The sequence below is a fragment of the Falco biarmicus genome, chromosome 3 (genome assembly GCF_023638135.1).
Source record: "Falco biarmicus isolate bFalBia1 chromosome 3, bFalBia1.pri, whole genome shotgun sequence".
In the NCBI taxonomy this organism is placed as follows: domain Eukaryota; kingdom Metazoa; phylum Chordata; class Aves; order Falconiformes; family Falconidae; genus Falco; species Falco biarmicus.
In genome coordinates this window covers 90467275-90611453 of record NC_079290.1, presented here as the reverse complement: position 1 = coordinate 90611453, position 144179 = coordinate 90467275, and the positions used below count along the sequence as shown (strand labels likewise).

General features: G+C 43.5%; 2 protein-coding genes across 5 annotated transcripts in view; both read right to left on the bottom strand.

Moving 5' to 3' along the window:
• PHLPP1 (PH domain and leucine rich repeat protein phosphatase 1) overlaps positions 1–48248 on the bottom strand; it is a 144463-nt gene extending 96215 nt beyond the window's left edge. The window contains exon 1 of the mRNA XM_056331668.1: positions 46557–48248. Within this exon, the coding sequence (XP_056187643.1) occupies positions 46557–48192 (1636 nt within the window). The 5' untranslated portion in view covers positions 48193–48248. The remainder of the gene's footprint in view (positions 1–46556) is intronic.
• Positions 48249–87078: 38830 nt separating this feature from the next.
• On the bottom strand, positions 87079–134400 carry ZCCHC2 (zinc finger CCHC-type containing 2). 4 transcript variants are annotated; one of them, XM_056330822.1, is made up of 14 exons: positions 132599–133930; positions 115781–115892; positions 113235–113311; positions 110721–110792; positions 107534–107646; positions 105554–105648; positions 102188–102271; positions 100404–100461; positions 97680–97818; positions 96104–96165; positions 95144–95238; positions 92309–92437; positions 90110–91618; positions 87079–89090 (listed from the first exon to the last, which is right to left on the bottom strand). In XM_056330822.1, the coding sequence occupies exons 1-14, from the start codon at positions 133532–133534 to the stop codon at positions 89023–89025; spliced, it is 3549 nt and encodes a 1182-aa protein (XP_056186797.1). In that variant the 5' UTR covers positions 133535–133930; the 3' UTR covers positions 87079–89022. The 4 variants fall into 4 exon arrangements, with proteins under 4 accessions (XP_056186797.1, XP_056186798.1, XP_056186799.1 ...); XM_056330823.1 differs by having other exon boundaries at positions 97680–97815; XM_056330824.1 differs by lacking the exon at positions 102188–102271 and having other exon boundaries at positions 132599–134400.
• Positions 134401–144179: the final 9779 nt, after the last annotated feature.

Sequence of the window (144179 nt, the reverse complement as noted above, 5' to 3'; positions counted from 1 at the left end):
GGTCAGACTTGACATCCCTATATAACAATTTTAAGCATATGAGTCCAGTCTGTTTTCCCACCTGAATCAGAAAAGCTCCATGCTGCTAGGTCAAAGGGGCTGACTTTATCCTTGAGAATATAAATAGACAATAGCAAATAGGATTAAAAGTGTTGTATTACTAGCTCAACTGCTACTGAAATACTATGGACAGGTCTGAAATCCACAGCTCAAAAACTGAAAGGAAATCTGATTCAAGAAAAAAAAAAAAAAAAGAATGAAGATCCACCTTTAAGTGACACTCATGAACAGTTTGATCTATTTATCCTATTAAAAGGCAAAAAGGACAACTCAGTCTTCAGGTCTCCTCTATGCTAGATGAAAAATTCAAGAACTGTCTTTGCATCTGGAAAATATGTAACAATATATAGTGATGGAAGTTGAAATTATGCAATTTTAGACTAGAAGACAAAGCAAAATATGTGCTTTCTTGATGGTGAAATTACTTAAAATCCCCCGAAGAATCCTACAGAAGGCAGAAATATATTTTCCACACACATGCTCACACACACTGGAGTTTTGATTGGGTACTAGGAACTTTTCCAAAAGAAAGTCTTTCCAAACAAAACTTCATGTGAAGAATTAGTAGAGCTTAAACAAGAAGTTAGACTAGTTCATAGCAAGTTGCTTCTACCATGCAGTCAGTTGATCATTTGTTCTGCCAGTCTCATGGCAGAGAACCCTGCTTATTAGCAGGGAGCTGAAAATATATGATATTGCTTAAAGCAAATGCGGTGTTCAAGTCCAGTTGCTATGCAGATCTTCAAAGGCTGGGGTCTCAAAAGAACCATCTCAACCTAAAAGTCATTATCAACCAAAGCAACAGTTTGTTACAAGGATTTCCAACACAGATGCTAAAAAGATTCACTGTACAGAGAAGTGCATTTTCCCTGATGTGTAATGCCTTAACACCAAAGCATCTGATTGTTCTAACAACTTTAAAAGTACGAGAATCCAGATGTGCTTTGCTAATAAACATTTCCTTTCAGGAATCTACACCATTAGAAACTGTAATGACAACAGTAGCAAGATATCACTTCAAGCAGCTGAAAGGAACCAATCTAGGAGGTAATTCTGAAATCTGGACATAGTTTACGGTATCTGTCCTACCTACACGGTCAATTCTGATTTCGTACTTCAAAAATTTTCCCCCTACACTCAGATTTGAACTTCATACTCGACATAAATAATAAGCTGATACCAATTTTTAATGTTTCCACCTTTCAGTTAAAAAAAAAAAATATGCAGATTAAAACCTTTGTGGACAAGATAACACACAGGTATGTTGTTAGAATTTAAAAGACTTAATCTCCTTATCAACCTTCTTATCTAAGCAGCATACAGTGCCCTTTCTGTTTCTTGCTGCAGCAAGCAAAAGATAGATAGCAGTATTGCTTCTGCTTTCATACCAGACTGGACTGCTGCAGGAACAAATCCAGCCCCTTCCATGTATTACTAAAGCAGCGTTTTCTTTTATTTTTTCAAGTGAAGGACATTGCAGGGGAGCAGGATGCCACACAGATTCCTTTTTGTTTTTTGAGAATCTGAATTACAAAAGGAAAAATGACCTTAGCAAGCAGAGAAAAACAGAGCAGGAGAGCCAGGTAACCCAGACAATGTACTATTAGTGTTGAAGCTGCCATGAGCCATCACAGAACATTCCAGGTAACAATTAATTCAAAGTTAGTGTATTGCCTTCCATTACCATCACAGAACTTGCATTCAGTCTCCTCTCCTCACATGAAGTACATTGTAAGTAAAAGCATACAAGAATGTCAGGAACCTATAGGAAACCCAAAACAGCTCAAGGGAAGTCTTGCACGTTTCCACTGGTTTTCTGAAGCTAAGGAACACCGCTCTGTGCCACAGGGACTAAACTCCATTGATTTACTTTACATGGATAGGCCATTCTTGAAAACTGCTGTGATTGTGAAAGGAAGGTCAACAGGATTTAGAAGGATGTACTTTCTAACCGCAGAATCCCAGAGAATTAAGTGACTTTAAATGAATTACTGCAGACTAGCTCAGAACCCTTCTGATCTCTTTAGAGAAGCAAAAAAAGGAGAAAGCCACATGCTAGTAAGATATGATTAAAGTTATTTTACTACTCTTAGGCACTGCGCTCTCACCACATTGCTGATGCCCCCTCTGTTCTCAACAGCTCTCATCTAAGCCATCTGCTTCTACTGTTTCTACGTACTTATTTTGCTTGTAACACCTAGGAATCCTCATCATAGCCAAGGAACCCACTATGCTAGGTGACATCTAAATACAGGCAGCAAACTTCCACCCACAAAACCAAAAAAACCCAAGGCACATGTGCACACACAAAACACAAGCCTGTCCCAAACAGCTTACTTGTACCAAGGCCACCTCTTCTGCCTCCATGTTCCTGTAAAGAACATGACGAACTTGGATCCTCATGTATTACACAACTAACAAATTAATTGTCAAAGTGAATCTAGTTTGTAGTTACTGTTCTTATACCCTCTAACCTCAGTCATACTCCAAATGCACTCTAAGAAATCCAGAGGGGAAGGGAAGCACACATCCCATTTCACGCTTTCCACTATATTACATACAAGTGTCCACCTTTTAAAAGTTCGCAGAAAACAAGACTTTTCCCCAACAACTACAACTTCCTGAATTTGCTAAACAAGACATCTGGGCACAAGTAAATTGCCTTTCTTAAGATCTGGCAGTTGGATTCATATTAGGAATATACTGTGAAGCCGGCATGGACTACTGTCTGTCATCTGTTATTTGTTTCCCTGAAAATTTTTGAAAACATTCATTTTAATTTCTGGTCAGAGCAATGTAATGAAAATTGCCAAAGCAGCAGCCACTCAAAAGAAGTTCTAGATCAACTCTGTCAATACTAAGAGCAACTGAAAAGGAAAAGCTTTCTACTACCCTGATGTCAGGAGGACTCAATACACAAAGAATTAGTAAAATAGTAAAGCTTGTCTCACCATGCCTTGCATGTGGCATACGGTTCCTTCCATTCACGAGCATTCTAGCCGTCATCTCCCGTTACTCAGCCATCTGACTGTGCTGTGTGCTCAATGAGAGCTCACAAGCTGAAGCTTGTTCACAAGCTTTGCTAAGCATCAACAGAACTCACTGGACTTGCAAACATAACCATGAACTCTCAAATTTAAAAAGTCACACACTACATTGCGTAGACTTAACACGCTGAGGCTGCATTGGTCAGGACTTCAAAATTCTTGCAATTATCAGCTAAAACTTAAAGCAAGTCCAAAAGGGACAGATTAGAAAAGAAAGGCTGCACCGCAAGAGTCTTGCACTCTACAAAAGAGCATTCACACCTCTGAAAGAGACTGTTTACTTGTGTAAAGCACTAACCTCAGAAAAGGGGGATCTTGCTCCAGAAAGGAGACAATTATTTTGTCATCTTCTAGTTAGCAGCCTCTGCCTTATTTCCTCCTCAGATGCACTGAACACCTCATTTCTCCAGTATCACATTAACTGTCTCACATGCTACCAATTACCACCATGAGACAAGTATCATCATCATTCCGCAGATGGTTAAGATGAGAGACAGCCTTGCCTCAGGCCACAATGAGTCAGTGGTTAGAAGCAGGATCTCATCATCTCTCATTCCTCAGCTCCTGCCTTCAGACAGCAAAGTTTTACTACTCCCACTGTCTTAAGAATTGGTATCTTGACTTGCTAAAGTGCATCTAATTAAAAAGAAAGATCTAGAAAGCAAGAAACAAACAACTGCAAAAAACTGTGGTGTAACTCACTCCATAAGTGAATATAAAAGAATATAAAAGAATTTGTTCCTATGACGGTAACTACAAAGCCAATCTCTTGCCTGCAGTCCCAGCTCTAGTTGTCACCATAGCTATAACTTCTATCACAAACAAAGCATCAACTCAACAAACTGTCCCCTTGACATTACAAGCCTGATTTGTGCACAGAATATCTGCTATGCTGCCTGCAAAATGTGGACAATCACAATGCACATGCCCCCACAAAAAAATCAGTATTAGCTTCCCTTTCATTTTTCCAAGTGCTGACTGCAACATCATTATTTTTAGTATAACTTATGTAATAATTGGATGAAACTTGGGCTTTGAAACTGTGTCCTGAAATGGACTCAGTGGCAGCAATGGTTTCTTTCTGGTGACAGTTTCCATGCAAGTGCTTCTGCACTTTGTGCACCTCTAACTCATTTGCAGTGGAGAGACTGAAGAACAAAGCAGCAAAGTCTACCTCTAGACAACACTGCACATTTAAAATGAAGTTTCCTTTTTAAAAATGTAAAACATGCTGTTATTGAAAAAATGCTTTCAACTCCTCGAAGATGACACTCCAACACACATTGATAGCAACTGCTTTGCATATGACTGGGTTGACAAGGCTTGCAGTACTGATGTAACACTAGAGCTTTTACCAACTGATTTACAGCTTTGATGTGGCTCATCAGACTTTATAAGCTACCCTGACACAGTGCAATGTCTCTGCTGACAGAAATAGCAAGAGTCCCTTCAGCTGAAAACTTCGGCTGGTCCGCTTTAAGCTGCAATCTCCATGGTAGGATTTCCTCATCAGCATCAGACTGTTCTGCTGGCAGCAATCGAAGGAGTGCTTAAAGGGGCTATCATACACAGTATTTAAACCAGTGCACACTGGACTGCTTCCCTCTTGAAATGACAGGTTGAAAATAAGTAAAAATTGCTTTTATTGTCTCCAGAATAAGAGGAAAGGTTTTATCTATTTTCCTCATCAAGCAAAAATACTGCAACTTAGATGAGACAAATGACAAGCTAAATTAAAAGAGCATTCAATACTGCCTCCTCAAATACTTAACGGATGCTTTCATAGTCTGTGCAGCTCCTGGGCTATGGGAATTGTGTACATTTAGTGCAAGCAGAGGAAAAGAAAAAAAACCCAAACAAAACGAGAGGTGGCAACTCTCAGCAATTTGTACGCTTAGGCATATTTTTCCTTTCATCCTTCCTGTCTGTTCTCTTCCATACCCTTCACTGCACTTTGCCAGCTTTCTAGAGTCCCAGCTGCTATGAGAGAAACAGCAGAAGTTACCCTAGTCTTCCAGCTATGACTATCAACCTTTGTTTTCCCCATCTGCTAGCAGTACACCACCCTGCACACGAAAGAACGTTGATAGTCTTAGAGAACCGAGTTTGACTTGAGACTCCTGCTACTTCTCTAACATAGAAGTTTGTTATTTGCAACAACGAAGTCATGTGTCTGTAAGCAAGTAAGCTACACAAAAAGTCAGCTGCATTGCTCCAGTACTGACTGGCCTTTATATACAATCTATTAAGGTTTTCCTTCATTAAAAGCTATCCTACAAGATACAGCAGACATACCTGCCACGTTTTCCCAGAGGGCTGACGGCATTAAGGAATTTGTTTCTTCCCCTCATCTTTGCCCCTGATGATGTATCACTCACAACTTGAGACTGCAAGCACATACGTGCAGAGAAGCACATCTCCTCCTACTTGCCAAAAAGCCAACCCAGCCCTGCACAGAAAGCCAGTGGGGTAATGGTAATCAGCCCGCTCCTCACCAAGAGGGATTTCTGTAGAAGGCATTGAAGCTTTGCTACTTCAGGATTCCAGATAAAAACTACTCTAAGAGGGATGTGGGCCAATGAAGAGGAAACTCCACAGATTCACAAATACCACTCCTAGTTACCTCACACTGTCCCCTTAAAAAGGCTGGTGACCATTCCAAGTGTGCCTGCCACATGCTAGTGCCCAGTTTTATAATTACGAAAATCTATGTGCTATATTACTTTAAAAGCAAGTAGGTGATATTCAGACTGAAGCCTTTTACAGAAGGCTGAAAAAGGTTTCCTGCTAACCGATTTCATTACGGGGGGGGGGGGGGGGGGGGGTAAGATCTGTCACCCAATCAAGCAATCCAGATGGATTACCAGAGGACAGAAACCTCTATTAAAAGTTAATATTAGAAATGTCAACTAGAGACCCACTATTAAATAATTCAAAGCAAGAAAAGGTCTCTGTCACCTCATCACCTGCTTTGAGCAATCCTTTGGCAAGATGTAACAATCAGTTCCAGCAAGAGATGGCTAGGCTGAACACAGAACGAAGAGTCATATAGAAAATAAATTTTAAAAAAAAAAAAAAAAAAAAAAAGGGGGGGGGTTGGGGGTGTGGAAAAAAAGGGGAGAGAATCTTAGCTGCACAAGACCTATGAACTCTACGGCTTGATCAAGAGGAAATGATCTTTAGCTACCATATCTGAAAAACTCCATGTACAAATGGAAGAGGACTAGCAAACAGCACAATCATCTACCTTCACAGTGTTCCTCCGCCTTAGCAAAGACATTCAAAGTTTTAGAAATGATAAGTTAATGTATTTTTTTGGACAAAAGCAGAATTTGCTTAGAACAAGGAAGCAAGCTCTGGCATATCTGCACCATCCCTTCTGTCTATAAATAAAATAGACTTGATATTCCTTTCACTTTTATGATTATAAGAATCTATTTAAGTCACAACATTTTCAGGGTTATTCTTTCAACTTTTCAAGCCTGGTCAGATCATTATAATTTTTTTTTTCCTTCTGAGTATCAGCAGTCTACCCAGTATGTAACAGAAACCAAACCAAGAAACAGCTTAAGAATTTGCCCAATGTTGGCTTAGTTACATTGTCAAGTTCAGTAAAATCTGGTCTTCATATTGTGTCATAACAAAAGCTGAAGTAACTTCGATACGGAATGAAAATTCATCTTAAAACTAACAACAGGGAGCAAATGAGGAGGAATTCTCTCAGACTTTCTCTACTTCCTGCTAAAGATTTTGCTGAGACCCATCCAAGTTTCTCTCACCCTCCTCATAAAACACAATCTTGAGGATACTGCTTAACAGTCAAGACATCAATTGCTGGCAAAGCTTCATCTTGTACGAAAGAAACCACTATCCCAGCAGCTCATGGTACTAATGAGTTCTTTAAGAACATTCAGATGTGGGTTTACAATTAAATTTAAAAACCTGTCATCAGGCTTCGCAAGCCTAAATAGGAAAGGTACCAATTATTAGAATTCCCCATTATTCTGTATACTGCTAACTTAGCAAGAGCACGCAATAGTAGGAATTCCCAGGGACATCGAATACCATTCTTTTCTCACAAGAGCTGCAGAGAAGCTGAAAGGAGTGGTTTTTCCCTGCATTCCTTCTCTTTTCCATGGTGTCACGACTCAATTTCTCAAAGCAATTCTACTCCATTTTTTTAAATTATAGCAGCTACATCTGAAGCAAAACCACACAATTATTTAACCAAAACAGAGCCATATAATCTGTTCGTTTTGCGTGCCATGGAGAGTGAAATTATGTTCTGAAGTGTAATCCACTCACTCTGTGGTTAAGGCACTAGTATTTTTCCAAGTTTGTGTACAAAGAAAATTATTTCTGGAAGTTTGGCCGAGTACTACACTGTAAACAACACAGAAAAATCACACTGTACGTTCATCAGGCCCACCACTCAGAGGGCTAGAATCAGCTGCTCTGTGTCTGAGCTGTTAAATTTGTTTGAAAGATTTGAGACAGCAAGACAATTCCTTTTCTTCCCTCCAAATCTCAAGACACTTTCACAGTCTAAAAACCGCTACAGGAGATTCTTTAGATATAAATGAAGGTCTCAATTTGAAACTTCAGCAGCAATAAAAACCCAAGAATACCCTAGCTGAAACAGCCTGAATTACGAAAAAAATATTCTTAGAAGTTCATGCATCTGAAGCCTGAATCTGACTTACTTTTTATTTTTTTATGTAAAGAAAACTACACTTAAATTCCAGCCTTTAATAATAAATACCAGGGGAGCCTCTCCCACAATAAACACATCAAGCTCACTCATTCTGTAAGGCTGCATTAAGTATTTGGCCAGAAATCACGCAGCAACTCCTCCTCTTGTTTTAGGATGAAACATCCGTTACTCCACGAAGCCCAACAGCTGTGGCATGAGAAGAGTTTATCAGTGGCACACCATTTGAAGCCTGCATGAAGCATAAGTAATTTCCTAAACCTAAAATATGCATGAGAGTTAATGAGATTCCAATCTGGGCAAAACACACCACTGAAGACATTTCATTACAGGAAACTGGTTACACCTCAAAGACTTTGCTGAACACACAAGTAAAGATGAAAATAAAGGAATAGGACCATATACATTTGGGAAATTAAGATCTACAAGCTGCCAAACAGTCCAGCAATGGAACCCAGCCACAGAAATATATGTCTAAAAAGCCTCTGATTTACAGGCAACACCAAGATGGGTTTCTCATTCCCTTCTGCAAGCAAGTCAAACTTGTAACCCCCAATATTGCCTTTGAAAAGTTGACTTGGTTTGTTTTTTTTAAAGGAAGATTATATCCTTGTTTTCACTCGCATCCTATACAAAAGCAGCACTTTTCAAATCCTATACGTAGTTGGAAAAATCCTCTTAGTAATTCAGGGGGGCCAGAAGCTCAACGTTTCACACAGCTGCTATCTTCCAAGGATACAGTTTCCAAACTACATTTCCTCAAGTATGTGTACAGTAAGATTTTCATTTGCTTGAAAAGTGGTACAGGAGTTTGAAGCTTTTTTGCTGAAAGAGTAAAATACACACCATCTGGCAAATTTTTATTTCCCAAGAATACAGAAGTGCTAAAGCTGTTAACACTCCTCCCCTCACCATACACACATACAGCCCTACCTCTTCCACAGGAACAAAATTTAGTTCCCTTAATCGTTCCAAAAAGTAGTTTAAATATTTTTCTTGAGGTTTCCTAAAAATAATTCAGAATAAAGCAGACACACTGTATGGAAAACAAAAGCCCAAACAGTTTGGCTACCTTACCAGCAACTACACCATTCTCTTATAGTGGAAAGCTGTCTGACAAACAAATGCAGGATCAGCACCGGTTTTGACTGTATTGTACAAGCCATAAAATGGAAAAGTTTTAGTCTTTTAACTGCTTCAAAGATGTCCCTTTTTTTTTTCCCGCTGCCTTAGCTGTTTGCTGCAGAGTATGTAAATCCAGGCACTGTGGTCTGTGTTCTATTAAAAAAGCCTTCTCCATTTCTTTTTTTTTAATTTACAGGATGAAATCAATCAAAACAGAAAAAAGTACTTATGAATCACACACCCTAAAGAGAGGGTCAGCCTTTAATTACCTAAAATAAAAGCAGAAGCATCTTTAGAGACAGCAACTGCAGCTCATATACACCAGTACCACTATGGATATCTCAGCTGCCTCCTACAGGAGAGATCAGAACAGAAACTGCCCTAATGTGACACCCTTGGCTCCTCTTGGAAGGGACTTCAAACAACTCAACAGTGCCAGCCCATGGGAAGGGAAAAGACCTTGTCCAGCACCGTGTCCCAGTGCTCTCCATCACAGTGCTCAGTGACAAGGAGAACACTGCAGTGCCTGTTCCTGTCAGCACCCTCATATGACAACAATGATGCTTCCCTGCATTTGGATGTCCAGAGAAAGTAGGGACCCATGTATGAAAAATGAGCCACTGTCCCTGTCAATCCTTGCATTTCCCCTGTCTGAGAAGGAAGGCAGAACAAAATATTCTGACAAAGCAGAGGACTGGCTTGAGGGTCTATGATCACCCATCAAAACAGTCTGGTTTTGTAAGCTTTCAAATCCCCTACTAGTGGAGACCTTTCTTTGCTACAATTGCATCCATTCCTCAGCAAATAGTTTCCAACCCTATGGTCAATAACTTTTTCTCAGGATAACTAATCAGCACTTCAGTACTGCTGTGATTAGAGACCACAGCCAGGGACTGCACTTGCAGTGTTTTCACCCTGTCACAAAGCAGTCTGACAAGGAAGATGTTATTTACTTTCAGAAACATTTCAGGATGGAAAAAAAAACCCAAACAAACCAAGAAAACCCACCAAACCAACAACCAGCCAACCAAACTAACAACAACAACAACAAAAAAAAAAAAAAAAAAAAGAAGCCTACTCAACATCCCACCACAACAAACTGCTTTTACCTCTAAATTAGCTGCTAGATTGCCAAAGCTTGCAAACAATCAACACCAAAAACCTAAGCAGTAAGGTTAGATACTCCCAGCAACCAAGCATCATTTTAGAATTGGATCCACAGCTTAACTTGACCATCCCAGATTGGTGAGCAAGATCCAGGTTGTCAGCTGCAGAGTCTGAAGCCCAAGCCCTCTCTCCCTCAAACAGACAAACACTTGGAAGCTGTGACAGTCTCAGGAAGCTGGGCTACTTGCTGTAAAAACGTTGCTTAGTAGACTACACATAATCTTTTGGGAGGCATGATGAAATATTCATTTCTGGTCTGTGCAAGGCATCCGTCATGCCATATGGACGCTCGTTAGTTCTCACGCAGAGTAACAGCTACGGAAAAAAACAGCACTGGAATGAAGAAACCCAAATTCCCAGCTATTACATAGCTGTTGTGAATGCTATCAAGAACCACTTCTCCCCCCTGCCTCCTCCCCCCCCCATCTTTCAACTCAAAGTTCTACACAAACAAATGCCCAAGACTTAAGGTAACAAAGGCATGTATGTACTGAACACCTTGAGTGCTTCTGGGAAGACAGATCCATCATATTGTTGCACAAAATTACTGAGAAAATAGTCACTAGCAGCACTCATTGAAGATCAGGAGCCCAAAGTCTTGATGCTCAACTATCCTGATGCAGAACTCTTCCAGATGACAGCGCACATCAATAAGAAAGACACAGGAACAGAATAATAAGGAACACATAGAACAGAATCATTCAGACAGGAAAACAAAGTCAGTCCCAGGCCACTGTAGGAGTTAAAATACAGCTTTCTTACAGGCATGTTACATGCTCCTTTCATCCCCACACACCTCCTCAAAACCAACAACAAAACACACACTTGCATGAGGTCCAATTACATGAAGGTCTCTGCTAGACAAGTTGAGAAGAGTAGACTGGAATAAACATGTATGACACTATTCTGCATGAAATGACAACACAAGCTCTCTCTACAGCCTGGATGACTGTTGTCCCTGAAAGCAGCAGAAAATGGCTTACTTTAAGAACTCAAGTGTCCTCTTTCACCCCAGATAATTACAGAACACAGCAGACATTCATTGGGGAGAGCACAGTACAATAGCTGTTTGTTACTATCAGTGTTACAATCTAGCATTTATCTAAGCCTATCACACACAGAAGACACAGCACAAAAATGCTCAAGACAGAACTCAAAGTACTACCCATAAAAAATTACAGGCAAAAACCCCCCAAGCATCAGGACTGAGGCTCTGCCCACAACTTCACACAATTTAACCACCCAGGAATCTATCTATTGAGCACATATTTAGCCGAGCTTCATCTAAGAAGCGTTAGGTCAGAGAATAAGCAGCATGAAAATATTTAAATCATTGTAATCTACTGCTAGTAACAAAAGTTGCATCTTACACAGCAGAGCCACAGGCTTGGTAGAGAGTACCCATACATGTTTATTGTTAGAAACAAGGTTTTGTTATGAACTTGGAAAATCTGTATTTACACAAGAATCTTTTTTTCTGCTCAGGTACCTCACAAATTCCTCCACATTGAAGCCTAATCTCAAATTTAAAAGACCATTAAGTGTTACCTTCCCACATCCTTCCTAGGTGAGAAGTTCAGATTCCTTTACTCCCTATGCATCCTCCAGCAGTGCCAATTCAGACTTTCCTAAATCAGACTTCATGCGCTCACACAAATCTTGTTCCAACATCCACTTTATTCTAAAAACACCACCAGATTCACTCACACTGGAGTTCAAATTGAGAAAACTTATCTGACGCTAGCAGACAGGATTTTAGAAAGCATCAGACTCAATGTTCTAATACAGCATGTAGCCTTTTAAAAGCTACCTTGTTTTCATGAAGAACAAGATTAAAAAGTGCTTGTTACACCTGGTATGAGCTGCCAGTGCCCTCATTACTTGCATGCCTAGGCTTCTGTCTAACAGCAGTCTAACAGCACTGAGATACTGCATGGGAAATATGAAAAAGTGGCATCTATCCCATGCTACAGAGATTCCTGTCCCATCTTCAGAGGACAACAGAAGCAACAGGATTTCAGAACTATCTACTCTATACATTCCTGGGTAACCTCCCACCCAGAGACAGTAAGAAACATAAATAACATCAACAAATACTTCACCCTTTCCTCTGTTACAGAAACATGTATAACATTCATAAGCATTTTTTCTAAACATATTCTGTTCCAGATGAGGAGACTAACTGTTCTACTTAATTTACCATGGTAAGTATATATAAAGTCTCTAATTTTTATTTTTAAAAGACTGCACATTGGCTGAAGGAATGCAATCAGCTGAATACAAATACTTGTTTAGACTCTTGCAGAACAGCAACACATACTTTTCCAGAAGAGCACACTGGATTGAACATGTAATTACAGCTCAACCATAACAGCACAAATAGACTAAACAAGCACTGTTCAAGTTACTCATGCTCAGCTTCTAAAGTTTGACCCCTGAAGCCAGAATTACATTCACAAAGGAGAACCAATTTTTCCAAACACAAATACAAACACAAGTTTAAGCAAGCTTGCAAATCCTGAATAATCAGAGTACCCTCAATCAAGGCTAGTTACTCCATCTCAAAAGTCTCAGCTCAGGCACTGAAAAAAAAAAGTTGTATTTCCCTTTCCAGCTCTTATACTTCTCAACAGATTACTGTAACAACTGCACCACTAACAGACAATTATCCAATCTTATCTGCATCAATAAAAATATATTTTATTTTTAAATAGAAGTCAGACATCCCCAGTGAGTTCTCTTCCTCCAGAAATCCCTCTCTTCTCTCAGCTTTCTGCCAGGAACACTCATAGCTTCAGGAGACAACTGTCTGTATTTTGGTTCTTCCTATAAAGAAATACACTTAGAGCCAAAGCACCTGCAGCTAGAGCTCTTACTAAGACCTTCTGCAAAACAGCTACAACTTCTATACTGTACTTTTATCTAGGACAAGCTAGCATTTGCAGCGGTATATAAACATAAAAGATTTTTAATCAAGTCCACTGTCTAAATGGGTTTTTTTGTAGGTTCAAAACAAACTACTTCTGTTCTTAGCAATAATTCTGCTCCAGAAGTTTTATGGGAAAACTATGGCTCTGTACTAAATCTGTGCAAGGTTTATTCCCACAGCGAACCGAAATGCCGTTAAAATTAGATGCCCAAGACAAGACTTCTGCTACTCTGGAGTCAGTTCTCAGAGAAAAAACTAAGCCTAAAAAGTGTCCGAGTAAGGCACCACACACGTGAAACAATGCTCAGATCTAGAGGCTAGAAAGGTCAGTTGAAAGGCCACTTCTTCAGAAGTTCTACGTGCCAGTGGCACAAACTGCAACAGGCAACCCCGCTGGTGTGAGATCACAGATGTGTTGACTGGAGCAGAGGTCTGGAGGTCACAAGCCCCACCATCTTCCTTGCACAGCAAGTATCATGCCCATCTGCAAGAAGCAAGATCCGGGGTCAGTCAGCACAACCCAAATCACTACAGAGCCAATCCTCCTAGAAGCCATTTCTGGGTACCTGAAGGACAAGGACGTGACTGGGAACCGCCAGCATGAGGTTAGACTGCACCCAACCAATCTGACCATACTCTGGGGCACGAGGAGGGTCTGTACAGGCCAAGGGAGAGCAGTGGATGATGTTTATTGCTGTACTAGCAAAGCCTTTCACCTGGTCTCCCGTGGCATCCTCAGTTTGTTGAGATATGGATTGAATAAACAGAAAATACCACCAGGGTCAAGGCTTGTGATCAGTGGTACAATGTTCAACTGCAAGTTGCCCCATTTCCATAGAAATAATTCCAAATTTCACTAGGCAAAATCTTGAACAACCTGATCTAATCAGATCCAACATGCTCTGAGTGGGAAGAGGGACCAGCTGAGGCCCAGAGGTCCCTTCTGACCTAAGTTACTCCATGATTCCATATCTTCTTTTGTTTTTTTAATAAATAAAAACAAAAGAAAAGGTCTATTGCAGTCTGGGTTTGCTTTAGGTCATGCTTCTGCCACCCTTCCGGTTTTAGCAGATAAAAAATGGACTAAGAACCACTACAGAAGTAGTAATACTGTGGAAAAGGACAGTAATTGCCCTGCTTAAAGTATTCACAAATCATTCTGAAAAAAGCCTCAGTACTGTATTCTCAAATCAAGAATCTCTCAACTTGGTTCTTAGTAGGGATTAACAACAAAACAACCCCAAACATCTCATCCCCATATCTGCAGATGAAGTGCTGAGAGATAACACTGAGTTCATTACTGGACTCTTGCAACAAACCCATTCTGTTAAATAATTTAGACTATGAAGAATAAAATAAAAAATAAAAATAAAAAAGAAAGTGTCTGGTTTGCAGCAAGATCCTAGAGCAGAAAGGTCCCAAAACAGAGCTCATGCATAAAAACCAACACCAAAACCAAACACAAAAAAAGCCACCACAAAAACCCCCACGCTTGACTGTCTGCATACCCAACAGAGATAAGTAAGCATCCTAAAAGGGCACAGATAAAAACAAGTTTCCATGTTACATTTTAAACTGACAGCAATGCCTTATCAGGGCAGCTAAAACTGAACAGATACCCCTTCAGTTCCCCCTCCCCTCTGTTTGCATTAATTCCCACAGAAGGAGTCTAGTGTAAGATTTTAAGCACCAGAAGTAAGAGAAGTCATGGCATCATTTGCTGGATGGAGGCCAAGATCTCATATATCCACTCAAGCTTGTATCTCTGGAGACACTGTTCCTACCATAATTGAGTTATGTTCTGCGCAATGAGAAGGTGAATCAATTATGTTCACCACTAAACAGACAAGCTTAAGTATTCTCTCAAGAGCTTAAAATTTGTTCAATGACACCTTCAAAATACTGTTTGCTCTTCTTTTTTTTAAAGAACAACATTTTGATTCAATCTCTTCTCTTCGTGGAAATTCCCCAGTTCACAAACTAGTGAAGTGCATTCAAGTTTTAACCCATTAGGGCACACAGCTGAGACTCCCTGTTTTAATTTTACACTAAGTTTCTGGTGGAGGAACTTAGGTTAAAGGCAGTATCACATAAAACTGACATCTAAGCCTTTGCTAAGACAGTAAGGAAATTGAAGCAGCAAACAATCATCTCTGACATCAGAGTTCCATTTAAGAGGAAGATTTTAATCACAAAGTATTAATACTGTACACTCAATGGATTTATAGTATTTTAGAGGTCAATCCACCATGTTTGTTGTAGCATTGTTTCATTACTTCGGACTATAGCTACAAATTTAACCAAACCACTGCAGCAGGACTTTAGATGGCTTTCATTAGGTACTACTCTTCTGTACTTCTTCAAATGGGATACACAGGTTGCCTTACTCAGAAAACAAATAAAATGATAGACTTCTGTACTTAGTCATACTTCACACTTACAATAAATTTTTGTTTAGCCACAGAAGTCAGTGAGCACCAGTCTTGGAGTGCTTCCTGACACAGCCCCAGATGTGAAGTCAGTCATGTGCACTGCAAGACAACAGATACAGATAGGCGTATTTTTGGGCCAGCTCTTTAGCTAGAGAAAGCAGGCACGTAAGCCCTTAGAGTTACGCATTTTCAGGTGCTGAGTTCTAGGGTTTTGTTGTAAATAAAGACTGAATTCACCTGTAATTAGAATAAACATCATCACTACCAAAACTATCAAAGTAAAGCCAGTACCATTTCTACTGTAGTTAATACCCAATTTTGTAAACTGATGAAAACGCAACTGGTTTATCTAAAATGTTATTACCACAGCTCACTGAGGACAGTCTGCTTACTCATGCTATCCAAGGTAACATAAATCCTGGACAGGTCCTTATAAAGATTAAATAAACCTTTAAAGAGTTGCGTAAGCTGTTTTAAAGAATATACAAAACATTTTAAGTGAAAAAAAAAGGGTAACAACTTAGAGGCAGATAGATACTATAATCTCAGTCCATACTGATTTAACCTCCGTATATCTGACAAGGATACTATTCACAGAATTGAAAGTCACCAGAATCAATGGCAATTCCCTACTAATCTTATGTGTTAAGAAGTACCTGAACAGGGTCACCTAGACCAGTCATGTCAGATGTAGTGCTTTCTGTAAGAATGCAGTTACTTGTCCAGATTCTCCAGCTGAAGCTTCTGCTATTAAAACTCATCTCATGTCTACATTTTTGAGTAGTAAAAATGGAGAACAAGAGCTCTACAGGAGATGCTGCTATGGATAAAGCCATGGTGAACTTCAATAATACAAATGACTCACCACATACCTCTCAACTCCCTTACTTCAATAAAACAGCTGCAGAATAAGAAGAGCTACAACAGTTGTATGCTGGAGAATGAGCCCTGCAGTTCAAGTTATTGCTGCAAAAGCAGCAGAATGCTTTTGAAAGGTTTGCCAATGTTCCACAAAGTTATTTCAAATCTCTTTGGGATACTTGTTCTTCAACTCTGAAATAGTTAATTTCTTTTAAAGGCAGAACACCATTTTCTAAAAATATCAAGAAACGAATCCAGTAACATAGAAAGTCTTGCTTAAAACAGCTTGAAAGAAATTTTGCACAAACACATATGTACTAACTTGGACGAAAAAATATATTTCTCTGCAGAAATGCTAATGAATCTTAACTTTTAAATCACAAGAGACTTCATTTCCAATTCAGCAATACAAACATCAGTAACATGGAAAGAGATCTTTCTCTCTAAAATGCAGCTTTCATAATCTAAGTTAACTGTTTTCATTATTAGATAGCACTTACATTTATAAACCAGGGTAGAAGACCCACCACCAGCTATTACTTTCTTAGAACTCCTAAGGACACCTCATAGCCAGATCTGTTTAATCCAGCATCCTATTTTCCCTCAGCTCCACAGATACAAATGGTATTCCTCTTGCTTTCTATTCCTGGAAGAGCCTCAAAACAGTCTGTCCAATTCTGTCTCCAATTCTTTCTGCACTATATTCAGCCAACATCCATACACTCATAGAGCTCATTTGTGAGGAGTCCATTGAGAAGTACTTTCAAGAACCCAAGTATAATACCCATTTGCTTTTGCTATGCAATACCCCTTCCATATAACCTTTGATTACAATAATTTACTTCCTTTCAACTTCTGAGCCTGAGCTTTCCATGCAGCCTCCACACAGTAAACTCATACCTTCAGCTGGCCAAAATCATCACTCATCCACCAATTAGTTTCCTCCCTCTTAAAATAATATTTTTATAAAAGTAACAGAAATTTAGAATCCAGTTAGAAACATTTTAGAGTCCATGCCTGAACTGACAGCCTCAAGGATGCATATGCTGTGCCACACTGATTACAAAGGATAACATTTTAAGCACCAAATGAATCCAGAAGAAACAAGAGTAAAATATATTTCATTTTATTCCATCTTTAACAAAAATTCAAAAGCCTCATTAGAGAGAGGTTTACTGCAAGACACCTGCTATCTGCAACATGCCCATAACTATCCAGAGACCCTTAGAAGCCCTTTAGATTATTTTATATTTCTAGAAGAATATCCAGGCACCACCCCCATCCCCATATCTGAGGACAAACAAGAGGATTGAAACAGCCCTAGACATCTTTCCTGCAATCACGTTTTTAAGGCAAGAGATGACCCTTACTCGGAAGTTCCCAAATCTCAAAGCCTGTCCAGCTTCCCCAGCTAAGCTACAAACAGTTCAGGCACTATGTTTACAGCACTACAGAGGTATAGAGTCATACTGCATGAAGCCTTTAAGATCAGGAGAAAGAGAAAAAAAAAGAAAAGAAAAGAAAAAGAGCAGAAGGAGAAGAAACACACAGGTTTAATGCTAACAGTGATAAAGCACCTATGTAACCTCTGTTCAGAAACAACGAGGAAGACACAGTTAGCCCAAGAAACAAAGCAGACCTGTCTCACCAGAACAAGGACAACCCACTGCTATGTCAAGACTTCTTTCGGGTTTCCACAGTCTCACCTTCTTGCAGCACATCATTTTCTATATTTACCAACAGCCTTTGCAAGGGTATATTTCTCCATCAAGTATCTGGAACATCCAGGTTAAAAAGAAACAAGCTTCCAGAAGAAGGAAGCACTTGGTCCTTGACTGGCATGAAAGGAAAAAGGTAGAGAACATTCTGCATGATGACACATAAATCTTGATGCTGTTAAGTGCTTGACTCACCAGAAAACACAGGACAGAAAAAGGAGAGAAGGGAAAGTGAAACTGAATGTAGAAAGCACTTTCAGCTTTGCCAGCCCAGTTTGATGCCACACATCACCAGAAGACTCTGGCCTGGCATTGCTTTATTCCCCAAGTTAAGCCCATTCTCTTCTGCATTGGCCTCAGACAGCTGAACCTTCAGCTTCGTTCATAAGGGAAATAACACTCTGTATCTGTAGACAACATATTCATCTATGTCACCAAACCTATTACCCTCTTCAGATAGCAGACACCTAGATTAAAAAAGTAAAAAACTAGACAATCATGGTATAAAAGCCAGAAACCACGTAAAGCATTAACACCTACAGAAGTATTTATGAAAATGAACCCTTCCCCCCTTTTTCTAAAGAAGAAGGCTTTAGGGACCCTCCCTGTAAGTCTAGTGTCCAAGGTATCCCAAGTTCCTCTTTATCTGTATAAAGTACTCCTCACAAAAGGCCATTCTTACAGCAACAAAAGAATCATGTGTTCCTGGGTACCTCAAAAAGGTCAGAGACCTAAGCATTAGTAAGGCAACCAAACTTACAGATTTTAACACCATGGTTTCATACCTGTATTTTTGCTCCTCCATAAACATATACATACACAAATAATTTTCATTTATCTATTTTTAAATACAGTGGCAGGGTGCTACACATTCCCTCCCTATATTACTAAATTTCAGGAAGTCACCCAAGTCTCCCTCCCAGCACAGTTCTGGTATATTTGAATGACCTTCGACATTGTACAAGAAACCAAAACCCTGCTACCGATACCAATGCAGCAGACAGCCCTGAGTTTTTTGCCTCCACAACACTCACCTGTTAAGACATTTTGTACCCTGCCTTCCTCCTCCCCTAAGCACTGAAAATGAAAAAGCTGAACCAAGGCTGCAAGCTAATCAAGACCAATGTTAAAAATAAAAAAAAAAGTAAAAAATACACACACACACACACACACAAAAAAAGCATACCACACAAAAAGACCAAACTAAACCATAACCAACCAAGACACCAAAACCCCAACCCTCAAACCCCAAAAAACACTATTATGCAAGAAGCACACTATACTGGGGGATAGAGGAGAGTAGAGTAAGCAAAACATGAAATTAGTCACCAATTACTCCCTGTAGATAATGGCAAAAAGAAGCACAGCAGAAGTGAACTACTAAGTGCATGTAGTAAATTATGACTGTAGCTACAAGTTAAAGAGAAATGCTCTACAAACAAAACATATTGAAACAATTTCAGTGCTGTTTCTTCAAAAGAGACATTGGAAACATCCATAAAAGAACTGAGATATAGAACCTGACTTCCCAGGTCCAGTCACTTCAGGGAAGTTTCGATACACACATTTTTATTTACCGGCTTGACCATCTGGGCTTACAAGCTGGCTGGGCTTACAGCAATCAACAGCAACTGCAGTTGTGGTGACCATGAAACACTGGCGTTCAAGACCCTGAAAAGAGTGAAGAAGGAAAGCAGCAGGGCACAGTCCCTAGACTTCACAAAATCAGGCTCAGGCTTATGCAAGAAGCTGGTAGGTAGAATCCCCTGGCAGACACCTCTGAAGGGCAGAGCTCAGGACAGTTGGCAGGGCCTTAACAGCAGCACCCTCCAAGCACAAGCACAGTCCACCCCCATGCTCAGGAAAACAAGCAGATGTACCAAAAAGACCCCCAAAACCAAAAACCAACACAAGAACAAAAGGTGTGGGGGGAGAGTTGCTTAAGCAAGGAAGTCCTGAAGAATGTTCCAAAGGAGGAATCGAGAAACACTTCCCAGGCTTGTAGGGATAGTGCTAGGGAAGCCAAAGCTCCGCTGGAATTGCAGTTGCAAAGGACATCAAGGGTAAATAATAATGCAGTTCTAGTGCTATGTAACTCACAAAAGAATGACCAAAGAAAACGTGGGACTGTGGCTGAACAGAGCAGGTGATTCAGTGTGATTACAAACATCAGGCTGAGGTAGCCTATGCCCCAATGCCTTTGCTTCAGTCTTCAGTGTGGAGATATTTGACTCCTGTGCTTGGCAAAGAACGTATGTTCTCCTCTAAAGAAAGTCTTTTCTTCAAGAAAGAATTTGCTAATCTCTACCTGATAATCAAGCAACATTTAATGGGGTAAAACTCATCCCACTGACAGCAGAATAATATCGGATTCACTTCTCTAGCAGAAAAAAACTTGAAACCCATGTTTTTAAATGGGAAAGATCTTAAAAGGCGATAGCTGTATTTTACCCTATAAAGCTTTCTGTCATACTACGCTTCTATTAGGACCCAATTTTTCTCTAATTCCCCCCCAAAGGTGATTTTCCTACGTAAGTAGTAGTGCAGCACAGCGAGGACATTGGCATCTATGAGAGGGTATAACATGTTCAAACTAATGTCTATTTAGCTCCTGCACAGCTCATTTGTCTCTAAGGCAGGCTAATTCTGAAAATCTCATTACAAGAGGTAGCTCAGAAACTTTGAGACAGACATACTCCTAACAAATGTTTGCTTACATCAGAGACAAATCACATTTATTTTTGCTTACATTTCAATTCAGTTCACAGTTCAGAGATGGCTGAAACAACATTGTGTGAGATGAGATGAAAGCACTTTGAGTTTTGGATTTTATTCAATCCCAAGCATTTAGGTTTAGATCAAATCCTTTCCAGCTTCCATTTTGAGAGCATCTAAAGTAATTCCCCACCAACTTTGTAAATTCCTTTCTCAATTACCTGAAGTGTTCCTTTTCTGTCATAGTCACCCACATTCTAGGAGAAGGACCTGGAACTAGCATTATATGCAGTACTTCTGAGGCGATCAGTGCAACATGTTTCTTTTCCCCCTGTTACACATGAACACCTCAACCAATACCATCTTAAGAGACAGTTTCCTTCCAGTCTTTGCAATGGAGCTCATCATGGAGATGACTGAGGATAAAAAGACAATGTAACACACATCCCTTTTTCTTTTCTCCCTTTCCCCCCCGCCCCCCAAATGAGTTTTTATGCTTAAACATTTTTCCTTCTTAGCATAAGAACAAACAGGCAACAGCCACCAATTCATTTTGGCTATAGTCTGAAGGTGAGTTTCCAGGGAAGGCAATGAAGTTCTGGAGCAATGCTTTAAACAAACCAACCCTTTCAAAACAGTGTCTAAATACATACAATCCTCCTGTTAGAACAGCTGCCCAAGCTACTCTGTGGCCCTGTTAGCCAAGTAGGCTGTTCTCTATCTAACCATGCTTCTGGGAGAACACACAGCACAGAATATATACAACAGTGCAGACAGAGAAAGAAACCTTTAAATCTCTCCGATACACCTGCTTTAAATTTAAGCAAGCACATCTGATAAGTATAACAACCACCCATTTTTAATTTGTGTTTTAAAATCTGCGTTTGACAGCCAACACTTTCTATTCTGGAAATCAACTCCCTGTGTCAACAAAACTGCTACAAAAGGGGTTACACAGTTATTTTATACAGCAACACTACTTGGTAACCAGTCAGCTTACACAAGCTGGTGAATTTTAGATAAACCTCAGCAAGGTAATACTGACAAAACTAAGGCCCTTTTAATCCCTCCCCAAAAAATACCCATGCCATGAATACCACCCAGATACCTAGCTGAAATATGAAACTCCAGAAGATTTAACAGAGATGACTTCTTCCTGCAGAACAATTTTCTATCTAGTGCTCTGCTTTCTTTTTCGGCATGGCAGGCCAGAAGAACCTTTTTCTCAAATGGCCTCCTGGGAAAAACAAACACACATCACAAAGCAAAAGGACTTCCTCCAAACATTTTGGCCATCTGCACAACTGGAAAAACCCCCAAGTACCAGTAGCAGTGCAAAACGCTTAGTTTTAACCAACCTCCTAATACCATACCAATCTCTCCTTTGAGTCTTTTCTACTAACCCCTGGATCCAGAGGATGCCAGTAGATATGTCAACATGATACTCCACTACTGTGCAAGTTACCCTAAAGCAATTCTCTAATCTGCACCAAGTGCTACTTTGGAGAAGAGCAGGATGGGTTATTTTGTTTATGCCTGGAGCTTCAGTCTTTAAAAGTTATGCAAGTTAGGGCATCCAAGCTTAACCTTCAATTTTTGTGTTTAGAAGTGCAGTCTTCTTTATTTCAAATTCCTCCATGTCACTAGTTCATTTTTAATTGTCATTTAAAAATTTTGAAAATGTTTCCTTTAGCTGTAACACTTCATGCAATACTCTATAGTAAGAAAGCCTTCTGCAGAGTTAAACATATTTGAAAACACTACACAACTAACAAACCTTCTCTGCAAGGTGACTACCCAGCACCTGGAAAGAGAAGAAAAGAGCAGCTCAACTTTCCCCTTGATGAGTTTCTTAAAAATAGGAAGACAAGTTCCTTTTGCCCATTACACTGATGCAGTTCACTCTGTTTCAGAAAGGAAGTGTTGAATGTGCAGCCTTAATAAGCAATTTATAATTCCTGTTTAAAAAAAATGCCTAGCTGACAGAAGGGTCTCAAGCCATCAAGAAGCAAAGACACTATGAATTTTGTGTTGTAGCTTTGTCCCTTCACATCCCTACAAAAGCTAGTCACTGAACTGTATGCAACTCAGTTTTCAGCACCCAGACATTAAAATTAACAAAGGTGAAAGAGCCTGAAGTTTAAAGTTTTTGATTTATTAGTGTTAAAATCACATTATTATCACACTTAATATAGAATAACTGCACCAGTTCAATATATTACTAACTATAGTCTGTAATATGTGGATTGGATGGTATGTAGCAGGAGACGTGGGAAGACACTCACTGAGAAAAGGTATCATGTAAATATTTACACATTTATTTTTAAGAAGGCTTAAGTTAGAAGCCTGTGAGAATTCAACAACTGCTAGAGATAGAGGGCAAACTCCTCACTTAAAATACTTGAAAAATAAGATTGTTAAGATGTTTTAAAAAAAAGTCATATCAGTATCATATGATTTTGCAGTTCCCATTATACAAAACTTTTTTAATAACAAAATGTACATGCACAAGAGGGCACAGTTAGACACCACTACTCCTTGTTCACCTACACGGAAGATGTCCATAGGCATAGGTAATGGTACCAAAACTTACTTCTATTTCAAGACTTCTCTGTAGCCCACAGGTACCAATACTGCAAAAAGGAGATGATGAGAAGCACTCGTTGCTGAATGGTATTTATCTGACCCTCCAAAACATGCTTTTCAGACTCTGTGTCTCACAGACATTATGATGGAAGAACTTGCCTATGAAGGCAACCCTACAAGTGGCATGCCCTAGTGAGCAGCAGCAGTCCCATGCAAACATGTTAAGATCAACTGCATCGAGCTCAACAACAGGCATCACTTCTAGGTGATTCTGAAAAAAAAAGTCTTGTTATTCCTTATCTTCAGTTGCAGTAAAGAGAGAAAAAGAAAAAAAGAAAAAAAAAAAAGGGGGGTGGGGTGGGAGAAAAGATTCCTTGATACAAAATTCTGCTATCATCCATTAAAAAGATGGTCAACCTCAGAAAAAAATACTGCATATTAGTGCACAGCAGTGAGGGCAAAAAAGACTATGCTAACAAAGCACAGAATTGTACATACACCACCACCGTAAAAGCCAAGCCAGCATTGCCCCATACATCCACTCAAAGCAAGATTCCTCTTGCAGAAGGCTTATCCCATTCCCATGCATTTCTGTGGGCTGAAAGAAATAAACAATAACAAGGTTCTTCAAGTCACAGATCACATACATTTTACTTAACCATGACTAGCAGCCTAGCAAGCACACACCAGCACCTTCTTGTTTTAATGGATATCCAGAAGAGTTGCGCAAAAAGCCCCACCTAAACCCATGCCTCAGGAAAGCAGCTGCTTCAAAAAGTTTTCTAGATGAAATGTAACAGAGCACTATCTTCGGTACAGCAATCCCTTGAAAGGAAACAGATTTCATTCTCATTTCAGCCCAGCCCAGCCCTTTGGCACTGAAGGATCAGATCTCCCCCAAGCTGTGCAAACAGAGACAAGACTCCCCAGAATCTCCAAGAGCAGTGGTTCGGGGCAGCACGCGAGATTTCTTCAGAAACCTGGGGGTAGGGGGGATCAAGAACCCTTTCCTTGCTGTAAACACCAAGCAACATCACTAAAAAAAAAAAGGATGATCTGTTCTCTTATTTAATTAAAGACAAGTAATCTTTAACAGGCAATAGGGCAACGGAGATGGCAGGGCAGCCCTCAGCATCTCCCCACCCAGGTAAACTGTATTTGCTCCCTGCATTCCCCCTTGTTTGCCCCTGAAACTACAACAGCAATGCCCTTGCATATGACTGCATTTTTCTTCCTCTGCAGTGGAATACACATGCATTCAAAAAAGCTGCAGTAAAAGTCCAACAATCACAAATATTTAATCTCAGTAATCTGGATAATTGCCTCTGAGCTTGAAAGCAACGCTCTGAAGTCTGATTAAGGTTTAAAGTGCACAAAAATTAGAGCAACACACTTAATCAGTAGTGTTTACCTAGCCTGTTATGAAGCTAGGCAGAAATAAAGCTTAAAAGCTGTTAAAAAGACTACTTGCTTGCTTTCTGGTTTATTACAGACCTGATGCAATTTCTGCCTTTCAAACCCCTCTCAGCTCCTCTGTTTTGGGGGGTTTTTTTCCCTAAATTTTACATTTAGAATTTTTAAGTCCACAAATCTGATTTTTTTTTTTTTTTCAGGCAGAAGTGAAGGGAAAGGGAAAGCCGAGTCCTTCAAGCAACAACTTGATTCCTCAGCAAATTAAGACTCTGGAAAAGCACTCCAATGATTTCTTTCAACTAATTGCACACTGGATTAGAAACTAACAGGAGGTTTTATTAAAACAAGAGATTTGAGGCCACTGAAGTTTTAGATGATTTAGCCCAGCAACTTGCTAATGCAAATTATTACAAAATCCAACATCAGAGCCACATCAAACATCTGTGTTAATACTCACAACCCAAATGCAGCTCTGGACAGACGTCAGTTAAAACAGAAGAATGCCTGACTGCTTTAGACATCCATGCAGCAGCACAGCATAGTGCCCAGCCAATTTGTTGGAAGGTTTGCTTGCAAGATAGGTGAATGCTGTTGCTTGCAGCACTGTCCACTTGTACACTGCAGAAACAAAGGCTGTGGCTCTTGTGACTTTCCATCATGTCAATCATATGCAGCAGGGGGAGATAAAAATCTCCCCCTCACAAGCATTTGCTCTACCAACTTTAAAGACAGAACTCCCAACAGAAGAACACAAGCATAACTGTTTCTGAATGTGCTACAGAAATCCCCAGCCAGGAGAAGCCTGGAGGCAGCAGGAGTAGTGATGCAACATGCATCTACACTGAGTGACGCAAGGACCCCCTGGTGCAAATACTGCTTGCGAAGGACAAGTCAGGTGAGGACTAACATGCTTCTACTATATGTCTTCCTTCTTCTTATGTGCAGCAATGAAGTTAGCTTTCCGTTAGTGTTCCCATGACTTGCAGGAATCCTTGTACTAGATGCAGAAAGACAGACCACAGATCCACTGGGTGAAAAGCTTCAGTACAGAATGAACTCTGCACTTGACCACTCTTGGGATAAAGGATTTCAGTGCTTTGTATTGCAGCAAAGTTGAACAGCGTTTATAGCCTAGACAGACTATTCTCTCACCGCACTCACTTTACCAATGCCATTTGGAATCTACCTTGCTTGTAGCTGCCACTGCTCTGTCAAACCATCATGTTTTCTTTTTTGTAGGCAGCCATCAAAAAACACTACCTTGTCACCTCATTTTTTCTACTATTCGATTGCTCAAGAAGACAGCATTACCTCTTTTTTTTTTTATTTTAAGGAATGCTCACTGCTAGAGATGAAATAACAACACTAAAGGGAAGAGGAAAAAAAGCAATTCACCATTTTCCCCCCATAGTTTTAAAATCAAAACTATGAAATGAATGGATGTGCTAAAACAATCACAGAATGGTTTGGGTTGGAAGGGACCTTAAAAATCATCTAGTTTCAACCCCCCTGCCATGGGCAGGGCCACCTTGCACTAAATCAGGTTGCTCAAAGCTCCATCCAACCTGGCCTTGAAAAAAATACCAAAAAACAACAAATAACCCACAACTCAACATTGCTCACAATTTTCAGCAATATGAAAAGGAACAGGCACCACAAATTTTTCCATCTAGCCGAAAGCTTTCCTAAATAACTTCTCATCTCAAAATAGTTCAGCAAGTTAAACATCACTTAAAAAAAAAACAAAAACAAAAACAAAAAACCACCAAACCACGACAACACTGTGCATCTACTACAGTTGCTTACACAGTTGGGGTTTTTTCCCGCCACAAAAATATGCAGACCAAAAGAAGAAGACAGCACTATTGTATCAGTAACATTATACAGTCAAGTTTTATCCTGTATGGATGCAAGAATCCTAGAAATTACAGTCCCAGTGTCTTTTATACTCATTATAAAATGCAAACACTGAAGACCAGTGAACTAATATATGCCTGTAATAATGTACTTTCCAACTTTCAAAGTCTGAAGTAGAAAAATTAAAACATTTTCAAGAAAGGTGCTATACAACGACCACAACAGCCTTGAAACTCAGAAGGAAACTGAAGAAATGATAGAAATGTGCCAGATGACAGAACATAATAACATGACCTCCATCTGACTGTCCTGATTTGCACCAAATGCTACTGGTTTGCACATTACACTCTTGTGAAGGACAGTGCAACGCTGACATTGCAAGTAAGAGTGGCAGATAACCACCTATCACCCTAATAAAAGTATGTCTAAGAGCTGATTAAGTTAAATGGGACCAAAGGGAAATTCCAAAGTCTAATTTTATCCTCTTTAGTATCTAGATATATAGACATGTTTAGTGAAATATTTTCCATTCACATGATGGCTACAGCATTAATTACTCTTTCTGCTAAACACGCACTCTGAGAAGTTCCATCTTAAAGGCTTATGTTTCAACAGGACAAATCCTATGCCCCTGATGGTGGGGAAAGGAGACATGTAAGTGGCTTTCATCGAAAAACACGTTTTTATGTATAAACCTCATCCACACAGTAAGTCTTTGACTGCTAGTTTACCTGTGCAGTGGGTCCCTAATACCATATTAGAAAGGCAGAGGGAACTACACAATCCTATAGAGACTGGTACATAGAGGTGGTATTATCTTGCATGAAGCATTTTGTGGCAAATGCTCGACTTGCTTACATAATCCAGAAACTATAAAAAAAGACTTGGCATTACAGGAGAAAGGGTGACTCTTGAGCATTTGTCTACTCACAACTCTTACAGCTAGGAGGAGAAATAGTATAATTACACATGTTCAAACACCCCATTTTGTATCAGCAGTCATTAACTCACCATAACATGCTATAGTAACAAAAAAGGGCAGGGAATTACACCTTGAGTGTGGCCCAGCTCTCTTCTTACTCACAAGAGAGTTAAGACTTTTGAAGATAGTTACCTTCTCTTTCATATTTTGTAGTCTGGAGGCAGAAACAAGCTAATTTTAAACAGTCAAGTTTATCTTCATTTTCTCTATTTTTCCATTGTCCACTCTGCTCCAACATCAACCTATAATTTGCTCTCATTTCCAAGTGATGCAAACTCACTTCTTGGGCTGCCTGGCAACAGGCGTTTTAACTTGTAAACCTTCTCTCAACTGACATACTCCCCTTCCTCCACTACTCAAGAACGTGTGGAATAGTTGATGCTATTTATCATCATTTTGCTAAAGACTTTCACAAGCTGTTAAAAAAAATACCAGAAAACCAACCATGAAGCAAATGTGTGCTTCCATACACTTTTTTTAGTCTTGTTATAAAATTGGGTCCACAAAGTAAGTTTAAGTAATGACCTTCCAAATGCTGAAGAGATTAAAAACCTTTATATTATATATATTTTTATACATGTAGGCAAGCAGAAGGTTTTTAATATAAATCTGTAAAAAGCAAAGCTGTCACAGTACTTTCATAACTTAAAATGGTAAGCTGTTTTAAAAGGAAAAAGCTGCCATAGATATTCAGCACCATTACTTGTAATACAAAACAGAAATCAAAACTCACAGTTCTAAAGTAAAGAAAAAAATGAGCAATATGAAGAGGCCATCCAACGGCAGTAATTTTACACTCCTTGTTTTTGCTAGAACAATCCAGACATTTGGCATTACTTTCACACAGTTGCACTTGTGGTAACACGTGCCATAATCCATACATAAATGTTCTTAACAGACTGTGATTCCAGAAACTACAGCACCTTAAGAAAATTATTTCATTCACAACACTTCAAATCTCATGAAGAGAAATTCAGACTGATCTCTAAAACTGGCAAGCTAGAGGATGGAAAGAAAAAAGGGCAAAAGGAGCCCAAATACTCACTATCAGAGTAGAAGAACAGTGCTTTTCCTTACAGAAATTGCAAAGGAAAGGAATGCAACTCAAAAATGCATTTTGGTTTTCAGGACACCAGGAAGTTGTAGGACAACATCACCGTAGCAAATTAAGTCTCAGAGTAGGGGAAACATTAAGTCCTGTGCACGCCACGATCCCAATAAAGGTGGAGGCTTATAAAGATGATTACTTAGACTTAAGGTAATCTAAGTTTAAAACATTATTTGAAAGGGTACATTGCCTTGCAAGTTTTATACCCCAGCATAAAAACGCTTCTGTACATCCTATGTAGTATAGGATGTAAAGTACATCCTATGAGCCAGAGCGACAAACTTTGGATTCCTCACCTCCAATTCAGTTTCCAGATGGAACACGTTAGATATAGCTCACCCTGTCTACATTAAAAGGTTTTCAGCTATGGACTTTACTGCTCATTCACAGTTACCAAATGGTGTATATCCACTGCTCTGTCAAGCACTTCTCTTTCCATTCTGCAACAGAGGATCCAGACACAGAAGTTTACAAGTGAACATCAACCCTGCATGAGAGTGTGTACTACCTCAATTCTGTTTGTTTTGGTGAAAATGCAACCTGTTGAATACCTGCTATGCTCACCCTAGATAGCTGCACACTTCCCACAACGCATCAGTTGCACCAGCAGGAAACCCACACTGAGAAGTCACTTTCCTTTTGCCTATGCACTTCACACATGTCAATTACGTCTGTCACTGTGGTATCTAGTTATAAAGATTAGATACCACAGCTTAGAGATGTGGGACAGCTCCTGGGAAGTGAAACAAATGTTGAAGTTTGCAAAGAATTTTGTAATTCCTGTCTACTCTCTTTTAGTCATTGCTTTCTCAGTTTTGTCTCACCTTCTTGTCCTCTCAACCTCTACCCTTCTCTTGAGCCAAAGGAAAGCCACTGTCACCACCTTCCCCCTTTGCTTCACCAGGCAGCAAATACACGTCCTCAACCCCTCCTTGATAGCATTAGCAAGTCAGTCTGTAGAAGATGAACATATTGGCTAGAGCATTAGAATTCGAGTAGAGAAAGAATTATTTAACTTGAGCAAGTTAAGTATAAGCAGTCAGCTACCACATGCCAGAGTAAAGTTTTCCGCGTCAAACTTAGTACTTCAGAATATATAAGATTACATGAGCTAACAAAAAAGTGCTGGTCTATCCCTGTTCAGACAAATCCTAACATACCAAAGTATTCAGCTATCTTGGGGCTGTGGACTGTGAACTTCTCATGATTCTTTGCTCTTTCTCAAGAGCTGCCAAGTGTATAAACTGTTCCCATTATTTACTCACAGATTAACAGTTGGTAAATTGGTCCCATGGAATCACTGAAGAATTTTCCTTATAACCATTTCCCTTGCTTTAAAAAAAAAAAAAAGCCAACTACACAACGCCTTCCACCCCCACCCCCCCCCCCAACCCTGAATGAATGTGAGAACTTCCTGCACTCAGAACAGCATGAATAGACCTGGCAAGTAGTCAGGGAGATAGTACAGGCCCATGAATGCTCTGAATTCAGCTTCTGTGCTGCCGCTAAATTAAAGGAATTCAGGAGCCTCACAAAGGCTTGGTTATTTAATTATATTATAAAATAAAAGGCTGAATCTATTAGACAGCATACGAAAGAAACCCCTTCCCGAGTGCCTGTGCAGAACAAGCAGCCCCAGTGACTCTGCCTAACCTTCTCCTTGGGGTGATGTCACCACCACACTTCTGCCAGCGTCCAGCAGAGCTGGCGATGGTGGCAGAGCACTGCTCTCTCTACCTGCAGGCAAGAGTCTTCACCAGCTAGAGACAAACCATGATTCTTTACCACATCCATAATTTTTTTTTTTTACCTTTGCTCTTCATTCACCTGCAAAGCACCTACTTGGAGAAATCCCATGGGTTAGGGTTCTAGATGGTAGGGGGCCAAGAGAGCTGGCTAATCGTCAAGCATCGCTTCCTCCAAGCTCAAGACAGCTGCATCCTTATAAGTAAGAAATCAAGCAAAGACAGCAGGAGACCTGCTTGGATGAACAAGGAGCTTCTGGCAAACCTCAAACAGAAGAAGGAAATTTATGGAATGTGGAAAAAGACAAGCCACTTGGGAGGAATATAGGAATGTGGTCAGCACGTGCAGGGAAGCAATGAGGAAAGCTAAGGTCTGGATGGAATTAAATCTGGTGAGGGAGGTCAAGGACAAGAAAAAGGGTTTCTTCAAGTACATCAGCAAGAAAGAATGACTAGGGAAAGCACGGGCCCACTGCTGAATGAGGTGGGCTCCCTGGTGACTAAGAATACAGAGAAGGCGGAGTTACTGAATGCCTTCTTTCCTTCAGTCTTCACTGCCAAGGCCATCAGTCCAGTTTCTCAGACCCTGGAGGCAAGAGAAGAAGTCTGGAGAAAGAAGACTTTCCCTTGGTTGAAGAGGATCACTTTAGAGACCACTTAAGCAAACCTAACACCCTGACACCCAGAGACCCATGGGCCCCTATGGGATGCACCCCCGAGTGCTGAGGGAGCTGGGATGTTAAGGCTACACACCACTCACCATCATCTTTGAAAGGTCATGGAGGACAGGAGAGGTGCCTGAGGACTGGAGGAAAGCCAGTGTCAACTTGAGCCTTCAAAAAGGGCAAGAAGGAGGACCCAGGAAACTACAGGCCAGTCAGCCTCACCTCCATCCCTGGAAAGGTGATGGCACAAGTCATCCAGGAGGTCATCTCTAGGCATGTGGAGGAAAAGAAGCTTATCAGGAGCAGTCAACATGGATTCAACAAGGGGAAATCATGCCTGACCAACCTGATAGCCTTCTATGATGGAATGAGTGGCTGGGTAGATGAGGGGGGGAACAGGGGATGTTGTCTACATTGACCTCAGCAAGACTTTTGACACTGTCTCCCATAACATCCTCGTATGTAAACTTAGGAAGCGTGGACTAGATGGGTGGACAGTGAGGCAGATTGAGAATTGGCTGAACAGCAGAGCTCACAGGGTTGTGATCAGTGGGGCAGTGGCTAACTGGAGGCCTGCAGCTTGCGGTGTTCCACAGGGGTCACTGCTGGGTCCAGTCCTGTCCAACTGACTCATCAGTGACCTGGACGAAGGGGCAGAAGCGCCCTCAGCAAGTCGCTGACGATACAGAGCTGGGAGGAGCGGCTGATCCACCCGAAGGCTGCGCTGCCATTCAGCGAGGCCTGGGCAGGCCGGAGAGCTGGCGGAGAGGGACCTCATGGGGTTCAGCAAAGGCCCGTGCAGGGTCCTGCCCTGGGGAGGGACAGCCCCGCGCACCAGCACGGGCTGGGGCTGAGGGCTGGGAGGCAGCTCTGCGGGGAAGGACCTGGCAGTGCTGGTGGGCAGCCAGTTGCCCGTGGGCCAGCAGTGTGCCCTGGTGGCCAAGAAGGCCCACGGGACCCTGGGGTGCGTGAGGAGGAGCGTGGCCAGCAGGTCGAGGGAGGTGATCCTGCCCCTCTGCTCGGCCCTGCTGAGGCCGCACCTGGAGTGCTGGGTCCAGTGCTGGGCTCCCCAGTTCAGGGGAGACTGGGAACTGCTGGGGAGGGGCCAGCGGAGGGCCATGGCAATGGTGAGGGGGCTGGAGCACCTCCCTGGTGAGGAAAGGCTGGGAGAGCTGGGCCTGTTCAGCCTGGAGAAGAGAAGCCTGAGAGGGGACCTTATCAAGGTCTGCAAATACCTCAAGGGCGAGTGCCCAGAGGCCGGGGCCAGGCTCCTTTCAGTGGTGCCCAGCGACAGGGCAAGGGGCAGTGGGCGCAAACGGAAACACAAGAAGTTCCTTCTGAATGTAAGGAAAAACTTCTGTACCTTGAGAGTGACAGCACTGGCACAGGCTGCCCAGAGAGGCTGCGGAGTCTCCTTCTCTGCAGACATTCAAAACTCACCTGGACATGACTCTGTGCAACCTGCTCTGGGTGAGCCTGCTTTAGCAGGGGGCTGGACCAGATGATCTTCACAGGTCCCTTCCAACACTGACCATTCCATGACTCTATAAAGCTCACGGCACTTTCAAGCAAGCTACAATAGTATTTACCTCTCTACCTTCAACCCCTGACCAGATGCACTCATATGTCAGCATTTAAATCCTCTTTTCACTTCAACTGCCTTCAGTAAAAACTAAAGCACACACATGAATAAGAGTAACTACAACAGCAAACAGTGAAAAGGCAAAACCTCTACATTTTTTTCCAACCATGTCCTACCTTCCCTCTCTTTACAACTAGCAAGGAATGAATGCACTCATAATGGCCTTAGAAGTCATTAGGAAACAAAATTGTGCAACTTCCTCTTACCTTCCACCAAATCTCTCAACAGTCTCACATACATGCAACAAAATGGATAGGGTGAGAACAGCACATAGCAGGAACGATTAAAGTGATGCACAAATCAGTGTACTCATCAGTTCAGCTAACCCCGATTACTATTCGGGAACTCGGCCTGTTACACGTGACACCTCTACCAATACCAGCACCTCCAGAAAGGTGACAGCCTTCCATCAATTCAAGTCACAGTGAAATGCTCAGATTAGTGGCCATGCCAACATGGCTTAATGAGACCTGCAACTAGCTACGGCCACGCTTTTCACTAACAAGAAGGGACGCAAACAAATACTCACATTCAAAGCAAAGAAGCCAGGCATGCCTGCCTGCAGACAGTCCCACGAGGGTATACTCTTCTAAGCATGAGTTGCCAAAAGAACAGCAGTAACTCCAGTGCAGAGAAGCAAATGCCCAAGAGAATCCGAAAAGACAAAACAGGATGTTTATGTATAGATGATAAGACAATGTTTGCCTAATTTTTTTGTTAGGGAAATAAGGATATTGTGCTGTTTCTCTGCTACTGTGGATGGAAACACTGCTATATTCAGACATTTCTGCTATGAAAAGGTTAGTGGGTATTAACTCTATGCCACAGCATTTGTTTTGGTATGGACAGCATCTACATGAGGTATGAAGGTCAGACATTAGTCTCCAGCTGTCTTTGAACAACTACACATTTTGCTGCAAAGCAGTATAACCATGTCTATGGAAAAAGGCTCAAAGGATTTTTAACTGAGTACATACCCTATCTGTTTAGAAAAATTAGTGGATATGAGCAATAAAGAGCTGAGCACAAGTGAAACCTGAATGCAAAAAGCCAGTGCAACCCAAAAACCCGCAGAGTGCTAAGGCGCAATGGCCAAAGGACCTATTGAAGACAGTGTCAAATAACATGTCTGACCAAGGCTTGCCAACAGGCACAGCATCTAGGCAAACTTGAAGTAACAATACCACATCCAGAAAGGCAATTCATCAATTCTTTAAGTGCGACATTGTCAAGAACCTCACAGAATGAAGACAACATATAGGTGCAAGACCAGTGCACCCCTATGAAAATTGCAGTTACTCTTGCATTTCCCCATGGCAAGTACACATGCGCAGTCCTCTCCTGGACACCGAGTCCCCACAACCTGCTTACCAGGAATCGATCCTTTTTCAGGGCTACAAGACAAGACTAGACTTGGACTACACCACATACCTTAGCAGAACCTTTGTCCACAATTCAGAAAGGACAATGATTGCTAACTGCTTATTTTTTTAACTTGACCAGTTGATCATGCCCAGCTTACCTGGTGACAGCTAGCAAGAAAGCACTGCCAAGTGCTGAATTTCCTCTACATTTGCTGCACACATTGCTGAAAAGCATAAGCTTTACAGATATTCCCCATGTAATACCACTGTTTACAAGTCAGTTTAACATTAAAGATTCAGTACATCCAATTATTACTATGCAAGATTAGCCTTGCTTTGTAGTTTCATAACTAGTTCACAAATTTTTCTTAGAGACAAGCACTTCGAGGACATTATGTAGGCCACAACCTTTGCCTCTTAAAACCCTACATTTACAAGAGATGTACTGATGGGTGAAAAACATACATGTGAAAAAGGATTTTTTTTATTTAAACAAAAAACAAACCAAATTTTTCACGTGCTCGTTTCTACAATACAAAAGTACAATATACCTTAAACCCCTTTAAGGCTGTGCTTTTTGAATCTCTTTTGACTACACTGTTGCCTGATCCTACATTGTTAACATAAACAGGCAAAGCAATTTGTTGTAGCTGTGCGCTGGGACTTTCTGGAGAGGATTTTGCTTATTTATTTTTTCAGCCCTGTGTTAACCATGCTACAATTAAAGCTCTTCTCCACAAGAAAAGGGAAAAAGGAGGGAGGGAAAAAGGAGGGAGGGAAAAAGGAGGGAGGGAAAAAGGAGGGAGGGAAAAAGGAGGGAGGGAAAAAGGAGGGAGGGAAAAAGGAGGGAGGGAAAAAGGAGGGAGGGAAAAAGGAGGGAGGGAAAAAGGAGGGAGGGAAAAAGGAGGGAGGGAAAAAGGAGGGAGGGAAAAAGGAGGGAGGGAAAAAGGAGGGAGGGAAAAAGGAGGGAGGGAAAAAGGAGGGAGGGAAAAAGGAGGGAGGGAAAAAGGAGGGAGGGAAAAAGGAGGGAGGGAAAAAGGAGGGAGGGAAAAAGGAGGGAGGGAAAAAGGAGGGAGGGAAAAAGGAGGGAGGGAAAAAGGAGGGAGGGAAAAAGGAGGGAGGGAAAAAGGAGGGAGGGAAAAAGGAGGGAGGGAAAAAGGAGGGAGGGAAAAAGGAGGGAGGGAAAAAGGAGGGAGGGAAAAAGGAGGGAGGGAAAAAGGAGGGAGGGAAAAAGGAGGGAGGGAAAAAGGAGGGAGGGAAAAAGGAGGGAGGGAAAAAGGAGGGAGGGAAAAAGGAGGGAGGGAAAAAGGAGGGAGGGAAAAAGGAGGGAGGGAAAAAGGAGGGAGGGAAAAAGGAGGGAGGGAAAAAGGAGGGAGGGAAAAAGGAGGGAGGGAAAAAGGAGGGAGGGAAAAAGGAGGGAGGGAAAAAGGAGGGAGGGAAAAAGGAGGGAGGGAAAAAGGAGGGAGGGAAAAAGGAGGGAGGGAAAAAGGAGGGAGGGAAAAAGGAGGGAGGGAAAAAGGAGGGAGGGAAAAAGGAGGGAGGGAAAAAGGAGGGAGGGAAAAAGGAGGGAGGGAAAAAGGAGGGAGGGAAAAAGGAGGGAGGGAAAAAGGAGGGAGGGAAAAAGGAGGGAGGGAAAAAGGAGGGAGGGAAAAAGGAGGGAGGGAAAAAGGAGGGAGGGAAAAAGGAGGGAGGGAAAAAGGAGGGAGGGAAAAAGGAGGGAGGGAAAAAGGAGGGAGGGAAAAAGGAGGGAGGGAAAAAGGAGGGAGGGAAAAAGGAGGGAGGGAAAAAGGAGGGAGGGAAAAAGGAGGGAGGGAAAAAGGAGGGAGGGAAAAAGGAGGGAGGGAAAAAGGAGGGAGGGAAAAAGGAGGGAGGGAAAAAGGAGGGAGGGAAAAAGGAGGGAGGGAAAAAGGAGGGAGGGAAAAAGGAGGGAGGGAAAAAGGAGGGAGGGAAAAAAAAACAAAAGGAAAAAGAAAAAAAATAGTTTAGCTGCATATTGTAGGCTAAAAGTATCTACAGCTGATCTGTGCTTTGCAATCTCCTGACAGCCTCAAGACAGCACTGTTCACAACTAAGGTGACAAATCTGCATTCCCTCATCTCCAGAGTGTAAGTAATATCAGTTATTTGCCAGGAACTCAAAATACGCTCATATTAACACAAACCGAAGCAGCGAGAGGTGCTGAATCTGCCCACACTCCAGTGGAGCACTATGTAAAGGATCACACCCCACCTGGTGTTGCAAATTAAATACATTATTGTACCCCAGGCTGTAGTAGACCATTTTCTCCAGATAAACGCTTATTCTGACACTGACAGAAGAAATATGGCTTAGTCCACTGCAGGCTATAAAGCATCTTAATCTCTGTACTATGATATCTAACGATACTGATGAAGATATTTTCATTCTAGGTTTCAATGATGAAAAAAACGGAAGTTACAAAATAAACTAGGATTTTTTTATCACATGAATTCAGAAAAGAAACATTCCAAAATTGTTTTTCTTACAAGGGACATTTCCAAGATGGAATCTGTAAAGTAGAATAAAGTAAAATAACGTAATTACTCTTCTCGTATTAGCAGGAATTAAAGTTGTCATTTCATTAAGAAGATTAAAGAGACACACTCAGTGCTATAGTCTAATCTTAAGGGGAATGAATGTACTTATACAGTTGATACCATTGTTCTGGAACTTATGAAATGGAAACACTTTCTGCATTTAATAGTCTGAAATGTATCACTAATCTTCAGTTTATTCACAGGGAATATACAGACTACAGATTCTATTTTGGTTGATACAAACAAGGGACCATAATTTTCATGCCACACAAAAAAAAAAAGAAAACAAAAAAGCCTCACATCCACAGCTACTTCAGAGAGCTTGGACACTTCAAAGAGTCCAGATTCTCATTTTCAGCCAATCCTCCCTTTTATTAGCTCGGACACCCTGGACAGAAATGTTAACTGCTTGCTCTGAAAGGATACAAACTCAGGTCTACTTCTAACCATTGAAATTTCAATCCATACAACCACACTATGAGCTCCACGCTTTTATCAAGACAGTACATTAAAAATCCTCAACTCCAGGACTGAAATGGGGGGCAGGGGGAGCCCTTTCGTATAATTACGTATTACACAGCTTTCAACAAGCTCCTGTTGGTATTTCTGAAATGTTAAATTGCATCTCCCACACATATGTGATTTAACTTCACTTTGAGAAATATTCCCATTGACAACCTGCAAACTATCTTGCCTTTGTGTTTGTAGCCATGCAATACTGGTACCAGAAACCAAAAGCTCCCAACCTGCTAACTTCAGTACATTGTACACGCTAGCCTTCTTCCACCACTTCATTCATAACAGTTTTTGTCATTAATTTTTTTATTCCAACAGGCAAGCTTCATAGCATGAAAGCAAATATACATAGATGCGAAAGCCAATTGTGACATACAATATTAGGTTGTCTCAGACGTAATTATGTTTAATAAATAAAACTACTTCTGTGTTGTCCCCCAGAGGTCCATCTGTCCCACTAAGTAACACACAGTAGAAGGAAAAATACATTCCCCCAGCACTTAGAATTTGAGTCAGCAATCATAAAATAACTGGTTATAAGTTGTCACTGGTAGATCTGACCAATCATATGAGCAAGCAGATTGCGTATCAAGTTAGCTTTGCTGCTTGCAGTGCTCTTACCACAAACTCATTGCTACTGCTTCTTATCTGCTTTAAAAAAAGGTTAAAGAGGATCAGACAGGAAGAAAAAGCAAGTGGTTGATTGAGAACAACAAAACATCATTGTATGCAGTTCTGATCGGAAAAACTCACTGTCCACTTAGAAACGTCCTACTTTCAAGGTAGCTTTAAAACTCATGAGAGCTCCTTAGACAGACCATCTATGGTGTACATAAAATCAAAAATCGTTGCTAGTAAGAACTTTAAGCTTTTCTGTACCATTTATTTTAAAGCAAATACTCGGTTGAACTAGGCACAGTTATTGTTTAAAGAGGCATGCAGCTTTTTCAAAGGGAAAGAGTTGGTATTATCCCTATCAACTGAAGGTGCCTGAATCACAGGTTTTGTTCTACCCTTAATGCTGCATCTGAAACTCTCTCCTCGCCAGAGCAGCATTCAGACAAGGAGTGGCTTGCTACTTATCTTAATTACAGGTCTTACTATCTCTTTCTCTTTGGACACAAAGCTTCATAAATCGAACAAACAGGAAAAGAAACTGCATTCAGATTACCTAACGAGGTTTATGTAAATCGCACCTACAGCCTAGGGTCCTGAACTTCAAAGGCATTCCAGCATCTCGTTACCCCTTGGAGCAAGGCCCATTTGTTTTGTCTTTATTTAAATAAGTTGGCATGGCACTTGGAGTGCTTGCAGATGAGAGGAACCGGTTCAAGTGGCTATTATGGGGTTTTGAGAATTATGAATACAATTCAGATCCTAGTGAAGTTGGTTTGAAGATTCTCGTTGCCATTGGACAAGACCAGGAACAATTAATAGCCTGTAGAGGGCCAAATTTACCTCTGACCCACAAAAAATGTTGAGTTAAACTTCAAAAATCTTCTCCACTTACAGAATTCCACTTTCCTTATACACCGAGAACTAAGCTAGATAAAACCAGAGAAAAAAATCCACTGAAACTCAGTATTTTACATCAATATGTAAATAGTTATTCTTAGCTTATTCAAATCGAGGAACACAGTTAGTTGGGCAACGAGTATTTTCAGCATCCCTCCAAATAAGTCAAAGCCAGCTGGAAGAAATTTTACTTCCCCATCGACAGAAAAAGCTTCAAAGAATAGTATGCTATGTTGTGAAATTAAATGACTCTTCACTCCAGGAGGCCTTTCTTCCCAATTTAACAGTTGTCATTTTTAAATGCAATATTCTTCAAAGAACAATTTTTGCCCCCTAAATAACTTGGGGGGGGGGGGGGGAGTGTTGGTGTGCAAAAAAACCCACGAGATTTGGCAAAATTCCCATTCTTCCTTACATTTTAACCACAACCACAGGAGCAGAAAGTCTCAGACATCAGTCCCAAAGGGCCAGGACGAGCTAGTTAGCTGAACAGGGGAGCAAAAGGAATCCTGATTGTGGCAACTGGCAAAAAGAATTTGGATTATCAACTTACATAACTAAATGATTTTATGTGACAGTGGCAGAGTGCATGGAGGGGGTGACCACAGCTGTGGTAACTTACAGACAGGAATCCAAATGGCAATTCCTGCCAGTGCTTTGGTTTTTTTTAAAAACACACACACACACCCATAAGCGGCTGTCCCAGCCCGGACACCACAAAAAACCTGGTTATACTATTAATTTTGCCTACCCGAAATCCTGAACAAAATTTCAGTGGGACACAACGGTGTTACTCAGTTACAACCCACATAGGTCCTTCCATGCTGTTACGACAGCTGCTGCATTCCAACAGGCAGGTGATGCTTATTCTTTGCATGTAACATTTTATTAGATAGCACACATATGACAAAAAGTAAATTAAAAGGCAATTAAAATATATCATAAATAAAAAGACTTAAGTTTAAAATTCTCCAATACCTAAGACTGTTTTGGTATTTAACACCAATCAGTGGGAAAACATTTAATTAGAATTTGTCACTGGTTATTTTTTGAAAATTATATTTATGTTAAGGACAGAAATTACACAAAGAATAAAATTAGGCACTTTTAAGTGAAGCATTAAGCTGAAAATCTAGAATTTTCACAGAAACTTTCCAACATAAAATCTGTAGAGCTTAACTACCTCAAATCTATACACAACTCTGTCATTAGCACACAGTTGGAATTTTAACTTAGGTTTCCAATCTGACAATTGATTACCATAATCTAGACTGTATCGACCATCTTAAAAATGAGGACATTGTCTTCCTCTGAAGTTTCTTAAATATCTTGTGAGAAGCTTAGTATTTCAGTATTCCCGTCTTAGAGCCAAATCTAGAAAAAGTTACGACACATTCATTTTTCACCAAGTTTAAAACTTTTTAGTTGTTTACAAAGGTTCATTGCATTTCTCTTAAGCAGCTTTGAGAAGGAAAAAGTAAGCTGGAATTGCATGGCCAAGATAGAAAAGCTTACAAAACAGAAGAGACATTAGTACACCCCACTCCATCCTTTTTACTTGAGTCAGTTTCCTCACACAACTGCAACTGACTCCAAGCATCAGCCTATTCCATTTGAATCCACACCAAGAGACCTTACCAAAAAAAAAACAAAAACGCTCAAAGGTAAACACAATATTCAGTTCGCTGGGTCACAGAATAAAGTTAATACAGGGCTATTTCAGACATACAGCTTCCCAGAGTGCAAATCCTCATTTGAGCAAAAGTTCTAAAATAGAGCAATAAAATTGAGTCAAGGGAAGCTGAGAACAAGTCCATGCGCAGATTTATCTGATCTAAAATGCCAGTGTGCTCCATTCCACAAGCAGTGACATCATGAAATACTGAAGACTAAGCCTTTGCTTCTACTATCCAAGGCAAACAGAAAGTCAGTCTTTGGTTTCATTTTCTTTTTTTTTTTTTTTCTTTCCCCTCCTAAATCAAGACACTAATAGCTGAAACAATTTAAAATGACCACCTCTTAAAGGTAGAGGGAAATATAGCTATAAGTGTGCAAGGTACAGGTCCCCCTCCAAACTAAAAAGCTGAGTGTAACAAGCAGCACTCTTCAGGATTTCTCTCTCAAGATTCTATTCTATGGAATTCTGTATGCATAGTTTTCGAACTGACCTTCTCAGACATGGTGCTTGATATTGCTCTTTTCTAGGGGATCATTTAGAGACCAAAGAAATTTCTCTTTATATGGTTTTATAAAACTACCAAGTAATTTTTGGTAATTAAGAAGCACCTACCAGTTGCTAACACTGTTTCAAATGAATGTTTCTTTTTTAAGTACTATTAAGTAGTATCTTCCCAAGAGCCATGTAGTGCTTTAGATGCATAGCAGTCTGTCAGTGCCCTAACAGAACAGATGGATGTTTTAATTGCACAAGGGCTTTTAGGTATACCAGCAGTTCCATCATCAAGAGGATGTTTATGCACAGTTTCAAGGAAAAAAAAAAAAAAAAAAAAAAAAGGGAAATAACTGGTGAGATCTGGGAAGAGGGGTAGGATCAAGATACATACAGAGAAAAGAAAGAGAAGAAAAAAAAAAAAAAAGAATGCTGTATTCTGTGTATTCTGCACAGCAGTGAGGAAATTCTGCTCCTGGACATATCAGTTTAGGTACTACATATTTAGTATATATAGTAACTCTTCTGTACATCACACTGAAATTTCCCGTGTTGGTACTTCACACATACTTAAATTATGGATGCTAGCCAGGAGTACAACGGAATTTTAAAGTTGCAAAAACCATTGTACTTAACAGCTGTCACATACCAAGCTCAGCTGCGGCCTCAGCAGCATTCCAGCATTATCTGCAGGGCTCCTCCTGCGCAGGAAAGGCCACTGTGCCCTCAGAGCCCCCAAAACTGCCTACCTTAGAAAGACCCCATTCCAACTGCAAGGAGATAAGCAAATGGCTATGCACATGAACAGGTGGAGCAAGCCAAAGGCACTGCAGCCATTTTAAACTTTCCTGCAGAACCAGACTAGAAATTTCACTGCTTTGGTCCCACCAAGGACAAAGCTTGGCTTTAAACACGTTATATATTTGAAATGAGGTAATTTCCCAAAGTGGCAAGTTTTAGGTATAACTTCTCTCTGCAGGAGATGCCAAAACATAAATGATTACAAGGTAAAAGAATGTACATCCAAGTCATGTTAGGAAGGAAAAAAAATAAAAATCAAAATCAAGAACATTGCAGCCCTAGGCAGAGATTTTTTTCCCTTTCAGTTTCAGACAAGTTCACAGAGACCTCTCCTATCCAATCACATCTGTAAAAAAAACATCCATTCGCACTAATGTGAATTAATTTATTTCATGTTAACTAAGATAAATGGATTTCAGAACTAAGTCAGTGCTCCAAAGGCAGCTCTTCAGGGCACAGCTGTTCTCCTACCCTCAGTGAAGAAGCAGGTCTGTCCTTGGCACGTTTCCACCCCCTCAAATGGCACTTAGTCATCTTAAATCGAGTTTACCAATGAGCTAAATAGCTGAACTGCACCAAGCAGCTATCGATTCGATACATGTCACATTCCACAACATTCAGCATTGCCAGGCCTACAGTGTTTCCATGTAAGAGTAGGCATCTAAAACCATGTTTCCATCCTTGTAGCTTCAAGTCTTAATGTGACCCCAACTACTAAGTGTACTTCTTAATTAAAAATAAATCAACCAAACAATTGCTTAGATTACTGCAACTGATCCTGAAAATATCTTCCCACCCTTATCTTCATACAAACATTCCTTGTAATGAATTTTAAGACAAAACTGGATTTGTTTCTCCTTGCAGCTTTCTAAAAGGTCACATGAGCAAAAAGCATCTCTTCACAAATAAAATGTGACAGCCAGTTGTAAAATTAACACCCCTAATTACATCTGGCATTTCTTAATATTCTGCCTATAGGCAATCATCTACTCAAAAGTGATATATTTGATGATGCCAGCAGGTGCTGAAGCCCTATGTCACATCAAAGAGCGGAGAATTTAATGATGGCCAAGTGCCAGAATCACAAACAACATCACCTTTCAGTAGTAAAACAAAAAAGCCTCAAACATCCATTGTACCGAACCAGTCTTCAAGACCAAGATCATGTTACTCATGCTCCTTGCCATGCTCCCGAACACAGCACTGCATATGATTCTACACTTACTCTTGATCTAAAGTCTCAAGACAAATAAGGGGGGTTTGCAGTTTTTAAATTATGAGATTGGTGCATTACTCTATTTTTCCTCCTACAGACAAATTACAGAGAAGTCAAGGCCACTTGGACAACTCATGTTTTAGAAAAATTATTTTTAGAGAGCAATAAGGGATACCGTAACTTGTTTGCAAGAAGCCCTCTGGATTAGAGCCTTCTTATGGTTTTAGGAACAGTTTAGTAAGTCTGATCTGATCGGTCTCCCAGTGACAATACCATGACTGTAATTGCACCACAGATTCTTACACAGTTCCATAACTGTAACGTAATATGTCAGTGAAAAGCTATTTAACCATATCCTTTTAAATAGAGATTAAGTATTTCAAACTTTGAGGACAGCATCTTTTGTTGAGATAGATTTCAACAAAGAAAAGCTGACATAGTTGACAAGTATGACCAGTCGATAACACCCAGTTCTGCTCAAATTGTTATTACAGGGAGTAGGATCAGATCCTTGAAGCTGTAGGGGATTTTGTTCTGTTTTGGCAACAGCATTATCTGTTTAATGCTCAGAGTCAAGAGACTGAAGAAATAAGCCACACTCTAAAGTAAGAAAAGAAGAGGAGATACCAAAATAAAGATGCATTAACCACATTCTGAAACAAACCAAGGCAAAGTACAGAAAGTACTTTTACCATCCCAGTATCACGTTTGGGGGCTTTTAAATTTGGAATTCTGCATTAAAAGAACAGATATTTCATTTGCAGAATGTTTGTGGACTGCTGCTTATTAAGAAAGCTGTTTTGTCAAAGTAAAAAAATGCTGATTCTCCGCAATTCTCCTTGCAATTTTTTTTTTTAAATCTGTATTTTCCAGTTTTCACAACTAGACGTATTACCAACCTACAGTAATCAGTACAACCATTGGCTGTACCATCTTATTTGGAGTCTGTTAACGTCAAGCTTCAGTATAGCAGTCTTCCAGCCTTAAAACTGTCTCTCCCCAGGAATAAAAAAAACCCGAAAGTCACCACTGTGCCCTCTTCTCTCCCAACTCCAAGGGGATTAGGTGAAAGAATTCTTTTTAGGAGCAATGCAATAAATCCAGCCTAGGTTTATGCCATTTTACATCGGTACAAGACCAGGATCCCCAAATCCTACTGAGACAGCATGCAGGAAATTACAGGGATAGAGATGCTAGTGGTTCTCTTATCTACTGGGACAAGCCAGGCTGCTTAAACCAATGAAGTCCCAGGCAAACAGGAAATCACTGTTCTAAAGCTTTCCTTAGGGTATGATCCTAGAGGATCATTTATTAAAAAAAAAAAAAAAAAAAAAAAAAAGGTACTTCTCCTAAGCAAAACACCCTAACTTCGGGGCCAAAAACCGCTCCCTTTTCCAGTTTAATTTGATGAGTATTCTTTTTAAGTGCCTCTCCTTCCCTCCCTTTCATCTTTGGGGGTGGGGTGGGGGTGGGTGTGTATAAAATAAGGAAGCAGAGACAACCTGCCAAGACAGTTACATAAAATCAGTATGATTACACGACAGTAATATTTTCTTAGCTGGTTTTGGCTGGTCTGGTATATTAGATGCTGCAACCATTCTGCTACAAGCACCTGATCACAGGTGGTTTAAATGTTAATTACAGATCCCTTCAAAGAGAGAAGGATTTCAAAAAACACTGCACTTCGGAAGTACAGAAGCATACTTCTTAGCATGTGAACTTGCGAAATAAATTTGCATTAATTTAATCCTATGTATGCATATAAAAATACATTCCTATTTAGTAGTTTTGTACAAAGTAGTCCCAAATGTACAAGTTACATTAGCAATCAAGTTGAGCCACTGAAATAAAACAGAGTTGGAACCTCCACATTTAGCATAAAGAATTATTTAATGCATAAAAGCTACATGCAAACGGTTAACTGTGTGTAAGACTCAGTTATGTTTTCTGATTGTGTTTTCTTTAGAACACATCCTGTTAGGGAAAGGATGCACACAGCTGTCCCATTTTAAAACATATCTGTGCATCCTCATTTAACACTGGGATAACTGGAAATACAGGAAGCCAACATCCCTTCCAGCATCACCTGCTGACTTCCACCCTCAAACAGCTCAGTGGAGAAACATGCAGACCACCATCATCATCTGGGGAAAAAAAAGTATTTTAGCTCCTTTCTAACCCAAGCATAATCTAACGTATTTCTGTCAACCCAACCCCTTGTACAAACACTACTTCTGCACTCATTACGCTGGGGTCATTATACAACAGACCAAGAAATCTGAAGAAAGGCTGAACTGACCACTCACCACCACTCCCACATTCTCTCCTGAATAAAGAAGGGCACTTATCTATCGTACTGCTCTCCTTCCCACCCCGCCATTACCGCCTCTATTTGACATTCAGTGGCATTCACTCGAGGGAAGAAGAATCTCGTTATTTTTCACAGTTAAAAGCACTGAATTCTCACGGTTCAGTGAAGGATCACCCCGCTCAGCCAAGCCGGCAAGGGGATGGATGGCATTTGCTACTCCACTAGCATGACCTTAGCTTTGGATACCACATTTACCCATTTCACAGGCAAACTTACCAGGTGTTGGAATGCTTACTTGGACATTAAACAATTTCTCCTTGTCGGAGAGACGGACAGGACAGTTAAAACCCAGGGAGTTCCAAGATCACAGTATTTCATACAAACCAATTCAACTGACACACAAGGTATTTTTAAACCTCTCCCAAACTGCAGAAGGTTGCATAATTACAACGTGGGAGCTAACTTTTCCACCCAATGCTCCCAAAATTCTGTACTGTAAGCCGTAACAGCAAAGCTACATTAAAAGCTTCTGCCTTTTCATTACGGAGGTTTTGACTACCCTGCTTTCAAAGAGAACGTCCTGTACTCGTGTACTTTCCTCGCCTACTGCCCCAGGCTTTCAGCGAAGTCCCGCTACGCTAATCAACGGGAAAACTGATCCCAACCGCCAACAGCACGGAAGCACAGGGTTTTGTCTGCGGGAATGCACCGTTCTCAGCTGGGCAACGTGCGCGCCCCGCACAGTTGCGACCTATTTCAGGAGCAGCCCGGCGCGCAGCTCCCCCGGCCGAGCCCGCCGCCGCGCCCCCCGCGCCGCCGCCAGGCGGTCCCGGAGCGCCCCGCAGCCGCCGCGCCGCCAGCGCCCTGCGGACACCGGGGAGCGCCCTTCGCCCTCCGGTCCCCGGCAGCGGCACCGGCGCGTTTCCCGTCGCTGGGGAAAGCGGTAGATTAAGGCCGAGTTAACCTCGAACGCCCAGCGCCGCTGCTGGAAACGGCACACAGCGGGAGAGCGACCTCCATTACCCAGGCGCCGAGGGAGGGGAGACTGCCCTGGCACAGCCTCGGGGCAGCCTGGAGCTCCGCCGGCACCCCGACTTCCCCCGGCCGCCGGCTTGGGGCAGCCCTGCCCGCCGCCGGGGACCTCCCCGCACGGCCCCTCCCCTGCGCGGCGACGCCCGCGGGCACCTTCCCCGTGAGAGGGGCAGCCCCGCGGCCGCCCCGGTGGAGGGGCAGCGCCCAGCCGCCCGCCCGCCCTCTCCTCACCCCGACCCCGCCGGCCGGGGCCGCGCCCGCCCGCCCCGAAGGTCGCCCCCTCCCAAGGGTCGCCCGCCTCCGCCCCGCTCACCGGCGTAGAAGCGGATGAGGCAGCCGGTCTCCGAGTCCATGCCCTCCTCCTGCACCCGCCACAGGTCCCGGAAGCCCAGCTGGGAGAGGTAGTCGTTCTGGATCTGCAGCGGCTTCTCGTGGGCCTCCAGCCGCCGGCTGGTCTCCCCGTGGAGCTGCACGTACAGGGCGGGCGGCCCCGGCGGCGCGGCCCCCGCCAGCAGCTCCCGCCCGCCGGCCGCGCCCGCCGGCGCCCCCCCTGCCCGCCCCGGGGGCAGCTCCCCTGGGCAGCGGGGGGCCCGGCCCGGCCCCGCACCTGCTTCCACTCCGTCGGGGGGCACCGGCTCCGCCTCCAGCTCCTCCGAGGAGGACGAACCGCCGCTGCTGTAGGGATCCAGCCGGTCGGAGACGCTCTCGGCGCTGGGGCTGAAGCTCTCTGTGTCGGAGCCGGCCGGCCCCAGCTCCCCCAGGAGGGAGGGGCAGGAGAGCGGCGGCCCCGCCAGGTACAGCTCGGCCGGCGGCGCCCCGGGGCTCAAGTCAGAGGGCGCCGGGCTCGGCCGGCCGCCGGCCGAGTCGCCCTCCTCGGCGCTGCCGCCCAGCGGCAAGCGCCCTGGCCTCGCCGCCTCCCCGCGGTCTCCTCCGGCCAGCCCGCTCCGCGTCCCTCGCCGGCTCCTCGGCCTCTCCACCGGCGGCGGCCGCTGCCCCTCCGCCGCCGGCTCGGGCGGCGCCTCGGCGGGGGCCGCCGCCGCCGCCGGCTCGGGCTCGGGCGGGGGCTGCGGCGGTGCGCCCGCTTTGCCCAGCACCCGCACCACGCTGCTGCCGCCCCGGTGGCCGAGCTGCTGCAGGCGGGCGGCCACCTCGGCCGCTGTGGTCTCCAGGGTGCAGAGCACCGGGCGCAGGTAGCAGTTCATGTGGCGCTCGTAGACGTGGACGCAGCCCCGCTGCAGGTCCCGCCGCACCCAGTCCCGCTCCGGGGGCTGCAGGGGCTGCAGCTGCCGAGGCGGCTTCAGCAGCAGCGCTTTCCTGTCCAAGCTGCGGGTGCCCAGCGCGGCGCCGGGGGCAGCGGCGGGCGAGGAGGCGGCAGCGGAGAGGTTCCTCTTCAGCCTCCCCCGCCGCAGGAGCAGGGAGTTGGCGTTGCCGGCCCCGCCGGGGGCCGCCGGGGTCCCGCTGGCCGCCAGCGCCGCGGGGGGAGCGAAGCCGCCAGCTCCCCCTCGCCTCCTCCGCGGGCCGCCGGCTCCTTTACCGTCCAGCTGCCCTCCGCCGCCGCCCGACGGCTCCACGCCGCTCTCCGCGCCGGGCGCCGCCTGACTCCTCCTGCCCGGGGAGCCGCTCTCCAGCTCCCCCCGCCCGCCGCCCGCCGCCGGGGCTTCTCTCGCTCGTTGCTGCGCGGGCTCCATCGCCCGCGGGGCCGGGGATGCCGCCGCCGCCCTGCTGGGAGCGCCGCTCGGCGGCCCGGCGCGGCGCGGGGGGGGCCGAGCGGAGCGCGGCGTCGCGTCCCGGGGGGGATTACGTAGCAGCGGGGCGCATTCCGCCGGTGCCCTCGCGCCGCGCGCCCGGCTCAGCCCCGCTCCCCAGCTGTCGCGAGCGCCATTAGGCAGGCAGAGGGCGAGTGCGCCGGCCGCCGCTCCCCGCGCTCCCGCCGGCTCCCCGCGCCTCATGAATATTAAACAGCCCCCGCCTCGCTGCTGACAAGGGCCGCCGAGCGCGGGAGGCTCGCGAGGGTGACGCCACCGCTCGCGCGGCGGGGCGGGGCCTCGCCAATAAACACAACGTGACCGCGCTGAGGAGGGGAGGGGGGGCGCGGTGCGTGGGGGCCGCTGGGATGTGCAGTTCCGCGCCGCCCGCCTGCAAGTCCCGGCAGCGCCTGCTCCCGCCGTTCGGCTTCCCGCCGCGCCGGGCGGGCGCTGCTGCCGTTGGCCGCGGGGGCGGCTGGGCTCCCTTCCCTCAGGCGGGCGCCCCCAGCGCGGCCGCCTCCCAGCCTTTTCCCCCAGCAGGCGGGCGGGGGGGTGGTCGCTCTGTGGCCCGCCCTCGCCCCTCACGGTGCGGTCCCGCCGTAGCGGCCCCCGCCCGCGCTGGTGCGGAGGCCCCGCGGGCAGCTCGGCGCGGCCTGCGCCCCGCGGTGCGTTACCGCCCTGCCCGCCATCCACCGGCCGGCTTCCCCGCCTCTCCGCGCCGCCTCCGGGGCCGGGCAGCCGCCGGCGAGAGCCTGCTTCCTGGCCAAGCGTGAGGGCAGGAGCCCAGAACGTGCTGGAAATCACTCCGCTTCCCCGCGCTGACCCCGCAGAGGCGTAACGTGCCACCGCTCCTTACGGCACGGGGCTGAGCCCGTGTTAAAATTATTCAGAGTCTTTGTCCCTATTTCGATGGCTGTCTTCCTTAAGCCTTACCAGAAGGTTTCAACAGAACTAACCTGTGAAGGGAACCTGTATGGCCTGGAGTACTGATAATAAGATCTGTGTACAGTCACCCTTGTGCTGCACCTCAATAGGAACGTCAGTGCTTAGCAGTAATTGCTGGTTAATAGCCACCTGGCAGCATATGGAAAACGATTTTACAGGTTCAGTGACCGTAACCGTTCCATTCTTTCCGATCTGACATGTTCTCCCTGTTGGCTGTCTCAGCGCAGAACCCAAGCACTGAGCCTGGCAATCATCTCATCTGAGGAGAGAGATGATCCAGATAGAAGATTGAGAGAGACATGGAAATGTAAGTGGGAAATAGACAGATATACACACAGCAAGAAAGAGCTGCTTTGTGAGTAGACTCACAGAGTTTCAGTGCTACTGGTCCATCACTGTACTTCAGGGACTAAAATTACTGAAAATACTTGCTGAAAATTGCTTGGAAGCAACCATTAAATAGCAACTTTGTCCCCAACTTCCCCCCCCCCCCCCCCCCCCCCCAGTGTGATTTTAAATGAATTATTAAAAAGGGAAATTACAATCAGATAAGTTCAATTAGCAGTGTGAAAGTGTGAGTTTTCATACTGTAAGGGTACCATACTACAGTATTTATTCAGAGAAATCTCTTACGCTCTTGGGAATGTTTTAGCTGAGTAATGCCAGTTGGATAGGGCTGTAACTGCCTGAGATCTTTCCTTCTTAATGCATTTTGTAAAATGACAGTGAAACATCTTGCCAGATATTCATCAAAAATGCTATAGACTGCAATAAAGTGGGAGTTCTGGGCAATTAACCAGTTACGTCAATGTCAGAGGAGATAAATCACCGTTGAGAACCCTAAGATAAACTCTTAGTGAAACACTATTTTTAGTTGGTGGGGGTTTTAGTGCATACATATAATATATGAACCATAAATAAACCAGAACCATAATAAAACTAAAGTTTACCTCTCCTGATAAAACTTTCCTCCACACCTTTGGGTTACTATGTTCATACCCTGTACAAGCAGGTGACAACAGAGGTATTTCCTAAGGAACTTGCAATGGAGCTATGTGACTACCTTTTAAAAGTTTTTGTAACAATGAAGCTAATGTTTTGCCTTTATATGGAAACCACCCACTTTCTGCATAGAACAATCTGTAATTACAGTCCGGCCAGCGTGCAGTGCGCTGACCTGTATCTGGAGTTGCAGTCACCAGCAAGAGCATCTTTGGAATTCCTGCGGCATGGGAGAGCCAGGACCCTGTCCAGAGCATGGACTGACAGAAGGTGACGGCAGCACTTGGCCATTAAAGGCTTAAACTGGTGGCCAAAACCTTCTCTGACAGTAGCAGCACGCAGCAGAACTGCAACACTGAGTATATTGAGCTCTGGTTCTGACTGCTTGGCATGTTCTGGTTTATTTCTACTGCTTTGCACCACCCCCATACCACCTACTTCCTGAAGGTCACTCCAGGTCTTCTGATGTAAATGTATGAGGAAAATATTCTATGTGCAAAAACACACACACAGGCACACTCAGAAGAAGGAGACAGCGAGCTCTGGGGACATTATTGTTAACAGTAGTACTTGAAATAAAAGAGTTTCTAGAAACCGATTTCCAGCCCTTCTCTCTCTTTTTTTTTTTTTTTTTTTTTTTTTTTTTGAGGGAGCAGGAAAAAAGAAGCTCTACTTTTCTCAAATTGTCCAAATACTTGAATGTTGATACATACACAGAAAAAAATCCAGAACACAGAGATTCTCCAATGTTACATAAGAACATTGGAACTGAAGAGAGGTCTCCTGGGGCACCCAGTTTTCTCCTTTATGACTAGAGGTACCACATCGTACATGTTAGTGAGGTCCCCCCAGTCGAACATCATTTTGAAATGAGCTGAGCTGATTTGTTCTCTGCTCTAACTGGAGTCCTGTCCCAGGGCCACCCTGCCCTCACTGTTGGGAACTTCCAGTTTTCAGTCTGAATTTTACACACAGGTAGTCTATACCCATTTGCTCACGTGCCAGCATGGCATTGCCCTTTGACTCAAATAGCTTTTTTATTTGTATAACTCCAGAGCGTTTCCCCCAAGGTACTTGGAGGCCACAAGAGTATCCCCTGGCTGACTTTGTGTTCTTTCTTTGACAGACTAAACACGCTTCTTTGTCTCCTCTGGTGAGATAGTCCACATAATGTAGGAACATGAAGTTAAGGTCATTTAAATAGCCTTGGGTCAGCTTCTCCATGGGGTGGACTGGTATAGCTCCAGCTCTGGATTTATGCCTCAGCTTTCTGAGTCCACACAGAGCAGCTGCCACCTGCGATACAGCTCAGAGAAGTGGCCGGGGACTGAGCTGACCTCGCTCTCCCTCTTGCCAGGGTAACTCACCAACTGCCAGCAGCCTTACTAATGAAGGGCTTTATGCAATTAAAAAACAAAGTAGCGGTACTGAAATCCTGAGGGTGGAAAAATTTGTTGGATTTATCACTGCCCTGTGTAATTTGTTCAGGAGCAGAAGGCTGCAGTGAGGCTCCCTACATGCTGTAAGCCCCAAGTTACGCCATGAGGGAAAAAGGGGCCACACTGCTGCTTTTGATAGTTTCCTGAATACAAAGGCAGTGGTTTCTGTAGTGACCCAACATCTCCAAATATTAGTGGTACCAAGCCTGGTTATTTTTGCTTCATGCAGGGAAGTGCATTTGATATCTGTAAGTATATGCATATTTAAATTGAACTCTCAGGCTTATGAGAAAACTATGCTATTCTCCGTTTCCCAGTAACTGATAGATACTCTTAAACTCTCCTGGAATTGCGCATTTTGATAGGGATGAACTGCTGTTGTAAGACATGGGAACAGAGCTTATGAAATTGATGTTTGTCAGGAGGAAGTGGAAGGGTGAAATACACATTTCCCTTTTCTGAAGTTTGATTGATGATGGCTGTTCGGAAGACAGGTAAAATGAAACAGGATGGTTTTCCATCTGCAGTTTTCCAATCAGAATCCGGCAATCTTGAAGAAGTTTCTGATTATAGAGTTGTCAACAAAACGTAAGGGAATAAAAAGTAATTTATTGCAGATTACTATAAATGACTCCATACCAAAACTCTTTATACTGAATGAACAAATTATATGCTCCCACAGTGGCAGGCAAACGCCAGAAGGTCTTGAAGCCACAAGATGACTTTTGTGGACCACATCCAGAGTTAACAGAGCCAAAGGATCCCCTGAGCAAGAGAAACAGATGAAAGCTTAGCTGAAATCCTCACAGAGGCTGGAGCTGTGGTGATCTTTACCGCCTACATCTCTGCCAGCAGCTACTACAGCTATGGCAGGAGGCATCAGGCTGCTGTACGCAACCATGGAGCTGGCGGAGTAACTGCAGTGGTGCTTGGAGTATGCTAACTCCTGTTCAGCTGCTTCTGAAATCTGCCTTCCCCAGTTCTCACAAATTCCTGTAAAGCCCTCAGGGATACACTGTGCTGTTGTTAAATGTTTCTACAAGGGAAGGGATAGATTATGGGCATCAGCTGATGTTTGTGGTTTTCCTTACTCTTTCATCGCGAATGTGGAAGGGAGTACCAGGTATGGGTCCGGCTTTGATTCATATTACTGCCAGTTCTGTTCTGTTCTTTTCTTAACATTACACCACTTCTTTTTGTGTAATCCCTTGGTTTAGCTACAATTAATATTTTGCTGGGTAATTCAATGACAGTTTATGGGTACAGAAATGGGTTTTGGGTTCTGAAATGTCTGCTGCCATGGGATATTAAAAACAGCAAATAGCCTTTGTAGACTCAGTTTTACCATGAACTATACTCAAAGTATGGTTTGGGTTTTGTTTTCAGAGATACCATTTCAGAAGAGTATGCCATCATGAGACAGGAACTGCTTAATCCCCAGTCCTTGACTACAGAAAAATTGACTGACGGGTCAGTTCTGGACCAAAAGTTGAGATGAGCGCTCGGAAATACTAGTGTGAGAAAGATTATATTTATACTTTCTCTGCTATAAGTCATCATCAATGGTGCTGCTAAATGTTCCTCTGTGCTTTAAGAAGGTATGAATCACTTCAGTGATTCCAGTTAACATATGAAGGTGGGGAGGGAGCTTAGAAAGAAGGAATTTAATGTCCTTCAACCCTGCAAATTGTTAGGGATATTACTCAGCTCTCTTCTTTAGTAGTCTGTTTTTCTAGAAAGGGAGAATTTCACTACAGATAAGGAAGCAAGAGATGTGTTTCAATGCCAAAATGCTGAAGCAAAAGACAAAACATTTGCCACTGTACAAGTAATTCAAAGACCAGGAGATGGGTGAGCAAAGGGACCATTTTGAATTGAACAATATAATATTATCCTTTTTAAGGAGAAATTGAATGTTATCATATGGAAGCTGTTCTTAAAATAATAATTTTATCAGTAGGAATTAATTTCAGTTTTTAAAATGCTAGGTATGCACCTGTATCTCTCATCCACATGCGGTTGTCACAGCTGTAGGAGCAAATTGGATATGCAGATAACAAGGAACTGATAATGTATATTGATCACTGCTCCAGCTGTGAGCTTGAGCACAAGTGTGTATATGTTCCATGCTAGTTGCGCTTATCTTGGTGTGTAAGGCCTTCAGTGTAGTAAAACATTTAAGATGGTGCTTATTCAAGGAAACTCTTAAGTTTAAATGTGTTCTTAGGTTGAGCATACAAGTAAGAACTATGCTTTAACTGGGAAGTTTCTGTTAATTGATGCCTGAAATAGAATTAGGCTGCACGTTACCTTACAGTTGCCCTTGTGTTTATGTATTCAGGAACACTGGACTTGCATTACTCAGAAGGTTATTTGTACCTACAGACTGCTAAATAATTTCCAGCAAGGGTTGGTCCATATTTCTGATTCCAAAACCACGCCCATACAAGTAATAATGACACTAATATGTGTTCTTCATCAATGCACCTCAAAGCACTTTACAAATGTAATTGTTGCCATAACACAGAGAAAGGAGAAAAGAGGCAAGTACCTTCCTGGTTGCACATTAATCCCCTCTCAAGGCGATGGGCAGAAGTCAGGCCCCTGTGTCTTGACAGCGGAGCACCAGGCTGTGAAGCTCCTTCTTGCTGAACGAAAGCCCTGTCCCGGCTTCTCGTGGGCAAAGGGGCTGGAGCCGAGCACAGAATCCTGCTGTTAGGTTCTTTGACTGACATGCAGTGTTATTCACTAGCAGTATGTGGCCGCTTGGGTTTCAATTTCTTGAAGAGCTAACCTGTATTATTTTCAGTGAGGTAAGGTTTTCCTAAGCCATCGTCAGCAGCGTGATGTGGAGCTCCTTCAATTACACAAGTGTTTCCCATTGTGACATGCACATGTGTTGCAGTTGAACAGCTGGAAGGTGCAGCTTCCTTAGAAAATTTGGGAGTTTCTTCTCCCACACAAACTTCTTGTTCCCATCACATATGAAGAAGGCAATTTATAGAAGCAAATAGCAGCATCTCCATTGATGTTCAAGGTAATGAGCAGCTGACACTGAATTAACTGTACAGCTGAAAGCTGCGTGCAGAGGAAACAAATCTGAGAAAAAGAAACACCAGCTTTGTGACCCAGATTGATTACAGTTCTATGTTATATATTCTAGCGTTATATTAATACTGTATTAAAATCAAAGCCGTATTTTACAGACTTTGTTTTTAATTTGTGTTGATACTAATTGCAAAGCCAGACCTTATAATTGCCAGTAGACTCAGTAACCCCTCTACACTAATCCTCTTACTGTGTCTTCAGCTCTTCCATTTTAAGCTACGTGCTTTGTTTGTCGGTTGTTTTTTTTAAGGAAAAGTTTCATTGCCTGTTAGATATCAATGCACTAAAAGATTGTCTTCCAGAACTTTATAAATCCTTCCTTGTAATTATTTCTTTTTATCTTTTATACTCATATGGCGTCTTAAGCCTTTTTTGTTTTAGAGCCCTACAACTCCTCAAGGTACAGTATTCATCACTACTGATAGGGATGGATTAATGTGGATTCATTAAGCTGCAGCCAACACAGTGACTTACATGCAATGGTTTTACATAATATATAGCCCGAAGTAGCATGACTGGTGTATTTGAAGTGACCCAAGAGATGCAGACATTTTTGGTATCAGCTTTTCATGAGGTTAGTCATCTCCCATTAATTCCCTCATAAATATCTCAGAGGGTAGTGTCTGTTGTTAAAAGGCTGTACATAAAAGCCTTTCATGCAAGACTGAAGATATGTTTTTGCCATACAGCAGGTTTGGCAACAAAGTTGGCTTAGAAAGTTCATGTCCCTACTCACCTGTATTTGCCGCTTCAGCGCAGTGTGTTGGCCACTCCAGCGTGCCAGTATGACTGGAGCTGCACTGTCAGCTGGGTAATGGAAATACTTTGGATTAAAATGAATCATGACTTAAGAATCTCAGGTATTTCTTTAATACTGTAAGAATCTATCACATAAATACATGTTATTTATTTGTGAATGGTGTAAGCACTGAAGTAAGAATAGCACAGTGGAAGCTAAACTCTCAAAATGTGTGTTAGTGATGATTTATCCTAGTACAGAGTGCTATCAACAGCTGCATCTGCAGTCATTTACTGGAAGTATAAACAAAGATGCACATTATGCCCTTTGAAGGAGCCTTTTTAACTTTATTACTTCAACACCAAAGGTGTATCTTGTTAAGGGTAAACATAGAAATCCTCCAAGGAGATTAATAAAATAAAGCCTCATACAATTAAAATATTGGCAGGATCAACCAAGAAGTTAATACTAAAACAGCTCAGTCACATCTGCAGCTCCCCAAGCAGCCTGCTCAGAAGGGCTTTCAGGAAATCAGTAGGGAACTTATCTGAGCTGTCTTTGATGAAAAGGACCAGAAGGAGTTAAATCTAGGAGAGCAGGGATTTTTTTTTTCATCAGCTACTACAGTGACAAAATGCCCATTGACTTCTAGGCAGGCAGCCTGCACGCGTGTGCAGAATCGCCCTCCTCTGCCATGTCTGCGGCACGTGAGTGTGCCTACCAAAGAGATGCCTCGGCATAAAATCTCCACCCCTCCCTTGCTTACTCACTCAGCCATTTCAGCTATGACTGCAGAGTCATAGGGCTGTGCCATGCTGTTACATGAGATTAAAAGAGCTCTTAGTAATAAGCTAGAATGATGGGAATGAGCCCAGTATTCATGAGTGAGGTTAAACAAAACTTGAGGAAAATGAGTCCACCATGTCACCGCTAGATCGTATGGCTCCTCAGGCAGTAACCCAGGTCACTGTAAGGCCCTGCTCCGTTCTCTTGGGCAGTCTGTGCAGGATCTGGCCTGGGACTAGGGGGAAGGGTAGTCATAGGGAAAGGGGAACAGTTAATATTTTAACATCCAGATCTCGCCGAGGTGAAAGCCTGCATCTTTAGTTTGGCAGGTGTTGGCCAGGGCACAGCAAACTACAGTCGCGTGTATTTATTTGGCATCCAAACTGTTTCAGAGGCGGCATCATTCTGCTTTTGGCTTTCCAAAGGTGTCCTCTGCTGTTCTGTCAGTGCCGAGAACACAGCTGAATGCTCTGTGAGACTCCACCTACTCTGGTCAGAGCAAGGGTAAACTGGGTTCTCCAAACTGATGTGAATTCTCATTGATAGAGCAGAATAAGGTCTTAGTTTTCCCAAGCACATAAGTGCCCAGGCACTGTCACTGGCAGCACGCTCTCCAGGATATTCATTGCCTGTGACCTACCTATTCCACAGATCAGGACATGCCTTGTGGTTAAAATATTCATCAGCCTCTTGAGAAGACAGGCGATGAACATGTGAAAACCCATCGGTGGCCCCCGCGCAGTTGGGAAATGCTGTGCTTTGAAAGTCAGTTGGATTTTTAGGAACATCACTTCTGCCAACAGATACCAATAAGCTGTTTTCATAATAGTATCACAAATTTCAGCTGCCACATTTCTTTGCCACACCACACAGTTCAGTCCTGCACCGGTTGTGGGGCTGGGGTTCAACACTGCCAGGAGCCGAAGATTTCAAGCATGTGTTTTCTGACAAAGGTGTCACCTGGAGCACATGGTGAAGGTTTTCCTTGCAGAGCTGGAGAGGCAGAGGGAGGGAGCTAGCTTAGTACCTGTGACCAGGAGCAATCAGGCTTTTAAAAAGACTGCCTCAGCAGTGATGTTTTCTCCATGCGATTGGTCTATGATATAGCAAATAAGACATAGCCGTGGAGCTCTCCTCCACAGCATCTGCGGACGGGCTGCTGGCAGGGCTCACATCCCTCGTGACTTAGCACAGCGGAGCTCCACGCGTTTCTGCGTGATAGCCAAATATTTTGTGTCCTACCATTCTTGGCTGCCCTTTTATACTTTCTCCGTATCAGATGTCACAGTGTACAAGGAACCTGCAGTGGATTCTTAGGTGACTGGCGGAAAACCATTTACCACATCATTCCCCCACATGGTGGCATTGCTTGCAAAAAGTATTTGCTCATTCCCTGTGTGTGACCCTTTGTTTTCAGGTGCTTTAGACAGAGCTCTGCTACCTTGAGGGAGCATTTACCTTCAGGCATGCCTGTTCTTCATCGCTTACTCTGAGAATGAATGCTTTTCCAAATCAGACGGACCGTGTAGCTCTCCAAAACCAGCAGCCAGACCCAGGAGCTCTCAGGGGAGCTGTGCAGGAACATGCAGAATCTAGCTGCTAGAAAAGCTCTGCTGACTCCCCTCCTGTCACCGGTGTCATCAGCTGTCAGAGGAAGCAGTCATACTGCTCTGGAGTCACTGCGGAGTGATGGAGGCCAGGCAGGTACAAAGGCAGGCTGCTCCGTGACCAATATGTAGCCCTGAAGGGATGCACGGGCTGAAGGAAGCCAAGGAATTTGGAAAGCCTCTATATGAGACTCACAATGAACACATCTCATTGCAGAGATGAAGTATTGCCAAGTAAGGTGCGTTATGGTGGGTAACCTCTGGACCTCCTCGGGAGGTCATCCTTCTCGAAGCAGGGCAAATGTCATTCTGAGATCACATCGCCCAGGGCCTCATCGTGCACAAAACTTAAGTGAGGCAAGACTTGACAGGCTGCAATTAGCAGTCTGAGTCATGCAGCAAGAAATCGGTTGTCGATGTGGTCACCGTTGAACGAGTACAATGACAGACTATCAAATACCTAATCACTGGCTCTTTTTTTGCAGGAGCTGAGAGACAGAAATGATTTGTAAATAATTTGTAAGATTTCCTACCTACATTTTTTCAGGAGTGCAAGGGGATTAGACTACTGGTCCTTCTAGATAGCGTCCTGCTGCAAAGTGGTTACAACACACGTCAAGGAAAGATGCAAGGAGCGTGATGGTAGATGGTGTGGGTTTACCAGCCTCAGAAGCCTTTTCCCAAAGCTGCAGTGGCTGGATGCTGGCTTCTGTCCAGAAGCACGAGAGTGTAAATCCCTTCCAAAGCTCTTGTTTATATTTATGCATGTATTACCAGTCCTCTTTTGACTCCTGCTAAGATTTTGGTTGTGATGATACTAGGAAGGAAGGGATTCAGCTGAGTAATTGTATGTTGTGCAAAAAAATTATTTCCTTTTTATCAGTTTTAAACGTTTCCCTTTTCAACTTAATTGAATATTCCTTTGTGTTTATACTGTGGAAGGGAAACTATCAACGTGTTTATGAGAGGATTTTCTGGACAGGGACTAGGATTGGCTTCCCACTGATTCAAAGCAGGAGAAATCACAACAGAGTAGAATAAGCAAATTAAGAGTTCTGGTTAATCAAACTCATTAGTAATTTGCAACAAAAAGAGAATCTTGAATAATTTCTTAGGAAATTTAGTCTTTATAACACACCCAAGATTTTTTTTCCTACACAATCCCTCACCTTATTTTCCTTCCAGGAATGATTCAGTATGATTTCTTACTATAAGGCAAAAGTCAAGCAAACACCCTAACCCTTTGTTCCAGCTGTAAAGCAGACACAAGAATATCCCTTGTTAGAGGGACTGATTAAGTACATGGTCCCATTTTTGTTCTTGTAAAAGTTATTGGAAAGCAACCCAAACAATGTCTTTATTAAAGTTTTGCTGGGAAAGTTCCTTCTTTGGCAGGGGAAGGGTAATTGTGATAGCAAGCTGCTTTTATATTCCCAAATTCCCTGATGTGCTGGGGTCATGTCACATGTTTACACTCTGCTTTAACAAGGAATAACAACACAGACAGAAGTGCTTGGTTTTGGTGTCACTACGACTGAACAGATGTTACAGGCTCAATTATCCCAGTACTTCAGCTGTAACATTGCATTATTCTCTAAGCTCCGTTTCTTTGGCTGAAACCATTTTGTTTGAAGACACTGCCTTCTGTAAGCTGATGCTTCTGCTCCTCCTCCATGTAGTAGAGCCTGGCAGCTACCTTCAATAAGCAAATTTATCTCTTTGGATTGCTTCTGCACCGTAGCTATAAATCACATTGAACATACAGCGGAAAAAAGCCTGTTTTACAATATGGAGTATCTGCCTGTTGTAAGAGTATCCAGCATTTTAACACGGGATCATTGGTCACCAAAAGCAAAGTGATAAACTATCAAGTTCTACATATTTCAGTCAGTGTTCAAATAAACACTTCTGTAACTCAGGAATATTCTAGGTTCAGCATCCTCACAGTGTAGATGAGTATCTCCATATATAACAACATTGTGAAACAGAAAGACAAATCCCGCAGCTCCTGAATCACAGCTTTGAAATGCAGCATGACAATTATTTCATTTTGAGGCCAACGGTGATGAGCTCTGTCAGTGTGGCAAGTAATTATAAGAAATAGGGATCACTTGACTCATTTTTAATTCGTGCCTTTGCCAAGTCTTTAAACATAGTGTTTTCACCATCTAAAGCCTGCTCCATTCTTCTACTGCATCACCTTGTGCTGGAGTTATGTTTATGAAAAGGGTTTGTGCATTTTTAATTTAAAGTTGTTTTTTTCCCTTTGCAACAACATAAACATTTTAAATGCTTTCTGAAGAGGATATGTAATTTAGAATGCATAAATGAAGTTGAAAATAACTTAAAATAATGAGTCAAGCCAATAAAACTGGCAAAGGAACTGGCCAAATGGTAGCTCAAACAGCTAAATCAGATACTACAAAAAGAGCTGAATCATTTTCTTTTAAAATCCAGCTGAACATGCAAATTCTTATCTCTGTCACCTGACGTCTGCCACATCTTCTGCTTTATGAACACAAATACACTTGGCTTGGTAAAAAGGCAGAATCTTTCACTACAATATATAGTTAGAAAAGGCAGCTCTGCACTATTTTGGTAATTCAGTAGGATTATAACAAGAGGGGACTTGTTAAAATTTTATTATTTTAGTAGCAGTGTTCTCCAGAGAAAATACTAATACATTTTCTACACTGTGACTGTCTAAACAGATTATCCAAGAATTAGATATTAATTATTAATCACTCAGTGATTCAGAAGCTACCCTGTGGCTCTCTAGAGCAGGAACTCTACTGCTTTTGCAACTTAATGATGTGATTTTCCCAGTTGCGGTGTTGCAATGCTCAACCAGACAGAAGGCTAATGGCAGAGGGAGCAATAAAGTTATAGGGATGCCTAAAGGTTATATCTCACCTGGCTTGGAGAAGGTTATAAAAAAGTAACCGAAAGAAATGCAGCAGGCAAAATACAGAAAACTAGTTTGATAGATTATAAGTAGAATTGGAGTGGGGGTGTGTTTTAAATGGTCTGTGTAGGGATTAATGGCAATACCTGAAAATAAACAGGTAAGACAATCTTTTTCTCATATATTCCCCAAGAACACCTTTTCCGACTCAACGTTTAAGCGGCAAGCCCGAGAGCTGTGATTTGCATTGTCTGTGCGAGTTCTTGGCTGTACATGTTTACTGTGCAGGAAAACAAGATTGATTTCTCATTCTTAAGCACATTTATAATGTCTGTGCAAATGAATGTAGGGCATATCCCAGCTAGATCAATATTTATGCAGCCTACTTCAGAAAGAGCAAGGGAGCTGCTTCAGAGCAGCAGGGGATCTTGTCATTTCTTTTCCTATGCTTTCCTCTTTTCCTTGTTTTCAGTGAAATCTGTTTGCATAATACTCCACGCTCGCTGCCAATTAAAGGGAGTTTTAATGAAGGGAGCCCCCCTCGTCCCTCTGAAGGGGCGAGCTGCTGCCAGGACTGGCAGCTGGAGGCAGCGCCCGCAACTGGGGAGCTGCTGGGTGTCTGTGAGCCTGGGAGGCAGTGAGCTAGGCCCGGCACAGCGCGTTGGCCTGGGGACTCTGTGGTTATGGCGGGGTGGGCGAAGGCAGCCACCACTGATGCCAGCCTCTGTGGCCAGAGGAGCTCTCCATGCTGGCCTGCGGTGGGGCTGGTGGCTGCCTCCCCCCCTCCAGCCCCGGCAAGCCACTTGTCTTTGGTCTGTGGCTTTGCACACTTCATTCCGCTCGCAAAAGAGCAACAATTCATTATCCTGATTAAATCCAACTGCAGGATATTGAATACTGTGGTTTGTTCCATACTTTAAAGGTTCACCTCTTTTATGCATGCTTTCTCCATACCGCCTGTCACAGCTAATCTCTTTCATTCGTTTTGAAACAGAGCTGGGAGAGAGAATGGTACGTGTAGCAAATCAAAAGGCAGTATCGAGACGTTAAAAGGAGGCAACCTCCCAGCAGTATGCCAGCATCCATGTTTAAAGGGATCCTCCTCCTAAGTAGCTGGTTTTTCACAGCTCAGCTTTCATCTTCTCAGTGCTTAGGAGGAGGCGACTTCACCAACCCACAGACAGAATGTGGCCTCTGTGAATAACCTTTACTCTTTCTTCTGCCCTATTTACCAGAATATTTTTACCCCCCACAACTTGAATAAACCCAGGGGCCTTCAAATGCCCCTGGTGGTGTAGAATCCTGCACAGCGATGCAGGTCTTTAGAAATAAATTGGGAGGTGAAGATCAGTAACTTTACAATATCGGTGTTCTCTGATTCACTATGTCAATTTAATTCTCCATCCAATAAAACACACTTTACACATACAAAATAATCCCTGCAAGCATTATTACCTTTCTAAAGGGGCTTCACCATGATTCAAATATGACAAACTCTAGGCTATTAAGGCATCTTGATTTCCATGGCTGTAACACTGAAATGCGGCATTAGCAAATACAATATATTGAATGCCCCTGTTGTAAATAGTTCAATTTTTCTGAGTAACTAACTAGGCAATAAGAACCCTGTCACTTCTGTGTTGACAAAGTATCTTAGTTACTCAGTAACTATAGAGATGTTTCCCTTATGCTTGATGCAATTATCAAAATGCCTTTCATTTGCTGGTGAAAACGTTAAGGCTCAAAGCATAATTCCTAGAATGTAGTTCAATGTTTGTAGTGGCATGCAAATCAGAGTGGCACAGACCAGCTATGCACCCACAGCTAACAAGATTTTCGATTTATTTCTTCTTGCCAGCAGCCCCTTAGAAGCAAACTGGAGCATCTGAGGCCACCCTTGACATCAGGTTTCAAATTTGGGCTGCCCTGGGACACGAGCAGGGGAAGAGACAAGCACAGACACATCCAGCAGCCACAGCTATGGCATGAGTCACAAATTACTTTGTCTCTCTTAAAGCTCCAGCTCTTGGAGTCCTGTGATTAGGTAAGGACTTAAATTTTGTGTTTGCTTGCTCAGAAGGGGGGATGCCTTTGAAAGTGTGTGCAAGCTTGCCCTAAAAGCTCCAAACGCAAAAAGGTACCAGTTTTGCTGCCTTCCTGATCCGTAGGCAAATCTTTCTGCAGGGTCCCTGGCCTGTGCTGCTTTGGTACTTAGGGGTGGTTCAGATTTTGCCCTGCTGCAGTTCACTCTCTGCAGATCCTGATCTGCTGGCAGGTCTGATGGACACCCCGCAGATGGATGTGCCCTGTGGCCTGTAGGGCACGGGCTAGTGCACTGCAGTGGGGGATACTTCCCACTTGGCATTCATCCTGCGCTCCGTGTGGGTGATTTTTCTCCTACAAACTACATCTAACGCACAGAATTTCAGCCTGAGCTGTGCTCGGTGAAGAACGTAGACTAGAAGGAAACACATTGGGATATTTTCTGTCTCTTACTGACTTAAGGTATTATATATCATACAAAATATTGCTTAATGTAAATAACACATAGACTGCACCCACATTGTTTCAACATACTGTCTTTGAAGATATGCGGTGATGGAGGTTCCACTGCCTCCATCAGTGTCATCTGTCCTCTGCCTCGCTGCCCTTACCAGCTATAATCATTTCTTGGTGACTAACCAGAAACTTCCTTGACGCCCACAGACAGGGTAGAGTAATTCCCTTCCACTTTGCACCCCCACATGTTGGAATACTCTTTGTTTCTTCAGGCAGAACAGCTGCAGGGCATTTGGTCTTTCCTGGCAGGTGATGTTCTCCAGGCCCCCTGTCAGCCTTGTGGCTGCCCCACACAGCATGTCCAGCCAGGCTGCGCTCCTTCACAGGGTGCTGTACCCCAAAACTGCCTGACCTCCGGCTGCAGCTCTGCGCTGCCCCTGCAGTGTAGAGGAAAAGGGCTTCTGCCCGGGCCTTGCAAGCTGTATCTTTCTTCGTGCATCCATCCCAGCATGGCATTTGCCTTTGTCTCAGAAACACAGTTCTCCCAGGCTTTAGCTCCCAGGCCAGGATCCTGCCCAGCCATCCGCCATCCGGGCTACTGCCCAGCTGGATATGTCCATCATTCCTGCCTGATAGCACCATCTAGTATGAACTTGTCCCTGCCCTGAATTCCACCCTCTGTTTCTCCCCATCCCACCCCCTGGGGTGGGGATGCAGACCAGCAGGGCATTCCTGCTGCCCTCGGCAGCACCAGTGACGATGCTGAGCAGTGCCAGCCCTGGCACCAGCCTGCCCTGTTGTTCCTGGTACATCTCGCACCTGCGCCTACCGCTGCTCACCCTCTTGCTACAGTTTTCTGAGAAGCTTTGTGCCACCCCCTGGAAAATCTCTCTTTTGAGCTTATGATAAGAATGACATCAGAGACGCTGTCAAAAGTACTCTGTAGCCAAGATACATGACATGTGCTGCCTCTCTCTGCAAGACTGGTGACTGGCTGGAAAAGGAAATAAATTTGCTTTCACTCATTTAGTGCTCATTCCTTTTATCACCAAGAGTGAACTAGTCCATTTGAAATGACTTCATTGAAATGAAGTTGGCCAGTTTTCTCTTTTCCCCCCAGTTTCAAAGGCAGCCACCTTGTCTGTCCTTCTCAGCTGTCACAGTTTGACTCCTTGAAGTCTTACAGACAACTAACTATTCATGGCCCAGAGGTGTCATTAGCCAGGTCTTCAAGTATAGAATCACAGAATGGTTTGGGTTGGAAGGCGCCTTAAAGACCACCTAGTTCAACCCCCTGCCATGGGCAGGGACACCTTCCACTAGACCAGGTGGCTCCAAGCCCCATCCAGCCTGGCCTTGAGCACTTCCAGGGATGGGGCAGCCACAGCTTCTCTGGGCAGCCTGCTCCAGTGCCTCACCGCCCTCACAGTAAAGAATTTCTTCCTAATATGTAATCTAAATCTTCCTTCTTTCAGTTTAAAGCCATTCCCCTTTGTCCTATCACTACAAGCCCTCGTAGAAAGTCCCTCTCCAGCTTTCCTGTAGGCTACCCTTTAGGTACTAGAAGGCTGCTGTAAGGTCTCTGAGGTCGAAGTATAGTTGCCAATTTGCAAATAATTAACCTCAGCATGAACTCTTTCCTCTGTCCCTTCCTTAGAGGCACCCATCTTACCCTTTGGCAGTGCTGGTTTTTGCATTCTCCACCCATGTGCAACTGGTGTTTTGGGGAGGACAAGTAGAAACGAAAAGGCACTAAACGCTTCTATAGAAATGAAAGCTTTCTTATTTCAGTCAGTAGAGATCTGCACCCCCAAAAGGATACGTGGCCTTCCTGATGTCCCTTGCTAATCCCATCTCGGCTTATGCCTCATCCCTTTCTCGCCCTGGCTTTGCAGGCGCTGCCTGCCCACTCGCCCAGCCTGCTCCACTCTGACCCGGGGAGCAGGGACACCCCCGAGGCGGCGCAGGGAGGGGTGGGCAGCAGGTAACAGAAATGCCAGCGTACAGGTATTTGACATCATTTTTGGAAAAGGACAGTGGCTGCTTTTTGCTATTTACCCACCATTTCTTTCTTGTCTATGGCTGACAGGAAAACCCCAAACCACCACATTTTGTTCATAATGAAGAAAAACGGTGCTTTGCTGGTGGCACCGCTGCTACCCACCCCCAGATGTGCCGTGAGCAGCTGTGCTCTGGAGACATATGCTTGAATAAACTGAACCCTGATTTCTGAAATACTGGAGCAAGGGCTGTTGTGGGGCTTCATCCAACATAGCCATGGGTTATTTTTTAGCATTCCTCATCTGTTTTCCCTGATTTTGACAAAGCCAGAGAGCACCTCGGCTCAACAATCTCAACAAAGCAGTACAAGAAGAACCGTGTATCCACTGACCTTACTGAGGTGCCTGTCACATAAAAACCCGCCTGCCACCTCGAATCCTGCCTGCACCTCTTTTTCTCTCTCCTTCATCAATATTTATGGCAGCAAAACCAGGTATCCTCTGAATCAGTATGGAATTTAAAAATCTTGCAGTGAGCAATTTCACATAAAATGAAGTTTATTTGCAATTCCTCTGTATATTTGTATCAATAAAATTAATGCATGTGCTGTTCCCAGGGTGAAATCTGAAGATTTTTTAGGAGCGGTTAGAAAATTAATATGATTCTCCATACGCTTTCATCCCCAGACACTTCTAGTTTCCCCTCTACTGTAAACTGGTGATAGTGTTCTGCTACTCAATTGATATTTTCCTCTACCCATCTATCACTTTCCTCATCCTAGGGTGGTCTCTGTTTCATGTTCTGTTTTTGTACCTACTCTTTTTTTCATTCCTCATGTCTAAGATCATTGCTTTGTTTTTGTACAGAAATATCATCCTTCCAACTTGAAGACTTCTTGGTACGCAACAGTGAGACCATGAGGAGACGCTGTCTTCCTCAAAATGCATCAATAGTAGGGAAATACAGAGAAGCCAGTCAATACCATGGCAGGCGAGGGGCAAGTAGGTTAGGCAGTTAGCATTCATCAAATATTTAATAAGCAATACAAACAGAGGCCAGCTATAAGGGATCTTGGTATGTTTTTGCTTTGTGCAATTTGTCTAGTCCATTGTGCAAGTCCCTGCAGAGCACCCCAGGACTTACCCATGGCCCTGACCTACATTTGGCATAGCATGCGTGTCTGTCTTTCCCCAAATGGCAAAGCCAGGTTTTGAGGAGGGTTTCACTCCTGTTTCAAGGCACCCGCAGCCGTGTGCAAGCAGAAACCCAGCAGCCGGCCCCCGCTCGCCTTGGCTGCGCTGTGGGCTGGTGCATGTGCTGCTTTTGTAGGTAAACGTTCATAAGCTCTTACTGTAAAACAGTTTGTGTTTCCTCTTTTCTCATTCCACCCTTTCCTTATTCTATTTTTTCCTCTTATAGCAGACACTGCTCTGGGAGAAGCTAGTGTTTCCCAGTGGTATGATCAGCTGAGCCAGCGTGATTTTTCTAAGCTGCAGTGCTGGAGGGTTGGCTTTAGTTGGGTTTTTTGTGTTGGGGTTTTTTCCCCCCAGAGCACCAGGAAACATGCTAATGCAATATCCTATAAAGGCCAGGGAATGGGCTATCAATCCAAAAAGGCTTTAAGACTGAAGCCAGGGAGATGAAGGCAGCAAGCGCTGCATCACGCCAGGCTTTGTCATGACACCTCCGCAAGCCGCAGCGTGCTCAGGGCTTGTCATGCCTCTGCACCGGGGTCCCTGCAGTGCCCGCAACAGACGGGGCCAGGTCGCTCGCGATGCTGGGCTGTGTTATAATGCAAAGACCTGTTCTTGTCCTGAACCTGTAGATACAGGACCTGGGACAAACCAACTGCCTTGCCTCATCCCTTAAACGGCGCAACATACCCTTTCCACTGCCAGGCTGTTTTCCCCCAGCATCCTAGGTATAGGTGTGCTGCTTTACTCCATGACTGCTTGCTGGCACACGGATTCCTCTTTCTTTACAATGAGGCTGGATCTCCTGATGGCTCCCACAGTTTGTCTTTGTGCCCCTGTTCCCCCCACATCAAACTGCCTGCCAGGAGGCTGCACCCCTTTTGGTTCCCACAGCCCAAACTCGCGGGGTCTTGCACAACAGGTACCTGCTGAGTGCACCCCTTCCTTAGCCTTTATTTTTGTTCATCGGGACTCCTGTGCACTGCAGCTGGCTGCCAGGCAGTTCCCTACATGTAGGGCAGAACAGCAGAATACAAGGCAGCAGGATAAGCAGTGAGGCACAGGCTCAGAAACATGCTTCAATTTGCTAAAATTGCCTGGTGACGCTTAAAGCAATGACTTCAGGCATTTGTGGAGCACGTAACAGAAGTAGCACCTTTAGGCAAACATAACCCTAATTTCTTCAGTTAGTAATTAAAAGGGCAAATCTAGAGGAAAATATTAATCCCTGTCCATAGAAGACTCGCTTTTGTCTTTTACTCCAGGGTATAACTATCGGTGTAGTTAAACATTTATCGATGCTTGTGCAAGCACAGCCAGAGCAAGAGAGCTGAGTAAAGGCAAAGCTTTACAAAAAAAGAAGCTGGAGCGCAGTGATGCTGGCAAGACGCAGGGTTCGAAGGAAACGAAGATGAGTGAGATTGCAAAACTGGTATGCCTGTGCTTGCAAATTACTTGTAATGGGTCCAGAAATGACTTGTCTAGTGCTGTTGTTTTACCTTTTACCTACCACTAGGTATGCAGCTAAACCCATTAAAGGGCTGTATCGAGTCATATAATTTGTTTACATCTAGTTATTTTCCATTATAATAACAATAGCATGATACATGCAAAAGCATGCTGGCGTTTTGGTGGTAGTATGCAGGCACACCTTCTGACTGCAGTTTATTGCTTGCCGACAGCCCGGTTGCAAAACACTGTTTAGTCCTATTAGGAGTAATTCTGGGGGCAGACTAGGGAGCACGAGTCCTCCCTTTGCCACACACAAACACACACGGTTTAAACTTGTTTCCTTCCTAATTGCAGGTGAGCAAAGCACAAGTGCTTTTCTTTCCATCTAGGTCATTCAGAGTTTGAAAAGAAGAAAATGAGGGAGGCAAGAAATTATAATACAAGGGCTTTTACCTTCTTCCACATACACTGTACCCATGCAACAAGGACTGTCTGAAGGTGGTTTTCTAGCCTCTCTATCCCAGTTGTAACACATGCAATCATACGATTTCTTTTGTAGCAGGAGTGATGCTTCCTGCTCCCAGAACAGCCTAAGCCGTTCCTCTGGGTATCAGCTCAAGAGAGTTACTGTTTTCATTTGGCCACAATCCTTAAGCTGACCTGGTGCGCAGGGATGACAAAAGCAGTGAATCAGCTCAAAAAAGAAAAGGACAAAAAGGGAAACAAGAATCGTATCACTGGCTGAACCTCAAGTGCTAATGGGAATTTGGCCTGCCTGAGGCAGAGCGCAGATTTGGACTAGTACGTTGTAAATGCTGCTAATGTCCTCCTCTGGCATTTGGTGGTGCTTCTAAAATAAAATTCAGATCTCAGGGTTTGGAAAAGGTTTTTGCAGTTTTTTAAGAAAAATTTAAAAAAATGCAGGGAAGTAAAAATGATTTAAAGCTTTTAGAAAATATGCAGAAAACTACTTCTTTTGCCTGGCTTTAGCAAGTACAGCCGGCTTGTGACCGAGGGGCATAAAGACTGTTTTTTGGAATAGAAACATTTTTTCCGGGTAATTTATTATTCTCTGAGCTTGTCATGAAGCACAGAGCAACTGTCAGTAATATGCCCTGTGAACACAAAAATATCTCTGATAACATCTTCTATCGCAAGATTTTGCCTTTCAAATGTTCCTCATTGCAGTGAGCACTGTGTTTACCAAGAAAGAAAAGATATAAAGAGAGCAGGTCGTGTTTGGTACAGTAATATATCTAGAACGATTATTTCACAGTTATGCAAAAATCCTTGCTGTTTTCAGTGTGTATCTTGAGAAAAATTCTTTCTTGCCAAGACATTATATGAAAAGCTTAGGCTGTCCTATAAAACCATGCTGTATACTTAATTTAATTACAGAGAGCTGATACAAAATGCACAGGCTGCAAACGAGGTGAAATCTCGTGACTTCATGTGAACCCTCTCTGGTGATAGAGGACAACCCCTGACTTCAGTTTTTACTGCAGTAATGCATAAGTCCTGAAACACACTTTCAATTAATAATATCTGCTCGAGTTTCATACTCCGGGAGCAAATAAGCCTCGTATCACAACAGTGGACTTCCCCGTCTTTATGAGCCTCACCTCCTTAGGCAGGGCGTGCATCAGTTGAAGGCTTCGCTTGGGAGCATAGCCTCTTTCTTCGTCATTTTTCCCAACCGACTCTGGTGCCAAGCTCTCCCCGGCTTGCCATGTACAGCGGAAACCATTTTCTGATTTCCCCAGACCAGTAGCTTGGGTCTCTGTAGTAATGTAATGTTACCTTTGTTTTTTAGGGGTGTGGTTTTTTGCTATATTTTTGCTATATTTTGGGGTTGGGGTTTTGCTGTGTTGCTACATTTATATTTGCCACCCGTACTACCTTGCAGGGGTGTTTCTGCAGTAAGGGGAGAGGCTGCCAGCACTGACTGTGGCAGCTACGGTGCATTTGCTAAAAGCCTTGCAACATGCGTTATGAAGAGAGAAGTCTTCAGCTCTCCTTGTCTTGTGGGTCTCCCCGCTAAATCTAGGTGTCTCTGACCAGGGATGGTTGTCCCCTGGAAGAGAGTTTACTGGGGACACATCAGAAGATGGCAAATTCATCTGTCTCCCAGAAATAACAAAGATGGTATGACTGCGAGGGATTTGCAGCAGGATTTTTCTAGAGGCAATGGGAAAAGCCAAAACTCACCAGGATGCTTCTTCTAAAATATGCCTGTCTTTCTGTAATCCAGAGAAATAGGAGCAGCTAACATTTTTTAGGGTGCCCCCCCCCTTCTTTTTTTTTCCCCCTAGGATGTGCTCCTGCGGCAGCACACATGGCCCTGGATATGTCTGATATATCTTGGGGAAAAGCCAGGTTTGACAGGGATTGCTTCCCCTGGCTAGTCAAAGTAGGAAATCAAGGCTTCACTGTGACCATATGTAAAAGTGTGCTTTGTCGAGGTGTCACCATCACCTGATGCACTTGGCTGTGATTTTGCTGCTGTTTCGACATTTTTCCCCTGTTGCTCACAGATGGGGCCTCTGTGAAAGGCTGTTAGACACCTTGTGTTTTCCGCTGTAGCAGACACCACATTATTAGTTCAGAAGTGTTACCTTTGTTCCGTCAATTATTATTATGCCAAGCACATTAATCTTGATGCAAACCAAATTCAAATAGAGTCATCTCTGTGGGGACAGTTTCTGGGGGAGGGGTGTGCGTACGTAATGTGCAAAGTTTCCAGTGTCTAGGGCGTGTTTCGTTACCTGAAATCAGTTAGTCGCAGTTCCTTGATCTCCAATACAGGATCCAACCATTGTGTAACTCTGGAAAAACCTTCTGTGGTTACACAATATTATTTGGTCACCTCCATCTGGGACACAACTGTGCAATCAAAGCTGCGTTGTGAGCACAAGCGTGTTCGTACGGCACGCGCTGCCCTCCCTGCCTGGCCGTGTGCGGGTACGCACACCAAACGCTGCTTGCTTCTTTGAGCAAACAGGGAACAATCCTCTTTTTCCTACAAAGCATGAGGAAAATGAGGTCAGAAGCTGAAGCAGGTCCGTGACCACCTCGATTTTGTATTTGAACTGGATGGATGGATGCCATTTTACACACAGGAAAGATGACCAGCCCTTCCCTAAAGTACCAAAACCCCACACGTCCCGTGCCCAAAATGAATCCTGCAAAAGAAAATACAAATCACCTGTCAGGTCTGCCTCTTCTGGGCTGGCTCTGCTTTCCACTCCCAACATTTTCCACCTGGGATTGATAAACCCTGGGTCATTCTCATTTACGTCACATCAAAGAGGAAGAGAAACCCGCTCCTGCCGCCCACACACATGCACCGGCCAACCTTTGTGCCCGGGGTCAGCAGAGGTACAGCCACGCAAGACATTTTGCTCCACCTGGAAAAGTGACCTCCACGTGCTCTTGTACAGTGGTGCCCCACTGTCCCCAGCACTGCCCCAGGCTGTGGGACCGAGGGAGTGGCAGCTTTGCTGTGGCCTTCAGCAGCAGTGGGAACACACGGTCTGATATCACGGGTTGGGTTTTTCATTCTAGTCAAGCTTAGCAAAATGCTTTCTTTTTTTTTTTTTTTCCCTTTAAAAAAAAAAAAAAGGAAGACACACCTAATTTATGTACCTCCTCCCACGTGTGCTGTGGACTTGTGGACGTGCAGGTGAGGCTGTGGAGTCGCACATGGAGCAGGGCTGTGTGTGCTGGGATGGGCACTGCTGCCAGCAGCTCCCAGCAGGCTCAGGACTTGGATACTGGTCACACATCGTGACGAAGCGATTCAGCCTCACTGCAGCCCTTGGTTGCACCTCACTGTAGCCCACCCAGGGTCATTAACGCCGACATCACCCTTTACAGCCACAGATCTCAAACTGTGGTCAGTAATCCGGACACAGCCAAAGTGGGGACACCAGCACGTGGCGACTCGACTGCTTATAATGTCCCTCAGAGAAGAACCATAGAGATCAAAGCACATCATTTTACAAATGCATAGGGACCAGTCCTCATCCCAGAGCTCTTGCAACACCTCAGAGATGAACAGGCAACAATAAAAGAGAGAAAACAGAGAAAACAGATCTCCTAATGGTATTTAAGTCCTCAGCTCTGCTGAAACCAGAAGGCGGGAGTTAGCCTGGAAGGTCTGGCTTGAATGAAGCAGAAGATGGTCACACCGCAGGTTGTATGGTGGTAGAGAAGACGGTAATCCTAAAGTCTCCTGAGTCCCAGTCTTAGGCTCTTTCTTCCTAAGGTAATGCCAGCATGCTTAATCTCCGAGAAGCTTATGCTAAGATTTCCCTGTTTGTTTAAAGTTTTAAAATGAAACCTAATCCTCTACAGGGAATCCTACACTGCTATTTTTATTTATTTATTTTTTATCCCAGATGCAAAACAACCTTAAACCTGCTCTGCAGATCTGCTGACACAGAAGAGATGAAATATGATTTTGTTGGTTTTTTTAAAAAACTCCTTATTGATTTTTTTGTGGGTTCGTGAAGGGTTCACAAATGATGGTCCTTCAGGGATAGCTGTCTGTTTTAAGTGCTGCCTTCTGCATTAAAGCATTAGAGGACGGGCTGCAAAAAGAACAGTATGGACAGTTGTGCCAGAGGGCTCGCTCATGCCTTGGAGCCCCACTAGCTTCATTTGAAATACGGTTTTCACCTGATCTAGTTAAGGCAGCACGGAGAGGGCTGTGAGGAAGTCGTAGCCATTTTAACCAAGCATGGTGCAGCTGAGTTCCAAAAGCAGTGAAGTCAGAGCAACTGCCCTTCTGCAGGTGGCAGAGGGGAAGGACCTACTTCCTTTTGGACCTACTGTCCCATCTCAGTTTGTAATTGCCCAACTGATCTTGACACCAAGAGGTTGGACTCTGCCCACAGCATTGCAGGTACAGAGCCACAGTGCAAGCCACAGGCACCCTCTGGGCACCAAATCCTGGGGACCAGAACCAGATTTTGGTGGTGGTGGGGCAGGGCTCCCACCAACACCAGCTGGTACTCAGGAACATCCACACAGCTGTCGGTGCCATCCTCTGGAAAAGAGGACTGCTACAGAAAGGAAAACCAGATGAGCTCAAGCATGGACCTCGATCATCCACAGAGCTGGAGCATCAGTCTCTTGATAACCTTGTAAGACATCTGCTGGAGATGCTGTCTGGTTTTCCAGCTACCGCCTGGCTCTTGGTAGTGACTTCTTCAGAAATGTTGTTCTTTGAAATGGTTAGAGCACATAAACTGAAACAAGCAAAGGGAAAGAGATGAACATACTAAAAGAAAAATTGCTGCACGAAGAGTTTCTTTGACAATTTCAACCGAAATTAATGTCATCTGGTAACACTACAAGAAAGTGAAAATGGGGCCTTATTATGGGAGGTGATGGACAATGGTGATTACACTTGTAGTTGCCTGCACTAGAGGTATACATATAAATGAAAAAAAAATCAGGTGTACCTGTAAACAAAATAGAATCACACGGTAACTACAGTTGGAAGGAACCATCTGGCCCAATCCCTACCCAAAGCACAGCCAGCTTTAAAGTCAGAGCAAGCCTTTGGGAGAGTCTTGCACATCTCTGTGGGAGAGAGTTTGGCTACCGTCCCTGTGAAAATGGTTTCCTAATGTTTAACCGGGATTTCTTTGTATATAACTTCTGTTTGGTGCCCCTCATCCTTTCACTTTCAGCCAAGGTGACCCTAGCTCTGTATTTCCTTTAAGGCAGCTGCAGACAGCAGTAAGGTCTCCTTTCAGCCTTTTCTTCAGGCTGGACAAACCCAGCTCTCTCAGCCTCTCCTGCTATGCCACGTTCTTCTGCTGGACTTGCTCCAGCGTGTCAATGCTCCTCTTGTACCAAGGACCCTACAACTGGACATGGTACACTTAGATGTGGCCTCACAAATACTACACGTTTTCTTCCAGAGAGGCCAATAATTTGTATGGTTTGTATACTATGTTGTGGCTTCACTGCATTTAAGAGCTTTTCTTTTCCTGTTTAAATACACTACTGACTGACGCTGGACATATGATGCTCAGAAGGATCCTTCAGCTGACCCCACATGGCTCGTCTCACCTTCTTACTTTCTAATCGTCAGACCAAGGAGGCTCCACAACAACCTTTTACTGAGAGAAGCAGGACAAAATCAGCCTAATTACCTCTATAATGGAACTAGGGCAGCCTGGAACAGAAGTCTGCAGTGAGCTGCAGGTGATGGTAGAGGCTGCAGTCTTGGACTGGGGTTTCAGAATGTCTACAGCCCCTACATTCCTCTTCACCATTTTAAAATGTAAACCCCATGCTTGCCCTTACCTCAATGCCTGTAAGCAAGGCGCAGCCTGTGGCAGAGATCTCAGGTCATTCTTTCGTGCCACTCCTTTTTTTCCTCCAAATATGCAGTAATGGGCAAGCCAAGCAACTTCCTGCACCCTGCTTTCCTCACCCCTCCAGGCATGGGTGCTGCTTCCACACGTATCCTCCCTCTTCCACATGCTTCCTTTTTCCCAGTGGTCCAAGTTATACCTTTTTTTATTTTTTTATTTTTTTTTCCTGTAACAAGCTGCACCTTGGCTCTGTGAGAATAACGTGGGCTTCAGCCCAGCACGGAGCACGGTCCAGTCTTCCCTACGCATTTCCTTCAGGGTGGCCTCTGTGCATTGGGAAAACATTGCAATAAAAGCTAACCAGCACTGAAAGCTGTGCTGGCTTTTATTCTGATAGATAATCAGGTCACATAAATGCTATTAGATATGATCGCTTGTGTGAGCTCTGCAGGCAAGTACTTCAGCAGGAAGGAGAAAACCCTTGGTGCTACGCTTTGTGGTAGGACCAGAGCTTTGCACAGTCCATGGCCAAATCTTAACTCATTTGAGAGGGTCGCATTTCCCTCTGGGCAGGCAGGCAAGGTGGGCAGCTTTGCGAAGCCTGTCTTGCTCCTCTCTACCCTTCCCCCATGGCTCCCTCCATCCTTTCCACCCTCCCTGCGGGTCTGAGGCGAGCCGAGGCATGCAGCCAGCCTCTGGAGCAGGAGCTGGTGCACACCAGCGCACTTCAGCCTTGAGATGTTTCCCTTTGAACAGCTTGACAGCAAAAGCGTTCATCCTGGAGAAGACTGACTTGCATCTGCGGCTCGTCCTCCCGTGCCACCGGGATTTGTACACCAGTGGCTAAAACCTGGCTTTGGCTTTAGGTCCAGTGCTTGAGCAGGGTGGAACCACCAAGGTGGCCTTCCTCCCCGGCTTCCACCCCCTGCCCTCAAGGTCTTCCAGGACAACCCCGGATACACAGGATGTCTTATAGCTGAATTGCCCCTTGGCCAGGCTGCTTAGTATTCATCCTTTGGGGCCAGTTGCTGGCTATCATACAGAGCAAGTGCAATTCATGAGGAAGAAAAGGCATCTTTTTTAAAAAATTAAGTGGGTTGGGTTTTTTTCCCCTCCAAGGAAGCCTGCGAGGCAGAGTGACAAGAAGCATGAAGAGAACATTTATGCAGATGAGCAGCATGGCCTATTTAAGAGAAGAGTGAAAGAGCAATTATTCCACAGCTCCATTCTGATGTTAACCAAAAATAAAAAACTTCAGCACAAGGACCACACGCAGCCAAGGAAGCAGCCCTGGCAGGGGCAGGGTTATGCTGGCGGAGGGACCCTGAATGGGAAGGAAACGAAAGCTGAGGCTCCTGCTCACCAAAGCTCCAACCCAGGACTTGCGGGAGCAATTGTCATGAGTAAAAGCGTTAAAACCCCTCTGGGAGACAGACTGGGGGCAGTACGGAAAATAAGCCAGTTACTCTCATACTCATTTCCCTGTTCAGAAGGGCTGCACGCGGGGAGGGATAACTCTGCCTTCTGTTTCTGGCCAGCCAAGCTCACACAGCCTGCGCTGCACCCTGGGCTACACGCACCGCAGAGCTGCCTGTGCATCCTGTAGGCACAACCCTTCAGCTCTTAGGAAGAGATTTTGGAAGCCCTTGCTGAAGCCAGCCACCAACTTACACTAAGTTACAAAACTGTAGCCAGTTTTGTCTACAAAGCAGCTATTCTCTCATTTTTTTGTTTTGTCACTTAAAGGAGCTTTTCTTATTTTAGGTTTCAGAGAGGGGAAGAGTGGACTAGGTTTGGGAGAGAAGGTACCGAATTCATTACCCACGGTGCAGCTGAAGTGCGTGCACCTACCCTTTCGCAGCAGCTGTGTCGACACATACAGCAACAATGGAGAAAGTTAGTGTGATGGGTCTAAGGCAGGGAATTAATTCATTTTGGTGTCACCTGTCTCAGATTTCTGAGCAGAAACCTCACCGAGATGAGCAAGAGCAGCTCACACTGTGTCAAACTACCTGCAGGCTTCAGCACAGGTAGCCTTCCATCCTCGCTCCCTCCCTCTGTTCTCCAGCTGCTTTCTGCCATGGTGACTTACAACAGGATGGATTGCCTGCTCCTGTGCTTCTCAAAGGTGGTTCTTAAAGACTGACCAGCGCTCATGGACTCCTACACCCTCAGAAGCAGATTCCCAGGCTACTGTACTTAAATATCTCCCTGAATAGCTTAATGTTTTCTGTCCTGAAGTCCAGGGTAGCAGCTCTGCTGTCCTTTTTCCTTATTACACTGAAAAATTTGAACTCAACCATTTCATGATCACCGTGGCCAAGACAGCCACCTACCGTCACCCCCCCATGAATTCTTCTCTGTTCACAAACAGCAAGTCCAGGAGGGCATCTATCCTAGTGGCTCACTGAGTACCTGTGACAAGAAGTTCTCTCCTACGAACTTCCAAAATTTCCAAGACCTGTTTGTCACAGCAGTACGATATTCCCAGCTGATGTCTAGGGAGTTGAAATCTACCATAAGGACAAGGGCTACTGATCAAGAAATTTCTCATAATTGCCTGTAGAATAATTCATCAGTCTTTTTTTTTTTTTTTTTCCCTCTGAAAGAGAGGATTCATGCTCTTTCTTGAACTTGCATTTGGCATCTAACTTGGGTGCTCTCATCCCACCCTTTCCTTCCCTAACTTTCCCACCACCACCCCAGCTACGCTGAGGATGCAGGGATGTACCTACATGGGTCAAGGAGGCGCACAGAGGACCGGGGTCCACCAGCAGCACCTGCCACAGCATTGCCCTGACGGAGCCCAGCGGCACCCGCCTGGGCAGTGGTCCCAGGGTCGGCGTGGGCAGGTGCCCAAGAGGCAGCATGGGGGGGGCACCATGCATTTTGGGGCAGAGGGGTCAGCTTTGTGGGGTGTCTGTGCACCCCATCCCAGAGTCAGGCAACAGGGCTGGTTTAGGAGCATGGATGTGGCCCTGGGCTCCTGACACCAGTTGCCTGCATTTCTCCCGGAGCAAATGCCTGCTGCAGACAACATGATTTATGCCTTCAGCTTCGTACCGCTGTTTACAATCAGTGCAACAGGGGACAAAACCATCTCTGTGTCTCATGGAGGGATGGAAGTAATTATAGAGACTTCTCAAGTGCTCAGATAACTTGATTTTTAGGACCCTTCTATATACTGTAGCTACATCCTTGAGGCCCTGTCTGTAAGCTTAGAAAGACAAGGAAAAAAACCCCACACCACAGCTGGATACTTGCAGAGCAGGATACCTTTCCTTCTGAGCAGGACAAAGAGTAAGGCATGTGGCTGTGAGCACACTCTCACAAGGGACATGTTCAGAGAGAAGGAAAAAGCAAGAGAAAGAGAAGGGGAAAGCACACAACACCAGCGGGAGAAAGGAGTCCCATCAGAAGCACTAGTGCCAAGCTCAGCTATCAGACTCCAGCAGATGTGCCTCCATTCAGACACAGTTCCACTTGTAGCCAGTACAACAGAGGGGGGGAACTGATAAAAACTGGTAATCAATTGGTAATTGTTAATTATGCCCATTACACCCACTGTAAATGACATGCAGCAAGGGCCTCCTTCAGCTGCCAGCACCTGGGTGTCTCACTGCCACCACAGTCACCCCCAGCTACTTGTGGCAGCAACACAGAGAGAAAATAAGGCTCAAGCCGTACAGGAGACACGCACATGCCTGGAGAGGCAGCTGGAGGCCTGCTGGCGTGTGCCAAGGTTTCTGAAACGATGCTAGACATCTATGCGTGGGCTACTGAATCCGACCCCCCGTCTATACAATAACAGATACAGCATTAAGTAGGACAGGAGAAGACAGTGGCTCATTAAGGATTTGTCACGATGAATCTAGGAAGGGGATGTTCCACAGATCTTGGTTTGCATGCTTATGGAGGGCATTGGATGTATCAGTGGTGGGATACGAGAGGTCACCACCTGAAACATAGTCCTGGGGGACATCTGGGACTTGTGGAACTCACAGGACTGGCTGGGTCGGGGCAGGAGACAGAGACACGATCCCACCTCACAGGTGTTCCCTGGAAGCTGCTGATCCCGGGCAGTGGGAACTGCAGAGGTACACGAGCAAAAGCTGTTCAGCACCTTGAGGGCAGGGCAGGGAAGGAGTGAACAGCATTTCTTAGCTCATGATTTGTCTGTGTATGTTCACGTGGAAGCTTTTTATTGCTGTCCTGTTTCCAGCTGGCACTTCAGTGTGAGGACATTAAATTTTAGAGGAAAGGAGAAGCATGTCAAAAAGCACGTTGTTGTGTTTGGTTTTAATAGAAGAGAGAAGCTTATCAAGGGAGGAAAGCATCAACCCCCAACACTGATGGTGGCTTCAGAGGTCCTTTGCCCCAAGTAAATGCCCGAATACCTCGGGGAGGAGAATCAGCCCGTTATGGGCAGAGGAAGCAGGACAAGGGCACTGCAGAGCCACCGAGATCTGCCTGTTGTGCTGGGTGAGACCTCCACCACCGGTCGCGTCTGAGCCTCGCGTTTCCCTTGGGCTGTAACACAGCCAGGTTCAGCGCTGGTTTGGTCTCTTGGGCAGTAGAAGGATCCTGAATACATGTGCACTTCCACCTCGTGCCATGCTAGGGCAGAGGCCAGCCATCCTCCTGCCACACACTTAGCTCCAGTGATCACTGAAGTGACCACTTCACCCGCACCCCAGTTTCCACTTGAATCCCACATGGAACAGAAACCACACCTACATTCCTGTCCAACATCCCATGCCCTGGACAATGGGCCAGCCTTGTCTCCCCACTGTAGCTGATGCTCACCATGCTTGAGAAGACAAGGCCAATCTGCTTGATGCCCAGAAGAAAATGAATCCAGAGAGCGAGCTTGTCCCCAGTTACGTTTTCTGAACTTTAAAGCTCTTTGAGCCAAAACATGATATCATCCTAACATAACACAATGCTAAAATAAACAGTGCAGAATAAGAATACTTAAATTAGTTAGAAGATAGCTGAGAAATAACTTACAGCCAGTGGAATAAAAAAACCCAAACAAACCAAAACAGGACAGAGCAAGGTCTTTGTGGACGCACTGAGGCAGACAAACAGCATAGTACAGCATTTGCAAAGGGATGAAACTGATGGAAAACACAGGAAAACAGCACAACTGGAGAAGAGAAATTACTGCCCAACACGCCCAGCGGCAGAGCTGGAGGTGGGGGCTTTGCGGCTGGGCTCGTTGCCTCACTGGAAGTGAACAGGTACAAGGAAGATCATGGGAGATGGTCGCACAGTAGGGTTTGAGGCCAAAAATTAGATGAGAGACGACCCAACAGGCAGCACAAACGGAAAGAGGGATGAAGGGACAAATGACCTTGTCTTTCATTCGGAGAATTGTGCCCAGCTGAGCCCATGTTGCTGCTCCAGGTGCTCTCCACACACCCCACCTGGGAGAGCCCACCAGGACCTGCTCTGCTCCTCGCAGATACAACACACAGCAGGCAAAGCTCTAGACTGGGAACAAGCAGTCTGTAGACTTGAAACATCTCTGGCAGTAAACCAGCCCTCACTCAAAACATGTTTGCCTTCACATTAGTGCTGCTCTTTGTCTCAAGGAGGGAAGAATAACATTTTAGGCCCTGAGTGCCGACAAAGTGCTGGCAAATGAGTTTTTAGCTGGGACTGTGGTATCTGTAAATTAGAGAAATGTATTTTGCTTCCTTTGATAAGGCAATGGCAGTCCGGTGCAAAATCTGCCCTCTTTCACCTGTGCCTGCTGCCTCAGGCACACTATGTTAGACTTATTTTAATAGGTCTCAAATGAGCAGTGAAATCCATAACCACACAGTTTAATGGCTTCTGTACTGCTGAAAAAATACTTGCATAGAAGTGTAGCTGCTAAACCCTGTTTGCTTCACTGGACAGACACAGCCGGCTCAATCAGCACCACGTTGCTTTGGCTTTTCATTTGTTGCACGATAGAAATTAGTTCAAGAGTACCCGGGACTGAATTTGAACCTGAACCAGCCTTAAATAAACAACACCTAGTGATTCTGATAGCTACATTTTAGTCTGGTTCTTTCCATCTCTTCTTCCGTCTCCCCAGCTGTGTTTTGCTCTTTGGTTTTGCTGCAATTATGAAGCACACGAAATAGTATCCTGCAAACGGGATGACCTCCAGCTCTCTTCATTTGCCACCCACTGTCCTTTGCCCCACAGCTGGCACAGAACCAGTAAGAAGGAAAACGTTTCCCACCTGGAAGGGGTTCTCAGACAGTACGACGTGGAAGGGACCTCAGGCGAGATGAAGAGATGCACTTTGCAGGACACCAGACAATGCTTGCCAGGGAGCTGCAGGAGAGCAAGGCTGCCCCGCAAGGGACAGTGACCCCAGCCACCCTGCAGCCCCCCAGCAGGGCCAGAGGCTGGGCGCGGGTCTAGCCAGAGCCCCAGATCAGGTGCAGCGATGGCGCAGGTCTGGGGCCCAGGCAGGAGCAGTAGGAGAGGGGGATACCTCCAACATGGGTCTGAGACCCACCTGGGAAGACCTCTCTGTCACTTAGCCGGGGTGAGGCACACGGACAGCATCGCTCCAGCAAGCACCAAAGCCCCCAGCTGAGCTGAACTGGGGCTGCTGGGCCATGAGCAGGATGGGTAGAGGCCCCACGGGGGGTTGGGCAGGCTCGTTAGGGCCTATTAGTGCTCCCAAGGCCCTGACGATGCCAGCTGTTCATTTCTGCCTTAGCTTTGGCTTGTTTTCCCCTCGTCCTTTATTGAAAAAACACCCCGCTGGTGCTCTGCGCAGCGGGTTGGCAAGGCACGGCTCCCCGCTCGAGGATGGTGCAGCCAGCTGCGGCGGCTCCCCCACCATCGCTCCCTCTCCTGCCTTTAAACTCTCACGTTTCCTCGTATCAAAGGCACAGCCAGCTGTAAAAATAATACCCTGGCACGGATGAAACAATTACGGCGCGATATGCAAACACCTAAGCAGAGCGAAGCAACGCTGTGTGCAGCTCAAGAGAAAGAGTGTTTGAAGTGAAATTAATTTGATTCAATTTTATTAAAGGACCAAGGGCGCTTCCCAGCTTTCAAGTGGCAACAGGAGGAGCCTGGCATGTCCCTCCGTCAGAGGCAGAGACGGGAAAAGCTTGCCGACCAAAGGGAAGCAAGCATATGGAATATGTTACCCACGTCTGTCATGGAAGTTAGGAGCTTTAAAGAGTTCAGACGGAAATTAGATACATTTCCAAACAAAGAAAGGCTGAAAAATAGGGGGTGAGTGACAATGCGTGATGGGGAGGGGAGAAGCTCCCATAGCCTTCCCTCTGCCTCAGAGAGCCTGAAGGCTTGAAGGCTTTTGAATATGGAAGTGGTCTAAAACTGGTTAAAGATGTGCACTGAGGAGCTGAAAGATGAAACTTTAAGGCAATAATCATGAAGGCTTGTGGGGTGTGTGCGCGCAAAGTAAGGGCCCACATAAGTGATTAAACTTTCTGGGTGCCCACGCTGGCTATACGCTTCGGTATATATGGTATATATATTGGTACATACAGCATTGGTACTGTCGGGCTGCTTGACCTTACTGTGCTTGTTTGCAGGAAGGTGCTGGCTAGGAAGGTTTTTCTTTTAAGAACCAAACAAAACGCAGAAAAGATTGAAGTTGGGAGATTAAGCTTCTGCAGCGCAGAGCACCACCGAGCAGTCCTGGTCCCCCCTGTGGCTCCTGATCCCAGCACCCCCTCCTCTGCCATTGTGTGCGGCACGTTACACACCCCTCCACGCGCAAATCAAAAACTGCTTGACAAGTATCTGGCTGCAGGGCACACCAGCCTCTGGTCTGGTCAGGAGGTGGCACTGCCCTGCCCAGAGGGGTCTGGGGTGCTCTGGGAAGAGCAGGCAGGCCAGGGCAGGTCACCACCTAAATGTGGGTTGAGATGTAACCCATACGCCATAGGATGGTCACTGCTGAAGTGAACTGATCTTCCAGCTGCTGAACGCCTCCTGCTTCCATGTCTTTGTCAGAAATGATGCAAATGTTCTGTCGGTGCAAATGGAAACCCAGTTCACCCAGATGCCTGGAAAACACTTCAGAAACTGAACGTCAGCATCCTTTTTAAAATCCTGTGGCACGTTTTGGGCAACCATCCCCTTGTCCTTAGCCAGAGGGCAGAGGGCTGATCAGGAGATCACTGCCCTGCTGCTGTGAACCTGCCAGGTCTGTGCTAGGCAGTGATGCAGGGCACTGTCCCTCTGGTTGTCCCATACAGGCACCGGCATTAGGAACCTGCTGGCGATAGATGGCAATAAAAGCATTACAGTATTGTCTTCCACGGACAAGAACAAAATTCAGGAACGCGCTGCCACAAGTCTTTAGCTGCTTGGCTAGACTGCTCTGACTTGGACAATCACGTCTCAGGGTGGCTGCTCTCTCCAGTGATACTGGAGGTGAGACAACCTTTGGGCAGCCGGCTGTAGTTGTAGAGTAGCCAAGCATATTGGTTTTCCTGTCTAACTCCGAATTAACATCCCATTCTTTGCCTCTTCCACCCGAGAACATGCTAGAAATGAGATACCCTTCCTTAGAAAGGAAGAAAAATGTGATGGTTTCCAAGTGCCATGTGAAGTCCCAGCTCCCAGCAGACCCCAACCACCTTTGCAACGGCAAGTATTGGTACACACTCACACTGAAGTAGCCACCCCCTTGCACAGGTTATTCTATTTTGGATCAGCAAGGCTCCAATATTATTGTTTGGGAGTTTGCATTCCATGGATTAGAGCATTTCAAGTGGCCCTCCATCATGTGCATGGTTCTAGCTTGCTTGTAAAAAGAGACTTTAAAAGGGTAATCAGGGCAAAAGCAAGACGAATTAAAAAAAAAAAAAAAAGTCAAACACATAAAAGTGGAAAACAAATCAAAGGGAGACAACGCTTTGAAGGGCACGTTAGCTAGCTGACAACTCTGTAGCCATAAGATATATGAACACTGTAAGATTTTAAATGTATTATTATAATCTGTTCCAAGCCCACTCAACTTAGCCATATGTAGGTTGCTGGCAGTGCCCGTCTCCTCTGTTACATCTCTGGTATGGTCAACTGTGCTGTGGTGAAGTGCAGAATTCAGCTGGTTTTGTACCAAATAGATGCAGCGGCTTTTTGAAGTTCTTTGCAATGAAATGGATCTGAGCTGTGGTAAGAAATCGAGCGATGCGTAAAAATTGCCTCACCTCTAGCACACCCCAACGCCTGTTGGTATTGTTCTGGTGTTGCTGTTGCTTTCCCCTCCCCTCCTCACACATTATTGATCTTTAAATTGCAATGGTTTTTTGTATGTTGACAGAGGCCAGGATGTACACGCTCAGTTTGAAATACCCAGATGTCTTTGTCAATGTGCACCTCAGAGTCAGTCTGGTCTTGAAGGAGCAATTAATGTTCCATGATATTTTTTCATCCAGAGTCTTGCCACTGCTAAGCTGTCTGCTTTTTTGCTGGGACATGTGCATATCCTGTAAAAAAATAACTTTAAAAAAAGGAAAAGAGCATTTTAATAGCAACACAATTACTTTTATGTTTTATATTGAGTACTCTACCTAGATATGCCATCAGTTTCAAAACTTAGTTTCAGTCAAACCAAGAAAAAGATCTGAAGCTGTTGAAATTGCTGTGGTTTAAACTTTCAAACTACAAATTATGTAAAATAAGACCATTTTAATGTACTATTTTATTATGTAAATTATATTTTATTATGTATAATACTTTTTTTCCCTAAGAAGTCCCTAACCAGTACTTTAACACCAAACTTAAATGGCAAATAAGTTTTTTTAAGCCATGATCCCCGTTTTTCCTTAGTCGCACCAATAAGCATCAGTAGGAGTTAATTGTTAACTTTGTATCAGTCACCAACATCCTGTGTCTCAGGAAAAACCCCATACTTTAGAAGTCAATAAAAACGGTGATTTTAGATCAAAGAGGAGGGTTCTAAACCGAATGCACTAATGGTTAAGATACAGCTATCCTACCCTTTTACCAAATTCAGCACATTTTTTTCAGCCTGTACTTTTGTACATTGTTTTATTGACCCATTGATACAACAGTGACCCTTTACACTAGTCAAGGAGCAAGTATCAATGTTAAAAATAATGACTTTATTATGTTCCATCTCTTGGACTGCATGTTCCTGAGCATGAGATATTCCAGACAAATATCTAATCTGTGGACCTTCAGACTAAGTAGAGAGAGAGATAAAAAAGAGACATTACCCTGAAAGATAACCAGACTCCCTCTGGAATTATTCTAGTTTGCAAAAAAGGCTTTATGGTCCTCGGAAGGCATTCCTCATCGTATGAACACAAGAATCTAGAACCGTTTTAATGCTCAGTAGTTCTTAAGACACAGCTTTCACGTTTGGCTGCAGTTCTCTGGGTCTTTGACGTTCACGGTGAGAGCTGGGTGTTTTAGCTCTAGGTAGTGAATGCTTCAGACATGCATTTAGCGTGCCTTTTTTTTTTTTTTTTTTTTGAAAGACAACAATTAGTATGCTCTTCATGTGAGAAAATATATGAACATGAGAAAACCCTACAGAAAGCAACGTTACATCATCACAGGTCAAAAAATCCCCCCTCATACTTCAGGGCATGAAGATGCTAAAACCAAATTAAACTGAAGCTTACATGGTGCCTCCCTGTCTGTTCCACTGGCAGAGTCGTGCTGCCACCTATTGTGAAGATAAACTTAGGAGACTCATTCCATTTCGCTAGGCAACGTTTGCAGTAATTACCGCCCACCTTTCTCTTTTTTGTGTTAAAAGTACCTTCTGGAATACCTGCTACTGGTCATTGCTGGAGACCGGATGGAGGCATAGGTGGCCTTTGGGCCTGACCACATACATTCTGATCTCTAACCCACTCCAATGCACAGCTTAATCGGGCTCGGGAACAGGAGTGTCTGCTGCCGTTAGCTCAAAGGCTGGATCAGAACTAGAACCCCGTTTCCCTGCCCTGATTAGCAGCTGAGGTCCACCAGGGCCAGGGCAGCGGGGCCACACGCTCTCCCTGCGATAACGATAACGCCGGGATGTGCCCTGCCCCCCTCCCCTCCCCTGCTACGGGAGCACAGGTCCGCAGGGCAGTGCCTGGAGCCTGCCCACCTCGCCGAGGGAGCGCTTCAGCTCTAGCAGAAACTCAGACACACCTTCAGGACACCTCTTCCTCCTCCCAAGCACAAGTGCAGTCCACAGGCCCTTTATATATATTGCACCTGATTCTAGCAGCCATAGTTACCAGCCCTGAGCACTGTCTCCCCAAGCCGCTCTCCGGCCTGCACAGAGCTTACACCACCTCGCTTCAGGAGAGCCGCTGCAGGAGGCCCCGCTCAGCCCAGCACACCGCCCGGCGCAGCCACGAGCAGAACCAACCCCAGTGATGATGGTCCTTCCATCCCTCTACCACTGAAGTAGCGTGGCACGGGTCGCTTGGCACCGGTTGGGTTTGCAGTTCTCAGCGTACCTTTCTGCACCTTTTACTTTCTGTCCACCTTGGCACAACGCACCCGCCTTCTGTTCCTTCACCTCTCCAGCAGCATCAGCCAAGTCAAGCCCTAGGCATGAGGCCATCGCTGCCACCCTGAGGTCGCTTAGCTGGGAAGATGAGGCCGTGTGTTCGCTTGTAAGCAAGCAGTGCACATCACCACCTCATCGTTCGTTTTTAGGAACCATGTGGTTTGTACAAATGACGTTTCCACCCGCAGCAGCACTGCAGCAGACACCACAACCCCGGAGCCGGGCAGCACTCGGGCACCATTGATGGACAGCTTGGGCAGCTGCTTGGGCCAACCAGCTGCTGGGGGCATCTCATTTATCTTTAGGGCGTAAAACTGTTTCCAAGCCACTCAGTGGGAAAGAGAATCCCTCTCTAGAACTGAGCTGTAGCTGAACCCAACCATCCAGATAGTTGTGGCACAGCCAAAGGGGACAGCTAGGTGTGAGGGCTGTTGGGCCTCCAGCAAAACACGCACCAGAAGAATGAGGCATCTTACACTGTTTGCTGCGCCAGAAGGTACACATTGTAAAATTTTTTAATTGCTAGATCCAACCAGGATCTGGTAAGGTCGGGGTTGCTCGTAGCATGGAGGCAAACAAGAACGTCAGCAACTCAGATGGCACGCTAAATCGCGGATTGCATTTCCAGAGTAACAGAATAATTCACAAATTCCTTGGATGGGTGTATGCACTCCCCCTGTGTCCAGGGAGGGGACACAGAACATTTCTAGAAATGGAAGCTGTATGATGATGCCTGCAGGACACCTGGGGTCAATACCACCCCCTCACCCCCCCAATTATTACGGGAATTGCCTGAACAAAAGTGGTTGGGTTGATGGGCAGCTTTGAGCCTTCTCATCGTATTAGTTGGTTTCTCAGGCAGCAGGGTGTTCCGGGGAGTAAGCTGGGATAAAGATCTAAGAGAGTCTTGCGGTCCTCAGCTCTGCAAGTCGCTGCTAAGCAGTAGGAATCAGAAGCACTGCCTATACCGTCAAGTGAGATGGTGGAGTAATACCCAGATGACCTTTCTCTTTCTCGGCACTAGCCGAGCACATCTGGGTACTACATGTGCATCAGACTCTTCAGCTGTGATCTGCACATTCCTAAGCCCATCGTCCTGGCAACTCCTGTTGTCCTTCCATTATTTTAGCAGACAGATCTCGCTTTCCAGTTACTCCACGATCAGCACACACATTAGTTGCACTGCAGTCAAACCCAGCATGTTTAAACTGGGTTTTAGCCCCAAATCCAGGAGCCATCAGAATACAAGACAGGCTTAACTGTTCTCAAAGAGCCCAGGTTAAAGTCCTGTGTCTATCCACAAGGTTGTCCTCTTTCTTCCAAGAGATCCATCTATCTTAATGAAGTTTTAATCAAGATACATTATCCTGACTTCAGATACAAGACTGACTTTACCTCAAGTTAAATACTCTCAGCTTTGTCTAACAGATTCCAAGCAAAATAGTGGCTTGCCAAAACCTTCTGCAATCCCACACCTATACCCAGAGGCAGAGCATCGCACTTATTTCATTGCTCTCAGTGACAAAGCACGGCACTTACACACAGGTACTTTTTTTTCTTTTTTTTATTGCTGTTAATTCAAGGAAAAAGGTTGCATAAAATCCAATCTCTTCTAGAAATATAAGTGACCTTTCCAGTACATTTCAAATATCAAAGTATATGGTAAACATACAAATAAAGAGAAGGTAACATACCTCCTATTTACAGTACAGTATTTTAAATCATAAAATAAGTTCCATAAAGTACAACTGGCAGGTAATTCACAATACAAGTCCATTGGTGGTTTAACACCCTCACTTCAACTCAAACGCAGTTCATTCATTTCAAGTGGTCCAAAAATACCCAGATCAAATAAAAATTTTAATCAAAATAATTTTCATTTACTACTTAAACTTTTTTTTTTTTTAAATTAAAGCTTTCATCTACCTCCCTCCCCATTTCCCCCCTCCCCTCCAAGAAAAAAGTTTCAAAATGTACACTGGTGCTATAAATATAAATGCTACCTATGAAGAAATGTAGTAATCAAGCTTTTTTTTTTTCTTCAAGTTTTTTGTTTGTTTAGCAATTTATTAGACAGCTGAACCAAAGATCGATTTTATTTCATCCCTCTACTGGACACCAGGTCTGATTTTAAGAAAAAACACTTCTGCCATGAACTGTGAGGAATGCCAAACCCTATGGATATACAGTGGTAGTTTTTCATCGGTGTTGGATGCAGCAGTCAAAAAATACACTCATCTTCCAGATAACCTCAGTGCACTTTAGGAAATCAAATATTACCTGGAAGCAATTTAGTACATATATTGGCTTTTAAAAATAAAATAAAAAATACAGCAGCATTAAACTTACTTACTCATGATACTGACATGATTAATACCATCTTAACACTCATTTCAGTCTTTCACATTATACCGTAATTACGCATAGTGGTAAATTGTTATAAAATAGTGACTTTGCTATTTGGTAGACAGGTTCTAATACTAATACCTGACTATTTTGTAGAAAACCATAGCTTTTGTTCAGTTTGAAATAAAACATTTACATTCTAAGTACAATGCAACACTGTAATAGTTTAGGAAAAAAATATTCAATCAAGTAATGTTCATTCTGTGTTGACACGATGTAGAATAGCTTTAAAAAAGGAAAAAATGCTGTCAATGTTCATTACAAATGCAAACACACTGAGTACAACATTCATACCATTTTTGTCACCTTTGTTGCTGAACATACAGGCTAAAAAGCTACAATGGAAGAAAAATTTGTCAATTTAAGCTCATTTGTTTTTCTAAATCTGTTCCAGTCCATACAGTTTCATCCCCTTCCTGCTCTATGTATTTTCACTTATTTGGGACTCTCAAGAGCTGTGTATATATATTATTGTCACATATAGTACACATACAGGATTGCGTGTTCCTTTGGACTCTCCTAATAGGACGTTTGAACATCTCCCCTCAATTCATGAGCATTAATTTAGAGTACGGGCAGGGTCTGTATGAACTGCTAAACACTCATGCAAGTCCAACAAATCCATGTGGACAAACTGGGAAAGAAAATAAAACAGCAGCATAAGGAGAACAGGGAGGGAGGGAAGAAGATTGTGGTGGGGAACATGACCAAGTTTCTTCTTTCACCATATGGCTGCTCCACCAGTGATGTCAGAGGTCAGAGGACTTTTTTTTTAAAAAATGCAGTAAACATTGCACATGTCTCAAGTCTTCAGTGCAAAAGCATGGTTCGAATGCTCTTTTTGATTGTTTGGCTGTGTGTTTGAATTACATGCATTACGCAAGCCTTTTGTAGAACCAGGAGGAGACCAGGGACTCAGCTTTCTTCTTTTGTATGGAACAGAGGTGCAAAAGCAATGAAAAATACCAAAAGAATATAAAACCGGGAATGTCCCAAAACACAAGACCAACCCCCCCACCTCCCCCCGCACACACCTTCCCTCAATTTCCCAAGCTTCAGTTTAAGTAGGCAATGTTTACTTGTTTCAGTCTGCAGAATCCAAGGTATCATTGGAAGGGGGAGGGGGAGGTGCGTATCTCAGTCTGTAAGTGCCTAAAACAGGAAAGAGAACTACTAAGTCACTGCTCACAATTAAAATGGATTACAAAACCACTACAAGGTATCAAAATGGACATGCTCGTCAAAAGGCACTATCATCCTCCCGTCCTTTTAAAGTAGGTCCTAAGATTTTATGCTATTTTCTTTCATCTGCTTGCTAAACCTGTATGTTTAAAAAAAGGTATCGACCGTAGATGTGGGACTTTACCTTGACTGGAAAAATGCAAAGAAAAGACAACCCCTAACAAGGTTCGTCTCTCCTGTCCCTGTCCAATCAAACAAGTAAAGTCAGAATGGGCACAGGCCAAGAATCAAAAATGGTTTATGCTCCATGCAAACACTGCACTCTTCCCCCATTCTTCTGGATGGAGAGAGAAATGGCGTACAAGACTGAAGCCGTTCCTTTGATTTTTAGTTCCAATTGTTTCTGCCTTTGTGCTGCAACATGTCTGAAAAGTTAAAACATGTTTCATTTATGTATTGCATGATAGGGCACACAAGGATGGCTGATGGTACAAAGGTAAGCTTTAGAAAAGTTATCAAATGGCCAGTCAGTTGGTTTTTTTTTAAATTCTCACAAGTTTTAAGAATCCAGGTTTGTATCATAGACAGCAATTGATATCTTTCGCTTTTTGCCAATGACTTCTCTCCAAAAAAACACTAAACAGGAATGAAAAAATTGAAACAACATGCAAGTCTCAACATAATGCCAAAAACCAGCCAGTGAAAAAAGAACGACAATTTAGGACTGATACAGTGTGACTTCCCAGCTCCAAACCATGCTCATTTGCAACTTCACTCTGCGAACTCCATTCCCTTGCACTGTTCTACAAAATTTTCAGGCAGAGATAACATACTTTGCAGTTTTAGAGCAGGTCACTAGTGCACAACCATTTACACAAAACATACGCACACACGCACACCTTTCGGCAAGACCAGAAACAGCACATTCAAAAGGGTAAAGAGAAACTGTTAAACTCAAAAGCAAGTCCGCTGGGAGTTATCATGATTACCTTGTTGACTGGCCTCCATGGATGACTGCTTACAGTCCTGCGCATAGTGTCCACTTACACCACAATTGTAACATGAAACGTTCCCATTCTTCTTGGGTCCCGACCCATTTGTGTTGGCAACTACGTTAGGTGCTGGATATACAGGATAGTACCTCCCAAATCCTGCCATCTGCTGCATACCATAGTTGGCTTGGCTCCCCATCACTGGGTCATGCATAAGCCCGTTTGCATATGGAGACTGAGGCAGGAAGAAAGGAAGTTGTGTTCCATTGCTTTGATGTGCTTGATTGAGGTAGCTGCCATTGCAAAGTGATGGCAGAGTGAAGAAAGATGGAACTCTGTAGACTTGTCCATGAAGTGGGTTAGGATAAAAATAGCTATTAATCTGAAGGCTTCCATTGGTCCCACAGCTACACCTACGTCCACAAGAACCACAAGGCCCAGATCCCAACTGCTGCGGAGGTAACATTGTCCCGTTAGTGTTGTTATTTCCAACAGCGTTTATGTAGGATGTGCTGTCACTCTGTGCAGTGCTGTGTGTTAAAGCAGGGCTCGGGCTAGGGGCAGGGCCTGGCGTGTGTGTAGGTATTGCAGGAGGAACAGTGGACTGGACCTGACCAACACCTAAAGCAGCTGACTGAGGCGGCGAGGAAGTTGCTACAGTGTTTAGCACGTTTGTATTCTGGTTAGGCAACACACTGCTAGCATGAGGACTGCCTGGCAAAGCGTATGAGGCTGGTGGAGGTGGCGGTGCTGCTGTGGAGAGACCAGCTGCTGGAAGAACTACCTTTAGATTGGTAGGCTGAGGGATTGCTCCTGGGTTTCCCTCAATGTGAGGCACCATTTGATTCAGTCCTACCACCTGGGATGCAGGTTTTGTGATGGGATCTGTAGTAGGAACTGGGGATCCTGGGAAACTACCTGGATTGTGGACTGGGATAAAGGCAGTATTTGGTGATCCGATATTTAAGTTTCCTGTTGGCTGCTGTGGTCCATTAACTGTGCAACTTTCCGATGACCCCTGTGGAGAGGGCATTTTCAATCTATGTATTGCCAAATGCAAAGCAGGGCTACCAGGCTGGACAGAATGTGGAAGGAAAGTGGATGGGACTGGCAAAGGGGAAGCCATCAGCTCAAGGCGTTTCTCAGGTTCACCAGAGGTCACTGGGCCCATTCCACCAGGAGGTGAATTTGCAGACTCTCTCACTGGCGAGACAGCAACAGGCGTGGTAACGAGCATCCCCATTGTTTTACCATCTGCAGATATGGGTGGTGGGACAACCGCTTCAGGCTTTTGGGCAGCGCTGTGCATCACACAGTGTAAGGCAGGCATGAAGGAAATATGTTGAAACTTTGCATTCAAGGGATCTTCTGAAAGGCTTCCGTTTTCATTATTCACTGAAGAGATCCGAGCAGATGATTTGTTCATATTTGATGAACTGACAGCACTGTAACCTGTAAACCTGGTTGTATTTTGATTCCCAGAGTCCTCAGAATTGCTGTCTGTATCTGTGGAGACAAAAGCATTTATCAGTCACACGAATGAATCTAAAACAATACAGAGCGATGCCCAGGGCTCATTTACCCATACAAAACTTCCCAAGTCTGACAACACAAATGACAGCTACGCCTTCCTGAACTACAGTAACTTGGGGATATTTTCATTCATCCAAATCAAGCTAGGTCAATCCCCCTCGCTTGCCTATATCAAGGTGTCTCTGACTTGTGTGTATCTGCAAATATGAAGAGCGGGACACAGACCGAATTAGGAATTTGCATCTACCTAGAAAGACATTAACGCAGCTTACACATATTCGGAAGGAGTAGCAAATTAAACTGTCAACACAAAAAGAAGGACCTCTCAGACCTGCCACACATAATTCAGTATAAACCCAGTCCCTTTCATGCCAAAGATTTTCCCATTATTGTACTGCTGAAATTTCTTGACAGTGCTACGCCAGAGGTCAGAAAATTACTACATGTATGTAGCTGTCTAAAACTCAGCAGTATTTAAACAGTTCTACTATTTGCTAGAAGCTTTCAAACCATCCAGTCGTGAAACCTACAAAGCAAAATGTATTCTGTGGCTGGTTCAGAAATAAAAGCAGCCAATAAAACTGGGACACTAACTAAAATCAATACAAGGAAGAGACTGGTCTAGGAATATAAAAATTCATGCACACTCTCCATAAATACAACCTCTGTCTTTTTCTTCTTCACTATCAAAGCTTTCTCTCCCATCATGTCGTGGACTAGAAGGAGAACTGTAACTTTCAGATGATGTTTCTCCACATGTATCATGACCAGATCCAGCATCCAAATTCAGATCTAAAAATAAAAATTGGCATTTTTATTTTTAATCTCAGTATACGCAAGTGAGGTTATTTTGGTTTGCTCACATCTCACACTAGTTTACATCATTGTTTGTTCCTACTTAATTGCATCTGTGCCCTGTACTCCTAGCATTCCCACTGCCAGCATTCAGGACTGGTCTTTGACCTTAAATTTGCAATGACTGAATCCTTGGTAACATTGAAAAATGATATTTAATGCAGAGTTGTGAAAAGAATGATCACCCTTCATAAATTTTGTGACGCTCATACCAAATTGCACTACAATAATAATTATTTCACAGAATGGTCAGGGTTGGAAGGGACCTCTGGAGGCCATTGCGTTTAGCAGGTTCACTCAGAGCAGGTTGCAGTCACATCCCGGTGGGCTCTGAATGTCTCCAGGGAAGGAGACCCCACAGCCTCTCTGAGCAGCCATTTCCTCTGAATAGTAGCAGCCAAACACTTCCATTCAAAGAGATGTAATACTCCTTGGTCATACCAGCAAAGGCAGAAAGGTAACTCAGGAAGCCACATCAAAATAATACACCTTTTATGATTAACTCTTCCAGAAAGCGCTTTAAGCAAACTACCAAAAAACCCTGTTTTTTTAAAAAAGAGATGAACTAAAAAAAAGTGTAAAGTTGTTTTCAAAATTCTGAACGGGATCATGGGAAATTCATTTCCTAGAAACCAGCTTTCAGGGTGGGTAGCTAGTATGTTCTGGTTTACAAGTTCAGCCTCACAGGTGAAGGAATAAGACAGATCCACCCCCTCTCAGAATGTACGCCAGACACTAGCTTCAAGGAAACCCCAACCCCAAAACCTTGGTTGGCTAAACTCCAGGACAAAAATTAGAACACTATTTACTTTATTGATTCTAATAAATTAATATTTTATTTATACTTTATTAAACAATTTATTGTTGCTACTGCAAATTGAACAGGCTGGAGGAAATAATCAAAAATGCTTTAATTCTTGAAATAATTTCCTGGATTAAACCCGTCATTGGTCAAATTATTTTAACAAGTATTTTAAATATCTAATATAACCTCGAGCAGCAGTGTCAACCTCACATCACTCAAAGCGAGAGTCTAAAGTGCTAATTGCTAAGTATCAAGTCTTCAAAGTTACAAGTGTAACTAACCAATGCCTCAGAAAAGCTAAAAATAGGGAGAAAAAAACAGAAGGAAACACGATGCAGTTGAAGAGTTACTGCCTCAAAATAGAACATTTCAAACCAAGACTGGCTATATAAAACCAGGCAGAGATTCAGACTGCAACTTGGATTTTTTTCTTTAGACTATGTCTCCAATAGTTTTTCTCAAAAGACATTTTGATGTTTGTACACAAACACACAGGCAGAAAGCTCATCTCTGACAGGACTTGGTTGCCTCCAGCCTCTGTGGCTTGCAGTTTCTTCTTGAAGTGGCCTTAACTGCCCAACAGCATCGTCAGGCAGGCAATTTCACATCTGCAGAGTAGTGGCTAGTAAGCAGACAGAACTCCTATGGCGAAGCATTCCCTATTTAACTTTGCACTATGTCACACAAAATTGCACCTCTTACAGTTATCATCGTTCGTAAAAGCTCAGTAAGCTCAGCGCATTTTGCCCAGCAAGAACAGCAATCAATCAAAAAAGTACGCAGCAAAGCTGTTCTGTAGAGCATGTTTTCTGCTTGTACAGACCTCAGCTATAGCTTTCTAAAATTGTCCTGGTTTTCCTAAGTTTGTGAACCATAAATCCTTAAAAGTTTTACTCAAATACTGTTTGTAGAAGGTAACAAAAACTGCACACAAAACACATGACAATAATTCAGAATGGAATCCACCTGCAACTCCCAAAGGTGAGAAGCAATGAGAAGAAAGAATGAAAGCTTAATCAAGACTGTACCCCAAGTGGAAGCAAGAGCCAGACAAGGCACTCTGAAAGAGTCTTTTCAACACTTATGCCAGTTAGGTGGTGTAGAAAAAGGCAAGTTCTTTGTTGGCTTTCTTCATGAGAGCGAAGTATCAGAGAGGCTCAACTGCTACTGGGAGCTTAGAAAATATCAAGGTGGCAAGGTCAATGGGTAAAGCAGCCCTTCAGAAATTTGCGATAAAGCTTGGAGACTCAATTTACTGAAAGAACACAAACACCATTTTGTCTTCTAACTGACTGATATACACAAGCCTTGGCGTAGACACTGGATTTTGTTGGATTACCCAAACTTGAAAACCCTGTCAGGGTAGCACACGCAGCTCAGTAGTGACTTGGTTTACACACTACAGTTCAGCAATGGTTCGCACCAGAGGGCTTTTATACAGGTTCCTCATGGACCATTCCAGAACAGCTGAAGAAACTAGTAAGCTGCAAAGAGAACTGCTGGACCTCCACACACTCGGACAGCTAAATTTTATATAGAAGTAGTTCAACGGTAACTGTTTCTGCAACTACTCCTCCATGTAAGGCAACTTATGGAGACTTCACTAGTATTCTTCCAGTTACGCACAAAATGAAACACACCCTACGCAACTGCATATAGAAGGCTGAGTCTAGCACGTTCTATACAGCAAGTCAAAGAACAGACTGGACAGCCAACATGCTGACTTGCAACAAAACAGATTTTGGACTTGCAATTTCCCCTTTACAGCAGAACAATGAATAAACCAGCAAAGATGGAAATTCTGTTTCCTAAAAACAACCTGCCAAAAACCATCTTACCTTTTGCTGTCCCTGTACGGATGTGCTGTGATGCTGCAACTCTAACTCCATTAGTCCTGTTATTCAACCGGCAGTCAGTTTTCTTTGCTTTCTCCCTGTGTAAATAATTTTCATGGGTTTTTTTTCAAATGTATGAGCACAAATAACCAACCATGAATGAACATATAATGCCACTGTAAACAAAGGCAGTGACTCCAGGCCAGACATGTTATATTTAGGAGGTGTAACAACAAATGTAGGTAATACATAAAGGCTCTTAGTGCAGGATACGAGGAACTAAACTGCAAGCAGTGTTACTAAACACTATAAATATAGATCTAAAAAAGAAAACACAAAAAAAGAAATGGTGCAGCTGATACTGAAATCATCTTTGAACGATGACATGTACAACGCAGCTACAAACCAGACCAGCATAAAAGCATCTGGCTAGAGAGTAACAAAATGGCAAAGTCAAATTGGAAGTAGGAAAGGGTGGAAATATTTTCACTTCCTCACAATGCAGTATTGTGGAGGCCACAGGAATTTCTGAAGCTCTCTGATGTGCAGATTATCTTCGATAAAGTATTTCAGCAAGTTACCACCCACTGGGTAATATTAAAGGTTGCCGTCAATCCTTATTTGATTTTGAGTGTTTTCTGGACAGCCTTACGTCTTTTAACTTTCAAATAAATATATACGGGGAAAAAAAGCAATTCCATATCGGTTAAGAACCTAGTTCTGCTCCTTTATCTTTTTGCTAAATTACAACTGACATTTCAAGAAATGAATGTGTACAATTACATTCTATTTTTCAAATTACTTCTTTTCAGAAAATAAGGATTTTTATGTAGACTGGCTTCACACTATGTTATTTCTTGTTTCACAACAGCAAAACAAAGCACCTAATTGATGTAGACTCTGTTTATCAAAGTGAATGCATTACACTTTGTTTCTGGATTACTGGTTACATTGGAAACCTACTTTTCCAGCTGTGGCTTTCCTTTCTTCTTGCTTACTGTAGACAGACGTTTTTCTGCTGTATGCTAGACAGAAAATACAAAGATGCAAGTCAAACAACAGAATTTGTATCACAAAAGCCAACACCCCCCCCCCCCCCCTTTACAGACTGACAAGGTCCGTGAGTCCAAGACTAGGGCGCTCACAGGTGTTACAACCATACAAACAACTACTTGTACAGTGCATCCTGGCCTTTAGAATAATGCATCTGGTTTTGTGTTTATGCCATTATGAGCAAAATACTCAGCAAATTACTACTTGCAAATATTCTGAAGATGTCAGAATATTATTGTTTTGCATGCTGTCTTTCCTCTTGAGAATAAACCCAAATGTGTTTCATCACATACCTGCTAAAAAGGCTACTCGCAAGGCTTAAGGGGCTACAGAATTTAAAACTGATTTAAGTGGAATTCTTTGATGATTGGGGGATGAGAAATACATGTGGAAAATTATTTTTACATAGTGACAAAGCAGGTACACAGCCTTAAACTTGAGCCTGCTGCTAAACTAAACTCTGGAATACAGCCTAGAAGCATGTAAGAAAAAACATAACGTGCATAATTATTTAAGTATACTATTACTAGCTGCTAGTAATATCTCATATTTGGCAAAGGAGTAAAATTTGTGAAAACTCAGAAATAATCTCTGGCTAAACATACTGTATTTGGACATCCTTTAAATAGGAAGCAGCTTTTTTTTTTTTTAGCGTATTAATTTTTTTCTTGCATCAAGCTTGCCATATTTCAAGCTTTGATGCAGTCTACCCATTTGCTTTTTAGAAGCAAATCTCAATTCATTATCCTGCTTTGTGAAATGAAGAAACTGTTTTTGTTTGGCTTGCTATTCCCCACATAATAATCAATAGCCAAATTCTCTAGAGTAAGACTAATATCAGGTAATTCTAACGTTCAAGGCTTTTCAGATATAAGCACTGAGCAACCTTCCTTCTCCCAATTTCAATAGATGATTTTATTTATAAATATTCTTCTCAACTATACTCACACCAGAATTGACTACTGAAGAGACACAAATCTCACAAAGTTTATATGCATCTTGCTATTAACTTTTTCAAAGACTAATACTTAAGTTACTTAGATAATGCAGATAAAATAGAAAGAATATTAACCTGTTGTCCCTACTGTAGCATGAATATGGTTTAGTTATTAATAGAGCTTCTAGTTTCTTCCTTGGAATAACACAGAAATTCCCCAGGTGTTCTGAAATTCTCCCTGATGACAATATGTTACAGTAATAGGAAAGTGTCTGATTAGAAATCAAACATCAGACTTTTCTGATTACTTATAACCTCCTGGGAAATTTTATTTACAAATTCATAAACAAAATATGCAACTTTAAGACAGTGGTGAGTAATTACGAGTTTTTTCTAATCCAGGTAAGTCAGTAGCAACTTGAACTTTGACACTTATTTGTACAATTTTAGCAGGGCTCTTCATCTTTTAAACCTAAATTTAATCATGTGTAGTGGACAGCCTTCTGAAGTGCCTCGGAATACTACTGTAAAGAAAATCCAGCAACGCACCTGGTCAAGTAGGTTTGTACAGTGCTCTGGGAGCTGCTGGACAATACAGCTTTTTCTTCTCCAGTCCATTACCCCATTTTGCTCAGAGTGCTGTATGTTAAGGCTATCCAGTGAAGAACATTTTGCACTGCTAGTGCTGCTGAAAGGAAAAAACAAAAGTTATGCCACTGCGAACAAACTTGCAGGCTTTCTCACCAACACACACATTTTTTGCATCACGTTGGGAAACTGCAGTATTTTGCTTTCAGAAAACTCTACAAATTCTCAAGAGATTTAAAAAATGTAATTACAGGAGTTATTGTGCTCTAAAGTTATACTAATGATCTGAACATAACTCAAGTTCCTTTCTCATTCGCCTACTTTAATTTGAGGCAAAATTCAGAACAGAATTTGTAGGAAACAGTACTTGAGAGAAGAGGTTCCATCGATATTTCAAACAGTCTTTTTGTTTGCTTTTTTCACACTAGACATGGGGAAATTTTCCAGATAGAAATGTATTCCGAATTCACCTTTCTTCTTCCTCATCATGAAAATCAAACCTGGAATTACTTTGTAATCCTTATTTCAGAATTCACCATATTTAAGAAAAGGAAAGCATGGCTACTTACAGATCATACTGCAGTTGTGTTTGTTTGAATTTCAAAATAGGTGTCTTGCTTTATATTTTTACCTTCAGGATTGCTAGTTTTGAGTAGTGCTGGGAAAGGGGAGTTGCACTTGGCATTTACTTTGGACTTTATAATTCTTTCCACTGAAGCTTCTCTTAGCAGCTGGTCAGAAGCAATATTTAACTAGGTCTGAGGGCACTGATCAACAAAGACTGCTGGAAAAACAGTCAGAGTTCTGACAGAGTCAGCAGGGCACACAGACCTATACACTTTTCATATACTGTACAAACCCATGCCCTCCTACTGTCAGTTTTAGTGTACTTTATTATACTTTGAATAAGAAAATGATGTAACTATACGCTAGTAAGTTTGGTTGCCACTCTTATGAATTCATAGTAGGTTATATATCCACTAGTATAATCGGAGATTTTGTCAAGATGACATTCTCCTCTTGAAGAAATGCAAGCTGAAAGTAAGTAGGCGGGTTATAAAACAAATCACTAAGTTGTCCAACCGGTAATTTCACAGGAATCTTTTCCGTAAAAGATCTGTGAACCATCATCAACACTTTTGTGCTATGTTTATATTCTAATTATTGTAATTCCAGGTAATTTCCCCCCCCCCCCCCCCAAGATAAATACATTCTACAGATAAAACAACAGAGAACAAAACTGTAAACCACAATAAATTTTGTATCCATTTTTTCTCTTAATACAGTTGAAGTATTGCACAACTATGTGCAAACATATCTAAAGTTTCTGGTCAAAATATGTTAATAGGTAAATTCACATTATCTACTTCATATCTGAAAGCATATATAGAATCATAGAATGGTCTGGGTTGGAAGGGACCTTCTTAACTATTACATAGTTCCAAAACCCTCTGACATGGGCATGGACACCCTTCACTAGACCAGGTTGCTCCAAGCCCCATCCAACCTGGCCTTCAACATTGCCAGGGATGGGGCATCCACAACTTCTCCGGGCAACCTGTTCCAGGGCCTCACCACCCTCACAGTAAAGAATTTCTTCCCAATAGCCAATTTAGATCTACCCTCTTCCAGTTTAAAGCCATTCCCCCTCGTCCTATCACAACAAGCCCTTGTAAAAAGTCCCTCTCCAGCTTTCCTACAGGCCCCCCCTTTAGGTACTAGAAGGCTGCTACAAGGTCTCCCCGGAGCCTTCTCTCCTCCAGCCTCAACAACCCCAACTCTCTCAGCCTGACTTCAGAGGAGAGGTGCTCCAGCCCTCTGATCATCTTCACGGCCCTCCTCTGCACTTGCTCCAAAAGGTCCATGTCCCTCTTATGCTGGGCGCCCCAGAGCTGCACACAGTGCTCCACGTGGGGGTCAGGAGAGCAGAGCACAGAGGGACAATCACCTCCCTCGACCTGCTGGCCATGCTTCTTTCCATGCAGCCCAGGATCCCGTTGGCCTTCTGGGCTGTAAATGCACACTGCCAGGTCATGCTGAGCTTCTCATCCACCAGCACCCCAAGTCCTTCTCCTCAGGGCTGCTCCCAATCCATTCTTTGCCCAGCCTGTATTTGTGCTTGGGATTGCCCTGACCCACGTGCAGGACCTTGCACTTGGCCTTGTTGAACTTTCTGAAGTTCACAGGGGCCAACCTCTCAACTTCAATAAACTACCTTAATGTACAATGGACATAAACCAGCAAGGTTTACATGCTTTTGCTACTAAGCAAGGGGAAGAATGGACTACCTTCTCCTACGAGGTCATCTTTGAAGCCACTGAAGAAAATCTTAAAATCAACAGCACTGCAAATTTTTAGTGTATGCATGCACATGGGAAAAATACATGTAATACAAATTTATGTTACTTGGCTTATAAACACAAATCAAAATATCTACCCAAGCAGAGAAGACTTACAAAATTCAGGAAAAAAGACTTATAAATATGATCATTTGAAATATTTTCTTAATACGGATTAAGTTAATAATGCCTCTGAAACAACACAAAATAAAACAAGAACACCCCACCACAATCAAACAAAACCCCTACTAACAACCTTTAATCTGGAAGGAAACTCATACTCTCAAAGCACTAGAAAAATGAAGTTCAGAAATGCAGTGTGGTCACATTACATTCTAGTACCTACTTGGCAACAGGACTTTTTCCATTATGTTTCTTGTGAACTGCTGTGTGTTGCATTACATCTGGAAAAAAATTAAAGCATAATTTCAACAGCAATTCCTATTTCCTCTTTTAGGTCAGTTCAACAAATTCATCTTCCCATCACTACCCAACACTTAGTAGAAGACATGTCTGTTAAATACGCTAGGGTTAATTTACAGTGCTGAAATTAACTGTTGCATAGAAGACAGATCAGTTTGTACACAGTGTAATCAAGACTCTTTACCTTCCATTTCATAAAAGAATGAAACAGAAAAATAGCAACTATAACAACTGTTTATGTTTGCTCACCTCTGTATTTAATCCTAAGGACTAAATGCGTGACTGAGTATCACCCAGTGTGAAAGGATGGAGAGAAGAAAGCGTTCAGTCAGAGAAGTACAGACTTTTGTAATTTTTTCTGAACTGCTAAAATCCATCTCAGAACTACATCACACATTCCAAATCGTGAATGAAGACAAGTCTTAGACAGAATTATTATATTCTGAACCTCAAAATTCACTACGCAAGTAAAGCTTTACAAATTACACATGACAAAAAGAGACACTGCCTCAAACAAGAAACAAGAACTTCAGAGACACAGCCAACTCTTCTTTGAGGCACCCATTAAATTTTAACAGCAGCAACTTTTCTTAATTCTACCTGTTGATGAACAGGTAGCCTTCCTGGTAGCTACCTTTTTGCCTGAACTCCTCAATGCTACACATAAGTCCAAATTATGATTTGAAAAAACAAACTTAAAAAAAAAAATCACAATTTTTAAACTTCTGATAGCATTTCACTAAAATAATACAAATGCATTCAGAATGCCTTCTTTTTTTTTTTTTTGAGGACAGTATACAAAATGCTATTTGGGTAATTTCCAAATATACTGTAAATTTACTTGGTGTGTTCTGAACTCTAAAGAAGAATATAGTAATGATTTTTTTAAAAAATGAAAAGCTGTCTGAACTGCATATGTGGATAACTGATTGCATATAAGATCAACTGCAAGCTTCTTATTAGTTATTGATGTGTAACGGGGTTAACAGTGGTGTCAGTGTAAGTGTTCAGTGGTCCATGTTCACCTATTAGTCCCATTTCTCATCCTTTCCACCTACCTTATACTTGCTCGCTACTGAAAAGAACGCAAAACTAGCTTGCCACTCCTTTCAGAATGAAATTACTGACCAGCCACTAGGCCGCTGCTTCCTCATATGAACTGTTTTTGAGGTATTTGGAAAACACCAGCTTTCAGACTGTAATCAATACTCACTACAGTCCCAAACAGTCCTTACAAACAGTCCAGAGTACAAAAGCAGCCTAGGTTAAGAATAAGAGGGAAACCTGAACATCCTTTCTGTGTAAAACTAAAAGCTAGACAAATTCGGCACATTAAATGCAAAACTGTCTGCCACTCTTGAAATAGTGTACTCAACTTTGAACCCTGGTAACTGAAGAATATGTAAAGACATGAAAAGGTACAAACAATCTTGGCTTAAGTAAACTGTAGAATATATCTTCCTGGTTGCTCAACACAGCTGTGAACTTCTGCCTCCGAGCTGTCTACAAACACTCCCACTCCTTGAATTATATAGCAACCTCCTAAGGAAACTGCTGGAAGTATACCAAAAAATCTTCATTTACATAGCAGATTTCATCCACATCTCTCAACTTTGTACCAATGAAGAAATCAGCCAACTGTATGATTTCCAGAACTGAGTGTGGTAAAATTTCTCAGAGAAGAACCACCTTTGAGTACACAACTACCTTCCTCCTGACTTGAAGCTTCTGAACTGTCCTCCTTGAAGTGTTCTGGTGCCTTAACCGTCTTCAAAGAGGGTTGTAAGTTACCTGCAGAGAATAAAGTTCACGTAGTAACTTTATAGATCTTGAACAACTAGACAGTTCCTGAATGCTTGCACTAAACTGGAAGCTGGGGAAATGGAAGACTGAACTTACTGGTTTGCACGTGGCAGTAATTTGATCATCATCTCCTTCAAAGCAGGCCATCTCCAAGAGCAAAGGCTCTATGGAGATACTTTTATTTTGAAGAAAGGAGTGTGCAAAACAATTTTAAAGCTATGGTGCCATTTTAAAAGGTTTGGATTGTGATGATAGTATTAGAAATGCTCCTATTATCCTGCCTTTCACATTTTTTTTTTAATAATCTTTTTGTGTTACAGCAGGAAACGCAAGGAGATCAACAACTGTTACTAGAATTCTTCTGCAACAAGTTACACTCCTCCCATTATCAATTCATTCACCTGCTGAAAGAGACCTAATTTGGGCTGAAGTCTTCTAGTGCATCTAACATAGTCTCCATGCACAATTTTTGCTTCTTTATGCCAGACAGGATGTAAAAAGAAGTGGCAATAATATTTACAGTTTTGTTGCAAAAATAGCACTGCCCTGCTCTGAAAAAAGACTTAGTTTGGAAATGAATCTAACTCTACGAGTCTACTCTTTCCCTCTCAAAAAGTTCCAAGTTAGTGCAGGTAAAAGCATGAGAGCTGCTGCTTAGGAGCTTGAAACTTTGATAGGAAGATCCTTCCGAACGTTGTCTGTTTTGAAGATACTAAATCCCCAGAGACCATGCTGTAATACAGTCTGCTGGAATCAGAAGTCTACTCCAACCTGGAGAAGTGTCATTGATTTCCTCCTTAATGGAACCATGGTGGCATAATTATGCTCACTGAATATATTATTCAGTGTGAGATCCCAAGTATTATTTAAGGTATAAAGACCCTTCACTGAACACAGAATTTATTTCCACACAAGTTTTACTAAAACCATATTCTTTGGAAAGAGTATTTTTCTATTTCTGTGAAGAGATATTACCTTTATCCCCAAATCTAAATAGCAACTGAAGACCAATTTAAGCCACAAATGCTTTGTCTGCCAATTAATTCTGCACATCTGATTTGAGAACTACGATGAGATTTTTTTTCTTAAAGATACACTTCCTCCCCCTCCCCCAACACTATCACCAGATTTGAAATACACCACCATGGGCTAACTTGCAATTGCAAGTATTAGCAGGATTCCAGGAATCACAAACAGGAAACCTAGAAAAACACAGAGGCCATCAATAAAAAAACCCAAAAAATCATGAGCCACTTAATTGTGGTGACTTTGGCCATGAGCAGGGTGAGTACTTCTGTCTTAGTACAGCTTCTGTTACCCTGCATCATAGGAAATGTGATTGTGAGCTACCCCGGACAAGCCACCCAGTCCCCCTTCTCAAAAGAAAATCAACTATGCTTAAATTTATTGCACTGTCTTCACGAAACGTCTAATATCTAACTCAGTGTCAGGGTCCTGAACCACGCCAATGGGCTTTGCAACCTCTTCCCCTGTCCTCCCAAGGGCTTCACCTGCCTGTGCTCAAGATTCAATTCGATACAGTGCCATTCTGTAATTTTGGGTGAGACTCCTGGGAAAAGAACTGGCAGTGGCCTCATCCAGGGTGTCCCCATCCTTTGGGTTGAGAGCTCAGGCCCTCGCCCGGGTGCACTGCAGCTACGCTTGTGACTGACCATGTCCCTTGTTGATGTTGTTCTTAACCCTAACCAACTGACTTGTTTTTCTGCCTTGACCTCAGACCTGCCTCACTGCTTTGGACTTGTCTGGTAATCACCAGATTCTTGCCTGCCCCTGGTCCTAGTCATCCTCGTAAGTTAAGCCCAGTCCTTTTTATCTCGTCCATCAGATCACCCTCTTTACATCATGACCCTCTGGTATTTGAAGACTTAAGTCATCTTCCATTGGAGTCTTTCCTCCTCTCTGCCAAACAATTCAAGCTCCTTATCCTATCTATCATATCTGACAAATCCTGTTGAACTTTCATGTACCCAATTATTTACTTACTATTATTAAAGTTATCTCCCATTTATGATCACATTATAATCTGTAAGACTTCCTGCAGAACTGACATTTGTCCATTTTACCATTCTGATCTACCTACCCTGCAGGTAATTTCTGCCCTGCACTAACCCAGTCAAGTCTGTTGTGATGGAACCCGGCACTGGTTCTTTTTCAGACCATTTCAAATTATCATCGTGTACAACAATGCACTTGCAAGTCTTTCCCACCTAGATGTAATATACAGACACATGCAACCTTTCAATACAACAGAGTTGTCAGAATTTTCACAGCAGTAAATTCCAGCCAGTTTCACAACCATCCAGGACACCATTAACTAAACATTTTCATGAAACTGCCATGTAAGAATGTCCCAAGTGTTACTTAAAAAAAAAAAAAAAGTCACAAAATTACCTACAACTTCTATCCTAATCACAATGCCCTATCTCATCATGCAAAGAATACATTTGTCACAGATCACATATATCATCTCAAATTAAAGTCAGCCATCATTACTCTGTTTTCTTCCAAGGTCCTATGAGTAGTCTGTTCGAAAACTCTTAACTTATTCAACTCCTTACAAAGATCTTCTGCAACTTCTGAAGGCAGTGGCCTCACAGTCAGTGCCTTAACTATAACATGTACTGAAAGAAGAAAAGATTCAACAGAAACGAAGATCACATCCTAAGGCATCCATAGAGAGAAGTTAAGCTTCGGTCGCACAAACAATTTCTAATGCACAAGTAGGTAAGAGGACCACCAAGGAATCTCTGCAATTCAAATGCTCTGAACAAGATTCTGTATGTTGTGAAATTAGGGCTATCCCATCATTTATGTACTATGTATCCAAAATGAATCTTAGTTTAAGTATCGAGACAAATGGTTCATCTATAAAAGAAACCAAATCAAAAACAGATGTGATTTTTTGGGTCAGCTCAAGCTTCTTGTTCAAAAGTTTAAGATCTTTTTAAAAGGAAAAAGTCCCAAACTGTTGCACCTACTCAATTCATAATTACCTATTTTAATAGTATGATGGTGCAGAGGTAAAGAAAGAAAAAAACCAAACACAAGCTGATGCTACATCGCCCATTCCCACTGTCAAAAGCATCTGCATCTCAGAATATCTGCTGAAGCAACTATTCATTGGCAGGAAGTTCAAACATGACCAGTAGAATACAATGTAACATGAATACATAATTACAAAACTGTAATTAGACACAACAGAAAGAATAGCTTTTTATAGACTGTTACATAAAACAGAATATTTCTTACTGTGAGTGTGCAAAGATTCTGATGAAATTGATTGGAAGAAGTTGTATACTCTCTGATTCTGCAGAAAAGCTTGTGATGTATTTGAAAATAGCTGCCTGAAATTTAAGTGAGAATTCGTAAAACTGTAAGTAATATTCCATAGAAAGAAGACAAAAATCTACTACAGTACATTCAAAAGCAAAGCGGTCAGTTCTTAAGAAGTCCAAACTCTGAGCTTTGCTGTTCAGTGCCAGTGTAACAGCCTGTATGTTACATCATACCAGGAAATTGGTATGATGAATTTTTTTTAATGTAAAGACATTTTTTACATTTTTACATTTTTTAATGTAAAAGACATGTGCTTTTAAGCCATCCCAATTCAAACATTTTAGCCACCTGCAACAATTTATCAGAGTTTGGACTGAGTCAAAAAGCACTGGACTTCATAAAAAGTTGGGGTTTTTTTGAGAACACATTTAGTTTTCCGATACAATGCACCTCTTCCTCAAACACACTTACTTGGTTAAATACAAAGTTTAATTCACCTATAATGTCAGCATTTGAGTTTCAAAATTATCTCTAAGAGCACAAAGAGTGGGATTCTCCACATTGCTCTGCACTGGTCTAAGTCTGTTCTTAAGGGGTCTGTGACAAATTCTACTAGCTTCAGGTAAGAAAACAGGTCAAGAATGAATGGCTTTTACATGCCAGAACAAGTTTTCAGTTATTGCTTGCCAGGAAACACTATCCAGCTCTATTTTTTTGGAGGTGGGGCAAGGGAGAGCAATTTTTGGGAACTGGGCACATACTTAGGACCCCCAAATAAGTATATATTTATGCTAAACCAACACTCTTAAGAAAATTAAATTTGTACACAGTAATGCTATTTTCATGAGATTATTCATGTAGCACTCTAATATAATCAAAACATAACTTGCAAATTGTAGTTATAGAGCCATACTATGACACGGTTGGATATGTTCAAAGGTTATCCTCAGTCTCTTGGGTTTCTAATTATTGTGCAGTGAGGCTTCACAACCTTTCTGTATTACCGTAGTACATTCTCTTCAGTCAACCTCTATTTAACAAGTTTGTTAATTTGAAACCAGAATGTTTGTTAGCCAAAATTGTTTGCACAGATTTAGGTTTTGGCTTGACAATCAAGCCAATAAAGACAGACAATATTACAGATCAGAAGAAAAGGGAATTGGGAAGGAAAAGGCTGAGGCACCAGCAGCTCTGTATCTTCTTTAACTAAGCTATTAAGACAAAACCCAAAGACCTGATATGCTTGGACTCATAGTACGTTCTGAGCAGGAGCTCAAAAAGTGGTGCCTGATTCTTCAACAAGTACCCTAACTTGAGATACTGCCTAATCTGACGAATAATTTGTTTTGAACAAGGTTGAACAACCCTGACAGAAAAGAACAAATGTAACAAGGAATCTGTAGGGGGGGGGGGGAAGAAAGAGGCACATACAAATTCATATTGCTGTTCTGAGTTACAGAATTTAACCAACACATCCCACATACCAGCAAGCACTCTCATCACTAAATAGTAGGTTATGAGGTAAGGGCCATTTTCTTACAAATGTGTGAGATACATTTAATTTTATATACGTTTCACTATCACTGTTTATTCTTTCCAAATTTGTTATCTCACTCTATCCTGTCATAAAATTAGAATATGTGTGCTCTGAGTTACTGTTTCTAGTATTTCTAAATGTAATCTTGTATAATGGAGGCAAGACCCTTGCAGAAGTGCCAATCATTGCTATATACTGCTGCTCAGGACAAATATTTTCAGATTACTTCTGAAGAAGTAACTCATTACAGTTTAATAAAAGTCTCAATTTAAAGGAAAAAAAGTGTCAAGAGTATCTGTTTTCACTGCCTGCCCATTCACAAATTGCTTTTAGGCAGCAGAATTTCCACTGTCCCTAAAAGCCAGCTAGTTTGATTTAAATCACTTTTCAGGTGATGGATTTGCTACAATATTTACCTGATTATGGGCTCAAGATCAGCATGCCTTCGTTCTTCCCTCTTCTGAAAACCCTGATTTAGTGCTCTTAAAATAGTCTTGTCAAATGCTTCAGAAGACAGTTCCTTCGGGAGCTGAGAAAAAGATTAATGTGAAAAATGAGTAGCTGACACTTTAAAGACTGTATTCGTTCACCATTAGTCTTTATACCTTTTGGTATCAACAAGAAAGTCTATTGTTCCAGTTTGAGTAAGGTAATTTACAGACCAAAGGTACAACAAATCATCATAATTTAGTTTTGCTGGAGAAACACTTTGCTGTAAATCCTGACATCAAATCCACGTCTAAGACAATTTAAAGCTCTATTTGAGAGAACTACATTCAGAAATTACCAATACCATCTTCCCTTCCATAGTAATTTACTGCCTCTTTTGATTTGTTTCTTTAAATCTTTCACACACAGAAAGTAGGTTGGAAAATAACATTAGAAAATTACCAGGGAGGACTGAATGCACTGTACTTGCTATCATAACTTAGCTACATTAAATTATTTTAAAGAAACGGGTAGAAAGGAGACTGTTTCAGTTATATAATACACTACACTTCCGTGGGCAATACTGAGATTAATCAATAGCAGCAAGCCACTCTCCAACTGCCATCAACACTGAAACCTCTTATGAAAGTCATTGTAACTGCTTCCAGTGCCAGTATTACGAAGTGAGGTCTTCTGATGTCATAGTTCAGAAGGCAAAATTCTTGCTACTGAAGAACATGTCTATTTTAAATGAAAAATATTCCCTAGAACAAAGATTTTTCACATTTAAACCTTCCAAAGTACATTAAAGTTGATTAAATTTGTTAATTTATATTAATAAACAACAACAAAGTTTTCAATTCTGGGGCAATTCAAGGTAAACTGCCATAGCAAACTGTTTTTTTTTCCTGTGTTGCTAATCTGGTTAACACCTGCCATCAGTTAAAATCAACGGCACTAAGTAATTTACACTAGAACAGCATCTTCCTCTTGCATATCTGGAATACACACAATCCAGAGTGCCAGCTGGATATTTCATCCTGCTAGCAGCATAACAGCAAAGCATTAAGTAATCCTTTCACTGAATGAAGTGCTACTAATAAAGAGACACTATATCTAACGTAGATAATTGCTTGGTAACATACATAAAGGGAACTTCTGGAATCCAGACAGGCAGGTGCTGTTAGTATCAGATTAGTACAGTGTTATAGCACCTAAACTGTATTAGTTCTAAAAAACAGAAAGAAGTGCTTAAGGCAGCTGCTCTTAACTGACCTTTTTGGCTTTTATATACGGTGTTGAGGAACTCTGACTTAAGAAATAGTATTAACCAAAAGGTACCAAAAAGCTACTGCAGAAGCATGGCGATAAGCAAACCTCCTGTCATGGTGTTTTGTATTTAGATTTGTCTCTGGAAACAACCAGAACTTTTTTAAGTTCTTAACTTCAGGTAATGAGACAGCCTTGTTACTTACAAGCTTATTAGGGGTAATTTCCTACACGCAAGGAACTTTTTATGCTTATGACCCAAGAGAAGGTGCTCTTTAAATATGAATTATCAAAGTTATTCCATTTACTACCTTAGTTTTTCCCATTGATGCTTCTATTCTGAAACAATTTTTACAGTTATCTTACTCCTATCAACCCTAACAAATATTTCGAGCCTTCTTTCCTGTCTTTCTGTTGCTAGGAAATAGAGCGTACTAGTTAACAATGCCATGCAGACTGGCTAAATTGCAAGTGCATGTGAACTGAACAGCATTCTTACTTCTACAGTGTTTTGCATAAGTTTTATCCTGCTTGATTCAACAATTCTCTCTTTTCTACTTAAGGCTACTGAACCAAAACAAACTCAGCTGTGCACGTTCTTGACAGAACAGCCTGTGGCTGTCCTTCCCATCTTCTATATATCTAGACTTTGCTGGAGCAGTCAAGCCAGGACATGGAACATTCCACATCTGAAAAGCTGCCATCAGTCAAACTGGACGGCTCTGTATTTTGGATCCTGTTTTCCTGGCTGCTCCTCTTGCTGGCAGCAAGTAGGTATTAGAGAGTCCACTTCAGAATCTGGTGTTTGTCTTTGCTTTACAAGCAGGAGAACAGGAGGCATGCAGCTGGTCACTCATACCAGAGCTGCACGGGATCCTGTAAGACAGCCCTGCTTTTAAGGTTCTCCTCAGGAGCAGATGCATGTACCCTATGTTGTGGGACACCCCATCTGCAACCACACATGCCATCCATAATTCAAATCCTCACAAACCAAGGTCTGGGAACTCTTGGGACTAGATATTCCAACTAGATTAAAGCAACAGTGAATACCCACTGCTTCATTTCTACAATGCTGGAAAGCATATAATGCTGAGCATTGAAAGAGTGAACAAGACCTTTGTACAGTAACTGGCTTTCCACTTGCAATTAACACTGTGGTTAAGAACACCAGATGCCATCAAATTATGCTCAAAACAGCTTTTTCATTAATCCCCTGAACAGTGAGGAGTTTAAATACAGAATTTCCCAGAATAGGTGGAACCCAAAATATTAAGACACTGGCAATGAAACACACAATTCGAGGTCATCACACTCATGGGGCCTATGTGTGGCCTACGCACACAAATGCATTCCCTGCTTGGGGCAGAGGGAAGAACAACTTAGAGAACATTCACTTTTTTTAAACACGCACAGGTAGTAGCTAGATTTTCCTCAATTTTAACTCCTTGTGATAGTGAATATGCCTGCCTTTGTTCTACTGAAGAATACAACAGTAAAATTGAGAACCGTTATGCTCATGGCTCTGCCTCATTAATTAAAAACAACAAACGATACTCTAAGGTCATTCTAAATGATCAGTGCTTGTACCTACATTAACTCTATAAGGAATACTAAAAACTCATCTGGTAGTTTTATGGTAGTTCAATTAAAATTATAACAGCAATTTCAGATAAGACAAAATGATTCCTCCTGGGAAAATCCCCAAATATTCTGTTGAGCTTCTTCATCTGTCAAGCTGCTCCATCACAGTATACGTGATTTAAAAGATTAATACAATTGTGAAGTACACAAATCTGGTAGCATACTTTTGCTTCTGTAATTAAATCCCAGATATCACAACTGTCCTAGACTACTTGGCGTTATAAACCTGATGTGTAAACACTACTCTTCTATTTCAATACATACTTTTAGCAGGAATTCCTGAAGCTCCTGGTGTGTTTTTGTTACACATGTTACTGAAAGATCGGACCAGTTTACCTAGTAAGAAAGGAAAAGAGAATGAGGAAGGATTCTTTTTTCCAGATTTCACACCAGTTAGCTGACCTTAACATTTCCATGAATCTGACCATCTCAGTATAAGAGTTAACACTTGCAGACAACTAAATACCAGGCAAAACAGAGACAATGGTGTACTTTTTCAAAGACATACACTAATGTTGAGTGTATATTTTAAGACCACCTTCATGTTACTTGTGGCTAAAAGAAGTATGAAGAAATTCAGGTGAATGCAGTGAAGTTCCTGAAGGTTACTGGCTTCCTGACTCAGAAAGAAGCCAAGCAGAAGGCTTTGTAATTACAGGAATTGCATCAGACATCATTAACTGCAAACCCCAGGTACCAGAGAAAACGATGTAGGTCAGATATACTGGACTGAGCATTCACTGACATTATTTGGAGTCAAAATAAAGAAGAGAAGTATCTGTTTACATTACCTATAAAAAAAAATTATCTGCCTCAGGCTTGAATCTTACATGGTCATATAGTTGCTGTTGCACAATACAATTCATAAAAAGTACTGCAAGTACTAAAGAAGAATCAGACAGCATCTTGGTATATGCTTGTATAAAATTTCAGTAGTTTATTTTTCTGACACAACATGCAAGTAGTAAACCAGCACCTTCACATGCATATTTTGAGAAGAAAATAAGTAAGCTTGGTTAGATGAGTGCTGCCTGGCTCTAAGACCACTTCTGAGCTTAAGGTTCCCATTGCATGCATGGGAAGATTCTGTGTAATGGGAGTGGACATGGTAATTATAAACATTCATTTACTCCCAAGGGCTGACAGAATAACATCAAACACCAACTGCCTTCAGCTTAGTCCCCAGAAATGCCAGCTACTCTTAGTGCTCTCAGTTGGGAAGCCATGACTGTAACTGCTGTTTAAACCTTAAAAAAAGCAGTGTCTGAGCAAGCACAAAATGATCTGCAGTGAGGATCACAGTATATACCTGCACAGATGAGGAAACTCTTTCCTAAAAGAACTGAGGTGGAGGAGTTTCAAGCTTACTCAAATACTTCCCAGAATATCTCCACATTCCCCCTTTAACAAAGAAATTCAAAACCACTGTCAAATCTGTCTACACGATGAATTTTCAAAATAGTTTTGTGACTTTAAATATTAATAATCCATATGGACATTCTGTATAAACTTTTTTATTTTTCCTAGTACTTGGTTCACAGACTACTCAGACAAAAGATCTATGACAAGGTTGAAATACTTGGGCAAGTTAACCTTGAAGACTTCGAAGGCTACATTGCACACTACTGTCCTCAGCATAAGAAGAGTGCAGAAATTTGCAAATTTCACCTTCAGACATGAACAACAACAAGGTATCTGTTGCCACTACTTTACTTCAAAAACAGAAATAGTATACATGTCAATTTAACTCTAATTTTAAACTTCTAGTAATACCAGAAAATAAATAACTCTGTAATTCATATCCATTTAAATATACGATATTGAACTCTGGGATCAACACATCAATTCTCCATGTCTCAAAATACCATTTTTTTAATGCCTCTTCAAAGAGCTCCCATGACCCATATCAAATGGCCAATTATAACGTTTGATCTAAAAGTTTCTTTTGTTTGGGGAAAAAAAGATAAAATTTAACTCTATGTTCAAACCTGGTATACTACCAGACTTACATCTACTAGCCAAATGACTCATAATGTTAGTCAGTCCTTGCTAAGGAAATCACTCCTGTGATTCAATTAGAACATCACCACCAATGGCCTTAGCAGCTGTTATTTAACACCTACAGCCTTTAATACCAGAGCTCAATAATGAAAGCTTCTTTTCCGAAGTAGTAAGAAGCTGTTTAAAATTCACTCACATAATTGTTTTGTATGTTGCCTCTGGCTATTATAATACATAAGAACTATACTAGGTAGGCCTTCAAGACTGTTGACATTTTTAGCCTGTTTGGTTTTACCTTAACAAACAAACCCCCAAACAAACAAATGCCCAGTTTTGTCAAATACCACAGGAGCCATCCTCTTAATGGTAAAAGTTGGTGAAAGAGTTCCAAGATAACCATATGAATCCACGCCATATATATGGCTGTAGACACAAGAACCGCACTCCTATGCCATTTGAGCAAATATCAATTAGTTTTAGAATTCTTTGTAATGCTTTCCCCAAACTAGCAAAAGCCAAGTTTCCTGAAGTGATGTCACAGACCCAGCTATGGCTGGTGTTTTACAACTTCCCACTTTATGCCCACAATTACATAAAAAACTTGATCTGCACACAGAATCCAAAAGAATTGTAGGATAATTCCAAGAATATCTCTGAAGACCTTAATGTAATTCAAAACTGCCTTCTGAGCAGGTACTTGAAACAAACTGCATGTATCTACAATACACAGATATCATGAAGACAAATGCTTTAATATTCTGGAGGTTATTTGCTTACTTTGAATGTGTACTCCAAATGTTTGTCAGCCCTTTTTCTTGGTACTCCTTTCAGGGTTATCTTCTCAATGTGTACAGCTGAAAGAAAAACACCTTATTGTCCATGCCAAAATTGCAGTTTGAAAATGTATCTATTTACCTAGCCATTCTGAGAATCACTGTATGCCATTTACTGACTCACTAAACCCCTCTTTCTCAGATGCTACTTTGCTGTAAGAAACTGCAGGGGGCAGGGGGATCCTTGTTCTCTAAAAAGTATTTCCCTGGCCTGACCACAACGTTGGAGATTAGCTCATTATCATTTCATCTAACTTAAAAGTCTTCAATGAATTTTGTTAAAGTTACAACTAAAGTATCATCCCCCTCACATATGCCATTTCTAAGAGAACTTTCAGTTCTCTTAGACAATTAAAGTATTGGCAATTTCCTTAAAGAAATAATAAACCAGCATATAAACCTAGTGATACTGCTTCCAGTTCTTTCTTAGTAGAAAGACTGACAGACACTAAGTGTGTTGGTGTACACTGGTTGTGACCCTTTACCTGGGAGTTGGAGCACTAGACAATCAATTAATTAAAATAAATTAATTTTTATCAGTTAACAAGGATTATTACAAAGCAAAGAAATCTGAGACGAGCTAAGGACCAGACAATAAAATCTATCAATATACCATGAAAAGCCAAATGTTCAGTGTCCTTAATTTTTGCTGGTCCGGTATAGATAAAAACACTGTTAGAAAAAGTACTATGGCATAAGTTTTGGTGCAGTAAAGTTTCTTAACAGCCAATGTTAAAATTTATACCATCAGCTGAGTTAATACTCTCAAGATAATTAAAAAGTTGATTCCCATGACTGGAACTGAGAATAGTGGTTTAAATTGCATTTCACTACATGCATATATTTAGCATACATAATTACAGAAACTAACACTATTAACATTCACAGACAAACTTCTTTTCTAATGGGATTATGTTTGTTTTAAACTATTGAATGTTCTCAATGCTAAATATATTTGCCCTCAAGTATAAAGAAATTTTATTACACAATGTACTAACTTCAGCTCCCTTAACTTCTTTTTGTTAATGTTGCATGCTTCAGTGTAGTAAGTGATACACTAGGTAATTACAGTGTTGTTGCTTGCTGCATAGCTTCAGTTCCACAGTTTCAACAGATCACTTTAAAATTCAGTTTCCACAATTACTTTTTAAACATTCTAAATGGCTAGACCGAGAAGAAATGTTTGAATATACAACCCAATGAGGTGTGTTACATCTCTACATCTATTTTGGACACAACACATGCATTCAGGATGATTAAGTCAGGCATGCACACATGACACTGCTTCTACTGTAAGCATAAGTCAAGATTCCTAAAAATCATATTTGTTACAGCTGAGAATAAAACCCATGTTCTATTACCAGTGCTATTTCTAACCCAGTAAGAAGATTCCTGTAGCAGGGATTCTCTATCACATACCAATACAGCAAATACAACAAAATTATTCTGATCCTTCACTGTAGTTTCTAACTATGATAATACAAATGCTGAGAAATATTTAAGCTCTTCCCTAGATTCAATTATTCAACTTTTCTGTGCTTGTTACTTAATTCAAGAGCGTTGCTAAAGACAGTCTCCCTTTTGTGTTTCTAATTTGTGAATATGAACACTTTGAACTCTAAAAGGATTTGAAACAGGTTTGTTGTCTATAATCTGCCATATTGTTTCTCTGTGGTTTTTTTGCAAGGAATTAAACCTCTCAAATTGCATGCCTTCAAAGTGTAATTAAATCTCCACAGTAGAGACAAAAAGAACATTTATGAGGACAAAAGGAATAGCAATAGTTTTCCCAGATTGCCAGCTCTTCACTATCTGCAGGATAGTGTAGACAAATTTTGAGTAGACAAGTGATTTGCTAATCTTATTGGGAGAAAAAAGGGTAGGAATAAATCTGTTTTCAATAATGTTCATTTCTTCAAAGAAAGGAAACTGTGCTGGCAATTGCACAGAAGACTTCTCTTTACGCTCTGAAGCCTTGTTCTCATTCTCCCCAACAAAGCCAAAAGACGACTGACTCCTACGGAAACCCTCTCACTTCTCCAAACGACCACTTCTATAAAACCTCCTAATTTTTTCTTTGTTTTTAGGACTAATCAAATACAACTGAATCAAGCAGCAAAAGCTATTGACTGTTTCACAGTATCTTCATGATTAGTTTTGTTTAAAACAAATCTACACACCATTAATACAACCGCATTAAATTTCCTTGTTTTCTTCAAAATCCCACCTTTTTTTTCCAGGAGGAATTCCATTTGCAATCAATTTTCATGCATGCAGTCACTAGTATTTAGCAACTAACAAGAATGACAAATTGTTATAATAAAGAAAAGACCCAAGTAGGCAGCAGAGAAGCTATTATACTTACCAATCACTGCAGCTTCTCATTCAAATGAAGAGCAAGACAGATGTAAGATTTCTGCAACTTCAGGCAGAGTTTAGTGTTCAAAAAAAACTTAAAGTGTTCGTCAGAAGAAACCTCAGACAACCTACCTTCTCGCTGAGGTCTATGGGAAGCCACTGGTAGTCCATCATGAGGTGCTGTGGTTCGTTCTAGCAAACTGGCCTCATTACTTGACATGCAGTCACTACGGGAAAAGTCATTCTAAATTGAGAAGGGAAAAAAGGAAGCGTCTTAATAGAATGTATATTATAAAAGCTTGCCCTAAACAGCAGAAATTAAAAAAAAAGAAAGAAAAAAAAGAAAAAAAAAAAGTTCCTTATTTAGTAGTCTACAGGAGAAAAACCTGAAGTTCTTCACAGTGGCAAAAAGTCATTGGCTATTTCAGTTCTTCCTGAACTGAACTATAGCCAGCTATAACCTCCCATGTTTCACTGACCTTATTTTAAGAACAGAACAGGGTGAGGGACACGTGTGCCTTTAGCATATCTCAAGCTGGATGAATCAAGATCATTAGCTCACAATTTCAATGCTAATTTTCTGTTAGTGTAAACTCTTTCAATTACTAACCTGTGACATTACCTACTCAGTATACTCTAAACATATTCTCCTCAATTATATCCATACCCTGTATCTTCAGCCTCCCACCTCTTCTACATAGGTAATTATGAATAACTACTGTTCAGACAGTCTACCAGAACATATGGTCCTAATAACTAAACCCATGCACCTCTTACTAACTAAACATTCAGAACACAACCAGTAGCCACCAACACCCTCTCTTCCATAGACAAAAGCACAGACTGAAAGCTCATCTCCCCAATTTACATGCAGACTTCAAAGTTATATGCCAAGAATTACTACTGTTTTAACACATAATGGGACAGAACAGGAAATCACACAAGACAGGTAACTTAAGAAAGAACAAACTAGGCTAGCAATGATAAATTAGAGAAAAGCATTAGATGCGCATGGACTTCAAGTGGTTTCTCTAGGGTAACAAAAGCCTATATATTTTTTCCCAAATTAAGACAAAACATTAATGTATCAATCTACATGTTCTTCAATGACCAGGTCTTGTTAAAATGCAAACTGACCAAGCAAGCTAAAATTCAGAAATGTTTTTAAATGTCCAATGACTTTAGATGCAACTGTTTTGGCCTGTTGACCTGTGTAATTGCATGCTTCAAGGAAATTACATGTTGCCTTAAAAAGATATATCCACAAAGAGCCAGGAATTACTGGAACTTTCTAGCAAGTGTCCTGGTTTCAGTCTGGGATAGAGTTAATTTTCCTCTTAGTAGCCAGTACAGTGCTGTGGTTTTGGATTTGGCATAAGAACAACGTTGATAACACACTGATGGTTTTAGTTGTTGCTGGGTGATGTCCATCCTAAGTCAAGCACTTTCAATTTCTCAGGCTCTGCCAGCGAGAGGGCTGGAGGGGCACCATAAACTGGGAGGGGACATAGCCAGGACAGCTGACCCGAACTGGCCAAAGGGATATTCCATACCATAGGATGTCATGCTCAGTATATGAACTGGAGAGAGTTAGCTGAGCCTGCTGATCACTGCCCAGGGACTGGCTGGGCATCGGTCAGCAGGTGGTGAGCAACTGTATTGTGCATCACTTGTTTCTTTCTTTTCTCCCTTCCCTTTGGATTTCATTCCTCTCCCCTCCCCTTCTCCCTCCTTTTCACTATAATTGTTGTTATTATTGTTTATTTAAATTATGAAATTGTTCTTATCTCAGTCCTCAAGTTTTGTACTCCTTTCCAATCCTCCTCTGCATCCCTCTGAGGGGTACAGGGCTGTGTGGGTGAGTGGCTGCGTGGTACTTCGCTACCAGATAGAGTTAAACCACAACAGAGTGTTTCTGGATTCACCTATTTTAAGTGAGGCACGGCTATTTATCTGGAACAAGCAGCATAACATATGAGCTTAGCAAGTACCTAAATGCCATCAACATGCAAATAACATGTTGATGATAGCAGCAGCCCTGCAGAGGGGGAGAGGTGGTTCTCTGTTTAGCACCACAAATCAACCAAATACTGTCAAAGCACTGGAAGCTAAAACAGAGGGTAGGTTTCTTGGAAAAGCTTTCAAAAGAAGCAAGTTAAATAGAGGACATCCAATGCATCACAAATATTTAGCAACTGGTCTGCATAATAAGTAGAAGGTAAACAAATACCTATCTTATTAGTATTTATACAAAACAAATAAAATTCCTGGGAGAAGTGGATACTTTGGGGAGCAGATGTATATTGATAGTTCAAAGTCTGTTCCTCTCATTCAGGATGAGAGTGGAACTGGTCCACTGAAAAACCTTCATAAAAGACAGGTAGAGGAAAAATACAGATTTTCAGACAGTACTCTTATTTTTAAATACAGGAAGCATAAGTTTCTGGAAATAAATGCCAAAACATATGAGATTCTTTTTTTCCTGAAGGACTTGTGCAATACGATGAGACAAACCAGCAGCCAAGACTCCTTTGGTACAGAGGACCCCAAGACTGTCACAACAGGCAGACCAGAATGAGGAAGCACAGAGATGTCAAAAGACACCACAATCCCCTCGCAGTTTGTGAATTCTTCAATGAACTTCCTCAGATTTGACAGATATACCAACCAAAGCTGGCTCCATCTTACTAGACCAGCTTCACATCATCTGTAGCGTGAGCACAAACTCTGGCAACTCCTAACAATACATCCAACTCATTTAGGACCCAGTAAGTACACATGCATCAAGCCTGCCCTGGGCATACTGTTAATCTGACTTTCATCAGTCACATCAACAGCAGTACACAATTAGCAAGCGAACATTCATGTGCGTTTAGACTGCACTACAGATGGTCTGAGGAACTGAATGACATTTTAGCCGTTTCATCTATATCAGTGTACAGTTTGTGTTCTACATGGAGTGTCAGTAATTTCACGTTTCAAAGCAATCAGATTTAAAATACAAATCATGCTTTGTTTCCTCAAGATAAAACTCGCATCAGTCCCTAGTCAGCCAGTAAACAATCTCAGCAAACTTCACTGATCAAAACTGTATTTCATGCTTCAAACACCAAGTAAATTATGAGCGCAATGTCAGACATGCAATAAGAAAGGGAAAGAGCTGTGTATCAATGAGATTACGTTTTAACAGCTTTAGCAATTTCCAAGTTTAGTTTAATAATAAAAAAAAACCCAACCCACAAGCATGCTCTGGAGAAAGCTGCTTTCAGATCGCCTTGAAACTCCCATTGATACTGTTTTGTCAGACATTTAGCAACTCTGGATATAACCAAACTCAAGTACTTCACTTAACTCCTTGTGACACACTATTCAGAAAACTGAATCAAAATTGGCATTTGAGCATTAAAGTTACCCTGTTTACACTGTGATTCATTTAAGACTGTCCATAAAAAGAACTACTATGATTAACTAGCTGTGTCCAAACTATGTGAGCTAATAAATTTAGCACATATTTTGGTACGAGACTGAATGTCTTCCTGACATGAAATCAAACAACTGAACCAAGATTTCTACCAAGGTGCAGCGTCAATTCTCTGGCAGAGGTAAGGTCTTCCTTAAAATACAGCCACAGGCTTTGCTAAAAGCAGCTTTGGTATCTTCCACACTGCATGTAGAAGATGACAGACATTTGGATTAACTCTGACAGAGGCTCTCAAACCATTCAGTTTGGTTTACTTTTCTAAGATGTCCTTTTCCACCTCTGAAATCATCAGCCTAAGAGCTTGAAGGCAGTGCTTCATTCATTTTAAGGAACAGGCTGAGACTTCCACCTAATCAATTACTTCTTTAAGAAAATCACAAATGGATCTAAACCCAGTTTAATTTAAAGTCAGACCTTTTGCAATCAAAGTCAGGCTACTTGTTTTGATAAATGAAAAAATAAATTACAATCTATTCTAATAAATAATTGCTAGTTAAGAAGTCAAAGAAATTGTAAGCAGTTTTTAGAAGTATGAAAATAAGATTTACTTCAAAGAGGTAGTCTGCTCAGTTCATGTCAAAGAACCATTAAATATTGCTGCTACACCTCCTAAGTGCTTCTCACGTAGCATACACATTATCTTTATAACAGTGTTCAAATATTTCTACAGAGTATTACTGTAGAATGATTACTTTTCTATCCATGGCAGCATTCTGTACCAGGCAAACTACATCCACATTTGAAGGCTCCCTCTAAATTGCAAAATATTAACATGGTTCAAGCCTGTATTTAAACAAGTCCTGATATCAGTGATTTTATAAATCATCATAACTGCAAAAAAAAAAATCCATAACTTATTCACTTGAAAAATTCTTCACCTAGAAAGTTAAACCAGTAATACATACTGCATGTATTTTGTAAACGGCAGGTTTCACAATACCTTGTGGGACCCAGCAGGTAGACAGTTGGGTAATCCAAGTCAGTCATAGCTCTGCCTTACAGCTTGCAGCCTGCAAGGGTCGTTTGCATGGCAAGGTCTTGGTAGTGGCAGGGCTACAGGGACGGCTTCTGTGAGAGGATGCCAGAAGCTTCCCCCATGTCCAGTAGAGCCAATGCCAGCCAGCCCCGAGACAGAACTGCTGCTGGCCAAGGCCGAGCCCATCAGTGACAGTGGTAGTGCCTCTGTGACAGCATGTTAAGAAGGGGAAGAAAAAAAAAAATCTGCACCAGCAGAAGAGAGGAGTGAGACTATGGGAGGACAACTCTGCAGACACCAAGGTCACTGAGGAAGGAGGGGGAGGAGATGCTCCAGGCAGCGGAGCAGATTCCCCTGCAGCCTGTGGCGGAGACCATGGTGAGGCAGGCTGTCCCCTGCAGCCCATGGAGATTAACGGTGGAGGTGCAGCAGATCTCCACCTGCAGCCCAGGGAGGGCCCCACACCAAAGCATGTGGATGCCCAAAGGAGGCTGTGATCCGCGAGAAGCCCAGGTGGAGCAGTTTGCTGGCTGGACTTGTGACCTGCTGGGGACCCACCCTGGAGCAATCTGTTCCTGAAGGACTGCACCCTGTGGACGGGACCCACTCCAGAGCAGATTGTGAAGGACTGAGGCCTGTGGGAAGGACTCACATTGGAGAAATTCATGAAGAAATATCTCCCATGGGAGGGATCCCACTCTGGAGCAGGGAAAGAGTGCAAGGAGGAAGAAGCGGCAGAAATAATGTCTGACAAACTGACTGAAACCCATTCCCTGTTCCCCTGCACCACTCAGGGGGAGAGGAAACTGGGAATTAAGTTAAGCCCGGGAAGAAGGCAGAGGCAGGGGGAAGGGGTTTTTTTCTGATTTGAATGGAAATAGATTAAACTAATTTCCCCAAGTCGAGTCTATTTTGCCTGTGATGGTAATTGCTGAGTGATCTCCCTGTCCTTATCTTGGCCCACAAGCCTTACATTTTATTTCTTCTCCTCTGTCCGGTTGGGTGATAGAGTGGCTTTGGTGGGCATCTGGCATTCAGCCAGGGTCAAACCACCACACTATCTTAAGCTGCATCACAAGTCTTCACATTTGGTGTTAGCTACTGTGACATTCCTACAACAAACACTCACAAGGAACTACAATACAAGTGGCATTGTCAGAGCGGACAAATCCAGCATACAAGGGACTGGTAAGTCTAGGCAGTCTGGAAGGGCAACGAATGTTAAATGTGACATTGTGGGTTGCTGCCTGGTGTCAGTCACACTACAGACCCAAGTCCTTTATAACTGGGTAGGCTGCCGAGGAGTTCCTGTTGATGGTCAGGCTGTATAGTGCTAACTGTGCTAGTCATTGCGTGTCAATGAATAAAATGTATTTCCACAACACATGCAAATGTAAGGTTAATTCTTGCATAAGCCTTTGCCACTGTAAGGCTTTCCCATACAAAGATTTATCGCAGCTTGCAGTGCTGCTGATGACTAAAATACAGTGAAGCAAGAAATGTGGGTGGCCCCAAACCAGTTGCCAGGTAATTAGATAATCGCATCAATCTTTGTGACAGGCTGGAGGATCAACTACATCTCTCCTTGAAAGTGAATCAGGCTAAGAGAGCACTCTAAAATTTGTCTGCTCTCACAATCTAGACCAGAGTTTTGTATCCAAGACATCTTTCCTCATATGGCTGAAAGCAAGAACCACATTAAACCCACCTATTGCTTGAGATGTCTCCTGGGACTGTATCACAGACTGTATCACAGAATCATAGAATGGTTTGGGTTGGAAGGGATCTTCTTAACAATCATCTAGTTCCAAAACCCTCTGACATGGGCATGGACACCCTTCACTAGACCAGGTTGCTCCAAGCCCCATCCAACCTGGCCTTCAACATTGCCAGGGATGGGGCATCCACAACTTCTCCGGGCAACCTGTTCCAGGGCCTCACCACCCTCACAGTAAAGAATTTCTTCCCAATAGCCAATTTAGATCTACCCTCTTCCAGTTTAAAGCCATTCCCCCTCGTCCTATCACAACAAGCCCTTGTAAAAAGTCCCTCTCCAGCTTTCCTACAGGCCCCCCCTTTAGGTACTAGAAGGCTGCTACAAGGTCTCCCCGGAGCCTTCTCTCCTCCAGCCTCAACAACCCCAACTCTCTCAGCCTGACTTCAGAGGAGAGGTGCTCCAGCCCTCTGATCATCTTCACGGCCCTCCTCTGCACTTGCTCCAAAAGGTCCATGTCCCTCTTACGCTGGGGGCCCCAGAGCTGCACACAGTGCTCCACGTGGGGGTCAGGAGAGCAGAGCACAGAGGGACAATCACCTCCCTCGACCTGCTGGCCATGCTTCTTTCCATGCAGCCCAGGATCCCGTTGGCCTTCTGGGCTGTAAATGCACACTGCCAGGTCATGCTGAGCTTCTCATCCACCAGCACCCCAAGTCCTTCTCCTCAGGGCTGCTCCCAATCCATTCTTTGCCCAGCCTGTATTTGTGCTTGGGATTGCCCTGACCCACGCGCAGGACCTTGCACTTGGCCTTGTTGAACTTCATGATGTTCGCAAAGGCCTACCTCTCAAGCCTGTCAAGGTCCCTTTGGATGGCATCCTTTCCCTCCAGCATGTCAACCACACCAGAGAGCTTACTGTCGTCAGCAAACCTGCTAAGGGTACACTCAATCCCACTGTCCATGTTGCCAACAAAGATGCACCCATCCCAGTACTGACCTCTGAGAAAAGCCACTAGTCACTGGTCTCCACTTGGACGTCAAGTAGTTGACTGCAACAGTCCGAGTGCAACCATCCAGCCAATTCCTTATCTACCAAGTAGTCCACCTGTCAAATCCATCTCTCTCTAATTTAGACAAAGACGTTGTTTGGGACTGTGTCAAATGCTTTGCACAAGTCCAGGTAGATGATGTCAGTTGCTCTTCCCTTATCCACCAACGCCGTAATCATGTCATAGAAGGCCACCAGATTTGTCAGGCATAACTTGCCCTTAGTGATACCACGTTGGCTGTCACCAATCACCTCCTTATTTTCAATTTGCCTTAGCATAGTCTCCAGAAGGACCTGCTCCATGATCTTGCCAGGCACAGAGAAGAGACTGGCTGGCCTGTAATTCCCCAGCTCTTCCTTTTTTCCCTTTTTAAAAATGGGGGTTGTTTCCCCTTTTCCAGGCAGCGGGAACTTCACCAGACTGCCACAACTTCTCAAATATGACGGACAGTGACTTAGCTACTTCATCCACCAGCTCCCCTCGGCACCTGCGGAGACATTTCATCAGGTCCCATGGACTTGTGCGCCTTCAGGTTCCTTAGATAGTCTTAGACCTGATCATCTCCCACAGTGGGCAGTTCTCACTCTCCCAGTCCCTGCCTTTGCCTTCTGCAACTGGGGCAGTATGGCTGGAGCACTTCCTGGTCAAGACTGAGACAAAACTGTTGTTGAGTACCTCAGCCTTCTTCACATCCTGGGCAACCAGGTCTCCCATTTCCTTCCGGAGAGGGCCCACATTTTGCCTAGTCTTTTTACCACTGACATCTATGGAAGCTCTTCTTGCTGCCCTTGACATTCCTGGCTAGATTTAATTCTCATGGCTTCACCTTTAGCTTTCCTAACCTGGTCCCTGGCTGCTCAGACAATTTCTCTGCATTCCTCCCAGGCTATCTGTCCTTGCTTCTACTCTCTGCAGGCTTCCTTTCTGTGTTTGAATTTGTCCAGGAGCTCCTTGTTCATCCATGCAGGCCTGCTGGCATTTTTGCCTGACTTCCTCTTTGTTGGGATGTATTGCTCCTGAGCTTGGAGGAGGTGATCCTTGAATACTAAGCAGCTTTCTTGGGTCCCTCTTCCCTCCAGGGCTTTATACCATGGTACTCTGATCCCTGAAGAGGCCAAAGTCTGCTCTCCTGAAGTCCAGGGGTGCTAATCTCCTGAAGTCTAGGGGTACTTGTCTGTAAAGATAAGCACCAAATGTCTGAAGTGGAGAACCATCCTGCTCAGCAGGATGTTGCTTTGTATAACTAACATACGTGAGCTAAGCAAATCTCAGCTAGTCTACACAGGAGAGATGTTCAAACTCTGCCTCCTATTAACATAGATGGCTAATCAAAAAATGTCATGCTGGTGTTGGTTTGGCAACGTGTAATGAAATCTGTTACTGGATAGCCTACTAATCATCATGAGCAAGTGACTGATGCACACAAGTCTTCTGATGTTTGCACTGCACTTTCATAAAAGAACTATTCGTGCATCAGCTATGATGAGCACTAACAAGGGAAACCTGCTTACAGCAGCTGGACAGCTTGATTAGTTCTACATGCCCAAATATGAAAGCTTATTTTTCTGCAAGACTTCAGTAAATGTGCTGTTAGGGACAGCACTACTTAGCCTTGCAGGCTGTGCAGATGTAAATTGGCACAGCTCATTCATGTATAAGTGGGAACTGGCAAACAAAAGCAGATGAAAGAAGGCATCTTGGAAGAATCAAGGTCTAACTCGAGTTATCAACTACAGCATCTGTACCTTAAAGAAATTTGAGCACTATCAAAATAATCATTAATAGATGTGGTGCTGCGATTTGCTTAAAACAATCCTTACAGGCTGCCACCCTTATTGCTTCACAACTGCTACACACGGATACTAGCTCTGTAGCTACGTTATCACAAAGGCTAAACATCCCCTCTTAAGGAGCAACAATCAGCTGAAACTGTGTGTGCTATACTTGTGTGCTACCGAACCCTCTCTTGGTCACAAGTGGCAACGAGAAGCCTGACTCAAGACTGTGCAACTGTATCTACACCCCATCATCTAATTCTTCTTGTTGCTTGGATATAGAGATAGAACATCGTGTCATCTTACACTTACATGGAAATCCATGCATGCACTTAATATTCACAAATGCAAACATACAGTGCAGCAATGCTTCAAAATCTGTTTAATGTTGACAACTGTTGATCAACAGATCGTGTCCCATGCAAAAAATCCACTACTGTTTTGGACAAGCTGCTAGTGAAATGCAAGATCAAGACTGAAGACAGTTGCCCAGTTGACACTGCTGCTAAGTTAACGCTTCACTCTGCAAGCTTGGAACTCTGCAATGTCACTGTCCAATTAATTTGAGATACAGAGAGCTGTCCTACAAGACTAAGAACAGAATGGGCCTAAAGATCTAAGACAAAAGATCTCTCTTTCAGCCACAGCCAGCAAACTACTTGAATGCTTCCTTGTTAACTTGTCTTTTCACATGCAGAAACAACCTCCAGAACAATAATGCTTATAGAATGCACAGAACCACAGGCTGGAGAAATGGGCTGACGGGAACCTCATGAAGCTCAACAAGGGGAAGCACAAAGTCCTGCACCTGGGGAGAAGCAACTACAACCACCACACAGGCTGGGGCCTAATCAGCTAGAAAGTAGTTTTGCAGGAAAAGACTTATAGATATAAAAACATATATACACACATATGAAGGATGAGTGCAAAGAGGATGGAGCCAGGTTCTTCTCAGCTGCGCCCACTGACAGGCCCAGAGGCAATGGGCACAAACCGAAAGTGCTCCCTCTGAATGTCAGGAAACACTTTTTCTACTGTGAGGGTGATCAAGCACTGACACAGGTGGCCCAGGGGGGTTGTGGATTCTCCATGCTTGGAGATACTCAAAAGCCATCTGGACATGGTCCTGGGCAGCCAGCTACAGGTGGCCCTGCTTAAGCAGTGGGAGGTGGAAGACAAGATGACCTTTAGAGGTCCCAGCTGATCCGAGTCATTTTGTGGTTCTGTGACCAGACATAAAATCCCATAATGTGCAAAATAAAAGCCCAACTGGCTGAACATTTGGTTTAAGTGGATAATGCACAACTGCCCTATTAACTCATACCTAGTAAGCCAGACTGCATAGAGAGAATGCACAGTTGCCCAAGAGTACTTTAAGCATATTTGTTCAGTGAAACTATTTTAAGAGCTCACCTGTAAGAGGTAGCAACAAAACTCTATGAGGGAGACAAAAACTTTTTGAAAAAACATCAGCTGATTCAGGGAGGAAAAGCACACATATGACAGTTTCAGCAATCACATATTGACTAACTTGTAGCACTGTGAAATCATGACGATTTGGAGACAAAGGGCATACCAACCTCTTACACAGCATTAACAACTTCAGCTATCAAGGCCTCTGGCGATTACACTCAAAGTACCAGATAGGTCAGCTACAGCAGTGATTTACAGTGCTGAGGAAACACTGCACCTCCTGTTCGCTAGAAACACGGCACATTCTTTCTCTGAGTCTCATCTGCATCTGAGCTTTTAACAGGACTTAAACCAGAGTTTCAGTCCAGCCTAGCTAGCCCATGACAAAGGGGAGAACTTGAAGCTAAAGCCAGCAATGCACCAGTTGGGAAGTTCCCACACTGCCAATTTTTGCTCCTCCTACAACTTCATATAATGTCAGTGCTGTTACAATTGTCTGTCGAGTGAATGAGAAGAAAATTACTTGAATGTTCAGACTGATTAAAAGAAATATTCTCACAACAGTCTAGCGTGACAGAAAGATTTAAAAAACAATTGTCCTTTAAGAGTGGTGAACTCTAGTACAATTAGTACTGAGTAAAGATGATGCCTTCATTACTACTTTTAACTACTGGCAGAGGGTAATACATCATTTTGTCCAGTTCTTGAACTGAAGAGATCTAAGCAGCAGTTTAAAAGTATTCTTTCATGTAGAGCAGCAGTTCCGAACAACAGAAAATCTCTCTGTCATGTTCTTATCTCACTCTTAAGACACTTCCCAAGACATTAAATCTCCTTTCACTATTAAAAGCATTTTTACTTTCTTCTTCCAAAAAGGACAAGATTAAGATTAAGAGGCTGAGGAAAGGCAAGAAGCTCATGAAGGAATGCAGTTTCCAGCCAGATCTCTGAGCTTGTCCTCTGCAAGCTTTGGTCTCTGCAAGTATAAACCCTTAGACTTGGAGGATACTGCAGAAATTTACCAAGTCTTGGAGGAAAAGTAGACATTCAATATTAAGTATAGTTAATGGAGAATTAGCTGTAGTGTTTTCTAGGACAGCTATGGCTAGACATTGATACTGGCAAATAAATGAAGTGACAAGAGATTTAAGTAGACAGAATCCTACAAACTTCAGTGGTTTCATAGATACAGCCATCTTACTGCTGCTGTCTGTGTTCCTTTCTGCAGCTTTTTAGAAAGAGCTGAGTCTCCTTGGTACTCCAAGCCCAGTGAGATCCTGCTATTTACAAGTCAGCACTTGGCAACACTGAAAACCGGACTACAGCTTAACAACGGTAATCTAAGTGCAAGCATTAGGAAGTCATGGGTATATTTTCAATGCCCTTAGTGTTCATTTAATACATTGGAGAAAAAAACAGCACAGAAAACAGTGAGAGGCTAATTAACCCTGGTATAAAGGGACTCCGGGCAAGGCTACAAACTTGTCTAACACCTCTTATTTAGAGCTAAATGACTGAAACAACCAAAAGCAGTGCAAGTTTTTACTCTGCAATTTCCTGGAGCACTAGCATGCACGTTTAGACAGAAGTCTTTCATTTTAAGCACTGTCGTTCATCTAGTTATGACTTCCCTTCCAGAAGACTTCCAGTAATGTTTCTGGAAATCCTTAACTTCTGTTCGGAGTCAGAGAAATTCTGGTTCAGAGACAAAGGTGTTTGGTTCACTGAGGGAGCTGGAATACTTTTTCTCTCAGTATGCAACACTTGCAAAACATTCGTATTTTCCTGGAGCGTACCAGCATTCGAAAGATCTTTGCCAAGAGTAAAATGACATTTCTAATCCTCCTGTCTCTTATTTAAACCAGACTCTGATGGCACACTTTTCCATAGACTCAACTCTGTAAAAATAAAAAGAATACACTGCAGCTTCAAAATGGGATTGCCTGTATTTTCGTTCTTACAGAGCTATGAGACTCCAAAATTAAGTTCTACTACCTTGTTCTGCTGCAAGTGACTGAAGATCAATTATAAAAGCACTCTTCCAATTTGCAGACAAAACATCCTATAAATAGAAGCCTACTAAGAAAAACACTCTGTAAATAGAAACTTTCCCTTTGTTTGTAAGTAGAGACTTTTGCTGTAAAGAATCCTCTAGCCAGCTAATTATAATATTATTTAGCAAACAATTATCTCCAGGAGATTGCTTATTTCAACTGAACCTTAGTTCTATTACTGACAAGTATGCCTGATCAAATGTTCCAGTGTCTAACGCAAGCCACATTTATTATGTTAGCAAATATTCAGGCCTCTTTCGGTATTTCAGCATTCTGATCTCAGATTTTGGATGGGGTGGAGCAAGATAAGCAATAATGCCAAACAGCTTTGATACTGATGCACTTACTAAACAAATATAATCAACGCAAGAATTAAGCTATGTGTTCTGTTATTTAAACCAATATATACAGTGATATCACCAGACTCTTTGCACATCAATGCTTGTTTTATGACTATGGATGTGAAGGCTGCCGATTTATTCTTACACTTCAACTATAGATTCAAAGTCCACATTCTGCACAGCTTAATGCACTGACGACTTTTTTCCAAAAGGTGCTATTACAGACTACTTCCATTTAAAAGTCTGCAAATAGTATCAAGTGTTTCTACCTTAAGTAAAAAGTATTTCAGAACACTTTCTTTAAGAAGCAAAGTTTATGCAATTATAAGGCAATCCTAGCTCTGTCCATCACACTCCAACAGTCCTATCTCTCACAACTTTTGACTCCATCAGCCATTTCCAACTCAATTTGTTAAAAGGTATCACCAAGAAACATCAGGTTCTTCAAGGATCATTAAAATAGGAGACCAAAATGAGCAGCAGTCCTATTAATCCTTTGTCAAGAAGCAACTGTAACATGAGCTCAATCTTACCAGACCACACAGATCCTAGCTAGAAAACATAACCCTAATCACGGGAAAAAGCAAACTGCTTTATATTCTAGTAAATCACCCATAAATTCTTTGTAGGTGAACCTCGCAAGTTCTTCTGCTCATTATAGGTAAATGTTCCAGCTCCTTGAAACCTCAAACCAAGCCACCAGGCTGGATGTGCCACATGCAGTAACGCAGCCCTTGCCATACGGAATTCACAATCTAAACTTGACAAATAAACCACCTGGTTCAATTCCAGGTCCAAACTCCATCACCTCTGCAGGCCGATTTCACATCACTGCCGCTTGCCCTAGGTGCATCGTATTTCACGGGTCATGCGAACAACATGACCCCCCTCCAGCCTGTTCAGCAGCCTGAGCTGAGAGAGCCCGGGGGTCACGGCAGGGCAGCCCAGAGCTGAGCCGGCGGCCGCTCGGCACAGAGCTGCTCGTGTGCTTTATCTGCTCGATACACCGGGCACACCACGGCGCAAAACCTTCCCGCAAAGGCCCCGAGCTCCCCGCGCCCCGGGCAGGGCCCGCTCCGAGGCCCAAAGCCCGAGCGGCTCCGAGCGGGCGCGGCGGGGCAGGGCCGGGGGCGCTCCAGGCCCACCGCGGCGGGCGGCACGCGCCGGCACACCGCCCTCCCATTGGACGGCCGGGCGCGCGGGGTCCCTCCAACCGGCGGGACCGGCGCGTGATTGAGCCCACGCGCCGCTACGTCGGTGCGGAACGGGCGAGACCGTTCCCGTTACGCAACAGAAGTCGCCCCCCCCCCCCCCCCCGCGGCGGGACGGGGAGGAAACCGCCCTGCGGGCACGTGACCAAGAGCGCTGGCTCCGCCGCCGCCATCTTGAATGGGGGCGGGAAGCAGCTGTGACCATTAGTCACCGGATCCCTGCCCGGGGAAGGGTCTGGTAGGGCGGCTCGCCGGGGCCCGGCCCTTTCGCCCCCACCGGCACGGCGGGAGAGGGCGGAGGGGAACAGCGGCCGTGCCCTCACGGGGCGGGGAGGCGCCATGATCGATCTGTCCTCCCCGCAAACAAAGCCGAGAGGTCACCCCCTCCCCCCGGCCGACTCCGGGCCGGCACGGTGCTCTCCGGGTTGGGGCGTCCCTGCGCCGGTAACGGTTCTTCTGCCCTCGCAGAACCTGGCTGTCTCTATTTAACAGGGGAGGAGAAAGTTCAAGCCCTTCTTCAGGTGTGGCCATTGCAAACGTGACAGGAACCGCCCGTGCCGGGCCCCTCCCGTGCCACCGGGAGGCAGGGCCGGTGGGCGCCGGGCACCGCCAGCAGCCCCAGGGCGGGAGGCAAAGCTGCACGGCGCCGGGCAGGTTATCGTCACAGGGGGAGCCCGGCCCTCCTGACCCGGGGCCTGCCGAATTCAGAGAAGAGGTCTTTATGAACTGATAAGTTTACAAATGCAAAGCCCTGAAGGCACTCAAATTTCAGAGATTAAAGCCGAATGAAAATACTGTGGACACCTGACAGGTTTTTAAATCAAGTCTAATTTAACAGTACCACTGCATTTAGTCAGGGAAGTCTTCAACTGTGCCACTAACTCCCATTTCCTCCAGTGTCCTATCTGTGAGGGTCCCACCGTCCCCTGTGAACACGAATGGAAAATACTCAGCAGAAACCCACCAATCCCTCTGTCAGCCATTATTTCCCAGAAGAGGCTCTGCTGTATTTACAATTTAACCATTAAGAAAGGAAAAAAAAGCCTACGGAAGGGATGCCGTTTCAGCCCTGTGTGGACTAGAGAATATGTGATGTGCGTGTTCAGCCAAGCTGACTCGGGGCTCTCAGTGTTCCCTGAGTAAACAAAACCACCACAGCTTGGAAAGCTGCTTTTACACTAAAGCCAGGACGCTGCATAAAACAGACTTCAATTTCAGTAGTTCACGAGAGCCTCATCTCCTAATGAATTTGGTGGGACACACTGAGCAGCTACAACTGACCTGCCTGTTTCAGGCAGGAAGTATGTTTCCAGTTACTAGCACCTTAAATCCAGAAAGAACAGTGTCCAGTCTTACAACTTCCTGCAACTCAATCCTCTTCCCCTAAAGACAGACTTCCAGGATTCATTTTGGGATAGAGCTAGACTTGATGCAAGTTAATGAGCCAAAATAAACACTTTTTGGACTTCTGCTATGAATTCATTATGATTTCAGTGCCATAATGTCTACCTACTAGTTTATCACCTGCCAAATACGCTTTGGCCTTAAAAATTATACAAGCATTTACTTTGTGTGTTTGAAGGCTTAGAAAGTCATCCCTGTCTCCTCTGAGTACTCTTCAGGAACATATCCTGTCTGCCAAACATTTCTCTGCTTGGTAAAGGAGCTATTCTTTTCCTATGGCAGTCAATGTAAAAGGGTTTTCTAGGAGTGGCAGAACTAGATAGCACTGCAAGTAAACTTGGAAACAAAATTCAAAAAAAAAACAACAACCCTTACTGTTTTGTACCTTCTTCTGTTACGCATCCGATGAAAACCTGATGCGTTCAGTTGAACAGCATTACAAACACCTGTCTTCCAGCCCTTTCTTCCCCTTTACATGAGAGGCCATCTATAGACCAAAAACCACAGAGCTCCAAGATGATGTCTTGGTTGCATAAATATGGGGCAGATTTTAAAGTCAATGCTCACCAAGAGGGCAGCAATGAATGGCACTGGGGGAGAACCATAGTTTAAACACAGCTGCTGCACAAGAGAATGCTTCGGTGCCACTCACTGAAAGTCTTCATTCTTGGTGACAACCACCTTCTAGCAACAAGTGGCACATCTGCCTTCAAGATGTGCTTTGCTGTTTCCCGACAGCCACCCAGAAAATCAGCTTTTCTCCGAACAGAAGCTCCAGCTGTGACATTTTAATTTGCAGCTTTAGTGGAATGATTACCACCCCTTCCCAAACCTCATCAGCCACCCTACTGAACATGGCTTTTCAGAGAACCAGCCTTAGAGCTGCTCACCCCTAACTGCTGCCTGATCCTTGCCAAGTCCAAGCTTAAGGCTCATTTGGGAGGAGGGAGGAGTGCAGGTTCCATATAAAAACTATTTCAACGCGTTCTACTGTTTTAAGCCGCTACAGAACGCTCTTCTTAAAACATACAGTTTCTATCTAGCATTACTATTCTTTTTACAAGTTTAGTCAAGCTTGTCAGTTGTACTCCTGCATCATACAACTTCTTCAGTGGCCTACAGCGTGCGAGGCTGCCAGTCAAGCTGCAGCATTGCACGGCACCCTGGGCTCCAGCAAGGCAGGGTTCAAAAGACAGTGCTCCAGAAAGCATGGCAGGCTAGAAAAAGAAACCCTGCCTCCCCAGTTCTACTACGTCACAGTCAGGCACTGTTATGTCACAACAAGAAATTCGTACTAGGCACTCCACACAGCTGGTGGGGGTGGCCGGGGCCTACACTGCCGCGGGGGGCGGGGGGGGCGGCAGGACGAGTAAGGAGGCGAGACGGGAGGGGCCACATCCCAACGGGGGGCTTCGGGGAAAGGCAAGAGGCCGCCTTCAGCTCCTGGAAAGTCGGGAGGGGGTGAAGGAAGGAGGAGGAAACCGCCTGATGAGATGGCGCAGCGGGAAGAGCCCAGGACGCGGCGTTACCTGGGCTTGGTGGCGACCGAAGCCTTCCTCTTCCTGGTCCCCGCACAAGGCCCGCCGCAGCCTCTCCAGGTGCTCCCGCAGGGTGACCCGCTGGTGGAATGAAAAGGCCGGGTGCAGCGAGGCCATGGTGAAGAGCAGGAGCAGCTCCTCCTGCGCGCCGAAGCCCAGGCCCTGGGCGGCGGGGAGGCCGGCCTGCCCGTTTTCTCCAGCTCCGTCCATCACCACCACCACGTCCTCCTCCTCGGCCCCCTCCTCCTCGGCAGCGCCCGCCGGGGGCCGCCGCGCCGGGCAGCTCTGCAGGATGGAGTCCACCTGGGGCAGGAGGCGGTGGAGGCGGCCGGCGGCCTCGCGGTTCTCGGAGCCCAGCAGGGCCAGGTAGACGATGAGCTTGGAGCGCACGGCCGGGTCGCGGAAGTCGCCGAGCTGCCCGGGGTCGCTGAGCCCGTTGGCCTTCGCCTCCGAGTCGCGGAGGCAGTGGTAGTCCTTGCGGGCCAGGTCCTCCAGGCAGGAGCCCAGGAACCGCAGCTCCAGCGGGTTGCACAGGTCCAGCAGCCCCACCATGAACTCCAGCCGCTGCGCCGAGCCCAGCACCAGCCCGAACCACTCGTACACCGTCTCCTTGTCGGTGCGGGCCGCCGCCGAGCCGGGCCCGCCGCCGCCCGGAGCGGGGAGCGCGGCGGGGGGGGGCGGCGGGCCAGGCCCAGGCCCCGGCCCCAAGCCGTGCAGCTGGCTCGGCCTCTCCAGCCCGCACCCCCTCCCCGCGGCGGCGCCCCCGCGGGCCGGCGCCCGGGGCACCTGCTGCAGCTGGAGGTGACAGTCCAGGGCGCCGCCGGGCTCCTTCAGCCCCAGCCCCGCGGCTGCCGCCGCCGCCGCCGCCTCTTCCGCCGCCGCCGCCTTGTGGCTCGTCTGCTTCAGGGGCAGCTTCATCTTCAGCATCCTCGGCGCGGGGGGGACGCGTGCATCCGACGGGGCCCGGCTCCGGGAGGGGGCCCGGCCCGGCGGCGGGGGACGCGGCGCGGCGTGGCCGGCGGTCAGGAGGAGCCGCTCATGCTGCCGCGGGCCCGCCGGCGCGGGAGAGGCGCGCGCAGGGGCAACGGTCCCGGCGTGTGCGCGCGTGGGGAGTGGGCGGGAGGGTGGGGGAAGGGCGGGCCTCGCTCGCGGCGGCTGCGGCTCCTGCAGCGGTTCCCCCTCCCCCCCCCTTTCCCCAGCGCCCGTGCGCGCGCCCGGCGGCCCTCGCGCGCGCGCAGAGCCGGAGGCGGCCGTTGGCGCTCGCGGCCCCGGCCGGCGCGGAGTGAGCCCGAGCTGCCGGCGGGGGCAGGGCGGGGGGACGCGGCCGGGAGGGGGCGGCCGGGGCGCGCTGCTCCGCCTATCAGCGCCGCCGACGTCAGCGCGCTCGCCCGCGTGCGCGGCGCCCGCCGCCGGGGCCTGGGCAGGGCGGTACTGCGCGCGCTGGGCCCGGGCATGCGGCAGCCGCCGCGCCTCAGCCGGGGCGGGCGAGCCGGGGTCCCGGGGCCGGTGCCCTCTGCGCCAGCTCCGGCATGCCTCCGTCGCAGGCGCCGCTCCGTCCGCAGGGCGGGCCCGGGGCCGCGGCCTCGCTGTCGCCCGCGCTGGGCCGGCGCCGTGCCGCGGGTCCCGGAGGCGAGGCAGCCCTCGCTCCCTCGGCCGGGCCGATTCTCGGTTCTTAGTAAGCGGAGAGCGGCGGTGCGTGACCCCGGACCGCGGGGGCTGGGCCGGGCCCGTCGCGGCGCCCTGAGGCGGAGGTGTGCCGGGCGGTGTGGCCGCGGGCACGGAGCCGTGCCCCCCGCCCCTTCAGGCCGGTGCCCGCGGCCTGGCTCCTGGCTCGGCCTCGCGTGTGCCTAACGAGTGCAATGACGCGCGCAATTGGGAGCAGCTCAACAGCTCACCTGAGGCCGGTCGAGGAACAAACCTCCCTATTGTGCAGCTGAAAGATTCTCCTCGCATAAGGCCAGGTGCTGACTGGAGGCTGGGCTCTGGTGTGCAGGGGCACACGGATTTACCCACGCCAATGGAACAATGGTCATCACTGAAACATGGCTGCTACAGGCTTTTACGTTTCCAAAGCAGTTGAAACTATTGGCATTGTAAGATGTCCCATTTTTAAATTACTGCTGTACAGTATCATGTGGCTTTCTACCGGGTTGTTTTGCAGCAGGGAAATACAGGGAGTATTACATAAAAAAGTATGGCAGAACAGCTTAGGGATAGTGTGGCCTGAAATAGCAGGCTTGCTTCATTCTCATTCCTCCTGTTCTGTTCCAAACTGTGGTGATCCATGACGACAAAGAGCCTACAATTACAAGATTAAGCAGTACTCTTGAGTAATCGGAAAGTTGCAATGCTCCTTACTTTGGTTTCCACACGTACATAAAGACAGTATATTTGAAATCGGAGTCGAGCCCATGGCTTGCGGGACAACACACTGAAGAACAAAATGTGTTTTAATTATAGTTATGCAAAGCAGCATCCTTGAACTGCTTACAACAACCAAGTATAAATTGCCAATACTGACTCCCCCTTATCTGTCTGTCCAGAAGCTGATCACGCTAACAAAGAAAGAGCCTGCTTATTAAACTATAATAATCTGCATGACATTTACTTAATCTTGCACGCATCACTTAGATTTGCTACAAAGCAGTCTCAAATGGTGGTTTTAGAATAAACAATGTCCTGCATTTTTATATATATGCAGCAAGCATATGTATTTTATTTAAAAAAATTAAAAGGACTAACCTGCAGGTAATGTGTTAGGTTTATACGTTCCTAGTTGCCACTTGTTCCTCTTCTAGTAACAGAAATGCGCTTGAACCTGACTCACTACAGCTCTCTTTATTCGTTAGCATCACAGCAGCGCTGTCACTGTTGTCAACCGCTTCTTCCAGGACGTGTGGAATCAGGAGTATAGTGAGGAGTGTGAAATGGGTCAAGTTTTACGCTTTCATCCTGGACCACCAGCAGTTCTTTGCTGGTCCCAGCACCAAGAGGGAGAAGAACAGGTACTAATAAACCCATTTTATCCTTTTTTATTGTATGCTGTTGGCTGGCCTGGCTGAACCTGTGAATTGTTCCAGATCCCTACAGCTATTAGTCCAAGCAGCTATCATAATACCTCAGGATAATATTGTCTTACATTGTCATTATGAAGTAGTAATTCTAGAATTACAGCAGTTCTTGTCATATTGTCATTATGGTTTTTTTTCAAAGAAAAATTACCATGACTATCTCAGGGGATGTGCCAAGCTGGAATCATGGAAACAGAAACAAGGCTTGAGGTTTCTGCTTAGTAGTTAGAATAAAGATATTTAGCCTGAATAGAATTTGCAGGATCAGATTTACAATGATCTGATGTTAGAAATAATGTTTCCTACTTTAACAATATGTGATTCAAATAAAATGTGACACAGCTCCAAACAGATAACATCACAGAGACTGAAAAAGGAATTTAATTCTGGGGCAAGGGGAGGAGGGGGATGACAGAAAGAGAAGGTCCGCTGCTCCATCCATAAATCCAGAAAGGTAAGATAAATGACACGTGTATAAGGGTAATGGTTGAAAGTATATTCCATGGGTCCAGAAACTACTTGTGCCCATCCTTGTTTGTTGTAGGTCCCAAGCTAATACTTAGTTTCACAAATAAGCTTAAGAACCTGATTAACTCAGCCCTTAATTTCCCCTTTCTTAATAGCTTAAACTGTGATACTTGTGAAAAACATATGTGAAAGACATGAAGTCAGGAAAATTTAAAAAAAAAAAAAAAAAAGGAAAAGGAATAGGATAAGAAAACAAAAAGAAGAGAAAGATATTCCAAGATTTCAGTAGCTGAGGGGGTTGGCAGCAAGAGGACAATGTGGAAAGAGAACTGAAACTAAAGTGCCCAGGAGAAATGAAAGTGAGACTCAGGGCTGTGAATAGAAGAAGGACACAGTGGGGAAACTTACAAACACTGACAAGCCCGCACAACAGGAGAGGCTACTATAAAATTTTACTTGCCCAGGGCAGCTGCCCTTGAGGTTTTTTAATCTGTTTTTCTCTAAAAAAACATATAGCTTGCATAGATCTTTAATGACTGTTGGGCCCACAGTCACACTGACTTAAGAGTGAGCACAGTACAGAGCCTTAGAGCGAAAAATGTGTCTGTAATCCCTTGAGTTAAAAGCCAGGTGAATCCTGATGCAACACAGGGCAGGCAGCGGAGCAGGCAGGGCAGCAGTGCCAGTTTGGGAGCCCCGCACCCCTGCTCTGGGAAGTGGCACTCATAAGAGTGCAGCAGGGGTCCAGTCTCACACCCCCATCAAGGGCCAGAAATGTGCCCCACAGAGCAAGGTGCCCTGTCCAAGAGAGTTGCCGTTGCCACAGCTGGATTTGCAGTAATAGGACCAGTCTGAGTCTTCCTCCACCTGCTGTTTTTTCACCTCTATAGCATAACCCCTGTTCAAATTATCAAAGCCTCAGAGCCTTCTGAGTGCACAGAGGCTTCGTTGCTGATCTAGAGATGTTGTCCTTATTGATAGATCCTCCTGTGAACCTGGCTGCCGCAGGCTGCTGGCTCAGCTTTTACACCTAGCTGTGACCATCACAGTTTGGATGAATGAGCTGTGGAGAGCACCGAGACACACACAAGCCGAGGAGACCCGTTTCCTGCACTTTGTGTGTCACTGCACTGCGTACAGGCAGCCACAATGTGTCTTTTGAGTAGAAAGCCTCCCTTACCAAGTTCTTACAAAGAGGTCATCGGCATTGTGGGGGTTTTGTTCAGCAGGCCTAAAACTTCTCCAGCAGTGCTTTTAGAAGGGAGAAATCCATTAAGAAGAATAAAAAGCATGCGCTGGGACGCTGGACTGAATGCTGAAGCTAAAGGAGGAACTAACAACATAACCTTCAACATGATTCACATACATTTCTTTTGTTTGTTAAATTATCCCATCTTTTTTCCAATATTGACTTCTGACCGAGGCAAAGAGTTTCCATTAATTTCGACAACATATAAACCCAATTTCATATTCTCAGTTTATTCGTTCCGTAACCATTGCTCTGGATCTGCTAAAACTGGTTTGTGAGGGTGTGAATGAGGTTAATCTGTGGCCCGTTTAAAAATCAGATAGGAAAGCTGTAGTATATATTTTTTATTTAGAGTAGTGTATATATATAATTCATATATATCAGGACATATTTTTTTTTCTTTTTCATGTTGATACTGCTCCCCAGCTACCATCTCTGCTATTAGTGTTTTCACTTTTACAACAAGCTCTAACAAACGGTGTGGATCTTTGCATGGATTCCCATACTACAGGTTAGAAGATGTGTAAACAGGGAAAAAAGCGCTTCCTTTCCTCCTTTGTTCCCTTTCCTCCCCTTTCCCAGAATACAGGAAGATCAACTGTGTCTTTATACAAAGTTTTCAAATGTCTTTAATTTATTGTCAGTAATACGGACTATTGCCTGGTCTCTCAGCCAAACTCCCAAGAGGTAAGGGAATCACTTCAGGCAATGTCACACAAAAAAACAACCTGGAAGAAAATATAAGCTCCCTGGAGCAATTTTGCCGACTCATGATTTGTCATTTATCTCATGATGGCGTATTTTTTCAGTATCTTACCTTCTATGAAACAGAAGGAAGGGTTACCTTTTGGCCCTGACATCTAGACGAAAAAGTCTTGAGAAGATGACAACTTGAAGTTTGCTAAAAATAAAACCTGACAAATCAATAGGTTGTTATTTTTTTATTATTAATATTATTATTATTGTTACTGGTTTGATGGGGTTTGAATATTTGAGCTGTCTTATTCTTTCTTTTGGCCTCTTTTTCAGCAGAGGTTGAACAAGCTTATATTTGAAAACTAAAGATATGTTAAGAAATAACATTCTTTTCCATATGCTTTTAAGGAATGAAGACAGGCATTTTTAGGACTTTATATGCAATATCACTAGTAAAATGCAGAAGATGATCCATAGTCCTAATTATGTTAGCATGCTGTGCAGAAATACACATAACGATTTTAAGCACAGATTAGAAGGTTTTGGATTTTAAGTTACTGAAAAATAAGTTCCATGCAGGCAGAGGGTGTGTTCCCAGGATCAACTTCATGATGAAAGACTATTTCTAAAGTCAAAGTGGTTGGTTATTCATTTGCAAAGGTCACCTGTCCCAGGCCTCTGTGGCAAGCTTGCCCATAAAGGTGCTGTTATGAAACATGGTTGCAAATTTCAGCTCACTGTTGAAGGGAAGCTGAACTGAAGCCACAGTCTTTCTTTTACGTAACTGTTAAAGGTGAATTATTACTATTTTCACCTGGATGCATCTCAGAAATGTATGAAAGAAACACTACCAAGCTGCTAAGATAGCGGGGCCTATTTCAACTTTTGTGCAAATGGAGCAGGTTTCTTACCTGCACGGTGTTCCAGCCTGGGGTACACAGGGCAGTCTGTATCAGTTTGCTTTTCTCCATATAAACTAATAAACAAAAATTACCAATAGAATTTAAGGAGACTTAAGGATACAGTCACACTGGGATATTCTTATCCTTTGGCTCTTCTGACCAGCAGTTTCATATAGTCAGAATAGAATCATAGAATCATTTAGGTTGATGAGACCATCAAATCCAACCACTAACCCATCACTGCCAAGCCCACCACTAAACCACGTCCCTAAGCACCACGTCTACACAGTTTTTAAACACCTCCAGGGATGGTGATTTCACCACCTCCTGGGCAGCCTGTCCCAGAGCTTGACAACCCTTTCGGTGAAGAAATTTTCCCTAATATCCAATCTAAACCTCCCCTGGCACAACTAGAGGTGGTTTCCTCTTGTCCTATCGCTTGCTATTTGGGAGAAGAGACCGACCCCCACCGCCCACAGTCTCCTTTCAGGTATTTGTAGAGATCAATAAGGTCACCCCTGAGTCTCCTCCAGACTAAACGACACCAGTTCCCTCAACTGCTCCTCGTAAGACATGTGCTCCAGACCGTTCTCCAGCTTTGCTGCCCTTCTCTGGACATGCTCCAGCACCTCTACATCCCTCTTGAAGTGAGTGCGCCAAAACTGAGCACAGGATTCGAGGTGCAGCCTCACCAGCGCGGAGTACAGGGGGGCGATCACTGCCCTGGTCCTGCTGGCCACACTATTACAGTGACAGAAATTCTCAGTGGGATTTTCCTGTCGCAGAGCACAGCCTGCACTGATTCTGATCACGCGGAGTTCAAGCCAGTATAAATTGTGAGGTATCAGGGTACATTGTACCCAGAACTGAAATTTACACACAAAGCTACTACCCGATCTAGATGGCAATTCAGTTTTGGGGAGGAAAGCAACGGGATTTTCAACACCATGCAGCACTGGGCTTTCTAATGTTCCAGCATGGACAGTGGTGAAATGGCCTTGACGCCAGGGAGTTACAGGTGAACCATCACCATGAGCTTTCACAATGAGCAGCAGCACATGAACTCCTGTACGTGGGCAATCTGCACACACAGCTCAGCTAACGCCAGGGCTTCGCTGTCATGGCAAGTCCTATTTAAGTAAGACCATTAGACAAGACCATTTAAGTGCATGCCCAAACCAGTCTCTGTTCTAGTTAGCAATGAAGTACGTCCTTAAGTGTAAGGTGGTGAAATTTAAACACCTACACAAAGAAGAAAAGGCTTAGGCCACCTTAAACATCTGATGAAAGTTAATCAAAATCTGTTCTGAACTGAGGGCTGGCAGGAGGAATGTGGGTGTGGCTGAGGCACGCAAGAGTCTAAGCACCAGGCCTGCTTGATACCAGTCATGTACATGATAATTAGGTAGGCAACGAGCATCCAGGAATCAAGCTCTCCTGAGAGGTTTATTGACTAGGTTATTTTATAAACTTTATCCCTGGGCCAAGAGGAGGAGAAAAGCAACCTGCCAATCAAACCGTAAGGAACCATCGTGTGCACTGGACATTCTTCAGAGCAAAATTCTCACCGGTATGCACTCAAATGTACCAGGGAAGAAACACTACATCCTGACCTTTAAAATGTGCAGTCACAGTCACAGAGGCCCAAGGATGCCAGTGCGAGCTGCAAAAGAGTCATGAGTCACTTGTGAGATTTGTACTGCAGAAGGAACACGTTATCCCTTCGCTCTGCTGGTAGTGCCAGTCTCTTTCTGTCTTAAATGATCCATCTGCTGCTGCCCAAATTAGACACACAGCTCTTGCTGTCACTGTGCAAAGTGGTCGCTGACAGTGCTCAGAGCGTGACATTCTCTGTAGCTCAAGCCTTGCTTAGCATCTCACCTACAGCCAGGGAAACCCCCTTGTGCAAGCGTGGCTTGTGTCCCATCGAAGCCCTCAGAAGAGGAACTGTGGCTGCAGCTGCCAGAGCCAATTTGTCAAGGCCAATACCCTGTAGGTCCTTGCCAGCAAGCTGGGCTGAAGGAGAAAAGGAGAGATCTTCCATTGGGGTGGGACTTGCTGTCACGAGCCTGTGGACGAGGTGGGGTCTGGTGGGAAAATGAACACCTCAGCTGCACAGCTCAGTGCTGCTGGGGGTGTGAGGTGGTCAGCTGCTACTGCTTTTTTGTCTTCTGCCCCACACAACTTGTTTGGCTCAGGGCACACGACATCACTGTTCAAAAAATGCTTGAGCTTCAGCTCGCCTTGGTTTGCTGTTTGTTTGCATCCACTGCATGCATTAACTTGAAAACAATGCAGGAGTGCTTACCAGAGCAGGTGTTACACACTGCCATTCAGGTATTTTAAAGTAGGTTGTGATAATCCATAAATATATGGACCCATATCTATACATAAATCCATATAAACCCATAAATATATATGTGATAATCCACATAAATCCAAAGAAGTGACCTTCACTTTTGTTATGCTTTCTCCTGCAATGTATGTATTTATATTGAGGTGCCCATAGTTCAAATTATCTATCCTTGAAAGTTTCACTATTTGCTCTTTGGGGATGTCCAGTGTTTGGTTCAGGTGTGAATCCCTGCTCGTAAAACAGAAGTTCTCCATTTGGCAGCCTCTCAGGAATAAAACAGGGAATTGGAAATCTGTTGGTGGGTAGGTGTTTCACACTGGAGGAGTTCTGGCTTTCCACTTCTGAAGAATGAGTAGGTTGCCTTGAAATAATGACATTTGTGGAAGCTCTTTAAGTCTGATATGTATTTATTAGGATTTTATGGCATATAAGTGGGATGGCTTACAAACTGGGATATATGAGAAAAAGCATCACGAAATTTATTCTGTAAAAAAGAAGTAATTCAATGAATTAGTTGAGTGGATACCTCCTACAGAAAAAAAAAAAAGAAACCTACATAAGCTCTTTTTCCTACTGAAATTAATAGCCCCACTTCAGTGGTTTTTAAAGGACCAAGGCATCAAATTTGGTGTTTAAAGTCAAAATCTCAAACCCTGAGCAAACCTGAGGTAGGGGACCGTTGTACAGAAAATAGCTAAAGCATCTGCGGGCACTGAACACCAGTATGGATCCTTGGAGCTACTGGTGCAGCCCATGGGAGGGCAGCACTGCCCTCAGCTCAGCCAGGCTCCAGCCTCACCCCCTGGGGCATCGTAAATTCCCATGAAAGGCCTTCCTCTGGTTGGGTGCTGTGGTTATTTTGGTGGTAGTGCCCGGTCTCAGGAGCAGCTGTGTTTCCTTTTCGATAAGGAAGAAGAGTAATTTCTAAGTGGAGGATACAGAGCATCTTCTGTATGTCAGCGGGTGCTCACCTCATTCCCACTCCAGTTCAGCCAGGGCACTCCAGCATATGCCTAGCTTGAACTTGCATGTAAAAGTGATGATGTTTGTGCTTTGTTTAGCAAAGAGAGATGTTTCATCTGGCTGAAGCCAAAGCCTTTTTTATTTTATTATACTTTTTTTTATTTGTCCTCTGTTACAGGCTGTCCTTAGTAATTGAAGACAAGTGAAGGGTCACAAATTACCCCATTTCACCCTGCCTCCATTTCATCCCTACCTCAAGGGATGTTTTCAACAAGATATAATTACCATCCACAATCATCTACTAACTCCTGAAATAATAGTTAGCCATGCCTAGCTTTCTTTAGCATGTACGGAAAGAGCAATCAGTATTTGAAAGAGGAATACCCTTTCTTTCCCAGGAATCTGGAAAGTATTTCAGGCTCTGAAGAACTAAAAAGCCTGGCTGAAAAATCATCGGTAAAAGGCTGGTTTCTAATTTAATACATTTAAAAACTTTTCTGTCAAAAAACCTCTTAGCATCTTCTTCTCAATTAAGCAACTCCAGATTTACTGACTAATGCTTAATCCCATTTTTTCTCCTCTCTGTGCCATTTTATTCACAACTGCTCTTCCTCCTTAAATACTTGCCATTGGATATCAATGAGCTTCAGATGCCTTTTGATGACCTTTGAACGTCATTCTGTTAATAAAACTGCTCTTAGCCAAATGATGTTTTCTTGCTGTGACACGTGCCAAATCTCTAAGTCCCTCCACCTTGAGCCATACTTTCCACTTTTGCAACGTTGCCCAAACAAGGTTGCTCAGTGTCTTTTCTGAAGAGGTCCTAATATTGCCTGCTGCAAGCGAAGACATCACCTGTAGAAGTCAGGCTGCCTCAAGGACAACGTGGATGGAGCCTGGGGTGCCACCAAGATGGGCAGAGAAGACGCTTCCAGAGCTGGCTGGCGTGGGACCAGTGTGGACTACCATGTTTCCCTCAGGTCTCTATTCAAGAACTCCCTTTTCTTCTATGCTAGACCTGAATCATCCATTTTAGTGATAAACTCATTTTACCATGACAAAGTCTTCCTCTGTATTTGTGCAGTGGCCAAGGCATTGATTGAAGCATCTAGAAAGTAATAAGATACATAATAAAATAGTAATTAGGAAATCCTCCTTTAGTCAGGGACACATGTTGCTTTCTATATGTCTGGTGTACTTTGAGATACTAAAAGAATAGCAAACTGTAACACTTTGAGTTTGCCTGAAGATGATGAAAAAGCCCCGGTGATAGAAGGCTTAAATTGGAAAACATTGTGAGCACACAGTCCACAATGCAGCATTCTTATCTATCTTGACAACCAGCTTTATCACCTCCCAGAGAAAAAGTAGCAAAATCAGTTAAATCAAATGAATTACTGTTGCAGCCTTTTGCAGGGTCCCTAAAAAGGCACTCCTGCTCCTTGGGAAAGGATGTGCTGTGCCTGCATTTTAAATCATGTCAAGAGTTTAACTTTTTACCAATTTAGTTACTAGTCAGTGTCAGAAACCAGTTGCAAGTCCCTCCAGCTTGAGCCATCCCTTCCGCTCTTGCAACATTTTGCCCGATTTTTTTTTTCTCTTCCTTTGCCATTTTAAAGGATCTCTGGGGATTACCCTTCTTCAGTCCTGAACACCCTATTTAAATACTTATATAAACAAAAAATCTTTGAAATACAAACATCTAGCTTGCATATGTAGCTTAAATCCAGTATCTAATGAATCCAAGGGGTTCCCAGCTCCCTCAGTTCCTATGGACATCAGACTCTGGCTATTTAAAAATTCTATTGTCTTAGGAGCTCATGTTTTTTAAGCACTTAGAGAGCATAGAAATGAACACGGGAAAAGC

Coding starts and splice junctions, on each gene's coding strand:
- ZCCHC2 (XM_056330822.1), bottom strand. CDS start 133,534: ATGCTGAAGATGAAGCTGCCCCTGAAGCAGACGAGCCACAAGGCGGCG. Junction 113,312..115,780: donor CCATAGACCTCAGCGAGAAG/GTAGGTTGTCTG, acceptor TTTTTCTTTCAG/CTGTACACATTGAGAAGATA. Junction 105,649..107,533: donor GATCTTGAGCCCATAATCAG/GTAAATATTGTA, acceptor CTTAAATTTCAG/GCAGCTATTTTCAAATACAT.